Source organism: Bufo bufo, chromosome 1 (assembly GCF_905171765.1).
Source record: "Bufo bufo chromosome 1, aBufBuf1.1, whole genome shotgun sequence".
In the NCBI taxonomy this organism is placed as follows: Eukaryota; Metazoa; Chordata; class Amphibia; order Anura; family Bufonidae; genus Bufo; species Bufo bufo.
Window position 1 is genome coordinate 465,350,653 of NC_053389.1, and position 144,179 is coordinate 465,494,831.

At 44.3% G+C, this 144,179-nt stretch overlaps 1 protein-coding gene across 1 annotated transcript; it reads right to left on the minus strand.

Annotated features, from left to right (window-relative positions):
* Positions 1-18,365: 18,365 nt before the first annotated feature.
* On the minus strand, positions 18,366-118,003 carry POC1B (POC1 centriolar protein B). Its single transcript, XM_040408712.1, has 12 exons — positions 117,947-118,003; positions 114,450-114,534; positions 113,311-113,482; positions 101,680-101,859; positions 95,856-95,963; positions 90,488-90,603; positions 89,060-89,193; positions 86,588-86,656; positions 82,542-82,694; positions 66,553-66,636; positions 19,733-19,927; positions 18,366-19,370 (listed from the first exon to the last, which is right to left on the minus strand). Exons 1-12 carry the CDS (start codon positions 117,959-117,961, stop codon positions 19,278-19,280), a joined length of 1,404 nt encoding a protein of 467 aa, XP_040264646.1. The 5' UTR covers positions 117,962-118,003; the 3' UTR covers positions 18,366-19,277.
* Between the last annotated feature and the right edge of the window lie 26,176 nt (positions 118,004-144,179).

Sequence of the window (144,179 nt, forward strand, 5' to 3'; positions counted from 1 at the left end):
CAAAACTGATTATACAAACTTTATTAACCCTTTAGGTGTTCCTCAACAGTTAATGGCAAATGGAGATGAAATTTCAGAATTTAAATTTTTGGTAACCTTGCTTCACAGAAATGTAATATAGATATAGAGCAACCAAAAATCATATGTACCCTAAAAATAGTCCTAACAAAATTGCTACCTTATCCCGTAGTTTCCAAAATGGGGTCACTTTTAGGGAGTTTCTACTCCAGGGGTGCATCAGGGGGGTTGAAACAGGACACGGTGTAAATAAACCGGTCCATAAAAATCAGCCCTCCAAAAACCAAACGGCGCACCTTTCCCTCTACGCCCCGCTGTGTGGTCGTACAGTAGTGTACGGCCACATATTGGGTGTTTCTGTAAACGGAAGAGTCAGGGCAATAAAGATACAGTCTTGTTTGGCTGTTAACCCTTGCTTTGTTAGTGGAAAAAATGGGTTAAAATGGAAAATTAGGCAAAAAAATGAAATTTTCACATTTCATCCCCATTTGCCAATAACTCTTGTGCAACACCTAAAGGGTTAACAATGTATGTAAAATCAGTTTTGAATACCTTGAGGGGTGTAGTTTCTTAGATGGGGTCATTTTTGGGTGGTTTCTATTATGTAAGCCTTGCAAAGTGACTTCAGACCTGTAAAAAATTGGGTTTTTGTTAATTTCTGAAAAATTTCAAGATTTGCTTCTAAAATTCTAAGCCTTGTAACATCCCCAAAAAATAAAATATCATTCCCAAAATAATTCAAACATGAAGTAGACATATGGGGAATGTAAAGTCATCAAAATTTTTGGGGGTATTACTATGTATTACAGAAGTAGAGAAACTGAAACTTTGAAATTTGCTAATTTTTCCAAATTTTTGGTAAATTAGGTATTTTTTTATGCAAAAAAAATAATTTTTTTGACTTCATTTTACCAGTGTCATGAAGTACAATATGTGACAAAAAAACTATCTCAGAATGGCCTGGATAAGTAAAAGCGTTTAAAAGTTATCAGCACTTAAAGTGACACTGGTCAGATTTGCAAAAAATGGCCTGGTCCTTAAGGTGAAAGGGTAAATTACTCTTACCGGTAATTGGATTTCCCAATAGCCTCCACAACGGCATTCACAGGAGGGTGTCCCCGCCTCCAGGACAGGAAACAACGAGGAAGCACAGGATTTAAGGAGCCTCCTCCCCTTACCTTACCAGTCAATAAAAGAGGACACAGAAGTGATGCAGAAAAAATTATATATTATAGTAAACAAATTACATCATTCGTCTACATTCAAATTTTGGGAGGGAAACCAGTGCCGTTGTGGAGGCTATTGGAAAATCCAATTACCGGTAAGAGTAATTTACCCTTTTCCCCGGCGCCTCCACAACGGCATTCACAGGAGGACTAACAGAGTAATCAAATATCAGGGGGGGGCTATAGCAGATAGAACTTTACGACCAAAGGACAAGTCCTGATCCTTTACTACATCTAGCTTATAGTGCCTGAAAAAAGTCATAGGGTTGGCCCATGTGGCGGCCCTGCAGATTTGTTCCAGAGGGACTGCTTTCGTCTCTGCCCAGGATGAGGCCACTGCCCTTGTAGAATGAGCCTTCAATACCTCTGGTGGCTGACAGTTCTTGATAACGTAGGCAGAGGATATTATGTTCCTAATCCATCTAGCTATGGTTGACTTGCTAGCCGCTTGCCCCTTATTAGGGCCCTGAAATTGCAGAAAGAGGCGGTCCGATTTTCTTAGCGGCTTAGTGGCTTGTAGGTAAGAAAGGACTGACCTCCTGACGTCCAGATTGTGAAGAGTCCCCTCCGAGTCAGTAGATGGAGACTGAAAAAACGAAGGTAGGGAGACTTCCTGTTCCCGATGAAATCTGGATACCACCTTTGGGAGAAAGGCAGGACAGTGCCTGAGGATTATACGATCATCCAGAATTGTAAGATAGGGAGTCTTGCATGAGAATGCTTGAATTTCCCCAACCCTTCTGGCAGAGGTTATGGCAACTAGAAAAACAGTCTTCATGGTGAGGAGCCTTAGAGGTATATTATCAATTGGCTCAAACGGAGGAGTAGTGAGAACAGACAGAACTAGGCCCAAGTCCCAGGGAGGAACCACCGGACGGGGGGAGAAGGAAGCTCTTACCGCCCCCTTTAAAAAACGTTTGACCAGAGGGGAATCTGACAGTTTTATGTCCAAGAAGGCACTGAGCGCGGAGATCTGTACTTTCAGAGTTGACGGGCGGAGGCCTTTTTCCAACCCAGCTTGCAGGAACTGGAGGACCTGAGGAACATCAGGAAAATCCACACTTCCTAAAAAGGACAAGAAGGCATTCCATGTTCTCAAGTAGATCCGGGAAGTTATGGGTTTCCTGCTTTTTAGCATCGTGGAAATAACCGCATCTGACAGACCTTTCTGTTTTAGCAGGAGGCGTTCAGATTCCAGGCCGTCAAACTGAGTTGTTTTACACTGGGATGATCTATTGGTCCCTGGTGGAGTAGGTCTGGGTTTGACGGCAGTGTCCAATAAACTCCGGCAGATAGTTTGAGCAGGAGTGGAAACCAAGCCCTTCTTGGCCAGAAGGGGGCCACCATAATTACATGGACCCTCTCTTCCTGAGTTTTTACCAGGACTCTTGAAATGAGATTGAATGGAGGGAAGGCATAAAGGAGCTGTTTTGGCCACGGCCGGGAGAGGGCGTCTAGCCATACCGGATGATCTTTTTGCGAGAGGGAACAGAATTTTGTGACCTGCCTGTTGCGTTTGGTGGCAAACAGATCTAACACTGGGGTCCCCCACATCTGGCAGATCTGGCTGAAAACGTGGTGATTTAGGGACCATTCGGTTTCTCTTATTAGATGTCGACTGAGATAATCGGCCACCACGTTTTTTTCCCCCTTGATATGTACTGCCGAAAGGGACAGAAGGTTTCTTTCTGCCCAACAGAAAATGCTTTTTGATACTTCCGCCAGTGAGCGACTTCTGGTTCCCCCCTGTTTGTTTACGTACGCCACAACTGTAGTGTTGTCCGTTAATATTTTTACGTGCTCTGGGGAGGCTGTTTTGAAAAGGGAAAGGAGAACTCTGTGGACAGCTGACAGTTCTTTTAAATTTGAGGAGGCGTCCTGCATGGTTTTTTCCCAGCATCCCTGAACTACTGATCCTGAGGAATGACCTCCCCACCCTGAGTTGCTGGCGTCTGTTGTAATGACCCTGACATCTTTTGGGCGCCAGTGAACCCCTACGCTCAGGTTTCCCTTTATCCTCCACCAAGATAGTGACTGTTTTACCTGTCTGGGAACGTGAATCTTTCTGTCTAGAGACGAGTTTTTTCCGTCCCATGAGGATAGGAGAAAGGCCTGAAGGGGTCTTGTGTGACTTTGGGCCCACCTTACTGACGGGATTGCGGCCGTTAGCAGCCCCAGTACAGACATGACGTCTCTTATCGAGGACCGATCCCTGCTGGAAAAAAGAGACACTGTTTGGATTAAATGAGATTGTTTGTCCTGAGGAAGGAAAGACATTAGATGCCTTGAGTCCAACAGAACCCCTAAAAATACCTTTTCCTGATTGGGGACAATGTCTGATTTTTTTGGATTTATTATCCACCCTAGATCTGTAAGACAGTCCTGGATTTGCTTGAGGCGTGATAATAGAAGTTGGCGCGACTCCGCAAACACCAGAAAGTCGTCCAGATATGGAACGATCTGTATCCCCTGAAGGTGAAGAAATTTTGTGACCTCTGCCATTATTTTTGAAAAAACTCTGGGAGCAGAGGATAGGCCGAAAGGAAGGGCTGTGAACTGAAAATGGGATAGCTTTCTTTGATAATAAATTGCAATCCTTAGAAAACACTGATGCCTGTGGTATATTGGAACGTGGTAATACGCGTCCTGAAGGTCGACGGTAGCCATAAAGCAGTCCTGCGGAAGGATCTGTGTGGTAGATTTTATGGTCTCCATTTTGAATCTCTTGTAAATGATGGATTTGTTTAAAGACTTTAAATTTATTATTAGGCAAAAGGAGCCGTTTGGTTTTTTTATCAAAAATATAGGGGAATAGAAACCTTCGCCGTGTTGTTCTTTTGGTACAGGGATGAGGACTCCTTTGAGGAGTAACGTAGTTATCTCTAACTCTAAGGACGCCTGTTTGTCGGGCTGTTGTACTTGGTTGACAAAAAAATGTTTTGGGGGTGGGGAAACAAATTCTAGTTTTAGGCCTTCTCTTATGGTACGAGTGACCCAAGGGGAGGCATAAATTTTTTGCCAGGCGGAGGAGAATTGTTTTAGTCTGCCTCCTACCTGGACCAGCATGTCACTGGGTAGGGCGGGTAGAGGCCTCTGGCTTAAAAAGGTATCCCCTTCCTCTACCTCTAGAAGGTTGCCATCTTTTTGATCCGTCCCTTTTACCTTGATCCGCTCTAGACCTTTTTTGGTTCTGAAAGGAACGCCTCTGTTGATAATAACGATTATCAGATGGGAACCCTTTTTTTCTGTCGGAGGCCTTCTCCAGAATATCGTCAAGAGCGGAGCCGAATAACCTATCTCCCTCACATGGGATGGAGCATAGGCGGTTTTTAGATCCTGCGTCCCCCGTCCAGGAACGGAGCCATACCGCCCTACGGGTCGCATTGGCTAAAGCACTGCTTCTTGCAGAGAGTTTAACCAAGTCGGCCGAGGCATCCGCTAGAAAATTAGATGCTCTTTTTAGGGTAGGAAGGGAGTTCAAGATTTCCTCTCTGGACGTACCCCCTGACAGATTGCTCTCTAGCTGATCTAGCCATACTGAGAGGGTTCTGGCCGTACAAGTGGACGCTATGCTGGGGCGCAACATTGCAGTATTTGTCTCCCAGGATTTTCTTAATAGATTTTCGCATTTTTTGTCCATGGGGTCTTTCAGGAGACCCATATCCTCAAAGGGTAGTGAAGATTTCTTTGAAATACGGGCCACTGGAGCATCTATTTTGGGAGTTTTATCCCACAAATCAGAGTCAGACTCTGAAAAGGGGTATTTGCGCTTGAAGGCGGCCGATACAGTCCACCTTTTATCAGGATCTCTCCATTCCCTGGAAATAAGGGATTTAATATTATTGTGGATGGGGAAGGATCTCTTCTTTTTTCCCCCCAACCCCTGAAAAATCTGATCGTGAAGGGACTGAGTCTCTTTTACGTCTTCCAAATTTAGGGTAGATTTGATATCTTTCAGTAGGGACTGTGTTTCTTCGGGAAAGCACATAGGCCTCCCTGCAGCCTCCTCAGAGGATAAGGAGACTTGATCATCAAGTAACTCCCCTTCATCCAGATCCACTTGGTCTGACATTTCCAGATTTAGGGAACGGGAAGGCCCAGGGGAAAGTGCCAATTGTCTGGAATCAGCCGCAGCCTTAATTTCTTCTCTAATGAGGGTTCGCATGGACTCCACAAAGGAAGGGGATTCTTCTGAGATGACTCTTTCAATACATCTGGGGCAAAGGGTCTTTTTTGGATCCGACACCAAGCCTTTACGGCAACCACCACACTTTCTGCGCCCCGAATCCCCTTTGGGTTTAAGCTTTCTGGACTCACTGTCCTAAGGGATAAAACAAACTTTGTATAGGACAAGGGCCGGCCTTCAGAGTAAGGGTGGTGAGGGGACAGTATAGTAACATTACAGACACCCAGCGTGCATGGGGGAGGAAAGGTACAGGAGTTCCTTAACCCTATATATCTATGTGGAAACATATAAAAGCATAGGGATAACTCCCCCTGGGAGGAGGCTTACCGGGCTTAGGGCCGAAACAGCGGGATCACCGGAGCGCTTTGACGACTCTCTGTCGCTGGAAGGCATCTTTGCAGATCGGCGGCGGTGATGTATGTGATTTTCCTTTTAAATCTCCCGCCGCGCGTTCCAGGAGCAGTCGCGAGAATCTCTTGCCCAAGGAGATCTCGTTCCGGTGACGTCACAACGCCCGATCCCGCGCGAGTTCCGGCGGACTCGCAAGCCCGGGGATGCCTGAGATTAGGACTTACTCCGCAGGATCGAGGAAGGGAGGCAATGCGTCCCCGGAACCCCCAATCCCTGCACCAGCCCTCCTGAACAACAGGGAAAGGACCAGGCTGGTGCGGTATCCAAATTCCTGGATCACCCCAGGAGTGGCTTCCACGCACGTCCGAGGACAGGAAACAACGACTGGTAAGGTAAGGGGAGGAGGCTCCTTAAATCCTGTGCTTCCTCGTTGTTTCCTGTCCTGGAGGCGGGGACACCCTCCTGTGAATGCCGTTGTGGAGGCGCCGGGGAAAATAAAGCTATGTCCCTAAGGGGTTAAAGGAATTCCTTCACAATAGACGTAATCTGGAGAGATGTATCCTGTAAAATTTTAGAAGCCATAGAACATTACAGATGCTGCTCTACATCATAATTTGATTCTTGCCAGATATATATTCAACCAGCAACAGGCTGTTCTTGCTAGAAAAATTCCTATTTGGTCTATACACACACTTTACCTTCTTGGTTTATGTTTAGTGGAAATGAAAAAGAAAATCTGTTTCCTATTTTTTATTACTTGTCTTTTCAGCAAACACTATTTTTTGTTTTGAAAGGACCATATCTAATTTCTAGCAGATTCAGACATTTCCTTTTACTGCAGTCCTCCATCTGGTTTGGATTGTATGGCTGTGATCCTTAAATGCTGGCAGGGAAGACTCATGGCAAGTGACGTCTTACAATTTATCCTATATACACACAAAATACCAGAAATTCTTCTACACAAAAAGACCTCTTCAACCCTGCCCATTGTACTGCAGTGTAATACCATATTAAGTAACAATCGGAAAGTTGAGATTATAATGCACAACACCACAACCTTCAGAACAGATATATTCTGAATTTACACACAAACATTTAGACATTCCAGTGTTATGTTAGCAAATGTTAGCACAGATTTAGATTTGATCTCTTTCTGCAAAAGGCCTAAAATATTACCCTTACTTTCAAGCAATTTTAAAGAGGTTATCTAGACTTTTAATAGTAATGTACTGTTCTCAAGATAGGTCATCAATATCTGATCAGTGGGGGTCCTCAAATGAGGGACATCACATTCATGGGTCACATAACCCATGCACAGCCACTATCCAATGTATGGTCCCCCATGAAGCAAATGCACCAAACTGAATAATCCACTTAGCCTAGCTTGCCAGTGTCGATTTTCCAGTTTGGCAAATGGGCATGGCTTAGAAAAAGGGGGCTTAAGATACGACAAAACATTCCAAACAACTGCAATCTGTGAGGAAATCTGGCACCACAACAGAAATGAGGCATTAGGTTGGGAAAAAACATGGGCAAATTTAAGAAACCATCTAAAATAAAAACTGCCTTTGTTGCCCCCAGCAACCGATCTCATTGCAACTTTCATTTCCAAGACCATTATAAGTAATGGAAGCTGTGCAGTGATTGGTTGCCATAAACACAAAGACAGTTTTTTTTCTCTTATATCAGTTCTTTTCTGCATTCAAAAGGAATAGATGACATAAAGGAATAACTTACACTTTTCCTTCCAGACAGACCTCTTCTGGCTTCGGCGTAATATGTAGCATCGTTAGTAACATGTTTGTGTCTGTTTTCCATCTATGAAAAGACAGTCCATGTTTCTATTTTTAACACCTATGTGTTATCCCTTTTTCACATGGGTAACATTTTAGGTATTTCAAAGGGGATTTACATAGCATCTCCTAGCAACAGTCCATGAAAAACAGGCCAAAACTTGAATGGGTGATTTTTTTGCGGAACCATCAACCGCAAGGAAAAATTATATTGAATTCAATAGATCGGTGTGCAGTTTGTGGAGAACAAAGACAGCACACACCCATGATTCACTGACATATGAATAAGGCTATATGTGTAGTAAAGGTAAAGATGTTTGTTATTATTATTATTATTATTACTACTATTATTAACGGCCCTCTATTCCATGGAGCTGTACATTTGATAAGGGGTATACATACATAATACAGACAATTGCACTAAGCATAAATAAGAAGAGTTACAGACTGGTACAGAAGGAGAGAGGGCCCTGCCCATGAGGGCTTACAATCTACAAGGTATGGAGGAAGGACACAGTAGGTGAGGGTAAAGCTGGTCATGGCGGTATAGCAGCAGCAGGGTCACTGGTTGTAGGCTCGTCTGAAGAGGAGAGTTTTCAGGTTTCTTTTGAAGGATTCCACTGTAGGTGACAGTCTGATATGTTGGGGTAGAGAGTTCCAGAGTATGGGGGATGCACGGGAGCAAGATGGGGGAAAGATGATAAATTCTGTTTTATCCATGTTCAGTTCAAGAAAGTGAGAGAAGGAGGAGGATATGGAAGATAGGCATTGTGGGATTCTGGATAGTAAGGTGGTGATGTCTGGACCAGGGAGGTAGATTTGTGTGTCGTCAGCATAAAAGTGATACTAAAAGCCATGGGACTCTATGAGCTGTCCCAGGCCGAGGGTGTAGATAGAGAAGAGCAGGGGTCCTAGGACAGAGCCTTGTGTGACACCAACAGAAAGGGAATGAGACGAGGAGGTGGTGTGAGTCGGAGACGCTAACTGTCCAGTCTATGAGGTATGATGTAATCCAGGAGCGGGCCAGGTCGGTGATGCCAAGAGATGAGAGAGCTTGCAACAGAACGGAGTAGTAGACTGTGTCAAAGGCAGAGGACAGGTCAAGAAGGAGAAGGACAGAGTTTTTTTTAATGCTTTTGGCTGTTAGCAGATTATTGGGTTTTTGGTAAGGGCAGTTTGTTGAGTGGTGGGGTCGGAAGCCAGATTGTAGCCGATTAAAGAGGGAGCAGGAGGACAGGTGAAAGGACTGTTCAGAATGGACATGCTGCAACTATTCCTTTCTTGCTAATTATGTTCTTAAAAAAGGTCTTCCTTTATGTATCACCCAAATTTTATTTTTACTAATTAAACCTGGATACTGATGTAGATACATTTTTTCCAGCCTGTTTTTATTTTCAGATTGCACATTTTTTATTAATTTTTTCTGATGCATTGTGGGGCTGCCATTTTTCATGAGCTGCTGTTAGCATTTAGAGGTATGTTTTGCACCAGCCACATGGACCCTAAGCACAATGGACAGGAGATGTTCATAAATTTTTCTGTCACCTGTGCAGAGATCATTCTACAGGGAGGTACAGTATGGAGCCACAAAATAGCTCACCATTGTAGCTCTAAGGGTACTTACACACTTACGTTTTTCTTTTCCGGCACTGAGTTCCGTCAAAAAGGGGCTCAATACCGGAAAAGAACTGATCAGTTATAACCTAATGCATTCTGAATGGAGATAAATTCGTTCAGGAAGCATCAGAATGTCTTCAGTTCAGTCACTGAACGGCGTTTTGGACGGTGGAAATACCGCAGCATGCTGCGGTATTATCTCCGTCCAAAATGCCTGATCAGTTGCCGGATCCGGCTTTAAATTTACATTGACATGTTATAGTACCGGAACCGGAATTAAGAAACACCTGAAGGACGGGTCCGCATGCGCAGACCGGGAAAACTGTGAAAATAAATACAAGACGGATCAGTCTATCCGCATGACAAGCGGAGAGACGGATCCGTTCGTGCAATGCATTTGTGAGACGGATCCGCATCCGTCTCACAAATGCTTTCAGTTACATCCAGATCGGCGGATCCGGCAGGCAGTTCCGACGACGGAACTGCTTGCCGGATCACACTGCCGTAAGTGTAAAAGTAGCCTAACAGGTGCATGAAGCCTTTCCCTGCTATTAGCTGAATATTAATTCAGTCAGACTGGCTGCTACGATTGTGCCACCTAACAACCACATATACTGTAATTGGTTCTAGTTTCTAAAAGTAAACTGGACTGGTCTTGATAACTGATTTATCAGGGGCCTGTTCTCACTGCTACACCACTACTAAAGGTAGGCATGGGAGCCATTCCACTCATCTTGTGTATGTCGCAGGCTTCAGCAGACCTGGGCGTCAGTGTCCTGTGTCTATTGGGGATATTCGTAATTGAACTTCATCTCATGCTGCAGTGTTGCAAGGATTAAACCCTTCTTTGTATCTGTGTGCAGCTGCCAGACCTTTTCTAATATATAATCAGCTTCGGATAGATAGATAGATATATATATATATATATATATATATAACCAAAAAACGGAACAGCACCTCCAGAGACAAATCGCAGGTGCAAGCTACACGGTAATAATACAGCAAACAAATAAAGTAGCAGCACACCACTGAATGCACTAAGACTGAGTGAACAGGTGAATGTGTGAACAGGGTCAAATACATGACGCCAATACTTACTGATAATCAGTGAAGAAGCTCTTAGCGAATATTATTGATCAAAAATATGTCGGGCCCACCTACCAGACGACAAGGTAGCTTCTTATCAGGTGGGACCTACTCTAACACGGAGGGTCCAGCTCCATTGTTACTCTGATTAAAAACACCAAGGGGTGGGGGATGGGTGGGGAGTGCTAAATTCCAAAGGGGATGCCTGGTCCTCTATAATATACAGTCCTGATCAAAAGTTTAAGACTACTTGAAAAATGGCAAAGAATCATATTTCGCATGGCTGGATCTTAACAAGGTTCCAATAGAGCTTCAACATGCAACAAGAAGAAATGAGAGTGAGCCAAAACTCAAAGTTTCTCGGTATTCATACCATGCCAATCTCTGTTTTAGCCAGTCACCTGTTTCATTGAAAATAAACACTCTCATATAATAATTGCACATTTAAGTACATGGAATTATATGGAATCTAACAGTATTAACTACAAACTTTTTCTATTCTGCCCCCTTTGGAAGGCGTGGGGTTATTTGTACAATACATTCAGCAGTGTGAACAGTATGTTATTTTGTTTTGAGTCATTGAAGGAAAGCCAAATATTATTCCACCCATACTCAGTGTATTTTTAGGCTCGTAGATTGCTGTGCAGTACAAATTGCCCGACACTGCCAAGTGATTTGCATAGCATTTTAGAGAAAAAAAGTTATACAGTCTGGAAAATAGTGCACAAATATTTTATAGACGTTACATTGGGCTGAGATTGAGTAAGAAATTATAGCATTTCACCCTAAAAGAGGGAAATGGATGAATGTATATAGGGTTTAATAATGACCAAAATATAGTAAAAACCCTAGAAGAAACAGATGACGAACCAAATCCAGAGTCAAGTGGGGACTTAACATGCCACGTTTTAGGATTCTAAATTAGTTTTAATCTGGTGAGTATATTGAATAAAACTTCCTTTCATGTTAATATTAGAGGTTGTCTGCACTATATTACTTTTTTAATTTTTAACACAGGGTATGGTATAATGTGGTAAACCATACAGTTAAAGACTTGATATAGACGCACTATACACACATAGCTGAATATTTTAACCAGGTGCTGATTTGCTATTTCTGGGACCTGCTGCACACACTGCTTAGATCCACTCGCAGCTTAGCCTTGGCACTTCTGCTCTACAACTGAGAAGGGCCCCCCACCCCCTCTGGGCCCCTGTGCAGCTGAACTGGCCGCACAGCTGGTATGTGCCCCTTGTTTAGGGGTGTTTTTTTCAGCCAACTGCTTGTAGTCAGGAGGCGCATCCTTGATCTCAGGTGCCCCGGGCATTTGCTTGGTTTGCATGATGGTAAATTAAGTCCCTGGCATAAGAGGTGCGTTGTATACAGTGGAAGGGATTGATCCTACTGTTGTAGTCATCGATAACTTTCTGTATTTTTTCTGGACATAATTACTTTGGACAAGCTTTTTTTTTTCTTGTTCAGATAGCTGCAAGCTACTACATTTAGGTGTGCAGAAATAGAATAATGGGCTGAATATGTACAAAAACTCTAGCCCGATTCAGACTACAGTAATTTTTGTTTATACATAACCGCACTACACTTATACAATTTACACTTCAGCTTTTTGCAATTGGATTGTGCTATGAAACTCACAGAATGCACTGCTCTCATCAGTTTTCTGTTTGAAAAAAACAAAAACAAAAACAAAAAAACACAGCCGGCTGAATAAAGGGATGCTTTATACAAAAGAGTTACATTTTATTGTAATGAATACAGATGAATCACAATTACTTTGAGGTCCCACACTGAAATTATCAAAAGATTGTTCTGAACCCATCTGTGGAAAGGTATCGCTGAGGAGCTGAATCATTTCTCTGTTGAGAGGATAAAGCAAAAATGCAGGATAAGGCTAAATGCACACGGCCGTATACGTTTTGCGGTCTACAATTTGGACGTTTTCTATGGCATTTGTTTTTCTTGGCGGATCCATTGTAATAATGCCTATCCTTGTCTGCAAACTAGAAAAAAATAGGACATGCACACAGTGTGCTGTCCGTGTTTTTTGTAGACCCATTGAAATAAATAGGTCTGCATCCTATCCGCCAAAAAAACGGAACGGACACAGAAACAAACAACGTTCGTGTGCATGTAGCCTAAATCAAAGAAAACTATCACACAAAGGAAAATGCATGGAATAGAAGGTCTACAGATGAGTATTCAATGTGTTAGTTATCCAACATAGGCAAGTGTTATACTAATGGATGAGTACTGCTCTAGCCTACACAGATGTGTAGTATATTACCAGATAACACTCATTGCTCTGGTTAAGCAGCTTTTAAGCCTATTTTATGTTTACCTGCACTTATTTGTAGAGAAGTGCATATACAGCAATTTCCTCTCCTATATCATAGTTGCTGCCTTAAAGAGGACCTTTCACGGATTATTACACTATGAACTAACTATACAGACATGTAGAGCGGCGCCCGGGGATCTCACTGCACTTACTATTATCCCTGGGCGCCGCTCCGTTCTCCTGCTATGCCCTCCGGTATCTCCGCTCACTAAGTTATGGTAGGCGGAGTCTGCCCTTGTTCTTCTGTAGCGCTGGCCAATCGCATTGCAGAGCTCACAGCCTGGGAGAAAATAACCTCCCAGGCTGTGAGCTCTGCGCTGCGTTTGGCCAGCGCTAGAGCAGAACAAGGGCAGACTCCGCCTACCATAACTTAGTGACTGGAATCTCCGCCTACTATAACTTAGTGAGCGGAGATACCGGAGGGCATAGTGGGAGAACGGAGCGGCGCCCGGGGATAATAGTAAGTGCAGTGAGATCCCCGGGCGCCGCTCTACATGTCTGTATAGTTAGTTTATAGTGTAATATCGGTGAAAGGTCCTCTTTAAGAAGCTGGAATAATCAGATGATACAGCAGGGCAACAGTGAGAAAAAGAAGTAACAAGAAAGTTGCCCTGCTAAAGTAGAGGTAACTACTAAGGCTCCATGTTTTTTGTTACTTTTTTAAAATCTCTTTTTCTTATCAAAATCAGTATAGGAAATCACGGCATTGAAAACCACATGTAAAAACCATAATTGCAGTTGGTACTGATTTCCTACTATCTGTTCTACTATGGAAAAATGTAATGAATGCAACTTAAAAACAAAACACACCTCATGTATTTGATAGGCTAAGCACCTATAGATGGCACTACAGAGGCCATCCTTTACTTTTGGAGGAGAGACATTTATTCTTTTTGAGAGAGATTTCCGTACTGAGGGGTATATGCTAAGCATTTTGTCTTTGTAAAAGTCAAATGGACCACGCTATTTTTACTATACGTTGTAAATGTCCCATTAGGAATAAGTATTAACCTTACAAAGTACAGAGCAAAACTGGTCAGCCGTGGTAACCTTTGACCAAGTCTGATCAAAAAGGATGCATAAAATACTGTGTCGAGTAATTTTGCATGGTTAATATGTTCTCATCTTTGATCTTAATTTTTTTTGTTCATGCACATAACAAGATCTTTTATGGCTGGTTGGCAGCAGAAGAGGACGTCTGTTAATGCTGTTGGTAGTTTAGACAGTAAAAGCAGATGTCAGGCAGATGACAAATCTAAAAACAACAAAAAAAGCGTCGAAAAATTGCTTCTGATTCCGACAACTTTGTCTTTATTCAAGAGTTTAAATTATGAATTAGGTCAGATCTAGGGCTGCAACGATTAATCGAAGTTAACGATAATAATCGATAACGGGATTCGTTGTCAATGAATCCAGTTATTGAATAATCGGCCGATTCGTTGCTATGCGGGGTGGGAGCAGGTGGTCAGGGTCCTTAACCGCAGTAACTTTTACTTCAACTTTAAATCAGCGCATCTTTATTAACTTACAATAAAGCTCCGCTAACAAGCAGAGCGGACGGCCGCGTTACGTCACTTACTCACGTGACGCGCCTGCTCCATTCATAAAGTGGGCGGAGCAGGCGCGTCACGTGAGTGAGTGACGTTACCAGAGCTGTGGAGTCGGTAGATAAATGCTCCGACTCCACCGTTTTTGGTACTTCCGACTCAGACTCCCCTGTATTTAATATGCGAATGTATTTTATACATTCCTTGAAGGAAAGAAAGGCAACATACATGTCATTACCACAGAACTACTGGCTAGGAGGCCAACAGTCTACTTTATTGAAAAGTTTAAGCAAAAGACAAACACAATGAAAACAACAAAGTTTTATTTTTATTTTTTATCAAGTGGCTGGATAGTAGCAGCAGGCATAAACATCAAAAATGGTGCTGCTGCTGCCTTCTCCTTTGTGTGCTGATCTTCTGCTGAAGATAGGGCAGTGGGAGGATCCAGGAAGGGGCATTTATTGTAAAACCTGATTTCCCTAGTAGAATCCCATAGTCATGTTTAAAGTTTAAGCTAACAATCTGAGTTTACAAGTTTTTATAGCCTTAGCTGAATGACTGCAGTTTTTCAAATGGTTTACAGCTTCAGTCTTGAACTATTGACTATCCATTCCCTTCACTTATACAAGTGTCCAGTCCTGCAAAAATCATATTTACTTAATCAGTTATCAGTGAGAGGCTAGGTTAACCATGGGCGTTGCGTTCCCTGTAACAGCGAAACACAACACAATGGAAAGTATTGCCGTTCCTTAACTGTGCGTGTAATATAGTGAAGCATATGAAAAGCATGCTTCTTCACGGTCACTTAACGTGCTCATTTTGCGGTAACGTGACGCACTGCATGCATTGGTCTTTATTCTTACAGTAGAGAAGTAATTAATTATAACTTTTTGTGAATTGGGACATTTAAACTTGCTTTTTTTTTTATTTATTCCAATTTAAATTTAGTAGGAGTCTGAGTCGGTTCATTTTTGCCGACTCCGACTTCAGGTACCCAAAATTGCCTCCGACTCCACAGCCCTAGATGTTACGCCGCCGCCCGCTCTGCCTGTTACCGGAGCTTCATTGTATTTGTAAGGAAATAAAGATCATAGAGCGGATTTAAAGTTCAAGTAAAACTTACTGCCAGTTAAGGAATAGTCTGAATACTGATGTGGCCGGTGTATTGGGAGATCTGTGGATGGAAGTGGTACTGTTTTGGGGAGGGGGATCTGTGGATGGCACTGCTATGGGGGATATCTGTGGATGACACATATAGCATAAGATGATATATTGTGTCATCCATAGATCCCCCATAGCAGTGTTATCCACTGATCCCCCCTCCCCATAACAGTGCCATCCACAGATCCCCCTCCCCATAACAGTACCACTGCCATCCACAGATCCCCCTCCCCATAGCAGTGCACAGATCCCCCTCCCCATACCAGTGCCATCCACAGATCCCCCCCATAACAGTGCCATCCACAGATCCCCGCATAACAGCGCCATCCACAGATTCCCCATAAGTGTTATCCACAGATCCCAATAATAGTGTGTCATCCACAGATCACCCATAACGTGTCTTTTTTACATTGTAATGCAAAATTTTTATAATTATGTAATCCTAAATTTGTTTTAATATGGCCTTTGAACACAATTTTTGAAGTAAAATCATATAAACCCCTTTTTATGTCATTTTGGAGTTTTTTCCCGATTAATCGATGAAATTATCGACAACTAATCGAATTATCGTTAGCTGCAGCCCTAGTCAGATCATATTTTTATTCTCGAAAAGATTATATCACCAGGAAATCATTCACACATGTAACACCTTAAAGGGGTTGTCCGAGCTTTAACTATTGATGACCTACCCTCAGGATAGGTGATCAATATCAGATCGTCGGGGGTCTGACACCCGGCACCTCCACCGATCAGCCGTATAGGTGCAGTGTCCCTTTCGTCTTCCTGTTCACCGCTGCTGTTTATGGTCTTTGCCATAGACAGCAGCAGACAGGAAGACAGAAGGCAGACGGCACATGCACACTTTGCTCACCGTCTTTTCATACAGCTGATTGGCAGGGGTGCCGGGTGTCGGACCTCCGACGATCTGATATTGATGACCTATCCTGAGATCATTAATAGTAAAAGCCCAGACAATCCCTTTAAATCAATTTTTGTGGAATATGAAAAATAATCAAAACAAATAAAGTAACAAAATATGTCACATCTTTATTATAGAAGAGACATGTGAAACAAGATACAAAAATGATAGATAGGAAACAAGGCACATGTGGGGTCATTTATCAAACTGGTGTACAGTAGAACTGGCTTAGTTGCCCATAGCAACCAGATTCCTCCTTTCATTTTTGAGAGCTCCTTCGGAAAAGTGGAATCTGATTGGTTTCTATGGGCAACTAAGCCAGTTCTACTTTACACCAGTTTGATAAATGACCCCAATAGTGTTGCATGCATTCACATAGACATAACTCTCTATCCCCAAACTTAAACAACCGTGCAAAGTAAAACCATTACCCTAAAAGGGTCTTCTGGTTTTCATTGGCAACCATTAAAATAATAATTTATGAAGGTAGCTGTAATTTTGTAATCTATTTCTTCTACCTTTTATTGCTCCCATCTTCTATTTTGGGCTGGGGTCATATGACCATGTCCATGCAGCTCTTATTCACTCTGATGTCCATTGGAGTTTCAAAGCAGTAACAGGGCAGTGATAGGTTAGTGTCTATGTACCTAGCTGGGTGGGAGGAGCTATAAACTATCCAGGTGTTAGGGCGGTGATGGAGGTGTGGCAGAGAGAGGAGAAGAAGTGCATCATGGGTTTGGTTGGATACAGAAACAGGAAGTGTTATATACAGTATGTAAGGAAATCAGGGTGATTTGTGTACATGGTGAAAATGGGTCAGGACTCAGGAGTCGAAATTGGAAAAAATAAATAAAATGAAAGCAGTGCTTCAGGTAGTTAACTACATGGAATAGCCCTTAAAGAGATATTCCAGGATTAGGTCACTTTTAAAGTTTGGTACCTAATGAAAGAATCATGCTCACTTGTTATTCCATTCCGGTCTAGTGCCCTGTCTCTGTTTGGCTATCGTCCAGTCCGTGGCTTGTTTCCTTTCATCTGGGGTCATGTGCACTGCTGCAGCCAATGACTGGTTTCAGTGGTGTCGTGTCCAACGCGGCATATGGCAAGCAGAGGCCAGTCATTGGCTGCTGTGACCTAGATGAACCCATCCATAACCTGGACAGAAGTAGATAGGCTGTGAAATGGAAGATCACCGAATGGAGCAAGGGTGTAGGACTTAGGTGGCAGGGAGTAGGGGAGTATGATTCTTTCCTTAGGTACCGCATGTTAGGGGGAAGGGGAGGTTATTTTAAAAGAGACCCAATCCTGGAATACCCCTTTATAATAGGTTAAGGAACTCAAACCTGATGCAGTTTGATGATAAAGTTATCATAGCATGTTTATTCCTACATACCAGCTATGCTCTAAAGGGTTTTTGGTTTAAAAAGTAGTTGCCATTTCAGTTTCTTTTAAATAAATCAATAGTACAAGTGAAGATAAACTTTGTATTATTTTTTACCACAGAAAAATATATATTTTACAATGGTAGTAAATGGACAATGTATACCACTGTAACATAAAGCTGAACATTTTGGGGTTATAGGCGTACAGGCAGACTGTTCTGCAAAAATGTGATATTTTACAGTTACTTTTATGATGACTGTATTTGTGGCATCACTTACTGCCTCCACACTAAATATGCTGACTTCAGTATTCCAGGTTAGAATCAAAATGGTCTGTAGCCTACTGAAGAATGATACAAGTGCCGATCTGAATGAGGTGCCAGACTCTGAAAGTCCCCACTTATTACTTTTGTAGAATAAATGCCTCATATCTTCTCAACAGTGATGTGTGCAGTTTTTTAAGACTTCTATGAAACATGTTTGATGCATTGTGGATTACAACTAGAAGACTCCTATAACGTAAATTGCTAATGCCTGAAATTATAGTTCTTTCATGGGTGAAATCAATTTTATCTCTGGTTAAGCCTGCACACTTCTTTTTCAATAACATAGGAATTATGTATAAGAAAATAGGATTTCATTATTTGTCAAGAGTACATTAAGTAATAACTTGGGGAAGATTTTTTTTATTTTTTCATTTCTAAAATGCATCTGAAATAAAAAAAATATTATGCAACTTAGCAAACAGTGTTGCTTAAAAATCTCCTGTTTCTGGTCTACAACTAAGTTTACCCATGTATCTTCATGGTAACATACTACAAACCAACCTTGTCACCCATGTGGCCCATTCAATCAAATGTATGTTAAAAGGAAGTAACAGATGGGAGCATGATTGCAGGATCTGACTACACAGGGTTTATTTGTAGTCTGTAACCATGGAAACATCTGTATATAAATGCTGTTTGCAAATTGGCTTCAAGGGGTATTTCAGTTTTTAGAGGAAAAAAAACAGAAAGATGGATGAGGGTCACTACCACAGAACAGTACAGTATTAATACTACATCCTAAACATGTAAAATAACTTTCTTGTCAGGCTGTTGCCCCATACGTGTTCCTTTTCGAGGCAGCAAGAGTGAGCTTTGTTTCAGCAGCAGCCCATGTGGGTAGAAGACTACAGATCACATCATACATTGTCGAGATTTATTCCAAGCACCTCTTCTGGCTGCTGAAGAACAAGTCTCCCCTTGTGTGCATCTCATATTGTGCTCCCCCACCACTGAACCTCTGACATTAGTTCCCAGTTACAGACTCCTGTAACTCCTAGTGCTGGCTATTAACATCACATATTAGGCCAGTAAGTGGCGAGTGATTATGTGTGAAACTTCTGAAAATATCTAATTACCAGATATTCAGGAATTTTACTTTTGTGCCTCATATTTTTGATCCAATTCAAATTTTTTACACTAGACTACCCCATTAATTTTCCATTTTAGTTTAAATGGTGTAATGGCTGTAAAGGTGGACGTACCCTTCAGAAATCACATAAAAACACCTTAATATTTAGGAAAAATATATTATTGCATACAAGAAGATAAATAATATTTACAAATGATTGCAGTACAGAGATCACACATCATATCAGTCTGATTCGGGCATCCTCTGCTGATTTTCAAGGCATTCTTTGAGTTTATCTTCTGCCAATGTCAGTCGCCGCTCCAATATTGAGACGGTCTGTAAAACAATATATTTCCTTAGAAACTAGTATTTACACCCTTTTCCCTTCTACGATAGCACATTGTAAACTGAACGCTACATTTACCACGTTCTTCAAAGCATTTTTAAGGAAATGACACTTTCAGGGTGAGCAATCGATCTGTGCAATATGTACACTTGAATTACTGTTGTGACTAATCCCATTAGTACATTCAATGCGTTCCTATTTATACATAAAATATTTGGTGTGAACGAACAATTTACATATACCCAGTATTACCACCAGTCTTTCTGATGAACACTGAATATTTTTTATGAATGTGTACACTTGTGAATGAAATGTAAGAGCTGGTACAGTTTTTCACATGCACCAAATATACCTGAGTCAAAATACTAAGCTGATCCACAATATGCTCCAAAGTGCTGCCCAGTGAAGATTGGAAACCTGGTTTCTCATCGGCTGGATGTTGTTCTTTTTGCCCTCTTCTTTTTGAGGTGGCAGGCAGTGGTGGTGAAGTCTTATAAGGCACATGGCCACTCTGTGGATCCTCATTAAGGCTATGCAATGGATGCATCTGTGCAATAAACAAAAAATGCAATAAAATAAAATAAGTACATAGGGGGTGGGATGTCTGAGATACGCTTTTACTAGGGGCAAGCCATGGTTTCCCACTGCAGTAAAAATGGAGCATTAAGCTGAGGCTCCATGGCGACTTTGGCATGCAACCAAAGATAGCAGTGTAGCCTGAAAAAACATAATTGACCCGAATGAGGTTGTAGTGCGACTCACAATTGTGACCACACATCTAACCAAAAATAATTCTAACACTGCTGCTTTTTTTGCGGTTCTGGGGTTGCTATCACAGCAACTTGCGACTCTCAGTTTCATTATATTAGTAACAGCGGCCATGGTTGTCATGTAACCCCTGGCTTACACAACACCCACTGAAAATGGATTATCTAATGCACTTTGCAACTGCTATCCCCTTGTGCTAATAGAAGGGGGTCCCCTTTAGCACACAAAGCGGATCAACAAAACATAATATCAGTACACCTAAAATTACCACACATTGGACAATATGGTCAAACAGACACATCGGGGCACATTAAGACCCAGGCCTCTCCATAACCTCGGCACATCCAGAGCCACTTCTAAATGTAATCCAGCTTCCGAGCTATCTTACATTTAAGACCATTTTCTACGCCTAAAACAGGCGTAGAAAATGATGAATGATGAGGGCCTACTAGCCCGTCCCCGCCCACAATTTTAGACCTGGCGTGAGTGGGGCGAAATTGCAGATAGCGGCGCAACTAACAGTTGTTCTTCCATCTGTGCCTGAAATAGGCCTACTTTAGGCGTATTTCAGATTAGTAAATGACCCCCATCACCTTTTTGTATCAGTACAGTCTGTGAATGCCATGTACAAAAATTCTCTATACAAAATGTTGTTATATGGTGGAGAATCCTGTACCTTTGGAGAGGGGAAATAGTTAACTACTTTAAAAGTAGTTTTGTTAAAGGATTTTAGAGGTCATCAATATCAGACTGACGGGGGTCTGAATCCTGGCATCCCTGCCATTCAGTTGTTGGAAGAGGTCGCTGCACTCCAGTAGGGAGAGTGGTCTCCTCCTTGGCCTGTAACACGGCCTTTGTGCAGCTCAGTTCCTTCTGAGTGACTGGAAACAAGCTGAAATACCAAGCACAGCTACTATACCATGTACGGCACTGTGCTTGGTATACTATACCATGTACGGCACTGTGCTTGGTATACTATATCATGTACGGCACTGTGCTTGGTATACTATACCATGTACGGCACTGTGCTTGGTATACTATACCATGTACGGCACTGTGCTTGGTATACTATAACATGTACGGCACTGTGCTTGGTATACTATACCATGTACGGCACTGTGCTTGGTATACTATACCATGTACGGCACTGTGCTTGGTATACTATACCATGTACGGCACTGTGCTTGGTATACTATACCATGTACGGCACTGTGCTTGGTATACTGTACCAAAGCTGCAGTGCTCATCCAAGACTGTGGCCCATTCAAACAGCTGATCATTGAGGGTGCTGTTTACACTGTGTGTGGCCATACCCTAAGAGGTGCAGAGTTTGCAATCACACATAGGTCCTATTGCAGAGGAGTGATCGTATAATATAATCATTTTGCTTAGTATGCTAATATTAGACATAGCTAAATTGATATGAAAATGAAAGCGAATGTCCAGTTCATACTGGTGATGCTTTTCCGATATTTCTTTTTTTTTTTTTCAGCTCAACGCCATTGTGGCAGAGCTGTGATCTGTGACTACAGTCTAGCTGCATTGCCCAGAGGGAGCCTACAGGGACATACCTAGTGTCTAATCATTGGTTCAGGATGCGGCTCTCTTCTTCCCCTGCCTGCTGTGTATACACGAGTCTATCACAGGTTCACCTAGAAATGTCTGGAGAGCTGATCCACTTTACAGCAAGGACAGATTAACAGTACATATTACTAAACCTCGTGGCAGAATAAAGATTATCGGGTAAATGCCATACATATATTGAGTGAAATAAGTCTTAGGACTCATGCACACGAACGTGTGCGGCCCGCAAACAGCTGCCACACGGCTGGTGCCCGTGCATTGCAGACCGCTATTTGCAGTCAGCAGCACAAACATGAACCTTTAGTAAGGGGGAATCTGGAGGGTCTCTTCTATAACACGAAGGGTAGCCATTATAGATCCTGCATAGAGCCCAGAAGCTACCCCTGTGCTATTGACCACCATTCTTTAGTCACCTGAATAATAGCAGATCTAAATATAAGATCTAAAGCTGAACAACAAATGTTTTCAATTTTTACAATAACTGTAGAAGAAATGAAGCATCACACGGCACCCACTTGAACTAATACACCATCAGATGAGCTCTTTGCAGTGGCTATTCCCACTGGCTCATAACAAATGCAACCTAAAACCGCCATCCTTCTCATAAAACAGAACAGACACCAGCTACTCTAACACTGGGGAGTTACTGATATCTCTGATAAGCAAAGCAGAACACGTGTAACTGACAGTTTCATATACAAAGATAAAGGGTCTTTCCCGACTTTTTAACTGATAAAATATCCTCAGGATAGGTCATCAGTTTCTGATTGGTGAGGGTCCAACACCAAGGACCTTGGCTGATCAGCTGTTTGAGAAGGCACCAGCGCTCCTGTGATTGCCGCAGGCTTCTTGCAGCTTCCCAAAGTCCAGTGATGTCACACTCATCGGTCACGTGGCCTAGGTGCAGCTCCAAACGATTCAAGGGAATGGGCTGAAATGCAATATATGCCACTATATAATGTACGAAGCTGTGGTTGGTAAGATGCGATAATGCAGCGGCACTCACAGGAGTGCTGTTGCCATCTCGAAAAGCTGATCGGCGGGGGTTCTGGGTGTCGTACCACCACTGATCGGGTACTGATGACCTATCTAGAGGATAGATTATCAGTTAAAATATGTCGGAAAACCCATTTAAAGGCTGTTAATCACCATATAAGAAAATATTGTGTTACTTTGTGCAGTATAACATGGGTTTCAATTTCTTACCATTTTTCAAATCACTGCGGTCTGTTCATGAAAAGAAATATTCTACTGAGAGTTTGAAAACTTTATACGTGTAACTCTTCTGGCAGCTGAATGTTTATCACAATTATAGAGTCAAGTCTAGATAATCCTCATATAAAGAGTTAGTCCCATATCAGCCATTCATAACTGAGATTGCAATATCCATTCTATGCAGAGGCTATTTGCTGTGCTACGCTCTTTATACGCTGTATAGGACGAGTATTCTGATATGAGAGGCGGATACCCCTTTGAAGGTGAGGGAAATGACAATTGACTATTTTCAAGACAGGTCATCAACATTTGAGCAGTGTAGGTTCGACTAACGCCAATCCCGCTAATCAGCTGTTTGGAGGGGCCAAGGCCATGCTTGGTAATGCAGCTCATTCCCATTCACACAAAGGTCATGTGCCTTCACTGGTTATCATGGTGATGCCGATCTGATCCCCATCGATCAGATTTGCACCCCCCCCCAAAAAAAACTTAACTCTATAGCTATGCGAAGATCTGTACAGGTTTTGATCCCATGTGTAATAATAAGGTTAGTGCCATGTACTATCATCCGGATCAAAGGGTGGGGTGGGGGAGTAATATATAAAGTATAAAAAGTATATATATCTTTAGGATCCATTACTGGTTTTGACTTCAAAGAAATGCCTACAGTAAAGGCATTATGTGAACTACATTATGACTTTTCAGTTCTTCTTATGCTCTGTAATTTCATCTATGTTATTGGTGTCACGGAAGACCAGCGATCGATCCACAGTGATGAGATGAGACACATGCAAATTCACCCGTGACACTAAGGAGGCTGTAGAGGAATTCACCTATGGCCTCAATTATACACTGGTTTGGGAAGTGAATAGTAGGGGCAGATACAATACAGTATTGTACAGATTTAAGTCCTTGGCTACTACGTTATTGAAATTTCAAATAAAAGGACAAGATACAACTTTTTTGTCAAGAATGGTCAGAAGCTATAGCAACATACATTATTTACTGACCATGGGAAAGACAGTTTGCATTTGCTACATAACACAGTATACCACATCCTGGATGTGCAGCGTTACTCACCCCTGACCGCATCCTCTTAGTATTTGTTAGTGCTACCACAGAGATAACAAAGGCCGTTTGTGCTTCCTTTCTCAGAATAAAATACCTTGTGCTGCAGTTCTTCACATCATGAGGGCCTGAGTACTAAAACATGTCTGGACCTGACAATGGACTACTGAAAATGTTCCATTCTACAGTTGATCGACCATAACAGATGATCCATTTCCACCTTTTCCTCCACTTCTATCTACGATCCTGGGGACACATTTAAATACACTTCACATTCCTCAGGGCCCTGTATGTTGACAGTGATTGTGGTTTTCTAGTAGGATAATACTGCAATCATTTCAGACAAATAATCTGTAGTTTTAAGGTAAAGTAAATCTAGTAACATTTTTATTTAGAATTATTATTATTATTTTTTATTTTATTTTTTTTAACTCAGAGCTCTACATTTAAAAAGGGAATATCTCAAGCCCTTTCCACATGACCTAGAGACAGCAAAATAAGGACTATTTTGTTTCACTGGGACTAATCGCTTTTATTCTGAAAAACCATACGACACGTTTCAACTCTGGACAGGAATCTTCGGCAGATAAAATGGAGATGGAGTAAAAACGGTTTATGATGAGTCCTGAACATTTGAGGGATTGGTCCAGATGAAGCTATAATAGTTTTAATACAGTTGTTCCTTCTCCATCTGATTCCGAATGTGATCCAATCAGGCAGTGCCAGGCTCTTGTATGAACTAGAAAGGAGAGCCATTAACACAAAGCAGACTTTTTTCTGGCAGCCCAACCCATCTATGTATAACTTTGCTGGCTGTTCAATTGAATTAAAGGCTATGTACACCTTTGGAGGTCAATTTATGTTTATGATTGCATTTTACTCATTTTTGGCTAAAAATCGTATTTTCAATTGGCCTTTATTTAAAAAAATATTGAGCCGTTCAATCAGAAAGGGTTAACTATTTTTCTAACTATGTAACTGGTACTTTCACTTTGTGCCGGTCATCTAATAAACCTTATTTCTAAACTACTAAGAAGTCATAAACACTTATTTAAGCCAGTAAGATAAGAACTGAGATATAATGAGTGTTTATAATGTCAGAGAGCAAAGATAGGGAGCCCCCTCATTTCCCCAACTGAAGGAAAAGAGGAAATCCAGAGGCTGCTGCAAGATCATCACAGCTATGTATATAAAAAAAAGGGTCTCCGTATATATATATATTTTTTATAAAAGACCAATTGAAAAAAATGATTTTTAGCTCAAGATGAGTACTATGCAATAAAAAAGGTGTATATAGCCTTTAAAGATCTACTTTAGAGAAAATGGACAGTCACAGCTTTGCCTAGAACTGTGGAGGTTCCCAAAGTCAAATTGCAGAGTCAGATTTAAAATGAAAAGTTATCATAGTGAGATAACCCCTTTAAGAGCTTTGAGCCGCTTCCAAAAATGTGTCCCAAGCAACCAATCATCGTCACTACTAATTTAGTAGTGATGTGTCCACAAGAGAAACATCACTGCTGAAGCCAGAGGTTGGCTGAGGGGAACAGGTGACCATGGATGGGAAGAAAACAAACCCTAGACTAGAAGATGGAAATGTGGAAGTCTTCACTCTGAGGCAGCAGGGAGCTGGCAAGTATAATCCTTTCAGTATTCCAGGACAACCCCTTTAAAAGGATTCTTCAGGACTACAAAAAGACAACTGCATTCTTCCAAAAACAGCACTACCCCAGTCCACAGGTTGTGTGTGATATTAGAGCTGAGCTCCATTCACTTCAATGGAGCTTATCTGCAACACCAGACACTACCCATAGACAGGTATGGCACTGTTTTTGGAAGAAACCAGCCATATTTTCGCAGTCATGGAGAACCCCTTTCAGTGATATTTCAAGATGTGAGCTTAAAATGCGTTATACCAGGGATCCACCATGATCATGCAAGGAACAGCACTACTGACTTGAAAGATATCAAAGGCAGCTAAAGCCAAACCAATATGCTGAAAAAGTTGAACATAGAACAGTTTCATTTTAAGTTTGACAGAAGGACATGTGAACATTTCCTAACTACATCTTGTAACATTCCAGTCTCCGTTTCTGCATTTTTTAAAATAAAGTATCACATCACTATCTTATGGTTCCTCATGGACATGGGAACATAAAATACATATTAAGCTGACCAAGAGGTTCTTCTGTACATCTGCCTATACATGCTGCCTTCCATGTGGTCAACTAGGCCAACTGTGAATGAAGCTACAAGTCCAGTGTTCTTCAATTCCAGTCCTCAGGGCCTGCCGGTCATGATTTGTGAATATCCCACAGAATGAATACCTGTGGTAAGTAGGGATGCATTGAAACTAATTATATCATCTGCTCAAAACTTGTCATGAAAACATGACAAGCAGTTGGGCCCTGAGGACTGGACTTGAGGAACACTGCTCTAGTCCTTTCTTTGGCTTTTAGTACATTTTAGCACTTAGGCGTATAAAGAGCATATACAGTCTTTCCTACAGTCAAATGTAGTTATAACAAAGTTCTCAAAAGTTAAAGGGGTTCTCTGGGTTAATATTCATGACTTATCCTCAGGATAGGTCATCAATATCAGATCTGCAGGGGCCCGAAACCCTACACCTCCACCGTGCATGTGCGCGGGGCCCGAAACCCTACACCACTGTGCATGTGCGGTCTCTCTTCCTACTGCTTTTGCTATATCTATATCCTACTGCTTTTGCTATATCTATGGCAAAGCAGCAGAGAGAAGGGAGACTGCACGCGCACACTGTCTCTTCATAAAGCTGATAGGCAGGGGTGACTGATTCTGATGACCTATCTTGAGGATAGGTCATCAATATTAAAAGCCTGGAGAACCATTTAAGTTCCTTTTACACAAGCCGATGCCTAGTCCAAGCATCATTCGTCATTATACGAAGTCAATTGGCACTCGTTTACATTCGTTTTCACTTGGCAATTATCTGAACGATCTTTCTTGTGATTGTTTGTTCAGACCCCTCCTTTCTCCGAGTTATTTTTGTTGGCAGTACATCCAGTTTGCACAAGGAGATGTGCTGCCGACAAACCATTATTTTTATGCCAGCATAAAAGATGTGATCAACAAGAAATGAGCATTTGCTGGTTTGTCAAATCGCTGGACATGTTTACACCAGGCAATGATCAGGAACAACTAGGCCTTCAGTGCTCACTCAAGATCCCAATATCCGACAGTCAGTACTGATCCCGGTAATCCAGCAAGTCTGATTTTTGTCTTCATGCAGTTCAATAAGTAATAACATGTCCAAGATGGTATGCTGTAGTGTAGCATCAATCAATAGACTGAAAAACATTCCAGACATGCAATAAATATGAAAATATAAGCCCAAAGTTTCCCTCTATGAAGTAAAGCTGTATGAGCTGACTGAAGAAATTGTAGATTTCTTAAGGTGAGAAATTCCTTAACAGACAGCCAAGTCTAAATTTAACAGCCCAGGAAGGATAATACTCCAACACTTACATAAGTTACAAAAACACTGAAGCACACAGTAGGTGCCAAATATAAAGTGATCGTCAAAGAAGGGCAGGAAAGCAATGGAAACCGCTCAGCGCCTTCAGCCCCCAAGACAGAAAATTCTATGGAAATAATGTCACAATCCTGTATTAAATGTAAGATAACTTATGGGAGTATGAAGACTCCTGAAGCACCCATGTACTTCTATCATAGCACATCTCTAATAGAATTCTTCAGTGAGTGTTTACATACTGAATATCACAACATTCGACCTATCTAATCCACTATAAACCTTAATTGTTCAATGGCTGGTACATAATGAATACCATAAAAATGTGTTAAAGGTATTTTATATGACCGCATGTCTTGAAGAATTATCATCATATACAGTATGTGCCAGCACATTCCTATGTATAATTGGCACAAGTGCTATAAATTAGCATGCACCAACTAAGAAGTAAGGCATTGAAGGACTAACATACAGAGTTATCAACTAAATGCTACAAGTATGGAGAGCCTGTATAAAAAACTAACCGAAATGATGCAAAATGAATTAGGTCATCTCAAACTAAAATGACGTACAACTCCAGTTCCAAAAAAGTCAGGATGTTGTGTAAAATGTAAATGAAAACAGAATGCAATGATTTGCAAATCTCATAGACCGATATTTTATTCAAGAAGGATCATAGAGCACATATCAGATGTTGAAAGTAAAAAAAATTAAATTTCATGAAAAAATCTATAAAATTTTGTTTAGAACTTGATGGCAGCAACACATCTCAAAAAAATGTGGGGCATGGCTACAAAAGGCTAGGTAATAATTTTAAAAAAAAACAGCTGAAGGAGGAATTTGCAACATGACTGGGTATAAAAAGAGCATGTTAGAGAGTCCCTCAGAAGCAACAATGGGCAGAAGTTCACCAATCTGTGAAAAACTGCATCTCAAAATTGTGGAACAGTTTCAGTAAAATGTTCCTCAACTTAGGTGCAAAGACTTTAAATATCCCACCATCTACAGTACATAATAGAATCAATCGATTCAAAGAATCTGGAGAGATCCATGTGGGCAAAAGACAAGGCTGGCAGTCAATATTGGATGCCCGTGATTTATGGGCCCTGAATTAATAAATGGCATGATTCTTACTGGAAATCACTGCCTGGGCTGAGAAACACTTACAGTAATCACTGTCTGTGAAAACAGTTTGGCGTGCAATGCACAAATGCAAGTTAAAGCTGTATCATGCAAACATGAAGCCATAGGTCAACACAATCCAAAAACGCGCCACTGTCTTCTCTGGGCCAAAGCTCATTTAAAATGGACTGAGGCAAAATGGAAATCTGTTGTGTGGTCAGATGATCAAAGTCTGAAATTCTTTTTGTAAACCATAGACACTGTGTCCTGTAGACTAAAGAGGTGAGGGACCATCCAGCTCATCAGCGCACAGTTCAAAAGCCTGCATTGCTGAAGGTATTGGGTTGTATAAGTGCCTATGACGTCGTCAGCTTACACATTTGGAAAGGCAGAATGCTGATTACTAGAGGATTTAGAACAACACATCCTCCCATCCAGACAACATCTCTTTAAAGGGAAGGTCTTGAATATTTCAGCAAGACAATGATAAACCACATATGTATCCATCATACAGTACAGACCAAAAGTTTGGACACACCTTCTCATTCAAAGAGTTTTCTTTATTTTCATGACTATGAAGGCATCAAAACTATGAATTAACACATGTGGAATTATATACATAACAAACAAGTGTGAAACAACTGAAAATATGTCATATTCTAGGTTCTTAAAAGTAGCCACCTTTTGCTTTGATTACTGCTTTGCACACTCTTGGCATTCTCTTGATGAGCTTCAAGAGGTAGTCCCCTGAAATGGTCTTCCAACAGTCTTGAAGGAGTTCCCAGAGATGCTTAGCACTTGTTGGCCCTTTTGCCTTCACTCTGCGGTCCAGCTCACCCCAAACCATCTCGATGGGGTTCAGGTCCGGTGACTGTGGAGGCCAGGTCATCTGGCGCAGCACCCCATCACTCTCCTTCATGGTCAAATAGCCCTTACTTTCAAAGTTTTCCAAATTTTTCGGCTGACTGACTGACCTTCATTTCTTAAAGTAATGATGGCCACTCGTTTTTTTTTACTTAGCTGTTTTTTTCTTGCCATAATACAAATTCTAACAGTATATTCAGTAGGACTATCAGCTGTGTATCCACCTGACTTCTCCTCAACGCAACTGATGGTCCCAACCCCATTTATAAGGTAAGAAATCCCACTTATTAAACCTGACAGGGCACACCTGTGAAGTGAAAACCATTTCAGGGGACTACCTCTTGAAGCTCATCAAGAGGATGCCAATAGTGTGCAAAGCAGTAATCAAAGCAAAAGGTGGCTACTTTGAAGAACCTAGAATATGACATATTTTCAGTTGTTTCACACTTGTTTGTTATGTATATAATTCCACATGTGTTAATTCATAGTTTTGATGCCTTCAGTGTGAATCTACAGTTTTCATAGTCATGAAAATAAAGAAAACTCTCTGAATAAGAAGGTGTGTCCAAACTTTTGGTCTGTACTGTAACCGCATGGCTTCGTAGAAGAGGAGTCTTGGTGCGGAACTCACCTGCAGCCCAGACCTTTCATAAAACATAAAATATTTGGGGAATCATGAAACAAAAAATCCGGCATAAAAGAACAATCCTATATCAGAAAAGAATGGTACAACATTCCTCTCACAAAACTCCAGCAGTTGGTCTCCTCACTTCCTAGACATTCACAGACTATTGTTAAAAGAAGAGCGGAGGCTACACAATGGTAGACATGAACCTGTCCCAACTTTTCTGAGATGCGTTGCTGCCATCACCTTCTAAAGGAGTTAGGCTACATGCACACGACCGTTGTGTGTTTTGCGGTCCGCAAATTGCGGATCCGCAAAACACGGATGGCGTACGTGTGCGTTCCGAAATTTGCGGAATGGCACGGACGGCCATTAAAATAACTGTCTATTCTTGTCTACAAAATGGACAAGAATAGGACAGGTTATATTATTTTTGCGGACCACAGAACAGAGCAACAATGCGGACAGCACACGGAGTGCTGTCCACATCTTTTGCAGCCCCATTGAAGTAAATGGGTCCGCATCCAAGCCACAAATACTGCGGCTCGGATGCGGACCAAAACAACGGTAGTGTGCATGTAGCCTTAAAGAGGACCTTTCACTAGTGTACAAACTAAAAACTAACTATATCAGTGGGCAGAGCGGCGCCCAGGGGTCCCCCTGCACTTACTAGTATGTCTGGGCGCCGCTCCGTTCGCCCGGTATAGGCTCCGGTGTCTGCGCTCCCTCTGTTGTACTGGACTGATTTTTTGTATGAGGCGTGTCCCTTGCTGCAGCGCTGGCCAATCGCAGCGCACAGCTCATAGCCAGGCTAACGGAGCGGCGCCCAGACATACTAGTAAGTGCAGGGGGACCCCTGGGCGCCGCTCTGCCCACTGATATAGTTAGTTTTTAGTTTGTACACTAGTGAAAGGTCCTCTTTAATGTTTTGAAAGGTAAAATGTCTCACTTACAACATCTGATATGTGTCCTGTGATCCATTATGAACCAAATATGGGTCTATGAGATTTACTAACTCTTATTTACATAGCGTCAGAACTTTTTATATATGTAGATTTTCTTCTTACATCTACATATAAAATCTTCTGAGCCAATATAAAAAGGGTGCCACCATAAGGGCAACACAGGGGTTAGCAGGTCATAGAAAGGACCTAGGCCCACCGGTTACCCTCTGACATCACATGAATTTACCATTAATTAAACCCACAAGGCTTTGCTTATGTTAAAACTAAAGGGTTGACACTGATTACGGCCATTGATTTGTCTAGCCAATATTGACTGCAACACAATCTGCAAGAATAAAAAAAAAATACCTGGCCTGTTCTGGAGCTACAAATACATGGACCTGGGGGAAGGAGGTATTTAAGTGGTTGTGCAGCCAGATATTAATATTGCTTGAAGCGGAGGCAGCGCTTGTACCAGCGCAACTCTAATTACAAGTGCTTGTTCCATTTTACTTGAATCGAACAAGCACTTTTAATTACACTGCGCCGCCGCTGCAAGCAAGACGACATGCAGTGTAATCTTGAAGAGGAAGTTGTGACCCCTACTCTTCAAAACAGCATATTGGCGGGGTGTGCAGAGTCAGACCCCCACCTTTTTGATATTGATGTTGTCTCCTGAGGATAGGACATCAATACTATACCACTGCACAACCCCTTTAACCCCCTAGTGACCACCCATACGCCGTTTTACGGCGGTCACTAAGGGGCCTTAGGCTGAGCAGCCGCTTTTTTACGACGGCCAAATCAAAGCAATGCACGGGTCCCCGTCTCTCATGTGAGAACTGCGGCCCTGCTCTAACAGCCCGGACCGGCAGGAGTGCCGATCTGGGCTGTTTAACAATGGCGCCTGCCGCATGCAAAGTTTAAAAATGGAAAATTTCTGTGCGGTATTGAAGATGCTGCTCTCTCAGCTCTAATAATCATCTATACCTTTCCCCTGGGCCATTCTTTGGAGGGAAAATTAATCAGTGTTGGGCGGTTTCTTTGTGGCAGCAGAACTTGAAGGCATCATCATGGACCTTCTAAGAGGGAAAGAGGGTGATTAAGAGTAAGAATGCAATGACTTACGCCAGCATAAACAATTAGCAAGAGTTGCACAACAAGTAGTGAGATGCTTGCAAAGGTGCGCAAAACAAACTGGTATTTTCTGTGGCGGCAGATAGGGCTACAACATGTTCTAGGTCAGCAGGAAGCTCATTATGAGTTGACAGTCCAAGCTACAGAAGCACTTTTTTGGAAGTGGCACATGAATAATTTCCTGTGTGAAAGCCCTCCTGTTAGAGCTGCATTCCTCAGGGTATATTTCTTCGAAGAGGATGTTACTCTTCCACAGGAAGAGAGGAAGGAACCAGTTGTTGCTGGATGTGTGGGTTGATAGCTGCCGGGCATTTCTTGCATGCCTCAGTATCAGCTGTGAGAGCGATGGCTTGAGCTCAAATTCCCAGCCCGGTGAGGAAAATCAAATGACGGCTATAAAGACAGGGTCACGGTTTACAAGTACAGTGATCTCAGGAAGCTCAGAGACAGAAATAACACCTGGAACGTCTAAACCTCCAACTGCCAGGAAATTGCTCATTTAATCTAAGACTAGCACAGAAGAATAAATCATGTTGACATAAATGTTACTTAAGCCTTTCACTGACATCTACGCTTTGTTGCCCTGCTACCAGTGTTCAATAAGAGAACAACATCCATTTAATGGAAGGTTGTGCAAGACAGTAGACATTTCCACACACACCCAGGCAATGACCTGCAAATGTGAACTCAAAAGAATCCTTCATTACAATTCAGTGTTTGCAGCCATAAATAGATTTTATCTAAGGGTATTAAGCCAGATCGTAAACCATTTACGTGCCATTAACATGTCTCAGCAAACGTATTTCATTGAATTTAACCTTATCTTTACAGGCTGTGCAAAGATCAGGAAGTGTGCCATAAAGCTATCGCGTTTCAGTCTTTAGTCAAGGTAAAGTTTGAAAACTAAGGTCACAAGCTACGTCACTAGAGAGAGTGAATATTAACGGCCTCGGGATAGGCCATCCAGGTGTGATCAGTGTCCCCACAGCAAAAAATAATAATCTGTGCCCTCACATAAAGAATGCGGCTGAGCTGCAAGAACATGGATGGCCACCAGAAAAGGTTGCAGTGCCCAACAGGGATTGGACCACCACCCAACACACACTGATGGCCTGTTATATCCCAATGATCAAATTAGAACGTTATTGAATGAAAATGCCAGACAAACTATACTCCGCCTTCATTAGTCATGGAAATTGGGATTTATATAGCCCATCTTTGACTTTTCCCCTTAATACTTCTCCATGTTGCAGATTTGACACCAAAGTGAAAACCACACAGCAAATTGTTTCATGTACACTGCTCCCTCCTGGGCATGTACAGTGCAAAGTCTTCAGACCAGTTCACTTTTTTCCCATTTTACATTATGTTGTGTTCTTGTGCTAAAATGAAAAATTTATGTTTTTCCCTAACATTCTACACTCAATAGCTCATAAATAAAAACCTGAAGATAGAATGCAGAAAATGCTAATTTATTGAAAAGAGAAAACTAAAATATTGCATTGACATAAGTATTTTTAATACAAGGCTGCAACATAAAACGTGACAAAATGAAAGGGTCTGAAGACTTTCCAAATGCACTGCAGCTGCTTTTGCTGCAGAGCTGTTTAAGGAAAGTTGCTGCCCTGGATGTGCATGCTTAACCACTTAAGGACCACAGGTTTATATACCCCCCTAAAGACCAGGCCCTTTTTTACAAATCGGCACTCCACAACTTTAGCGGTTTATTGCTCGGTCATGCAACTTACCACCCAAATGAATTTTACCTCCTTTTCTTCTCACTAATAGAGCTTTCATTTAGTGGTATTTCATTGCTGCTGACATTTTTACTTTTTTTGTTATTAATCGAAATTTAACGATTTTTTTGCAAAAAAATGTCATTTTTCACTTTCAGTTGCAAAATTTTGCAAAAAAAACGACATCCATATATAAATTTTTCTCTAAATTTATTGTTCTACATGTCTTTGATAAAAAAAAAATGTTTGGGTAAAAAAAAAATGGTTTGGGTAAAAGTTATAGCGTTTACAAACTATGGTACAAAAATGTGAATTTCCGCTTTTTGAAGCAGCTCTGACTTTCTGAGCACCTGTCATGTTTCCTGAGGTTCTACAATGCCCAGACAGTACAAACACCCCACAAATGAAACCAATTTCGGAAAGTAGACACCCTAAGGTATTCGCTGATGGGCATAGTGAGTTCATAGAACTTTTTATTTTTTGTCACAAGTTAGTGGAAAATGATGATAAATATCTTGGTCAAATGCCAACTTTGTATAAAAAAAATGGGAAAAGTTGTCTTTTGCCAAGATATTTCTCTCACCCAGCATGGGTATATGTAAAATGACACCCCAAAACACATTCCCCAACTTCTCCTGAGTACAGAGATACCAGATGTGTGACACTTTTTTGCAGCCTAGGTGGGCAAAGGGGCCCATATTCCAAAGAGCACCTTTCGGATTTCACTGGTCATTTTTTACACATTTTGATTTCAAACTTCTTACCACACATTTGGGCCCCTAGAATGCCAGGGCACTATAACTACCCCACAAGTGACCCCATTTTGGAAAGAAGACACCCCCAGGTATTTCGTGATGGGCATAGTGAGTTCATGGAAGTTTTTATTTTTTGTCACAAGTTAGTGGAATATGAGACTTTGTAAGGAAAAAAAAAATAATAAAAAAAATTATCATATTCCGCTAACTTGTGACAAAAAATATAAAATTCTAGGAACTCGCCATGCCCCTCACAGAATACCTTGGGGTGTCTTCTTTCCAAAATGGGGTCACTTGTGGGGTAGTTATACTGCCCTGGCATTTTCCAGGGGCCCTAATGTGTGGTAAGTAGGTAAATGACCTGTGAAATCCTAAAGGTGCTCTTTGGAATGTGGGCCCCTTTTCCCACCTAGGCTGCAAAAAAGTGTCATACATGTGGTATCGCCGTATTCAGGAGAAGTTGGGCAATGTGTTTTGGGGTGTCTTTTTACATATACGCATGCTGGGTGAGAGAAATATCTCAGCAAAAGACAACTTTTCCCATTTTTTTATACAAAGTTGGCATTTGACCAAGATATTTATCTCACCCAGCATGGGTATATGTAAAACGACACCCCAAAACACATTGCCCAACTTCTCCTGAGTACGGCGATACCAGATGTGTGACACTTTTTTGCAGCCTAGATGCGCAAAGGGGCCCACATTCCTTTTATGAGGGCATTTTTAGACATTTGGATCCCAGACTTCTTCTCACGCTTTAGGGCCCCTAAAATGCCAGGGCAGTATAAATACCCCACATGTGACCCCATTTTGGAAAGAAGACACCCCAAGGTATTCAATGAGGGGCATGGCGAGTTCATAGAAATTTATTTTCTTTGGCACAAGTTAGCGGAAATTGATTTTATTTTTTTTTTTCTCACAAAGTCTCCCTTTCCGCTAACTTGGGACAAAAATTTCAATCGTTCATGGACTCAATATGCCCCTCACGGAATACCTGGGGGTGTCTTCTTTCCGAAATGGGGTCACATGTGGGGTATTTATACTGCCCTGGCATTCTAGGGGCCCTAAAGCGTGAGAAGAAGTCTGGAATATAAATCTCTAAAAAATTTTACGCATTTGGATTCCGTGAGGGGTATGGTGAGTTCATGTGAGATTTTATTTTTTGACACAAGTTAGTGGAATATGAGACTTTGTAAGAAAAAAAAAATAATTTCCGCTAACTTGGGCCAAAAAAATGTCTGAATGGAGCCTTACAGGGGGGTGATCAATGACAGGGGGGTGATCAATGACAGGGGGGTGATCAGGGAGTCTATATGGGGTGATCACCCCCCTGTCATTGATCACCCCCCTATAAGGCTCCATTCAGATGTCCGTATGTGTTTTGCGGATTAGATCCATGTATCCGTGGATCCGTAAAAATCATACGGACATCTGAATGCAGCCTGACAGGGGGGGTGATCAATGACAGGGGGGTGATCAATGACAGGGGGGGTGATCAATGACAGGGGGGGTGATCAATGACAGGGGGGTGATCAGGGAGTCTATATGGGGTGATCACCCCCCCTGGAAGGCTCCAGGGAGACGCCTGTATGTGTTTTGCGGATCCGATCCATCTATCAGTGGATCCGTAAAAATCATGCGGACGTCTGAATGGAGCTTTACAGGGGGGTGATCAATGACAGGGGGGTAATCAATGACAGGGGGGGTGATCAGGGAGTCTATATGGGGTGATCATCACAGTCATTGATTACGCCCCTGTAAGGCTCCATTCAGACGTCCATATGCGTTTTGCGGATCCGATCCATCTATCAGTGGATCCGTAAAAATCATGCGGACATCTGAATGGAGCTTTACAGGGGGGTAATCAATGACAGAGGGGTGATCAGGGAGTCTATATGGGGTGATCACCACAGTCATTGATCACGCCCCTGTAAGGCTCCATTCAGACGTCCGTATGCGTTTTGCAGATCCGATCCATCTATCAGTGGATCCGTAAAAATCATGCGGACATCTGAATGGAGCTTTACAGGGGGGTAATCAATGACAGGGGGGTGATCAGGGAGTCTATATGGGGTGATCACCACAGTCATTGATCACGCCCCTGTAAGGCTCCATTCAGACGTCCATATGCGTTTTGCGGATCCGATCCATCTATCAGTGGATCCGTAAAAATCATGCGGACGTCTGAATGGAGCTTTACAGGGGGGTGATCAATGACAGGGGGTAATCAATGACAGGGGGGTGATCAGGGAGTCTATATGGGGTGATCACCACAGTCATTGATCACGCCCCTGTAAGGCTCCATTCAGACGTCCATATGCGTTTTGCGGATCCGATCCATCTATCAGTGGATCCGTAAAAATCATGCGGACGTCTGAATAGAGCTTTACAGGGGGGTAATCAATGACAGGGGGGTAATCAATGACAGGGGGGTGATCAGGGAGTCTATATGGGGTGATCAGGGGTGATCACGGGTGAATAAGGGGTTAATAAGTGACAGGGGGGGGGGGGTGTAGTGTAGTGGTGCTTGGTGCAACATATTACTGAGCTACCTGTGTCCTCTGGTGGTCGATCCAAACAAAGGGGACCACCAGAGGACCAGGTAGCAGGTATATTAGACGCTGTTATCAAAACAGCGTCTGATATACCTTTCAGGGGTTAAAAAAAACACATCTCCAGCCTGCCAGCGAACGATCGCCGCTGGCAGGCTGGAGATCCACTCTCTTACCTTCCGTTCCTGTGAGCGCGCGCGCCTGTGTGCGCGCGTTCACAGGAAATCTCGGCTCACGCGAGATGACGCCAATCGGCGTTAGCGTAGCCTGGGGGAGCCGCCGCGATGACGCCTTTCGGCGTTACAGTTGCGGCAAGTGGTTAAAGGGCTTTTCCAGTAAAAATTATCTTTTTAACAAGAGCTGTGCCCTGCCCGCAGCTTGCCCCCTGAAATAGAAGATTCATACTTTCCTGCTTCCTGCAGCTCCAGTCCTCCGTGCTGCCTCCATATTATAGTCCCCGCACTGTTTACATCTGGTGGTGCATCAGCATGGTCACATGCAGCGCTCCAGCCAATGACTGGTGTCAGTGGTGGCATGCAGTGGCGTCTCTAGCTTTCAAATTTTGGGGGGGCACACTGGGGGCCAGGACAAAAGTAGGGGGGGCAGCTATAACAACAACACAAGTATGCTTAGAAATGCTGCGATACTTTACCAAATACCTAAAACCGCAATGGGGAAGAAAAACCCCAAACACTCAGATTTCAACATGTCCTAGCTGCCTGGGGATCTGTGGATGACACATAACGTTTATAGCATCTTATGCTATGTGTCATCCACAGATCCACCCCATATCAGTGTCATACCGGGATCCCTCTCCCTATAAGGCCCCATATATTCCACAGCACTTTACAGACATTAGCGTCAGATGTCCCCAATGGGGCTCACAATCTAACTTCCCTATCAGTATGGCTTTGGAGTGTGGGAGGAAACCAGAGTACTCGGTGGAAAACCAAGCAAACATGGTGAGAACATACAAACTCCATGCAGATGTTGTCCTTGGTCATATTAAAACCTAGGACCCCAGCGCTGCAAGGTACCAGTGCTAACCACTGAGCCACTGTGCTGCCCATTAACCCCTTAAGGGCACATGACGTACCGATACGGCATGTTTCCCAAGTCCTTAAGGACACATGACGTACCGGTACGTCATGGGTTAAAAAAGCTATTGCTGCGCTGCGGGGGTTAATCGGAACAGGATGCCCAAAATAAAGATTTTTTTTCACCCCCCCTGCACCCCTGAATGATTTTATGCCGGCGGGTGGTGCAGAGGGGGGGTTGCGGGTGGTGCAGAGGGGGGGTTGCAGGCGGTGCGGGAGGTGGGATCGCGATCCCCCGCCCGCCTCCTCTTGAATATTCATTGGCGTCCAGTGGGTATACCAGAGTGTCAGCACATTGCTGACACTCTGGTATAAACGGCTGACATCTGTGCTGTGATGTCAGCCGTTTAACCCTTTCCATACCGCGGTCCGTACGGACCGCTGTATGGAAGAGGTTAACAGTCAGGGAGCTCCCTCCCTCTCCCATCGGGGGGCTGCTGTGCCTTTGCAGCCCCCAGACAGGATGGTGTCACAGAGGGAGGGAGCCCCCCTCCTTCCCCTTCCCCGTCTGCTCAGTTGTGGCAGACGGGGAAGGTTCCCATGGCAACAGAACGCCTTCTCAGGCATCCTGCTGTCCATGGTGCTGAACAGATTTGTGCTAAAGGCATAGACCTGTTCAGACAAAGTGTAAGTAAAATACAGTACAATACACTATATAGTGTACTGTACTGTATTATACAGACATCAGACCCACTGGATCTTCAAGAACCAAGTGGGTCTGGGTCAATAAAATGTAAAAAAAAAAAAGTGAAAAAAGTAAAGATAAAAAAACACACATTTATCACTGCATAAAAATTAAAAAAATTAAATACACTACACATATTAGGTATCGCCGCGTCCGTAACGACCTGATCTATAAAACGGTTATGTTACTTTCCCCGCACGGTGAACGCCATAAAATAAAAAAACTATGAGGAAATTGAAATTTTGCCCACCTTACTTCCCAAAAAAGGTAATAAGTGATCAAAAAAGTTGCATGTACGCCAAAATAGTACCAATCAAACCGTCAGCTCATCCCGCAAAAAATGAACCCCTACATAAAACAATGGCCCAAAAAATAAAAAAAAAACGATGGGTCTCAGACGATGGAGACACTATAACATGATTTTTTTTTGTTTCAAAAATGATATTATTGTGTAAAACTTACATAAATAAAAAAAAGTATACATTAGGTATCGCCGCGTCCGTATCGACCAGCTCTATAATAATATCACATGACCTAACCCCTCAGATGAACACCGTAAAAATAAAAACTGTGCTAAATAAACAATTTTTTGTCATCTTACATCACAAAAAGTGTAATAGCAAGCGATCAAAAAGTCATATGCACCCCAAAATAGCGCCAATCAAACCGTCATCTCATCCCGCAAAAATCATACTTTACCCAAGATAATCGCCCAAAAACTGAAAAAACTATGGCTCAGACTATGGAAACACTAAAACATTATTTTCTTTGTTTCAAAAATGAAATCATTGTGTAAAACTTACATAAATAAAAAGTATACATATTAGGTATCGCTGCATCCGTGACAACCTGGTCTATAAAAATATCACATGATCCAACCTGTCAAATGAATGTTGTAAATAACAAAAAGTGTAATATAGAGCAACCAAAAATCATATGTACCCTAAACTAGTACCAACAAAACTTCCACCCTATCCCGTAGTTTCTAAAATGGGGTCGCTTTTTTAGAGTTTCTACTCTAGGGGTGCATCAGGGGGGCTTCAAATGGGACATGGTGTCCAAAAAAACTGTCTAGCAAAATCTGCCTTCCAAAAACCGTATGGCATTCCTTTCCTTCTGCGCCCTGCCGTGTGCCTGTACAGCAGTTTACAACCACATATGGGGTGTTTCTGTAAACTACAGAATTAGGGCCATAAATAATGAGTTTTGTTTGGCTGTTAACCCTTGCTTTGTAACTGAAAAAAAAAATATTAAAAATGGAAAATCTGCCAAAAAAGTGAAATTTTGAAATTGTATCTCTATTTTCCATTAATTCTTGTGGAACACCTAAAGGGTTAACAACGTTTGTAAAATCAGTTTTGAATACCTTGAGGGGTGTAGTTTCTAGAATGGGGTCATTTTTGGGTGGTTTCTATCATGTAAGCTTCACAAAGTGACTTCAGACCTGAACTGGTCCTTAAAAAGGTGGTTTTTGAAAATTTCTGAGAAATTTCAAGATTTACTTCTAAACTTCTAAGCCTTGTAACGTCCCCCCCAAAAAAAGTGTCATTCCCAAAATGATCCTAACATGAAGAAGACATATGGGAAATGTAAAGTAATAACTATTTTTGTAGGTATTAATATGTATTATATAAGTAGAGAAATAGAAACTTGGAAATTTGCTAATTGTTCCAAACATTTGGCAAATTTTTTTTTTTTTTTATAAATAAAAATGAATTTTTTGGACTCCATTTTGCCAGTGTCATGAAGTACAATATGTGACGAAAAAACTATCTCAGAATGGCCTGGATAAGTCAAAGCGTTTTAAAGTTATCAGCACATAAAGTGACACTGGTCAGATTTGCAAAAAATGGCCTGGTCCTGAAGGTGAAAATGAGCCCAGTCCTTAAGGGGTTAAGTAAAGACATAATCACGCCTGGCCCGAAGTTTTGCATCTGCGCTTCAGTGTTTGGTGAAGCGCAGTACAGAAAAGCCCCAGATGATGCATTCTGTACTGCACCAATCGGCAATCTGGACATTTATGGCATATTAATAGGATATGGTACAGGTCACAAGTGTTTCTCCATTTACCACAATGGGACTTCCAAAAATACCAGAGCCAGCGCTCTCTATAGTCTCAGAGCAGTAAATGGAGAAAAGGCCAAAAAAGTTCAGATGGGACAACCCCTTTATCCTTAGGACAGATTATTAATAACAAATTGTGGGGTCCGATGCCTGGCACCAACGCCTACAAGCAGGCTAGGAGTTGACCTGCATTATCCAAGTACTACACAGTGTATGGAGCGGTCTCCTTTCAGATCCGTAAAGCAGGTTAATTCAGGTGGCCACGATTGATGCTATCAGCTGATCAGGGTGGCGGATGTCAGGCCTCAAATGGCCCGATACTAGTGACCAAATCCTAAAAAGATAGGTCATCAATATTAACCCCTTCTACCCTGGGCCAGTTTTCGCCCTTCTGCCCAGGCCATTTTTTGCAAATCTGACATGTGTCACTTTATGTGGTAATAGCTTTGAAACACTTTTATTTATCCAAGCCAGTCAGAGATTGTCTTCTCGTGACACATTGTACTTCATGACAGTCCTAAATTTGAGTGAATATATTTCACCTTTAATTTATGAAAAAATTCCAAATTTACCAAACATTTTAAAAACTTTGGAATTTTTAAAATTTCAATTTCTCTGCTTTTAAAACAGAAAGTGATACCTCATAAAATATTTATTACTTAACATTCCCCATATGTCTACTTTATGATGGCATCATTTTGTAAATGTCATTTTATTTTTTTCGGACGTTAGAAGGCTTCGAAAACCCACTTTTTAAGGACCAGTTCAGTTCTGAAGTCACTTTGTGGGGCTTACATAGTGGATACCCCCATAAATTACCCCATTGTAGAAACTACACCCCTTAAGTTACTCAAAACTGATTTTACAAACATAGTTAACCCTTTAGGTGTTCCACAAGAATTAAAGGAAAATGGAGATTACATTCCAGAATTTCACTTTTTTGGCAGATTTTCCATTTTAATACATCTTTTTTGTTTAACACATTGAGGGTTAACAGTCAAAGAAAACTCAATATTTATTTCCCTGATTCTGTGGTTTACAGAAACACCCCACATGTGGTCGTAAACTGATATAAGGGCACATGGCAGGGCGCAGAAGAAAAGGAGCGCCATATGGTTTTTGGAAGGCAGATTTTGCTGGACTGGTTTTTAGATGCCATGTCCCATTTGAAGCCCCACAGATGCACTCTTACAGTAGAAACTCCCAAATAGTGACCCCATTTTGGAAACTAGGGGATAAGATGTTAGTTTTATTGGTACTATTATGGGGTTTATATGATTTTACAATTGCTCTATATTACGTTTTTTGTGAGGCAAGGTAACCAAAAAATGGCTGTTTTGGCACCGTTTTTATTTTTTTACAACATTCATCCTACAGGATAGATCATGTGCTATTTTTATAGAGCAGGTTTTATGGACACAATGAAATTAAATATGTCTACTTTACTTTCTTTGTTTCAGTTTTCCATAAAGCATTTTTGAAAAAAAAATTGTTTGTGTCTCCATTTTCTGAACGCCTTATTTTTTTATTTTTCTGCCGATCGTCTTATGCAGGGGCTATTTTTTGCAGGAAGAGTTGACGTATTTATTGGTACCATTTTTGGGTACATATGATTTTTTGATCATTCATTATTACAGTTTATGGGGCAAAGTGACCAAAAAAAATTGTAATTTTGGCACAGTTTTTATTTATTTATTTTTACAGTGTTCACCTGAGGGGTTAGGTCATGTGACACTGACCTAACCCCTGCTGGATCACTGCTGGACCCCTGCAGTGATTGGGTGCGCACTGCTCCAGTACCTGTCCAATCACAATGACGTATATTACATCAAGATGCGGGAAGTCACAGACTTCCATGACTTAAAGGGAACCGGTCACCTAAAAAAACGGGTCCCAAACCACCAGCATTACCTTAAAGCAGCCAACAGTACAGATACTTTTCTTCCTCCGGCCAGATGTACCAAAATCTTGATAAACTAACTTTAATTCCCTGCACGCGCTATGTAACAGCAGAGTTTGAAGTCAAGTGGGCAGCGGCCTCCTCGCTTCAATTCAAGCTAAGCCCGCCCCTTACCCGTCCTCCCTTCACTGTGATTGACATCCTGCTGTGAGGCTGGAATCGTGCAAGTCTCGCGCATGCGCAGTGCGTTCCATGTCCCTGCGCAATCCCGTCTCCAGCTCCTACACTCAGCCGGCCGATTTTCTCCCTCTGGGCGCGCGCAAGATGGAAAAGCACAGTGCATGCGCAGAGAGAGGAAAGCGGCCGGCTGAGTGCGGGAGCCGGGATCGCGCAGTAACAAGGAGCGCACCGCGCATGCGCGAGACTTGCACAATCCCAGCCTTTAGCGTTTTTTAGGTGACAGGTTCCCTTTAATAGTACGTCATATGTCAGGAAGGGGTTAAAGTGCTGGAAAAACCCTTTAAAGGGAACCTGTCACCGGGATTTTGGGTATAGAGCTGAGGACATGGGCTGCTAGATGGCCGCTAGCACATCCGCAATATCCAGTCCCCATAGCTCTGTGTGCTTTTATTGTGTAAAAAAAAACGATTTGATACATATGCAAATTAACTTGAGATGAGTCAGAGCTTGAAAATATGACTCTTCTCTGGTCACACAAGTAAGATATGACTCTTTTATGTTAATTTGCATAGGTATTAAATCGATTTTTTTTACACAATAAAGGCACACAGAGCTATGGGGACTGGGTATTGTGGATGTGCTAGCGGCCATCTAGCAAACCATGTCCTCAGCTCTATACCCAAAATCCCGGTGACAGGTTCCCTTTAAGAATAGGGCACACTATGTACCTACAATATACTGTATGACATATATTAAACATTCACTTACATGGTAAGCTGATCATTACTGGCACACATTGCCAGCATTTTTAAAATCTTCTTGTGCATTCCTGTCTGACTTCAGTCACAATAGGTGTTTATCACTTGTGGAACATTTATTAAAAGGTTACGTAAGCAAATAGTGACACAGTGTTAGAGCTTATCTGTAACCTAAAATATGGAAGCGGATGACTTGGATAATTTAATTATGGAACAGCGGGTGTCTTCTGCAGTACATAACTTACAAGAGGGAGTTCCTGTGCTATAAGCAGGCAAAGGGACATTTCCATGTAAAAATTATTTATACATTCATGTATTTAGCAGCCAGGTATAAATATAGCGATAGGAATATATAAAAAAAAGCTCCAGAAAGCTTTTTTTCAAGCGCCCACTCTCATTTGTAAGGCTATTTTTGCATATTGCTGAAAGAGTTCTATTTGAATGGGGCTGCAAGAGATGTGGACAGCACGCTTCCCTTCTGTGGCCCTGCAAGAAAGATACAGCATGTTCCATGCTTGTCCTCAATTGCAAACAAGAACAGGCATTTCTACCATAGGGCTGGCCGTGTGCTTTCGTTAAAATGCGGAACGCCTGCGTACAGTATTTGCATGGGTTATATTTGAAACACTAGAAGAAAAAAAGTGTGTAATATATATATACACACACACACAAATCTCAGAGTGAAGTGCATAGTCTACAAAAGTTCCTTACATATTCATAAGAATGCAAACAATCGAATCATTAGCATCTTGCATACTGTACATATGTCATGCTTTACTCATGTCCTAATGTTCATATAAGTAGTGTCTTCCGGTACCTTGCGTCTGTTGATGTGATGTCTCAATCCATTATTAGAATTGAGGTCACTAGGTCAATGAACAGTGCAGAGAAGGGCACTGGAAGAGATCTTTTAGGCACTGTCATGCTCTGAAATGTGCTACTTGGAGATTCATGGATCTGCTGGGGATTACTATTTCACAAGAGCATTCTTACCAATAAATCTACAGCAATTTTACTCCTGAGCGTTCACAGGGGGGATTAGCCTAACATCTTGAAATCCCACCTAATGGACACCAGAAAAGCCAGCTCCCATATTAGCCGATTCACATGTTCAGAGATCCAGTGACTGGCTAGGGAATATTTCTACCTCAGTCACCATGGCATGTATCTCTGTTCTCATTGATTTATCCGCCCTCTCTAATAGTAATGGTATCTATAGGAGGGAACATGTACTCCTAAAAATATATGAAATGATGATGTGGAACTAGATCTAAACCCAAGGGTTAAAAAGGAGTTCTGTTTGTAAAATCGCAACCAACTCAGGATGAACAGGTTGATTATAGAAGCCTCATCTCCTTTCCATCAAAAGCTATGAATAGAGCAGCAACATTCTGAATACAGATTCCTCAAAAACAAAAGGATCAGGTATGTTGAAATGAAATATGCCCAACGCCATCCATATTAGATATTCTGCTTGTATGGACATCTTATTGGGGTTTTTCCCGTCCCAGATTGATGGCGGTCAGACTTCCGGCACCTTCACCGATCAGCTGTTGGAACCAGGCACTGGAACTACATAGATAGGGCCTGGTTCCTGCAGAATTGCTACCACTGGCTTCTGAAACCAGCTGATTGGCAGGGGTGCTAGAATTCAGACCCCATCAATAAACAAGTTGTGGAAAACCCCTTTAAGTCTGACCATATAATACACAGTTAGCTGCTGGTGAGAGGGCAATACAAAATATCCACCATGCCTGACCTTTCTGCTATTGGGGGAGACAGAGGCACTCCATACACATGGTTCAGCTGACATTATGGACAACATAAACTAAAAACCTTTAGAATGGCATAATAAAAAATGTACATCCTAAATTTACTATGAAGAAGAAACAAAAAATAAACAAGCCAATCATTTTACATAATAGTTATGCAAAATACTAATAATGTAATATAATGTACTAAAATAATACACCACAGAAAGCCATTATTATGTAACATTTCATTTGTAAAAGTCCTATTACAATGCCACAGCAGGTTGTCAGATGCATGGGGGATTTGACCTGTGCCAGCCGTACACTACTCTCTAATCTCCAAAAGACAAGCTTTGACCATGACAGCTTCCCAGGAGAGAGGGATCATGGCTCTGATGACAGTAGTGGTGTCACTTTGAGCAGAACTATTTTCAGCTGCGGTGTCCAGAGGACTAGTGGGGAATAACTGTAAGAAACCCAACACTAGTGATGCGGCTATTAATATCAGCGCTGCGGAAGTCTAGCTTTTCATAGCTATAACGTATATCACCTAACAGCCCTTACTACTTTTTCTATTTATTATTATTATTTTTTTATTAAATGGGTTATCGAGGAATTGGATATTGAAAATTGGTCATCAATTTCAGATTGGCAGGGGAACGACTCATGGCACCTCTGCCATTCAGCTGTGAAGAGACCACTGTGATCACTGGAGCTCCACTGAGCGCCAGTCTCTTCACAGCTTACCAAGCACAACTTAATACTGCAGATCAGCCCCATTCACTTGAATGGCACTAAGCTGCACCTAGGCCACATGACTGAAGTACAGTGATGTCGGGCCTAAGTGCTGCAGCCTCTTCGAACAGCTGATCAGCAGGGGTCCCTGGAGATGGGCCATCAATATCAAATTCCAAGATGACCCCTTTAACAAATATATGATGCATATTTTGACCATACTTTCCAAGCATATCTAGTCTGATATCACTTTGGCAAATTTTTTACATCAACATCCTTGAGGACCGGGCTCATTTTCACCTTTAGGACCAGGCCATTTTTTGCAAATCTGACCAGTGTCACTTTATGTGGTGATAACTTTAAAACGCTTTTACTTATCCAGGCCTTTCTGAGATTGTTTTCTCGTCACGTATTGTACTTCATGACACTGGTAAAATGGAGTAAAAAAAAATAAATTCGAATTTATAAAAAAAAAGTCAAAATTTACCAAAAATTTGCTAATTTCCAAATTTCAATTTCTCTACTTATATAATAGATAGTAATACCTTTAAAAAGAGTTATTACTTTACATTCCCCATATGTCTACTTCATGTTTGGATCATTTTGTGAATGCCATTTTATTTTTTGGGGACGTTAGAAGGCTTAGAAGTTTATAAGCAAATCTTGAAATTTTTCTGAAAATTTCTAAAACCCACTTTTTCAGGACCAGTTCAGGTCTGAAGTCACTTTGTGAGTCATACATAATAGAAACCACCCAAAAATGACCCCATTTTACAAACGACACCCCTCAAGGTATTGAAAACTGATTTTACAAACTTTGGTAACCCTTTAGGTGTTCCACAAGAATTCAAAATTTCACTTTTTTGGCAGATTTTCCATTTGAATCCATTTTTTCCAGTTACAAAGCAAGGGTTATTAGGCAAACAAAACTCAATATTTATGGCCCCGATTCTGTAGTTTACAGAAATACCCCATATGTGGTCGTAAACTGCTGTATGGGCACACGGCAGGGCGCAGAAGGAAAGGAATGCCATACGGTTTTTGGAAGGCAGATTTTGCTGGACTGGTTTTTTGACACCATGTCCCATTTGAAGCCCCCCTGATTCACCCCTAGGGTAGAAACTCCCAAAAATTGACCCCATTTTGGAAACTATGGGATAAGATAGCAGTTTGCTTGGTATTATTTTAGGGTACATATGATTTTTGGTTGCTCTACACTTTTTGTGAGGCAAGGTAACAAGAATAGCTGTTTTGGCACCGTTTTTATTTTTTGTTATTTACAGTGTTCATCTGACAGGTTAGATCGTGTGGTATCTTTATAGAGCAGGTAGTTATGGACGCGACAATACCAAATATGACTTTTTGGTTGTTTGTTTCAGTTTTACATAATAAAAATTTTTTGAAAAACTAAATGATTTTTTTAGTGTCTCCATATTCTGAAAGCCATAGTTTTTTTTAAATTTTGGGGACTGTCTTATATAGGGGCTCATTTTATTCAGTATGAGATGACAGTTTGATGGTACTATTTTAGGGTGCATATGACTTTTTGATCGCTTGGTATTACACTTTTTGTGATGTACGAAAAAAAAAAAAAAAAGGCTATTTTTAAACAATTTTAATTTTTTTATGGTATTCACCTGAGGGGTTGTCATGTGATATTTTTATAGAGCAGGTTGTTACGGACACGGCAATGCCAAATTTGTATACTTTTTTTTTTATATATTTCACTTTAGCACAATAATAGTTTTGAAGCAAAAAAATAATAATAATAATTTTAAAAAAACATATTTTAGTGTCTCCATTGTCTGAGAGCCATAGTTTTTTTTATTTTTTGGGCAATTTCCTTAGTAGGGTATAATTTTTGTGGGATGAGATGCCGGTTTGATTGGCACTATTTTGGAGTGAATGACTTTTTGATTGCTTGCCATTACAGTTTTTGTGTTGTAAGGTGACAAAATGGCTTCTTGACACAGTTTTCATTATTTATTTTTTTTTTTTACGGTGTTCACCAGAGGGGTTAAAACATCTGATATTTTTATAGAGCAGGTCGTTACGCACGTTGCACTACCTAATATGTATACTTTTTTTTAAAATAAATTTAAGTTTTATACACTAATATTTTATAAACAAAAAAAAAAAATCATGTTTTAGTGTCTACATAGTCTTTTTTTTTTTTTGGGCGATTGTCTTACGTAGGGGCTAATAATTTTGTGGGATGAGGTGACGATTAGATTGGTACTATTTTGGGGGGCATACACCTTTTTGATCGCTTGGTGTTGCACTTTTAGTGATGTAAGGTGACAAAAAGTTTTTTTTTTAGCACAGTTTTTATATTTTGACGGTGTTCATCTGAGGGTTTAGGTCATGTGATATTCTTATAGAGCCGGTCAATACGGATACGGCAATACTTAATATGTCTACTTTTCTTTGTTTCCCTATTATTGTACAAATTTTGTTTACTTTATTTTTGAAAAAAGGACGCTTTTTTTTTACTTGAAACTTTACAAGTTACTCTGTGTGCTTTCCATTTGCGTTTACATATCCGTTCCGCAAAAAAATAGAACATGTCCTATTATTGTCCCCATTACGGACAAGGATAAGACTGTTCTATTAGGGGCCAGCTGTTCCATTCCGCAAAATACGAAATGCACATGGACGACATCCGTATTTTTTGCGGATCAGTGTTTTGCGGACCGAAAAATACATACGGTCGTGTGCATGAGCCCTTAATATACTGGGAGCGAAAACTGCAGTGGGCACGCATGGGGTATTTGAAAAAAAGAACATGGATAACTGCATCAGCAGATTGTACCCCGCAAGTAAAGGTACTTAAGGCAGCACTCTGTAGAAAGAAATGATATGTGATTTATTCCAGATGCAACATTTTGGATATACAGCCTTTCTTAAAGGGAACCTGTCACCGGGATTTTGTGTATAGAGCTGAAGACATGGGTTGCTAGATGGCCGCTAGCACATCCGCAATACCCAGTCCCCATAGCTCTGTGTGCTTCTATTGTGTAAAAAACACGATGTGATACATATGCAAATTAACATAAAAGAGCCATATCTTACTTGTGTGACCAGAGAAGAGTCATATTTTCAAGCTCTGACTCATCTCAGGTTCATTTGCATATGTATCAAATCGGTTTTTTTACACAATAAAAGCACACAGAGCTATGGGGACTGGGTATTGCGGATGTGCTAGCGGCCATCTAGCAACCCATGTCCTCAGCTCTATAACCAAAATCCAGGTGACAGGTTCCCTTTAAGTCACACAAATACTGAACAAAGTTCCCACATATATCTCAATACCACGGTGACATCATTAGTATGTGTCAACAATTACCATGACACCAAAAATGCAGAACATAACATAACTCAGAATATACACTCATCTAAAGAATTATTAGGAACACCTGTTCCATTCCTCATTAATGCAATTATCTAGTCAAGCAATCACATGGCAGTTGCTTCAATGCATTTAGGGGGGTGGTCCTGGTCAAGACAATCTCCTGAACTCCAAACTGAATGTCAGAATGGGAAAGAAAAGTGATTTAAGCAATTTTGAGCGTGGCATGGTTGTTGGTGCCAGACGGGCCGGTCTGAGTATTTCACAATCTGCTCAGTTACTGGGATTTTCACGCACAACCATTTCTAGGGTTTACAAAGAATGGTGTGAAAAGGGAAAAACATCCAGTATGCGGCAGTCCTGTGGGCAAAAATGCCTTGCGGATGCTAGAGGTCAGAGGAGAATGGGCCGACTGATTCAAGCTGATAGAAGAGCAACGTTGACTGAAATAACCACTCGTTAAAACCGAGGTATGCAGCAAAGCATTTGTGAAGCCACAACACGCACAACCTTGAGGCGGATGGGCTACAACAGCAGAAGACCCCACCAAATGTTGCCTGGACTGATGAGTCTCGATTTCTGTTGAGACATTCAAATGGTAGAGTCCGAATTTGGCGTAAACAGAATGAGAACATGTATCCATCCTCTGATGGCTACTTCCAGCAGGATAATGCACCATGTCACAAAGCTCGAATCATTTCAAATTGGTTTCTTGAACATGACAATGAGTTCACTGTACTAAAATGGCCCCCACAGTCACCAGATCTCAAACCAATAGAGCATCTTTGGGATGTGGTGGAACGGGAGCTTCGTGCCCTGGATGTGCATCCCTCAAATCTCCATCAACTGCAAGATGCTATCCTATCAATATGGGCCAACATTTCTAAAGAATGCCATCAGCACCTTGTTGAATCAATGCCACGTAGAATTAAGGCAGTTCTGAAGGCAAAAGGGGGTCCAACACCATATTAGGGCTCTTTCACACCTGCGTTCTTGTCTTCCGGCATAGAGTTCCGTCGTCGGGGCTCTATGCCGGAAGAATCCTGATCAGGATTATCCTAATGCATTCTGAATGGAGAGAAATCCGTTCAGGATGCATCAGGATGTCTTCAGTTCCGGAACGGAACGTTTTTTGGCCGGAGAAAATACCGCAGCATGCTGCGCTTTTTGCTCCGGCCAAAAATCCGGAACACTTGCCGCAAGGCCGGATCCGGAATTAATGCCCATTGAAAGGCATTGATCCGGATCCGGCCTTAAGCTAAACGTTGTTTCGGCGCATTGCCGGAGCCGACATTTAGCTTTTTCAGAGTGGTTACCATGGCTGCCGGGACGCTAAAGTCCTAGCAGCCATGGTAAAGTGTAGTGGGGAGCGGGGGAGCATACTTACCGTCCGTGCGGCTCCCCGGGCGCTCCAGAGTGACGTCAGGGCGCCCCAAGCGCATGGATCATGTGATCACATGGATCACGTCATCCATGCGCATGGGGCGCTCTGACGTCATTCTGGAGCGCCCCGGGAGCCGCACGGACTGTAAGTATACCGCTCCCCCGCTCCTACTATGGCAACCAGGACTTTAATAGCGTCTTGGGTGCCATAGTAACACTGAACGCATTTGGAATACGGTTCCGTCTTCAAATGCTTTCAGTACACTTGCGTTTTTCCGGATCCGGAGTGTAATTCCGGCAAGTGGAGTACACGCCGGATCCGGACAACGCAAGTGTGAAAGAGGCCTTAGTATGGTGTTCCTAATAATTCTTTAGGTGAGTGTATGTATATTATAAGCTTACATGGCATGAGTATGCAATTGTACCTTTGGTGGTTGCACTATTCAGTATGACACTACTCAACTATGGGCACGAAGGGCACTGCAGCTCTTCATGGTGTGTGCACCAAATGATGTTGTGGCGCATGCGCAGTCCTTCCAAGGAAATGCTATATGGCAACTTGGTCTATATGTACAGTACAAACTAGCATGAGCCAACAGCAATTCCTCCTCCACCAGCTAACAGGTACATGCACCCATATATTCTGAGTTTACACATACAGTACAGACCAAAAGTTTGGACACACCTTCTCATTCAAAGAGTTTTCTTTATTTTCATGACTATGAAGGCATCAAAACTATGAATTAACACATGTGGAATTATATACATAACAAACAAGTGTGAAACAACTGAAAATGTCATATTCTAGGTTCTTCAAAGTAGCCACCTTTTGCTTTGATTACTGCTTTGCCCACTCTTGGCATTCTCTTGATGAGCTTCAAGAGGTAGTCCCTTGAAATGGTCTTCCAACAGTCTTGAAGGAGTTCCCAGAGATGCTTAGCACTTGTTGGCCCTTTTGCCTTCACTCTGCGGTCCAGCTCACCCCAAACCATCTCGATTGGGTTCAGGTCCGGTGACTGTGGAGGCCAGGTCATCTGGCGCAGCACCCCATCACTCTCCTTCATGGTCAAATAGCCCTTACTTTCAAAGTTTTCCCAATTTTTCGGCTGACTGACTGACTGACCTTTATTTCTTAAAGTAATGATGGCCACTCGTTTTTCTTTACTTAGCTGCTTTTTTCTTGCCATAATACAAATTCTAACAGTCTATTCAGTAGGACTATCAGCTGTGTATCCACCTGACTTCTCAACGCAACTGATGGTCCCAACCCCATTTATAAGGCAAGGATTCCCACTTATTAAACCTGACCGGGCACACATGTGAAGTGAAAACCATTTCAGGGGACTAACTCTTGAAGCTCATCAAGAGAATGCCAAGAGTGTGCAAAGCAGTAATCAAAGCAAAAGGTGGCTACTTTGAAGAACCTAGAATATGACATATTTTCTGTTGTTTCACACTTGTTTGTTATGAATATAATTCCACATGTGTTAATTCATAGTTTTGATGCCTTCAGTGTGAATCTACAATTTTCTTAGTCATGAAAATAAAGAAAACTCTTTGAATGAGAAGGTGTGTCCAAACTTTTGGTCTGTACTGTATATGTTTCATGTTACGTTATGCATTTTTGGTGTTCAGGGTTTCTATTTGAAAACGTCATATGTGGGCACTTTGTTCAGTATGTGCATGGCTTGTGAAAGGCTCTATAGCTGAAAATCACACCTGGAATAAATCGCATATCATTTCTTTGAAATTATATGGAGTTCTGCCTAAACTGTCTACTTAGGATTCTGCATCGGGGTGAGTGGTAAGCGGGTAAGCACTCACATAGCTGCTCCCCTATATGCTGTTCCCTCTACTTTTTGTATTCCTTCCTGGCACAGAGAGAAAACTATACAGTCAGACCCTTTTAATATCAAGGGCATATGATACAAATGGACTCTTTAAGGTGGTACATAATAGACCTCACTAATGTCGCTACACGCCTCCATGATGGATGACTGGATTTCCCTTATATTTTACAAGAGGGAGAATCTGTAAATGATGCAGACAGGGTTTTTTTAAAAGGGGTTGTCTGGTTTCAGGAGGAAACTGGACAACACAGAGAACCCACCTGCAATAAAGAAGAGTGTTTCATATGCCAGTGAAACTGAAGGCAGAGTAAAATGACCACATTCGGATGCTGCTTAATACATTTGGTGCATCTGGGGTGTCTTGATAAACTGGATTTTTGTACTCGCCGTAAAATCCTTTTCTCGTAGGATGCATTCGGGGACACAGCACCATGGGTATATGCCCAGCTGACACTAGAAGCAAAAAGTGTTGGCTCCTCCTATCTGGGCTATACCCACTGCAGATGCAGGAGCAAACCAGTAGGTAGAAAAGCAGTAGGAGCACAAGATAAAACTGTAAGCCAACAAGTCCTAAACCAGAGAGGACCAACAGAAAAAACTTAGCCACAAAGGGTGGGATCTGTGTTCCCCAATGCATCCTACGAGAAAAGGATTTTACAGTGAGTACAAAAATCCAGTTTTCTCTTGAATGCATTAGGGGACACAGCACCATGGGACGTCCTAAAGCAGTCCACAAGGGAGGGCAGAAAAACAGCCATGCAATGCAACTAGCTCACGGCTGCTTGCAGAACCCTGCAACCCATCAGCAGAAGCCAAGGAGTGGATGTGATAAAAAATTTAAAAAGTATGGACAGAGGCCCAGGAGGAGGCCTTGCAGACCTGGGAAGCTGAGGCCTGATGTCTAACCGCCCAAGAAGCCCGGACCGCCCTAGTGGAATGAGTGGTCAACCGAAAGGGAGGAACACGACCCTTCGCAACATAGGCCTCCTTAACCACCTCCGGACCGCTGTACGCACAGACGCGTCCTGGAGGTGGTTGTTTAATTCCTCCTGGACGCGCCGGCGCGTCCTCTCGCGAGACGGGAGATTTCGGTCACAGCCGGCCAGCGCATGCGCATCGCGGGCCGGCAAAAGTTAAAGGACTATTGCATCAGCAACCTGCCAGCCAATGATCGTCGCTGGCAGGTTGCTGATTTTTAAAAAATCGAATCACAAGCCAGATAACAGATCATATTAGTAAATATGATCTGTTATATGGCTTCTCTGCTCCTCTGCTGGTCCTTTTCGTCGGTTGGATCCAGCAGAGAAGCAGACATCACTGTGAGTACACACCAAACACTGCCCTTAGCCCCTGATCACCATCCATCACCCCCATCACCCAAATTAACCCCTTGATCGCCCCCTGTCAATCACTTAGTGAAAGACAAAAAGTGATCAGTGTAAACTGACACTTTTTTTTTTTTCACTAGTATTGGCTGTTAGGTTTTAGGGATAGTTTAGGCCCCTTGGTTAGGTAGTTAGCATCAGTTAGCGCCCACCCCACCGCACCGCAGTCACTTTTATTCGCTGTTTAGCGTATCGCTAATCAGCATTTGTACTTTTATAGTATCTGTAAGTGATCAAAACTGATCACGGTCAGATCTATAATAGTATTAGTGTCACTTTAGTTTCCCCTCCACCCAAAACGCAGTGTTTGCCCGATCAGGCCTGATCGGTCGCCCACACGTGCGTTCACCCACGCCCGCCCCACCGCAGTGACAAAAAATTATTTTTTTTTGATCACTGCACATTCACTTTACACGCTCTGCGGCGATAAAAAAATCAGTTTTGATATTTTTTATCAACCGCAGCGGCCTCCGGTACTTCGCTAGCCTCCCCTTTGTAAGACAGGCTTGCTTTTTTTCTTGGGTAGTCTCAGGGAATACCCCTAAATTTAGTAGTCCAAATGTCAAACAGGGGGTATTCTTCTGAAGAGGCCTACAGGATTCTGACCCAGTCGGATGAGGAGTGGGAACCCTCATCTGACGAATCTAGCGGGTCAGAATATGAACCTGTAGAAAGCAGTGGCTCTCTGACCCAAAGTTCGGACGAGGAGGTTGAGGTCCCTGGCAGCACCAGGCGTACCCGGCCCCGTGTCGCTAGACCACAGGTTATGCAGGATCCGCTTCAAGAGCAGCAGAGTGGGGCTGTCGCTGCCGGATCCCGTGGTGAGGCATACACCAGCAGCGCAGCCCTTCCTGGACCTAGTACCAGCACTGCCGTACAACCTGGTGAAGTAGCGAGCACCAGAAGGGCAGTTGAAGCTGGTACGGTGGCACGTGCACTAGTTACCCCGTCGCAGCCACCGCACAGACAGGCCCGTAGAGCCCCTAGAATCCCTGAGGTGCTGGCAAACCCTGATTGGCAGTCACCAACTTCAGCCGCACCAGTAGTTCCCCCTTTCACCGCCCAGTCTGGAGTTCGGGTTGAGACGGCTCAGATCAGTACGGCCCTGGGATTTTTTGAGCTGTTCTTGACTGCGGAGCTCTTGGACTTAGTCGTGGCAGAGACCAACCAATATGCCACACAATTTATAACCGCAAACCCGGGAAGCTTTTATGCCCAGCCTTTCCGGTGGAAACCAGTCCAAGTTTCCGAACTTAAAATTTTTCTGGGCCTTCTCCTCAACATGGGCCTGACAAAAAAGCATGAATTGCGGTCATATTGGTCAACGCACCCAATTCATCACATGCCCATGTTCTCTGCTGCTATGTCCAGGACACGATTTGAGGCCATCCTGCGTTTCCTGCACTTTAGCGACAACACCACCTCCCGTCCCAGAGGCCACCCAGCTTTTGACCGGCTCCACAAAATTCGGCCCCTCATAGACCATTTCAACCAGAAATTTGCAGATTTGTATACCCCTGAGCAAAACATCTGCGTAGACGAGTCCCTAATACATTTTACCGGGCGCCTTGGCTTCAAACAATACATCCCAAGCAAGCGTGCCCGGTATGGGGTCAAATTGTATAAGCTCTGTGAAAGGGCCACAGGCTATACCCACAAATTTCGGATCTATGAGGGAAAAGATCAGACCCTGGAGCCGGTCGGTTGCCCTGACTACCTGGGGAGCAGTGGGAAGACAGTCTGGGACTTGGTGTCACCCTTATTCGGCAAGGGGTACCATCTTTATGTGGACAATTTTTACACAAGTGTGGCCCTCTTTAGGCATTTGTTTCTAGAACGGATTTGCGCCTGTGGCACCGCGCGAACTAGTCGCGTGGGCTTCCCCCAACGGCTTGTAACCACCCGTCTTGCAAGGGGGGAGAGGGCTGCCTTGTGTAACGAAGAACTGCTCGCGGTGAAATGGAGAGACAAGCGTGACGTTTACATGCTCTCCTCCATTCACGCAGACACGACAATACAAATTCAAAGGGCAACCCGTGTCATTGAAAAGCCCTCTCAGTCCACGACTATAATTTGCTCATGGGAGGGGTGGACTTCAATGACCAGATGTTGGCTCCCTATTTAGTTTCCCGCAGAACCAGACGCTGGTATAAGAAGGTGTCTGTATATTTAATTCAATTGGCGCTCTACAATAGTTTTGTTCTCTACAGTAAGGCTGGGAGAACACGATCCTTCCTCAAATTCCAGGAAGAGATCATCGAGAACCTCCTTTACCCAGGAGGTTCCGTGGCCCCATCCACCAGTGTAGTTAGCCGTCTACACGAGCGACATTTCCCCAGTGTCGTTGCTGGTACCTCAACCCAACCGCCACCCCGAAAAAAATGTTGTGTCTGTAGCAGGAGTGGAATAAGGCGTGACACCCGCTATTTCTGTCCTGACTGTCCGGACCACCCTGCCCTATGCTTAGGAGAGTGTTTCCGGAAGTACCACACACAGGTACACCTAGCATAGGGATCACATCTCACCAGGACAGGCACACAGGGCTATTAGGGCCCTTTCTCTCACAGCTGCTGCAAACCTCTCCTTTCACCTGGGATAAAGTGCATAACGTACTTCGCCACATCTTTGGGCGATTTGCGCTTTGCACATTGTCCCATGGGGAAGGAGAGGTTTGTTCTATAAAGGTAAAAAAAACAAAACAAAAAAAAATTACCGGTAAGTAAAAAAAGTTAAAAAAGTTAATATGTTCTGTTCTAAAGTTAATAAAGTTATTGCTTTGCGGCCTGGTTTTTTCTTTTTTGTTTTGTTTTTTTTACCTTCCAGGTGGACCAACCGATCGACCAGCTGCAGCACTGATGTGCATTTGGACAGAAGCATTGCGCTGCTGTCAGATTACACGCAAGTCGGTGTATGCGGCGCTGCAAGACGAGATTTCTCCTCTGCAGTAAAAGATATGTTTGCCGAGGCATATGAGCTGAGGAGGTGGCGGTGTTCATATACTTTGGCAAACACTTTGTATATATAAAAAAAAAAATCCCGGCAATGATTTATTCATCCACATCGATTGATGTGAATGGAGAAATCTGGTTTGCCAGGGCATACGAGCTGAAGTGGGTATGGATGTTGGGCGGAGCTCCTATGTCCTAGCAGACGCCTTTCCCCTCCTTTTTCTTTTTTTGGCAGAGATTTTTTCATCCACATTGATCGATGCGAATGAAGAAATCTGTGCCGTTCATTTTTTTCTTTCAGCCCAGAGGCTGAACGGAAAAAAAAAATCTCATTACCTGTATGCTCAATATAAGGAGAATAGCAGAAACTCCTAATGCTGGGCATACATGTAATGATTGCGGAGACCCTCAAATGCCAGGGCAGTACAAACACCCCACAAATAACACCATTTTGGAAAGAAGACACCCCAAGGTATTCGCTGAGGGGCATATTGAGTCCATGAAAGATTGAAATTTTTGTCCCAAGTTAGCGGAAAGGGAGACTTTGTGAGAACAAAATCAAAAAAATCAATTTCCGCTAACTTGTGCCAAAAATTATTTTTTTTCAATGAACTCGCCATGCCCCTCATTGAATACCTTGGGGTGTCTTCTTTCCAAAATGGGGTCACATGTGGGGTATTTATACTGCCCTGGCATTTTAGGGGCCCCAAAGCGTGAGAAGAAGTCTGGTATCCAAATGTCTAAAAATGCCCTCCTAAAAGGAATTTGGGCCCCTTTGCCCACCTAGGCTGCAAAAAAGTGTCACACATCTGGTATCTCCGTACTCAGGAGAAGTTGAGGAATGTGTTTTGGGGTGTCTTTTTACATATACCCATGCTGGGTGAGATAAATATCTTGGTCAAATGCCAACTTTGTATAAAAAAATGGGAAAAGTTGTCTTTTGCCAAGATATTTCTCTCACCCAGCATGGGTATATGTAAAATGACACCACAAAACACATTCCCCACCTTCTCCTGAGTACGGAGATACCAGATGTGTGACACTTTTTTGCAGCCTAGGTGGGCAAAGGGGCCCACATTCCAAAGAGCACCTTTCGGATTTCACAGGTCATTTACCTACTTACCACACATTAGGGCCCCTGTAAAATGCCAGGGCAGTATAACTACCCCACAAGTGACCCCATTTTGGAAAGAAGACACCCCAAGGTATTCCGTGAGGGGCATGGCAAGTTCCTAGAATTTTTAATTTTAAGTCACAAGTTAGTGGAAAATGATGATTTTTTTTTTTGATTTTTTTTTCATACAAAGTCTCATATTCCACTAACTTGTGACAAAAAATAAAAACTTCCATGAACTCACTATGCCCATCAGCGAATACCTTGGGGTCTCTTCTTTCCAAAATGGGGTCACTTGTGGGGTAGTTATACTGCCCTGGCATTCTAGGGGCCCAAATGTGTGGAAAGGAGTTTGAAATCAAATTCTGTAAAAAATGACCTGTGAAATCCGAAAGGTGCTCTTTGGAATATGGGCCCCTTTGCCCACCTAGGCTGCAAAAAAGTGTCACACATCTGGTATCTCCGTACTCAGGAGAAGGTGGGGAATGTGTTTTGGGGTGTCATTTTACATATACCCATGCTGGGTGAGAGAAATATCTTGGCAAAAGACAACTTTTCCCATTTTTTTATACAAAGTTGGCATTTGACCAAGATATTTATCTCACCCAGCATGGATATATGTAAAAAGACACCCCAAAACACATTCCTCAACTTCTCCTGAGTACGGAGATACCAGATGTGTGACACTTTTTTGCAGCCTAGGTGGGCAAAGGGGCCCACATTCCAAAGAGCACCTTTCGGATTTCACAGGTCATTTTTTACAGAATTTGATTTCAAACTCCTTACCACACATTTGGGCCCCTAGAATGCCAGGGCAGCATAACTACCCCACAAGTGACGCCATTTTGGAAAGAAGAGACCCCAAGGTATTCGCTGATGGGCATAGTGAGTTCATGGAAGTTTTTATTTTTTGTCACAAGTTAGTGGAATATGAGACTTTGTATGGGAAAAAAAATAAATAAAAAAAAATCATCATTTTCCACTAACTTGTGACAAAAAATAAAAAATTCTAGGAACTCGCCATGCCCCTCACGGAATACCTTGGGGTGTCTTCTTTCCAAAATGGGGTCACTTGTGGGGTAGTTATACTGCCCTGGCATTCTAGGGGCCCAAATGTGTGGTAAGGAGTTTGAAATCAAATTCTGTAAAAAATGACCTGTGAAATCCGAAAGGTGCTCTTTGGAATATGGGCCCCTTTGCCCACCTAGGCTGCAAAAAAGTGTCACACATCTGGTATCTCTGTATTCAGGAGAAGTTGAGGAATGTGTTTTGTGGTGTCTTTTTACATATACCCATGCTGGGTGAGATAAATATCTTGGTCAAATGCCAACTTTGTATAAAAAAATGGGAAAAGTTGTCTTTTGCCAAGATATTTCTCTCACCCAGCATGGGTATATATAAAATGACACCCCAAAACACATTCCCCACCTTCTCCTGAGTACGGAGATACCAGATGTGTGACACTTTTTTGCAGCCTAGGTGGGCAAAGGGGCCCATATTCCAAAGAGCACCTTTCGGATTTCACAGGTCATTTTTTACAGAATTTGATTTCAAACTCCTTACCACACATTTGGGCCCCTAGAATGCCAGGGCAGTATAACTACCCCACAAGTGACCCCATTTTGGAAAGAAGAGACCCCAAGGTATTCGCTGATGGGCATAGTGAGTTCACAGAAGTTTTTATTTTTTGTCACAAGTTAGTGGAATATGAGACTTTGTAAGAAAAAAAAAAAAAATCATAATTTTCCGCTAACTTGTGACAAAAAATAAAAAGTTCTATGAACTCACTATGCCCATCAGCGAATACCTTAGGGTGTGTAATTTCCGAAATGGGGTCATTTGTGGGGTGTTTGTACTGTCTGGGCATTGCAGAACCTCAGGAAACATGACAGGTGCTCAGAAAGTCAGAGCTGCTTCAAAAAGCGGAAATTCACATTTTTGTACCATAGTTTGTAAACGCTATAACTTTTACCCAAACCATTTTTTTTTTACCCAAACATTTTTTTTTTTCAAAGACATGTAGAACAATAAATTTAGAGCAAAATTTATATATGGATCTCGTTTTTTTTGCAAAATTTTACAACTGAAAGTGAAAAATGTCATTTTTTTGCAAAAAAAATCGTTAAATTTCGATTAATAACAAAAAAAGTAAAAATGTCAGCAGCAAAGAAATACCACCAAATGAAAGCTCTATTAGTGAGAAGAAAAGGAGGTAAAATTCATTTGGGTGGTAAGTTGCATGACCGAGCAATAAACGGTGAAAGTAGTGTAGGTCAGAAGTGTAAAAAGTGGCCTGGTCTTTCAGGGTGTTTAAGCACTGGGGGCTGAGGTGGTTAAAGGGCTTCTGTCACCCCCCCATTTAGCAATTTTCAGTATCGGACATTAGCTATTTGCTAATGTCAGTTGAGTCCATATATCACTCTTACCTCTCTCTGTGCTGTAATTTCTTTAAAAATCTTACTTTTATAATATGCTAATTACTTCACTACCAGCAACTTGGGCGGTTACTTGCTGGTAGCAGCCGCATCCTCAGACTATTAACACGCCCCCCTCCTCCACTTCATAGAGAGGGCCAGCGAGCGCTCTCCTCCTCCCGTTGGCCCTGTCTGCCCATGAAATCCCGCGGCTGCGCCGTACCGGTTCTCATTCAGCGCAGGCGCTCTGAGAGAAGGATGCTTTTCCGGGTGTAGGCTGAAGTCATCGGCGCAGGCGCACTGAGGAAGGAGCAGGCAAGCGAGCGTCCTTCTCTCAGAGCGCCTGCGCCGAATGAGGACCGGTACGGCGCAGGCGCGGGATTTCATGGGCAGACAGGGCCAACAGGAGGAGGAGAGAGCTCGCTGGCCCTGTCTATCAAGTGGAGGAGGGGGCGTGTTTATAGTCCGAGGATGTGGCGGCTACCAGCAAGTAACCGCCCAAGTTGCTGGTAGTGAAATAATTAGCATATTATAAAAGTACGATTTTTAAAGAAATTACAGCAGAGAGAGAGGTAAGTCTGATATATATGGACTCAACTGACATTAGAAAATAGCTAATGTCCGATACTGAAAATTGCTAAATGGGGGGGTGACAGAAGCCCTTTAACTGCCGACCTCATCCAACAGGATATGGTGGCCTTGGAAGCTTGCAGGCCCTTGCGAGGACCCTCCCTAGGATGAGAGGAGTTAGGACAGAAGAACAATCTCCTCATTAATTTGGAATGAGGACACCACCTTAGGGAGGAATGAAGGGACCGGACACAGAACCACCTTATCCTGATGAAACACCAAGAAAGGGTATCTGCAAGAGAGCGCAGCAACTTCAGAAACTCTGCGAATAGAAATGATCGCCACAAGAAAGGCGACCTTAAACGAGAAAGGAAAGAGAAATATCCTGTAAAGGCTCAAAAGGAGAGGTCTGAAGAGCATCTAGGACAATGTTCAAGTCCCACGGTTCCACAGGAGGACGAAAAGGCGGAACGCGGTGAGCGACCCCCTGCAGAAAGGTTCTCACTTGGCGGCGAGAAGCCAGGGGTTTCTGGAAAAGAACAGATAGGGACGAAATCTGACCCTTGAGAGAGGCCAGCCGAAGGCCCTTGTCAAAGCCCGCCTGGAGGAAAGACAAGACTCTGGGAATAGAAAGGTAGAGAGGGTGAAACTGAGCAGCCTCACACCAGGAAAAATAAGTCTTCCAGGTACGATGATAAATTCTGGCACTGGGGCTTGCGTACGTGGAGCATAGTCTGGATAACAGACTCTGAGAGACAGCGGAACCTCAGAACCGCGGCCTCAACAGCCACGCTGTTAAACGCAGCTGATGTAAACTCGGGTGGAGTAGCGGACCTTGGGAAAGGAGGTCGGGACGTAGAGGGAGACGCCACGGCGCGTCTGCGAGTAGGAACAGAAGATCTGCATACCATGCACGGCGGGGCCAGTCCGGGACCACCAAAATCGCCGGAACCCGGGCCGACTTCAGACGCTTGAGAACCCTGGGAAGTAGCGGAATGGGAGGAAAGAGGTACACGAGACTGAACTGGGACCAAGGAAGGACCAGAACATCTGAGGCCAGCGCCTGAGAGCCCCAGGACCTTGCGAAGTAACTCGGTACTCGGGGCTTTGGCGACTGAGAGAGTCTGCTGCCCAATTGTCGACCCCGGGAATGTGGACTGCGGAGAGGACCGGAACAGAGGACTCTGCCCACCGAAGTATGCGTGATGCCTCTTCCATGACCATCACACTACTAGTGCCTCCCCGATGATTCGGGTACGCCACCGCAGTGGAGTTGTCCGTCTGGATTCGGACCGGAAGACCGGAGAGAAGGTGTGTCCAATGAGAGAGAGCCAGAAAGATCGCCCTGAGCTCCAGAATATTGATGCGCAGGGAGGATTCTGCTGCTGACCACAGGCCCTGAGCAGAGAGGGACACGAAGACGGCTCCCCACCCTGTCAGGCTGGCATCCATGGAGATCACCCGCCAATGAGGGGGAAGAAAGGACTTGCCCAGAGATGGGGTGTGAGGTAGAAGCCACCAGCACAACTCCTTGCGGACAAGATGGGGAAGACGAACCAGACGGTCGATGCCCAGCTGGGACTTGTCCCAGCTGGATAGGATCGCCAGCTGAAGAGGCCTGGAATGGAATTGCCTCGAAAGAGGCAACCATCCGGTCCAAAACCCGCATGCACGTCCGACGAGGTAGAGGGGATGGCTTGTGAAGGCGAACCACTGCATCTCGGAGAGCCACCACTTTGTCCTGGGGAAGGAACAGTCAACAAAGGCGAGTGTCTAAGTTCATGCCCAGGAAATCCATTCTCTGGCGGGGAACCAGGGAGGACTTGGGATAGTTGACCAACCACCCGAACTGAGACAGGACAGACAGGGTGATCCGGAGGCTGGCCCGGTTGTCCTCCAGAGACGGAGCCTTCACCAACAGGTTGTCCAGGTAGGGAATCACTGCCACCCCCCGAGTGCGGAGGAGAGCGATAAGAGGGGCCAGGGCAGAGCCACAAACTGGAAATGCAGAGAACCCACCGCAAAGCTAAGGAACAGCTGATGGGCCACGGTAATGGGAATATGGAGGTATGCGTCCTGTATGTCGATGGACGACAAAAATGTGCCCTCCTCCAGGGAGGCAATCACCTACCTGAGCGACTCCATGAGGAAATGCCGGGTCCGAACAAGGCGGTTGAGCTCCTTCAGATCGAGAATAGGGCAGAGGGAGCGTCCTTCTTGGGTACCGTGAAAAGATTTGAATAAAATCCCTGGATCGGGAACTGGAACGATCACACCGATGGATTGAAGGGAATGAATGATTCGGATAAAATCTGCCGCCTTTATGGGAGACTTGGGGGGACGCGACATGAAAAACCGACCTAAAGGAAGAGTGAAAAATTCTATCCTGTAACCAGAGGAAACGATCTCCAGGACCCATGCGTCGTCCACGCTTGCACGCCACGACTCCTGGAAGTCGAGCAAGCGGCCCCCCACATGTGGTTAAGCGCAGTCATGCAGAAGAGGTTTTTGCAGACTGGGGCTTTAAAGGGCTTGGGGCGAGAATGCCAGGCAGGCCTGGCCTTGAAGGAAGGCCCCCCCGACTTCTTGTCCGAGCGGGAGGAAGAGTCCTGAATGGAGCGAAAATTTTTGGACCTTGAAGTCGCCAAGGGAGGGCGACGGCGGCGAGGGCGGTTCTGGGGGAGGAGGGGGCTTTTACCTCCCGTGGCCTCTGAAATAAGCTCCACCAGGCGTTTCCCAAACAGCTTTTTACCCTGAAAAGGGAAAGAGATCAGCGCCTTTTTGGAAGCCACATCTGCCGCCCATGAACGGAGCCAGACCGTACGGCGGATGGCCACAGAGTTAGCAGCCGCCCTGCTAGACCGGCGAGCCGATTCCAGGGAGACATCACATAGGTACCGGGAAGCCTGGAGAAGCTGAGAGGCAAGAATGGAAACCTCACCTGGAGCAGAATCCGGCAGCAAACGGATGAGCTGCTTGGCCCAGACCACGCAGGCTTTGGCGACCCAGGAGGTGGCAAAAGCAGGCTGAACAGCGGAGCTTGCCGCTACAAAAACGGCCTTAGCCAAGGAATCAATCTTCTTGTCAGCGGGATCTGACAAGGAAGCCGCATCAGCCAAGGGAAGGGTGGTGGCCTTGGCCAAACGGGCCACCTGAGGATCAACCAAAGGTGGGACTGACTAGAGGTTCACGGATTCTGCACTGAAAGGAAAAAGAGCGTCCGAACCCTTAGAGATCTGCAGGCGCTTATCAGGCTGACGCCACTCCTTGGCCAGGAGTGCGTCAAGGTCCGGGTGGTTAGGAAAAACCAACACAGAATGCTTGGAACGGTGGAAGGACACAGGATCCTGAGAAGAGGAGGGAGTACACTCCTGCACATGGAGAGTGTCTCTAACCGCTTAATGAGGTCCTGCATGGCCACAGATAAAGTAGAACTCTGCTCTGATACAGAATCGGAGTCAGAGGTGTCGCCAGGAGCGGCAGAAGACGAGACTTCGCCTGCCTCAGACTTGTCCAGTGAGTGACCAGAGGACGCCGAGGATGAGCGGGACGCGGCTGAGATCACGTGAGGTCTTTTACGGGACCTGGTATCAGAGCGGGGGCGAGCCCCTTCAGCAACATCGTCCATGTAAGGGGCAGAGACTGCTGCAATTTGAGCAGGCAAGCGGTCCAGCGACTGCACCATGAACCGGGACAGGCTGGCAAGGTCGCCTATGGCCTGGGACAGTGAGGCGGCCCAATCAGTAGGGACCGCCACCGCAGGGGGGGGGGGGGGCAGTGCGTCAGTAGAGAGTTCGGTTGCGGGGAAGGAAAAGCCTTACTGGACTTAGAGCATGCATAAAAAATAGCCATCCCAATAGGCACCCGGGCTTTAGGGTCCATACTAGCAGAGGACATGATGGCAAAAAAAGAGACCAACTACAGAAAAGAAATGTATAGCCAGAGAGGCTATCCTACCAGGCCCCAGGTGCTGTGCCCCACGATGCGCAGAAGCAGCGAAGGGAGGACAGGAACACTCTGAATGGCGATCAGGCCCTAAGCTGCAAGATGGAACATCTTCTTCTTAGCAGCAGAAGAAACCGCCGCTCCAGAGGAAAAGACCGCGCCTGGCCGTGATAGGAGCCCGGCAGGAGGACCCTCTCAGTGAGAGGAGTCGTCGGGCCGCAGCCCGGGAAGAAAAAAGGGGGCGGAGCTAGGTTACGGCCTAGAGGTACCAAAAACCAGGGACTAAATTAGCACACATAAGCGGGGGTGGGGGATGGGGGGTGAAATACGAGGACCCCAGCGAGGAGCAGCACCCACCCATTGTCCAGCACATGAGCCCCATGAACAGACGCCCTGGCCAAGGTAGAAGGGATGGTCCAGAGGAGGGGAGAGGGGAAGCAGTACTTACTCTCTGACGTCTTCAGGCGCAGCAAGGTCATCCCATCAGCAGACTCAACGCGGGGCCCGTGGGAATGCTGGCAAGCCACTGCGGCTGCAGTAATGGGGACTGTGTGACCAGCGGTACCTAAGTACGTGCCCGCAGAGGGTGCAACTAAAGTGGCAACCCACGATGGAGCATCCCCTTCAGCAGGAGAAAAACCTGCATAAAGAGGAAAAGAAAGAAAAAATAAAACAACAACAAAATAGCAGCAAAACCTGCAGGAAAAAAGCAGGTCGTGTCTGCCTCCTAAAAAACTGGTTTGCTCCTGCATCTGCTGTGGGTATAGCCCAGATAGGAGGAGCCAACGCTTTTTATTTCTAGTGTCAGCCTCCTAGTGGCAGCTGGGCATATACCCATGGTGCTGTGTGCCCCAATGCATTCAAGAGAAATGAAATTTACGCCTGCTGTGAGGAGTAGGTTTAGACTGCTTTTTGGAATATTTTCTGGCTGTAAACTTACAAAAATTTGTCCCATCCCTGCAGCTAAATCCTAACTACTTCTTTTGAAAAAAATGGTAAGGGTTGCTATTTATAACACGATATGATGTGTGCCTTAATTTGTGACTATTTAAGCCTACAAAATTGGCGCAAATATAATAATCCACCCTTTGTGTCTGCTAATTTTACTGTAAAATCCTATAGAAAGTCCCTTCTTACTACTACATAATTAATCTTTTTATAATTACTACCTGTTCATTGGAAGCAAGGTTTCTGACATCTATAATGGGAGGATTGGTAGCTCGAGTATCTGCCACTTCAAACATGGGATTTACCTGCAGAACAGAAGAATAAAAGCACAGGTCAGGGGGGTTACCATATAAACGATCAGAAGAGAGGGTCATTGAGGAAGTTCTAGAACAGGGCTGGACAACCTGTGGTTCTCCAGCTGTTGTAAAACTACAATTCCCACCATGCCCTGCTGTAGGCTGATAGCTGTAGGCAGTCTTTACATGCTGGGAGTTGTAGTTTTGCAACAGCTGGAGGAGAGCATCAGGTTGGCCATCCCTGTTCTAGAACAATCTGCGAGAACTGAAATGAACTAAAGGGGTTGTGACAAGTTTAGAAATGATCCCCTATACACCGGATAGGGAATAACTAACTGATCGCTGGAGGTCTGACCACTGGGACCCCTACTGATTCTGAGAACACTGTTCCCCCGATCTGATGGAGCGGCAGGTCTGGCCATTCACTCTCTATAGGAACACCAGAAATAGCCAAGCGCCACACTTCGATATCTCTGGCAGTCCCTTAGAGAATGAATGAATACCAGACCCGCCACTCCATCAGATCGGGGGAACAGAACCACTGTTCTCGTAATCAGTGGGGATCCTAGCGGTCGGACCTCCAAAGACCAGTAAGTTTCTGCTATCCTGTGGATAGGGGAAAATTTCCAAACTTGTCACGGCCCCTTTAAATACTCAGACGTTAATCGAAATTACATTTTGCAGAAATAGTAGAAATCATGAGGCCACTGGAGAGTTGGAGTTTAGCAAAAGCTAGAGAGCCACAGGTTGGAGACCTCAAAGCTTCAGGCACCAACCAAGACACACTACATTACCCTTCAAATAATCCTTCCCTGCACTTTGTATCTTTTCTAAGTTCTAAGAATGAGCTGATGACCTCTAGTGGGATAACTGCAGTCTTTCCTGATATAACCCACAGAAATTAAGAAAAGGAGCACAGTTGTTACTCAAGATAAGCCAATATAAGGCCAGGGGGCTATACCTTCAGCTGTCTGAAGTGAGTACTAAAGTAAAACTGCTGCACATGGTCCAATCTGTGAAGTCTACAATGCCAATGCATCTAATGGCAGCATGGTATAAAGAGGAGACACTGGGCAGCTCAGGGCTATGCGGTGGGATAGTCATTCACAACCTTTCTTCTGAGTTTGTATACAGGGATAGGAGCCACTCTGTGTAGGAAGATGGCCCAACAGGCTCCGTATTCCTGGCAGCATGTAACAGTCACATCTCATAGAACTCTACATGGCGGCATACCTTTGCAGATGCATCTTCTATGACTCGCACCTTTTTTTTTTTTTTTTTTTAACATCTTTCTTTTAGGGTACTTTCACACTCGCGTTTAGTGCGGATCCGTCATGGATCTGCAAAGATGGATCCGTTCAGATAATACAACCGTCTGCGTCCGTTCAGAACGGATCCGTTTGTATTATCTGTAACATAGAAAAAACTGATCTGTGTTGAACACCACTGAAAGTCAATGGAGGACGGATCCATTTTCTATTGTGCCAAATTGTGTCATAGAAAACAGATCCGTCCCCATTGACTTACATTGTGTGCCAGGACGGATCCGTTTGGCTCAGTTTCGTCAGAAGGACACCAAAACGCTGCAAGCAGCGTTTTGGTGTCCGCCTCCAGAGCGGAATGGCGACTGATCAGAGGCAAACTGATGCATTCTGAGCGGATCCTTTTACATTCAGAATGCATTAGGGCAAAACTCCCAAACGGATCTCACAAACAGAAAGCCAAAACGCCAGTGTGAAAGTAGCCTTGGTCCCACCACATTTGGTGAGAAGTCCGGCCCTGTGAATCAAGCGGCAGGGGAAGCTTTTTCAGCAGCAGGGACAACCCCTCACAGGCAAAGAACTCTCACTCATCACTAATCCCAATACATACATGGTGTACTTTCTGGAGTGCTCGTCTAGCCCAGCCATCAAATGCACATACATTGCATCATTATGTAACATTGGTAAAACATCTCTCTTATAATCTGCTTCTCTGTCATACAGCAGGCAAAAGTGCTCCAACCACAATTTTATAACCCAACAGACATGAAAAAATGCAGCGTTCTACAGAATAGGAACAGTGCCACCTGCTGTCTCTTTATATACAATGCAACTGGCAAGTTATATAAACTTTACATGTAGCCTTACTTGCAGCACTCTGCTTTACACGACTATTTTTCATCCGCATGATATCAGTGTTTCTTTTGCAGGTAGCACAGTGAACCATTCATTTCTGTGGGCCGTACACATATTTTTGGCTGCTGTGTTGCCATTCTGCAAATGATTGAACCTGATCTTATGGTGGTTCACATCGTATTTGAGAACAGCCATTTCTATTGATGGGAGCGAGAATGCACATGTAAGGTATCTATATTTTGTCATTATGTATAATAATAATAAAATGTATTTATATAGCGCCATCATATTCCGCAGCGCTTTACAAATTCATAGGGTTCATGTACGAAACAAAACTAACTAGCTAATATGCAACTTAAACACTAGTTGGGCTTACAATCTATGAGGAACTGGGGGTGACACATAAGGTAGTTGATTGTGATAAGTAGGATTTGAGCCATTATTGAACTGACAGGAGTGGTGCCGACCGATCTGCTTCAGGTTTGGGAGTACTAGAGGATCGAGGTCAGGCCAGAGGAGTTGGTGGGGGGAGGTTTAGTCGGCGAATAGTCAGTTTAGGTAGCTTGATAAGCCTGCCTGAATAGATGTGTTTTTAAGGCACGTTTGAAGGTGGAGAAGTTGTGGATTGACCTAGTATTCCGCGGCAGAGTATTCCAGAGAGTAGGTGCAGCTCGAGAAAAGTCTTGAAGACGATAGTGAGAGGTAGGAATTATGGAGGTTATTAATTTTAGGTTGCTAACAGAACAGAGAGCACGAGTAGGGTGGTAGATGGAGATGAGGTAGATGTATGGAGGTGCAGCACTGTGGAGAGCTTTGTGGATGAGGTAGGAGATGTATGGAGTTGCAGCACTGTGGAGAGCTTGGTGGATGAGGGAGGAGATGTATGGAGGTGCAGCACTGTGGAGAGCTTTGTGGATGAGGTAGGAGATGTATGGAGGTGCAGCACTGTGGAGAGCTTTGTGGATGAGGTAGATGTATGGAGGTGCAGCACTGTGGAGAGCTTTGTGGATGAGGGAGTAGATGTATAGAGGTGCAGCACTGTGGAGAGCTTTGTGGATGAGGGAGTAGATGTATAGAGGTGTAGCACTGTGGAAAGCTTTGTGGATGAGGGAGGAGATGTATGGAGGTGCAGCACTGTGGAGAGCTTTGTGGATGAGGTAGGAGATGTATGGAGGTGCAGCACTGTGGAGAGCTTTGTGGGTGAGTTAGGAGATGTATGGAGGTGCAGCACTGTGGAGAGCTTTGTGGATGAGGTAGGAGATGTATGGAGGTGCAGCACTGTGGAGAGCTTTGTGGATGAGGGAGTAGATGTATGGAGGTGCAGCACTGTGGAGAGCTTTGTGGATGAGGGAGTAGATGTATAGAGGTGTAGCACTGTGGAAAGCTTTGTGGATGAGGGAGGAGATGTATGGAGGTGCAGCACTGTGGAGAGCTTTGTGGATGAGGTAGGAGATGTATGGAGGTGCAGCACTGTGGAGAGCTTTGTGGGTGAGTTAGGAGATGTATGGAGGTGCAGCACTGTGGAGAGCTTTGTGGATGAGGGAGGAGATGTATGGAGGTGCAGCACTGTGGACAGCTTTGTGGATGAGGTAGGAGATGTATGGAGGTGCAGCACTGTGGAGAGCTTTGTGGGTGAGTTAGGAGATGTATGGAGGTGCAGCACTGTGAAGAGCTTTGTGGATGATGTAGGAGATGTATGGAGGTGCAGCACTGTGGAGAGTTTTGTGGGTGAGGGAGGAGATGTATGGAGGTGCAGCACTGTGGAGAGCTTTGTGGGTGAGTTAGGAGGTGTATGGAGGTGCAGCACTGTGAAGAGCTTAGTGGATGATGTAGGAGATGTATGGAGGTGCAGCACTGTGGAGAGCTTTGTGGATGAGGTAGGAGATGTATGGAGGTGCAGCACTGTGGAGAGCTTTGTGGGTGAGTTAGGAGATGTATGGAGGTGCAGCACTGTGGAGAGCTTTGTGGATGAGGGAGGAGATGTATGGAGGTGCAGCACTGTGGACAGCTTTGTGGATGAGGTAGGAGATGTATGGAGGTGCAGCACTGTGGAGAGCTTTGTGGGTGAGTTAGGAGATGTATGGAGGTGCAGCACTGTGAAGAGCTTTGTGGATGATGTAGGAGATGTATGGAGGTGCAGCACTGTGGAGAGTTTTGTGGGTGAGGGAGGAGATGTATGGAGGTGCAGCACTGTGGAGAGCTTTGTGGGTGAGTTAGGAGGTGTATGGAGGTGCAGCACTGTGAAGAGCTTAGTGGATGATGTAGGAGATGTATGGAGGTGCAGCACTGTGGAGAGCTTTGTGGGTGAGGGAGGAGATGTATGGAGGTGCAGCACTGTGGAGAACTTTGTGGGTGAGTTAGGAGATGTATGGAGGTGCAGCACTGTGAAGAGCTTTGTGGATGAGGGAGGAGATGTATGGAGGTGCAGCACTGTGGAGAGCTTTGTGGGTGAGGGGGGAGATGTATGGAGGTGCAGCACTGTGGAGAGCTTGGTGGATGAGGGAGGAGATGTATGGAGGTGCAGCACTGTGGAGAGCTTTGTGGGTGAGGGGGGAGATGTATGGAGGTGCAGCACTGTGAAGAGCTTTGTGGATGAGGGAGGAGATGTATGGAGGTGCAGCACTGTGGAGAGCTTTGTGGATGAGGGAGGAGATGTATGGAGGTGCAGCACTGTGGAGAGCTTTGTGGGTGAGGGGGGAGATGTATGGAGGTGCAGCACTGTGGAGAGCTTGGTGGATGAGGGAGGAGATGTATGGAGGTGCAGCACTTAAAGGAAGCCTTAGAGGAAGTTCCACCTTTTCTGTGTATTCACAAGCACTGCAGCAGTTATGCAAAACTGATCGCCTGTGCCACAATTTTGTGAAATGGCAATGTTTTTTGCAGCTATTTTGTGCAACCATTTTAGGAACCATTTTGGGTTCATATGGTGTGTATTAAAGGGTTTCTATCACTTAGTTTCACATATTTAGCTGTCAGACACTAGCGATCCGCTAGTGTCTGCTCTGCCCAACCATCCTAATATAATTGCTTTTGGGGCAGCCGTTTTGCTAAAAAAAGAACTTTTATTAATATGCTAATGAGCCTCTAGGTGCTATGGGGGCGTCATTAGCACCTAGAGGCTCCTCTCTACCTTCAGAAACTGCCGCCGCCCAGCGCGTCCCTCCAGCCCGCCCATCTCCTCCTGAATGCGATCCTCCCTGTGAGCGCCTGTATTCGGCGCATGCGCAGTGAATGTCTGACCGCTTCCCTGCTCAGACATCTCCACTGCGCCTGTGCGATGACATCATAGTGCTCCGAGGAACAGGCGCAGTGGAGATGTGGTTTCACTATGTAAGCCCCACAAAGACCTGAACTGGTCCTTAAAAAGTGGGTTTTGGAAATTTTCTTAAAAATGTTAAGAATTGCGTCTAAAATTCTAAGCCTTCTAACGTCGTAAAAAAAATAAAATTACATTTACAAAATGATGCCAAGATAAAGTAGATATATTGGGAATGTTAAGTAATAAATATTTAATAAGGTATCATTTTTTGTTTTAAAAGCAGAGAAATAGAAATTTAGAAAATTGCGAATTTTTCAAAATTTTTGGTAAAATTGGGATTTTTTCATAGATGAAGGTGAAATATATTGACTCAAATTTATGACTATCATGAAGTAGAATGTGCCACGAGAAAACAATCTCAGAATGGCTTGGATAAATGTGTTCCAAAGTTATTACCACATAAAGGGACACGTCAGATTTGCAAAAAATGGCCTGGACAGGAAGGTGAAACATTGTACCACATTGTAGAAACTACACCACTCAAGCTACTTCAAACTGATTTTACAAACTTTGTTAACCCTTTAGGTGTTCTACAAGAATTAAAGGAAAATGGAGATGAAATTTCAAAATTTCAGTTTTTTTGGCAGATTTTCCATTTTAATCAATTTTTTTTCAGCCAAACAAAACTCTATATTTATTACCCTGATTCTGCGGTTTACAGAAACACCCCACATATGGTTGTAAACTGATGTAAGGGCGCACTGCAGGGCACAGAAGAAAAGGAAAGCCATATGGTTTTTGGAAGGCAGATTTTGCTGGACTGGTTTTTAGATGTCCCATTTTAAGCCCCCCCAGATGCACCCTTACAGTAGACACTCCCAAAAAGTGACCCCATTTTGAAAACTAGGGGATAAGGTGCCAGTTTTATTGGTACTATTTTGGGGTACATATGATTTTTAATTGCTCTATATAACTTTTTTGTGAGGCAAGGTAAGCAAAAAATGGCTGTTTTGGCACAGTTTTTATTTTTTACAACATTCATCTGACAGGGTAGATCATGTGCTCTTTTTATAGAGCAGGTTGTTACGGACGCAATGATATCAAATGTCTACTTTGTTTGTTTCAGTTTTACATAATAAAGCATTTTTGAAAAAGTATGTTTTTGTGTCTCCATTTTCTGAAAGCCATATATTTTTTTTTTTCTGCCGATCATCTTGTGCAGGGGTTCGTTTTTTTTGCAGGAAGATTTGATGTTTTTATTGATACCATTTTTGGGTACATATGATTTTTTGATCATTCATTATTACACTTTATGGGACAAAGTGACCAAAAAATTGGTAATTTTGACAGTTTTTATTTACTTTTCCAGTTACGGACGTGGCAAAACCTAATATGTATACTTTTTCTTATTTATTTAAGTTTTACACAATAATTGAATTTGAAACCAAAAAAATTATGTTTTAGTGTATCCATAATCTGAGAGCCATAGCTTCTTTTATTTCTTGACTGATTGTCTTAGGTAGGGTCTCTTTTTTTTGCGGGATGAGGTGACGGTTTGGATTGGTACTATTTTGGGGTGCATACGCCTTTTTGATCGCTTGGTGTTGCAATTTTTGTGATGTAAGGTTACAAAAATAGCTTTTTTTAATATAGTTTTAATTTTTTACGGTATTCACCTGAGGGGTTAGGTCATGTGATATTTTTATAGAGCTGGTTGTTACGGACGCGGCAATACCTAATATGTATACTTTTTTTTTATTTCACTTTAACACAATAATAGCATATTTGAAACAAAAAAAAATATTATGTTTTAGTGCTCATGTCCTGAGAGCTATAGTTTTTTTTATTATTTGAGCGATTTTCTTATGTAGGGGCTCATATTTTGCGGGGTGAGGTGACGGTTATGGCTTTTTTTTGACAGTTTTTATTTTTTTCATGATGTTTATCGGACGGGGTGGATCATGTGATCTATTTATAGAGCCGGTTGTTACAGACGCGGCGATACCTAATATGTGTGTTTTTTCATTTTTTTTCTTTCAATTTTTTATTATAAAATCAGGGGAAAAAGGGCGTTTTCTTTTTTCACTTGAAACTGCTGCCTTCTCACCCATCAGGTCCCCGCCACAGCAGCGCGGGGCCTCGATGGGCTCCCTCACCCGCAGCAAACCCCTTCTATGTCGCGGTCAGCGCTGACCGTGGCATAGAAGGGGTTAATGCCCGGAGCATACAGCAGGGGTCCAGCTAACGGGAACAGCCGGTCCCCTGCAGCTGATCGGGCGGACACAGCTCCTGCACCCGCCCGATCGCCGGGCCATGATAGTACGGCGCTGGGCGGCAAGTCACGTCCCGCTGCGCTGTACTATTATGGCGCTGGTCGGGAAGGGGTTAAATAATTTATTTTATTTTTAGGGGGAAAGAAAAAAAACAGCAATTTGAACTTTATTTTGTGGAATTTATTTACAGTCTGACAAGTAACATGATGTAGTATACAAAAAAAGATAAGTAACATGATAACTTTTATTCTATGGTCAGTACAATCATGATAACGCCAAATAAATAAATATATATATATATATATATATATATATTTTATACATCTCTAAGAGGAGTGTGTGTGTGTGTGTGTGTGTGTGTATGAATGTATGTGCGTGTGTGTGTGTGTGTGTATGTATGTATGTATGTATGTCCGCTAAAGGAATCTGCACCGTCTCATTTACAATCACGAAATTTGCCACACAGGTACATCAGGTGTCCGGGAAGGTTTTAGACCAGGTCTCAGCTCTCTAGGATGTACCGTTCCTGAGATATTACCAAAAAATGCATTAGTCAATAGAAGCTTGGTCACATGACCCTTATCAGTCAATAGAAGCTCGCAGGCTGTTAGCCTCCACATACACAGTTTTACTGCAGGTTTCTATAACAACCCAGCCATTTTTCTTCACTGCTGTAGGTGACCTTTAAAGGAAATCTGTCACGAGGATAATCGTTATTGAAGTAAAGCCATGGCCTAATAGCACTTAGTACCTTATTTCAAGATGTGCCTTTGTTCCCGCAATAGATGTTTTTATCCAATGAAAATCCAGTTTATTTGGTATGCAAACAAGCCAGTTAGGTGCCCAGAGGGGCGTCATATTTTAAGGAAGGAGCCCACACACGCCCCCTGCCACAATGTGTCCACCCTCAAAAGACGAAAATCTAAAAGTCGGACTGTCTGGCCTAAAACTGGACCTCTGGCCACCCTAGGGGCAGGCTGCTGTGGAGGTCATAGTTAAAGGGATTCTGTCATGACATTTTAGGCCTATAACCTAAACATATGGCCAGGTCCGTCCAAATAGCACGAATCCGAAACTGTACTTATTAAATGTGCCTGTGGCTCTATTAGCACATAAAACAGGTTTTTATAACCTGTCATTCACCTACCTAAGGTGCCCAAGGGGACGTCGCTTAATACAGGGTGCCCGGCTGCAGCCATCTCCGTCTGGTGCCCAGCGCCGCCCTCCCTGTCTATAGTGCCGCCTTCCTCACCTCAGCATCGCCTCCGCAATCGTCCGGTCCCTCAGGTTATGCCTAGTGCGCGGGATCTGGCAGAGGGACCGGACGATTGCGGAGGCGGGACTGAGGTGAGGAAGGCGGCAATTTAAACTAGAAAGGCGGCACTGCGCACCAGACGGAGATGGCTGCAGCCGGGCACCATGTATGAAGCGACGTCCCCTTGTGCACCTTAGGTAGGTGAATGACAGGTTATAAAAACCTGTTTTATGTGTTAATAGAGCCACAGGCACATTTAATAAGTACAGTTTCGGATTCATGCTATTTGGACGGACCTGGCCATATGTTTAGGTTATAGGCCTAAAATGTCATGACAGAATCCCTTTAAGGGGATGGTCCGCTATGGAGGTCAGTGTTAAGGGGCAGATTGCTGTAAAGGCCACTGTTAAGGGGGCAAGCCCCTATGGAGGTCACTGTCAAAGGGGTGTTGTGCGGTGAAACTCACTGTTAAAGGGGATGGCTGCTGTAAAGGTCAAAGTTAAGGGGGTGGGCTGCTGTGGAGGTCCAATTTTAAAGGAATGGAGCACTGTGAGGGGTCAGTGTTAAGGGGTGGGGGGCTGTGGAGGCCACTGTTAAGGGGCAGGGTGCTGTAGATGTAATTGTTATAGTGGATAGTGTCGATATCTTTTAACGACACACACAAACATTAAATGAAATAGATTAAATATACCCAAGTGAAGCTGGGTCCTTCAGCTTATATATATATATATATATATAAAAATTATATCTAATATATAAAGCTGAGTGTATGTATGTATGTATGTATGTATGTATGTATGTATGTATGTATGTATGTATGTCCGCTAAAGGAATCCTCATTGTCGCATTTACAATCACGAAATTTGGCACACAGGTACATCAGGTGTCCTTGAAGGTTTTAGGCCGGGTCTCAGCTCTTTAGTGCGTACTGTTCCTGAGATATTCCCCAAAAAATGCATTAGCCAATAGAAGCCTGGTCACATGACCCTTATCAGCCAATAGAATCTTGCAGACCCTTAGTCTCCACATACACACAGTTTTACACCAGGTTTCCATAACAACCCAGCCATTTGTCTTCACTGCTGTAGGTCAGCTTTAAGGGGGCAAGGCGCTGTGGATGACACTGTTAAGGCAGTGGAGTGCTGTGGAGCTCACAGTTCAGGGGCAGGTAGAGTGGCCATTGAGGCCACCCTCAAAAGACGGACTTAAAAACTCGCCCCCAGGCCTCGCTAAGACATGACCCGACCTGGTTAGGCCACGCCCCCTCCCACTCTGCAGCCAACAGAGATTGAAAAAAAAAAAAGGTAAAAATCTATTACTGTCAGCTGCAGGGGTGTTAGGGAGGGTGACTGTCTCATGCAGCTCATGCTCAGACAGCATAGTGCTGCTGTCTGAGAGAGAGCTGTTACGCCCTGCGCCAGACGGAGGACAGGGAGTCTGAAAGCCGGACTGTCCGGCCTAAAATCTGATCTCAGGCCACCCTAGAGGCAGGTTGCTGTGGAGGTCACAGTAACGGGAAAAGTCTGCTATGGAGGTCAGTGTTAAGGGGCAGATTGCTGTACAGGCCATTGTTAAGGGGACGGGGTGTTGTGGAACGCACTGTTAAGGAGATGGGGTACTGTGGAGGTCACTAATAAAGGGGCGGTCGCTATGGAGGTCTCCGTTAAGGGGGCAGGGAACGGTGGAGGTCATAGTTAAGGGGACGGTCCGCTATGGAGGTCAGTGTTAAGGGGCGGGGTGCTGTAGAGGTCACTGTTAAGGGGGCGGGTTGTTGAGGTCACATTTTAAGGAAACAGAGCTCTGTGGATGTCACTGTTAAGGGGGCGGGTTATTGTGGAAAATCCTTGTTAACGAGACGAGGTACTGTGGAGGTCACTAATAAGGGGACGGCCGCTATAGAGGTCACTGTTAAAGGGGTAGGCGCTGTGGATGTTACTGTTAAGGGGGCAGACCACTGTGGAGGTCACTGTTAAAGGGGCAGGGTACTGTAGATGTCCCTGTTATAGTGGATACTGTCAATATGTTTTAACGATACACAAACATTAAATTAAATAGATGAAATATACCCGTGCGAAGCCGGGTCCTTCTGCTAATTATATAGAATGCTGAGTGTATGTATGTATGTATGTACAAACCGGATTCCAAAAAAGTTGGGACACTAAACAAATTGTGAATAAAAACTGAATGCAATGATGTGGAGATGGCAAATGTCAATATTTTATTTGTAATAGAACGTAGATGACAGATCAAACGTTTAATCCGAGTAAATGTATCATTTTAAAGGAAAAATACGTTGATTCAAAATTTCACAGTGTCAACAAATCCCAAAAAAGTTGGGACAAGTAGCAATAAGAGGCTGGAAAAAGTAAATTTGAGCATAACGAAGAGCTGGAAGACCAATTAACACCAATTAGGTCAATTGGCAACATGATTGGGTATAAAAAGAGCTTCTCAGAGTGGCAGTGTCTCTCAGAAGCCAAGATGGGTAGAGGATCACCAATTCCCACAATGTTGCGCAGAAAGATAGTGGAGCAATATCAGAAAGGTGTTACCCAGTGAAAAATTGCAAAGACTTTGCATCTATCGTCATCAACTGTGCATAACATCATCCGAAGATTCATAGAATCTGGAACAATCTCTGTGCGTAAGGGTCAAGGCCGTAAAACCATACTGGATGCCCGTGATCTCCGGGCCCTTAAACGACACTGCACCACAAACAGGAATGCTACTGTAAAGGAAATCACAGAATGGGCTCAGGAATACTTCCAGAAACCATTGTCAGTGAACACAATCCACCGTGCCATCCGCCGTTGCCAGCTGAAACTCTACAGTGCAAAGAAGAAGCCATTTCTAAGCAAGATCCACAAGCTCAGGCGTTTTCACTGGGCCAGGGATCATTTAAAATGGAGTGTGGCAAAATGGAAGACTGTTCTGTGGTCAGACGAGTCACGATTCGAAGTTCTTTTTGGAAATCTGGGACGCTATGTCATCCGGACCAGAGAGGACAAGGACAACCCAAGTTGTTATCAACGCTCAGTTCAGAAGCCTGCATCTCTGATGGTATGGGGTTGCACGAGTGCATGTGGCATGGGCAGCTTGCATGTCTGGAAAGGCACCATCAATGCAGAAAAATATATTCAGGTTCTAGAACAACATATGCTCCCATCCAGACGTCGTCTCTTTCAGGGAAGACCCTGCATTTTTCAACAAGATAATGCCAGACCACATTCTGCATCAATCACAACATCATGGCTGCGTAGGAGAAGGATCCGGGTACTGAAATGGCCAGTCTGCAGTCCAGATCTTTCACCTATAGAGAACATTTGGCGCATCATAAAGAGGAAGGTGCAACAAAGAAGGCCCAAGACGATTGAACAGTTAGAGGCCTGTATTAGACAAGGATGGGAGAGCATTCCTATTTCTAAACTTGAGAAACTGGTCTCCTCGGTCCCCAGACGTCTGTTGAGTGTTGTAAGAAGAAGGGGAGATGCCACACAGTGGTGAAAATGGCCTTGTCCCAACTTTTTGGGGATTTGTTGACACCATGAAATTCTGATTCAACATATTTTTCCCTTAAAATGGTACATTTTCTCAGTTTAAACTTTTGTTCCGTGATTTATGTTCTATTCTGAATAAAATATTAGAAGTTGGCACCTCCACATCATTGCATTCAGTTTTTATTCACGATTTGTATAGTGTCCCAACTTTTTTGGAATCCGGTTTGTATGTATGTATGTCCGCTAAAGGAATCTGCACCATCGCATTTACAATCACAAAATTTTGCACAACCACCTCCTGTGACTCGGGGAACGTCATAGACTATGTTTTGAGTGGAAACTTTCACCCTGCGCTTTCCAATTATTTGCCAAAAAATACACTTAGTAACCTAAGCCAAACTACAGGAGCCATTGTCTGTTGTGGCAGTTAGCCTGGATATTCATCAGGTTGCATATAGCAACCAATCACAGCTCAGCTTCTATTTTGCTACAGGTCATGAATACGAGCTCTGATTGGTTGCTATAGGCAAAGAAGGACATTCTTAGTATAAGACAGCTAATGTGTGAGTTAATATGATTTCGAATGCGACGCTTAGCCAAAGTTGTTGTAGAGGCTGATGTAACTCACATGACCTTAAGTATATACCAATTCTGTGGGTTTTTATGCACTGTCAATTACAGACAATAATGCCCCTGTAAGAAAAGGAATTCGACTGGACGATTGTCGGGCCGCTGTGGAGGTCACTGTTTAATGGGCAGGCACTGTGGGGGTCACTGTTAAACGGGCAGGGGACTGTGGAGGCCACTATTAAAGGGGCAGTTGCCGTGGAGGTCACTGTTAAGGAAGCGGGGTACTGTGGCAGTCACTGTTAAAGGGGCAGACGCTGTGGAGGTCTCTGATAAAGGGGCAGGGAATGGTGGAGGTCACAGCCCCTATGGAAGTCACTGTTAAGGGGTAGGGTTCTGTAAAGGTCACTGTTAAGGGGGAGGGCCCTTGTGGAGGTCACTGTCAAGGGGTTGGGGTGCTGTGATACTCACTGTTAAAGGGGCAGGCTGCTGTGGAGGTCCCATTTTAAGGGGGTGGGGCACTGTGGGGTGTTGTGGAGGTCACTGTTAATGGGGCGTGGTGCTGTAGAGGTCATGTTATGGGGGGAATACTGCCGATACACCCCCCCCCCCCTTTCCTCTTGCTGGCTGTCAGCTTCTCTGCTGCCCACCCTCCTCCAGACTGAAGAGGGGAGGGCTGATTGAGCTGCTCATCTCTCAGGATTGGTAGCAGTTAAAGATATGGGCCTGTTCAGGGTCGCACACAGAATTAATTGGCCCTCATAGGAAGAATCTAAATTGGGCCCCCATGCTCCATCCATAACCCCTCCCACTATCCACTCCTGGCCCCTCCCCTTGCTCCATGAACTGTGTTTGCTGCTGCGTGTTGTATAGTGTGCCATCAGTGCTGGACTGGGATTACAAAAAAGCCCTGACACAAACCCCACCAGCATAAAAATAATGGTGCAAAATGAACAGTGTGGATGCGAATTTTGCTTTACTTGGTCATGCTTTCATGTAAACCATCAATACAAGAAAGGAAATAAAAACGCAACACAAAAATGCCTAATCACATGGTGAGGGACACGTTACTCATCACATACTATAACGCTCAAAATACCTCCACAGCAGCGTCTGATACCAGCATGCATTGACAAATTACCTCCACAATGTCACCAAATAAATACAACATAAAATATCTCGCCACCAGCACCAAATGAATACCACCATAAAGTACAAAATACCCAGCATTATTTTCCCCTGAAAACCCCTTCCCTACTGGCAGCAGAACTATCCCCATTTAAAGGTCTTACCTCTGTTTGGGACCTGCAGGACAGGAGCAGTGAGGCTAGGGTTGGAGGGAGAGAGCCTTCTGGTAGAAGGTAGAATGGAGTGGGTAAAAAGAGCTGTAACGTCACAGGTCACATGTTGCCTATGTTCAGATATTAAGAGGTATAATAGATGTAGAGTACACAGATATATAGTATATACAGCAGTGAACTGACATGTCAGGTATAAATTACACCTCATACCTCACATATCAGTACTCTGCTGTATATAATATATATATCTGTACCCACTACATCTATTATATCGCGTACCTCACAGTGCACTGCTGTATATACTATATATTGGTACACACTACATCTATTATACTGTATGGTATGCATATAATATGCAGTGTGTGTATATATATATATATATATATATATACACACACACACACACACACACACATTATATTACAGCAGTGTACTGATGTGAGAGGTACTAAGTATAATAGATGCAGTGTGTACAGATATATAGTATATACAGCAATGCACTGATATGTGAGGTACAAGGTATAATACAGGCAGTCTGTACAGGTATATAGTATACACAGCAGTATACTAATGTGAGAGGTACAACGTATAATAGATGCAGTGCATACCGATATATAGTGTACTGATATGTGGGGTATGAAGTATAATAGATGCAGTGGGTACAGATATATGGGGTCAGTTATACATGATGGTCACTCTGAGGTACATGAGGTATTGGGGGTTGTAGTTGTCTGTAGTGAGATATGAGAATCAATGAGGCATGAGGTACTACTTCTGGGTAAAAAAGGGAATGGGGGGCAAATGAAGAGAAAATAGGAGGCCTTCATTTTACCACTCCATTCTAGACTCAATGGAAAGCTAATCTTGCAGTTCTTCTCCATCCTGTTGGGGGTTTAAGGCCAGTGATGGTGTCATCACAGGTCCTGGCATATGCATCATTCTGTGTGCAGTTCCTTTACTAGATGGTACAGGACCAGTGATGTTCACAGGTCTTTTAGTTTTCTGCACTGATCACAGGGACTCTGGACGGGAGCCTGTATTAAATGTAATTAGGAGTTGGGTCTTTTGTTCACAGCAGGCCCCCTTTCCCCATATGGGCCAGGTCTAAATAGCTGACATTCCAGGCTTTTAAAGAAGACCAGAATCACAGCATTATCTTCACTACATTGGAAGATATAGCTGTTAGAAATTGGGATGGCAGTGAATGCAGCTGAAAGCAAAAGTAAAAGCATGTTTCAGTGCTTTCACTCCTGAATCGATTTCTAACAGCTATATCTACCAATGTAGAGGAGATAATGCTGTGATTCCGGTCTTCTTTGAAAGCTTGGAATGCCATATCTCTAGCTGCTACCAATCCAGAGATATGAGCAGCTAAAGCACTTCCCACCTCACAGTGCTGCCCAAGCTCTGCTCAGGCTGAACTGATCATTACTTTTCTCAAAGCCCAAGCAGAGCTGTTAGGTGGTTAAGCATGTTCTTACCCTTGTGCTTACACATGAATTTCTATATAACATGAAATTGGTAGGAATTGTACTGTATTTTTTTCATCAATAAGGAGAAGATCAAGACAAGAGAAGACCAAAACATCATGTTGTTTTACTTCATAAAAGGTAAAGATGGAGACATATAGTCAAACAATTATTACCTCAATGGAATGCGCAGTGCTTCTGTGAAAGTGAGAAGACCGAGGATAAATATCATTTAAATGAGGTGATGCTTCTGGAAACAGCCTTTTCTGGTGCATATTACTTATTACTTTATTTTCAAATGTGTCAAAATTCGTTTTCCAGACTAAAACCTAAACCAGAAAATAAATAAATACATGAAATGAATAATAATAGGCACAGATATTTAACCTGTCACCTGTGTCCATTATATAGTGCCTTGAAAAAGTATTCACATTCCTAGAAATTATCCACATTACACCCACAAACGTAAATGTATTTTATTGTTATTTTATGTGATAGACCAAAACAAAGTAGCAAGTATGTGTGAAGTGAAAATAAATAAAAATCTGAAAAGTGTGATGTGCATTTGTATTCAGCCCCCTGTACTCAGATACCCCTAAATAAAATCCAGTTTGAATAAGTGCCTTCAGAAGTCACCTAATTAGTAAATAGAGTCCACCTGTGTATAATTTATTCTCAGTATAAGGCCGAATGCACACGGCCGTGTTCCGCGGCCGAGAGCTGTCCGTGGTATGCCGGGCTGGATTCCTGTTCAGAGCAGGAGCGCACGGCGTCATTGGTTGCTATGACGCCGTGCGCTTCATGCCGCCGCTGCACTACAGTAATACACTCGTATGATCTATACGAGTGTATTACTGTACAGCAGCGGCGGCATCAAGCGCACGGCGTCATAGCAACCAATGACGCCGTGCGCTCCTGCTCTGAACAGGAATCCAGCCCGACATACCACGGACTTCTCTCGGCCACGGAACACGGCCATGTGCATTCGGCCTAATGCATCTGTTCTGTGAAGGCCTCAGAGGTTTGTTAGAAAAGATTAGTGATCAAACAGCATAATGAAAACCAAGGAACACACCAGACAGGTTAGGGACAAAGTGTAAAGCAGGGTTAGGTTATAAAAAAATATGCCAAGCTCTGAACATCTCACAGAGCACTGTTCAACCCATCATCAAATCAATCGCTTCCTATAACCATCAGCTTCTTACACATCTCAACTGGAATTTTGGACCACTCTTTTGCATACTGCTCCAGGTCTCATATTTGAAGGGTGCATTTCGCTCTTCATAGGTGTTCAATGGGATTTAGATCCGGACTCATTGCTGCCCTCTTCAGAGCTTTTTCCCATCCATTTCTGGGTGCTTCTTGAAGTATGTTTGGGATCATTGTCCTGCTGGCAGACCCATTACCTAGGACGCGAACTCAGCTTTCTGACACTGGGCCCAACATTACTTGTTCTTTTCTTTGTAGGTCTCATTCCATTTTCGGTAAACAGTAGAATGATATGCTTTACCAAAAAGCTCTATCTTGGTCTCATCTGTCCACACAACGTTTTCCCAGAAGGATTTTGACTTACTCACGTACATTTGGCAAACTGCAGTGTCAGTAGTGGGGTCCTCCTGGGTCTCCTACCATAGCTTTTCATTTGATTCAAATGTCGATGGATAGTTCACGCTGACACCGATGCACCATGAGCCTGCAGGACAGCTTGAATTTCTTTGGAACTTGATTGGGGCTGCTTATGCACCATCCGGACTATCCTGCATTGCAACCTTTCATAAATTTTTCTCTTCTGTTTGCGTCAAGGAAATTAGCTACAGTGCCATAGATTGTAAACTTCTTGATTATGTTGTGCAGCGTGGACAAACAAACAAGATCTCTGGAGATGGACTTGTAACCTTGAGACTACTAATATTTTTCCACAATTTTAGCTCTCAAGTCCTCAGAAAGTTCTCTTCTCCTCTTTCTGTTCTCCATGCTTAGTGTGGCACACACAGACACACAATGCAAAGATTGAGTCAACTACTCCACTTTTTATCTGGTATCTTTTTATAGTGACCACACCCGTCACTTGCCACAGGTGAGTTTGAATGAGCATAACATGCTTGAAACAAAGTTGTTTACCCACAATTTTGAAAAGGTGCCACCAATTTTGTCCCGCCCATTTTTGGAGTTTTGTGTGAAATGATGTCCAATTTGCCTTTTTCCCCCCTGTTTTTTGTGTTGTTCCAGTACACACAAAGAAAATAAACATGTGTATAACAAAACATGTGTAATTGAAATAATTTTCTGGGATAAAATACTTCATTTTCTGGAAAAATTTCAGGGGTGATAATGCTTGCGGCCATGACCGTAGTTTGTGTTGGTCTATCACATAAAATCCTAATAAAATACATTTAAGTTTGTGGGTGTAACGTGAAAAAATGTGGAAAAGTTCAAGGGGTATGAATGCATTTTCAAGGCACTATATATATTTTTTGACAGGACAGGGAATAAAATTGGAGTGGAGAGGGTGGCTGCACGTGTCCACTCTGACAGTCCCATAGCATTGAATGAGCGACATCACGTGGATAAGGGCTAAGCGTTTTGGTGTGGAAAATGGCTTAAAGAGGACCTTTCATGGCTCCAGACATTATGAAATAAGTAGCAGGTTATGTATGGCATAGAGAAGGATCTAAGAGCGCTTACTATTTTTCTGGGCGCCGCTCTGCCCGTTGACTTCTCCCGCTTGGTATGGTAATGAATAGCATCGGTACAGGGAGGAGGAGAATGCCCTGTTTCTCAATGGGTGTCTCCATCTCCCTGGCTGTAGCACGGACCAATCACAGCGGAGAGCGTCACATCCAGGGAGAAAAAAAAATCAAAATCACCTTCTCCCTAGCTGTGACGCTCTCCTTTGTGATTGGACCGTGCTACAGCCAGGGAGATGGAGACACCCATTGAGAAACAGGTCAGTCTCCTCCTCCCTGTACCGTTGCAATTCATTACCATACCAAGCGGGAGAAGTCAACAGGGGCACAGCGGGAGAACGGAGTGGCGCCCAGAAAAATAGTAAGCGCTCTTAGATCCCTGCTCTATGCCCTACATAACCTGCTACTTATTTCATAATGTCTGGACCCATGAAAGGTCCTCTTTAAATCTACTCCAGCAAGAGTTACATCTGTCGCATGACCTGCAGGACGAAGCGACGAACTTATGTAGAGACCTGAGCCTCTACATAACTGTATAACTTTGGCGCTTCCTCCAGCAGTGCAGAGGGACTTGAGACTGGCATGGAAAACGCCAGACTTCATAAATGTCCCCCTTCGTTTTTAATGTTGAAGTGTAATTATATCTGAGTATTTATTAAATGCAGCATGGACATCCGTCCCTCCGATATGGCCTTTACTGTTCGAGCTGTTGTGAGAGTACATCCTACAAAATCTATTATTAGTTCAAGCCTATTAGAATAATGTCACAGCCACACTGATGTGAATTAGCATTAATTAAAAGCTTGATAGTTGCAGGAGTAAATGAGAGAGCAATGCACAGTGCGAATATAAGCCAAATCAGACAAGGAGAATAAAATTATGTATACTGCACAGTGGCTAATATGCAACGGATGTCAAATATGTCCAGTGATTTCTGTTACAACCCCAAAACTGAAGGAATAAGGTTTTACATGGGTAGGGGAACTCCAAGATGACTTCTAGTACTGTGTGCTGTCCTGCACATGTCCAAGACTATGTCTTGTAGGTATAATGGGTTGGGTCTTACAGATTTTATGACCTTGAAGTTGACTGCATAAAAGCACTTTTTTACGCTCCTATAACATTTTTTGGGGACTTGTGTATGTACTTACACCATCAACTCTCCCCAAGAGCTAGGTGTCATAACTGGACTGATCTGTAATGCAGGCAGTCCAGATTCATCCCTGACTGACTCTCTGGATTGGGAAAAAGGATTGGATGTAACCGATATATTCCAGAGCAATGCCAATGCACTGTGTGCCACAAGTAGACCACAGAATCAAGTGCATCGATGAGTGTTGGAGTCAGGACTCTGGAGTTATAGCTCAAATGTGAAAACAAACTGCATGATATATTCATTCATAAAAAAAACTGAATGCTAAGAAACTAGACAGCTATCACAATACTGTCCTTTTGGCATATTACTGTGCATACATACATATTTAGAAAATAAAAATCATTATTTATTCTGTAGGATGTAGAATTTCGTTACATACCTGTGCATCTGTCCCTCCAGAAGCAAACTGCTCTCCATCTCTTGAGAAAGCAACAGACAAGACTGGGGCCTGCAAATGATTAAAAAAAACATTAAAACATATCCATAGGTTTTTTAGGCTTAAATTATACTTAAATAGGTGATAGGGTTTGGCCGATATTATTGGCCGATATTCCTGTTTTTGCACGTTAACAGTATCGGCATCTAAACTGCCGATACCACCGATAATGCTCACGCCACACGCGCCCGCCCGAAGTCTCTGAGTCCGGCCATGTCTTTCGGCTGCCAGTGCCAACTATCGCGGGAGTACAGGAGAGTACGCTTGTGGGCGTGCCTGCCTGCCCGAACGGAACTCCGTAGCAGACGCTGACGTCATTGGAGGCGGTCAGTGTAGGGCAGAGGCGAGAACCAGAGTGCCTGCCGACATTACAGTTATGCCACGGTAAAGTAAATACGTGCGCCGTCATAGTAGTTTGTTACCTACAATCTGAATCGCCTTATATACCTCAGGCTCATATATACTATTATACAGTGTGTTATATGTATTATATACCTCGACTGAGCTACATCATACACACATTATATAGTATGTAATTGTATTGTTATGTGTGTATGATGTAGCATGAGGTGTATATATAATACATATATAACACACTGTATATGTATAATAGCATGAGGTATATAACACACAGTATATGTTATGTATAGGTATACTATTAATCAGGTACTGTATATAAGGACTCTAAGGAGTGTCTGATGTAGTATGAGCGAGGTATATGATATATAACACTGGAGTACTTATATACCTCATTATATTACACACATACAGTGTGTTATATATCATATACCTTGCTCATACTACATCAGACACTCCTTAGAGTCCTTATATACCTGATAATAGTATACCTATACATAACATATACTGTGTTATATACCTCATGCTATTATACAAATACAGTGTGTTATATATGTATTATATATACACCTCATACTACATCATACACACACACACACACACACACACACACACACACATTACAATTACATACTATAATGTGTGTAAAAAAAGAAAAGAAAAAGAAGTGGTACAATTTGTTGCATTTGACTCATATCACCAATGAAAAAGAAAGATTTACAAAAAAAATCTAAAAATGTTAATAAACATGTTCATTTAACAGCAGATTTGTGTAGGAAATTATTATTATTTTTTTTTCAAAAAAATAAATAAAACAAAATGCACAGAATATCGGTATAACTTATCGGCTGTCAGCCTGGGACCCTCAACAATTACAAGAATGAGGGCTCTGAGCAAGATTCACAGTGAGGAGCAGCAGTTCAGCATGTGTCCTGCGGCTCTATTCAGCATCTATGGGAATGAAGAAAACAACTGAATGCTGTAGCTGTTAATCAGTCCCATAGACTATTACTTTATTTACACGGCGCAATTGTCGAGCAGATTATTGGGAATGAACATTCATACGAACTATCGTTTGCAATAATCTGGCCTTGTAAAGATGTTGCAGATTACCCGGTAAATCAGCAAAATGCCCTTTAGTGCAGACACCTCAATCCTCGCTTGGGCAGCAGATTGTGCCATTGCTTGTCCTCATATAGTGAAGCTGATCGCTGCATGTAAATGCAGTCTTTCACCTCCAGTGAGGAGCAAGCAATTGTCAGGAAGAAACGCTTCCTTCCCGATAATCTCCTGCTGATCAGTGCAGTGTAAAGGTGCCTTGGGATAGAATAGCACTGCACATACCAGTGCTCCATTCAAACTCATCATCACTGCGGCTGTGCAGCAAGGAGAAATTGAATGCTTAGGATCCCTGTTCTTATGATCATGGGGGTCCCAGCCATGGGACAGCAGAAATCACTTGACCAGTTCACTTTAAAGAAACTACAATCTAAATACTGTATGTTGACTAACTTATTAAAAGGACCATGCAAAACTGCTGACAGTGCCAGGTAGGGGCTGGGGAGCAAAGTAGAAACATACATTTTGCTGTTCTATCAGGAGTAGTGAGAATATAGGCTTTTATTCTGCTGCAGCAAGTACAATAAAAGGCTGAGCTTCACCATGGACTGCCATTTGCCCAGAGCCATTTCTCAGCCCCTGTCTTCTGAGTGAAAGCTGTGGCATCCAACCAGAAGACCACTACAGCTGTCACTCAGAGCAGGGGGGGATGGGCTGTGAAGCTGGTCAATGAAGAAAGCACTTCACAATGATTTACCACCTCCTGGTATGTTTATTTCCCAGCCCATACCTACCGCACTCCCCAATTTTACAAGGTCAAAACTACTGGCAAACTCTCTTTAAATCGCCCCCAAAACTTAGATCCAATAGGCGCACAAACCTCATATTTCCAAGATCGTATTACTGGCTTACAACTTTGACAAAACAGCAAATATACATTCCTACTAATTCCATTATAATAGAAAGGTCCCTGGCTTGTTATGAAAAATAATCTGGTACCTGGTGCCCGTGTAGTGTGTAAAGCAGTCTTCCCTCCAGCAGGTCGAGCACCTTCACAGTACCATCATTGGAGGCAGAAAGGAGGAAGTTCCCCGATGGGTGGAAGGACAAACAGTTAACACTTGCACTGTGGACTGAAAAACATTGGTTACAAATTGAACACTGGCTTATTTGCCTGAAGAAAAGGTACTTCTATACCTCCAAGAATGCACATAAAAGGGAACCTGCCACCACGAACATGCAGTGCAATCTGCAGGCAGCAGGTTATAGAACAGGAGGAGCTGAGCAGACTGATGTATAGTTTTGCATGAAATAATTCAGTAATCTCTGCTCTCTTTCAGCTCAATAGCCACGTGTGAGCTCTTATCATACAGTGAACCTCTATCTGTATACAGTCACAGGGAAGGATGTCAGTTAAAAGGGTTCTGCAGTTTTTTTAAACTGATGATCTATCCTCTGGCTAGATCATCAGCATCTGATCGTTGAGGTCCGACACCCGGGACCCCTGCTGATAATCTGTTTGAGAAGGCAGCGGCGCTGGCAGTAGTGCCGCGGCCTTCTCACTGTTTACCGCAGGTCCAGTGACGTCACGACTTGTATCAACTGGCCTGGGCGGGGCCAAGCTCCATTCAAGTGAACAGAGCTTAGCCCCGCCCAGGCCATTGATACTAGTCGTGACGTCACTGGGCCTGCGGTACACAGCAAGAAGGCGCTCAAACAGCTGATCGTCAGGGGTCCCGGGTGTCAGACTCCCGCCGATCAGATGCTGATGATCTATTTAGAGGATAGATCATCAGTTTAAAAAAAAAACTGCATAACCCCTTTAAGGTCCCTTTACAAGGGACAATATTACAGCAGATTGTCAGGACACAAGCGATCACTAATGCCATCGCTCTTCCCCATACAAACTCATTGTTTCCCAGAAGCAGATCGTGTTACAGCAATGACCTTTGTCGGAAAATGAGGATTTTTGTGTTTGCCCAATGAACAAGGGTTACGGTAGTTCATCGGGTAATCTGCGGTACATTTACACCACCAGATCATCGCTAGTGAGCTATGAATGCTCGTTAGCAATGATCTATACGATTCTTGGCCCGTGTAAAGGGCCCTTTACTATTAGACTGCCCGAAATCAGCAGCCAACAAACAAGTGTTTGCTAGTTTATTAACAACATTGTTATTCAGGCCAATAATAAGCGTTCCCATAAAAGCTTGTTCTTGATAACTAACTTGGTCTAATAGGGCCATACATAGTACTGCCCACTTACAATCATAGAAAGAGTGCACTAAAAGACAATCAGTGGAAGTAGTAATCGTAGTTTTAGTCCTACAGACACCTTAGAAGGCAGGTACATTGCAAAGTGCCAAGGTTTGCAGAGTTAGTTTTCTTCAACACCAGTTGAGGTTATACCCTATAGAAGCATGTTACCTTGATAATGCTGCAATAACTTGTTCATGCGAATATCCCAGACTTTCATTGTACTGTTAGAACCTGCAGAGGCTACACACGTTCCCGATGGATTAAAGCTCACATAATTGGAATGCCTGGAATACATGTTAAGAGGTTTTTTTTTTGGTTTTTTTGGGCAAAAAGAAAAATATACTATACTATGATGGAGGGCGAGGCAGAACACCAGGGAGTTGTAGTCCTTGCAAATGATAACCTTTGTAAAATGTCATTGTTACGTTTTCCCCAGAATCCGATTTAGATGTTTCTTAGGCTAGGTTTACCCCTTACTAGTCTGCAAAGATCGGACTAGTGGTCTGATTATTATGAATATTCAAAATTCTGAGTATTTAAAGAGGACCTTTCACCGGTCCTGACGTTACAATATAGATTGGACACTTATGAAGAGTGTTGTAGAATGCATACATTTACGATATGGCGATAATAGCACAAATCGTATCATGTTTATAAAAAAATGATACAAACGTAATGTTACATTTGGTACAACTCATGATATTAAAAGGGTTGTGCGAGTTACGCAAAATGTAGCCCAATGCCAGTAAACCTATACCTTTCTATTTCTCCAATGCCGTTCTGAGCCCTGCAGGCCTGGTCCTCCGCTGATGAAATGTATACAAGACTGAAGTGATGACATTGAAGTATACAACGAGTGACTACTGCAGCCTATCACTGGCCTCAGCAGTGTAAGGTATGACGCTGCTAAGGGTGGTGATAGGCTGCAGAGTCATGTGATGCCTGAATGTCACCAACGTAGTGTTGAATACAAAGATTGGGAGGATAACCTAAAGAGCGGTGCTGAGAACACACTAGGATAAATAGGTATAGAGTGGTTTTGTTTTATATACTCTAACTTGACAACCCCTTTCCGACATCTGCTGAAATAGTAGGGTGGGCGTCGGGTCTTTAAAGATGGTACTTGTTCCGCTTCAGAGTTTCACACAGCAGACACCCAGGACTAATGTCCATGATCGACGGTAATGGGCTTGTGTGTCCTATATGTTATATTTCTTACCTTCAGTTAAGATCTGGAGCTGGCATTTTGTTTCTTCAACAAAAATAAATAAAACACATGGAAAAAGCGCAAGAAATGCCCTCTTAGGGCTCCTACCTATATAAATTCAGTCTAGCATTTTGTGCTCACTGAAAAACTCCACAGAAAATGCATGCATCTGGTGTTTTTTTTTTTTTTGCTAAACAAATATTTGGCCTTTTCCCTTATACACTACGTGCAGAATTATTAGGCAAATGAGTATTTTGACCACATCATCCTCTTTATGCATGTTGTCTTACTCCAAGCTGTATAGGCTCGAAAGCCTACTACCAATTAAGCATATTAGGTGATGTGCATCTCTGTAATGAGAAGGGGTGTGGTCTAATGACATCAAGACCCTATATCAGGTGTGCATAATTATTAGGCAACTTCCTTTCCTTTGGCAAAATGGGTCAAAAGAAGGACTTGACAGGCTCAGAAAAGTCAAAAATAGTGAGATATCTTGCAGAGGGATGCAGCACTCTTAAAATTGCAAAGCTTCTGAAGCGTGATCATCGAACAATCAAGCGTTTCATTCAAAATAGTCAACAGGGTCGCAAGAAGCGTGTGGAAAAACCAAGGTGCAAAATAACTGCCCATGAACTGAGAAAAGTCAAGCGTGCAGCTGCCAAGATGCCACTTGCCACCAGTTTGGCCATATTTCAGAGCTGCAACATCACTGGAGTGCCCAAAAGCACAAGGTGTGCAATACTCAGAGACATGGCCAAGGTAAGAAAGGCTGAAAGACGACCACCACTGAACAAGACACACAAGCTGAAACGTCAAGACTGATTTTTCTAAGGTTTTATGGACTGATGAAATGAGAGTGAGTCTTGATGGGCCCGTGGCTGGATTGGTAAAGGGCAGAGAGCTCCAGTCCGACTCAGACGCCAGCAAGGTGGAGGTGGTGTACTGGTTTGGGCTGGTATCATCAAAGATGAGCTTGTGGGGCCTTTTCGGGTTGAGGATGGAGTCAAGCTCAACTCCCAGTCCTACTGCCAGTTTCTGGAAGACACCTTCTTCAAGCAGTGGTACAGGAAGAAGTCTGCATCCTTCAAGAAAAACATGATTTTCATGCAGGACAATGCTCCATCACACGCGTCCAAGTACTCCACAGCGTGGCTGGCAAGAAAGGGTATAAAAGAAGAAAATCTAATGACATGGCCTCCTTGTTCACCTGATCTGAACCCCATTGAGAACCTGTGGTCCATCATCAAATGTGAGATTTACAAGGAGGGAAAACAGTACACCTCTCTGAACAGTGTCTGGGAGGCTGTGGTTGCTGCTGCACGCAATGTTGATGGTGAACAGATCAAAACACTGACAGAATCCATGGATGGCAGGCTTTTGAGTGTCCTTGCAAAGAAAGGTGGCTATATTGGTCACTGATTTGTTTTTGTTTTGTTTTTGAATGTCAGAAATGTATATTTGTGAATGTTGAGATGTTATATTGGTTTCACTGGTAAAAATAAATAATTGAAATGGGTATATATTTGTTTTTTGTTAAGTTGCGTAATAATTATGCACAGTAATAGTCACCTGCACACACAGATATCCCCCTAAAATAGCTAAAACTAAAAACAAACTAAAAACTACTTCCAAAAATATTCAGCTTTGATATTAATGAGTTTTTTGGGTTCATTGAGAACATGGTTGTTGTTCAATAATAAAATTAATCCTCAAAAATACAACTTGCCTAATAATTCTGCACTCCCTGTAGAGGAGATGGAAAAACAGCAGAAGAGAAAAAAAAAAAAAATTCAACATTCTGCAATTTGAAAACAAACAAAAACACAATTACAAAAAAAAACACCACAAGGCAAAAAATTCTTGTCTGCCCTGGATTTCATATATCCCATAAACTTTCAGCTAACACCTGGGGCTGGCGGCACCCAAAAAAAATAACAGGTTGAGAAAATGCTACTAAAATTGCATGAGTGGTGAAAAACCACATTAAAATACCAAAGTGTGTTTCCAGCTTATGGCCTCATACACATGGCCGTGTCCATATTGTAGTGTGCAAAGTATAGACACTTTCCTAAAATGACATCCATGTGCTGTTTTTTTATTTTTTTTGTGGTTCCATAGAAATGACAAGTCCGTGTGCAATCCACAAAAACTGTGGATCGGACATGGATACAAAATACGGTCGTGTGGCGTTTTCTGGGTTCAGAATCATGAATAGCTGTTTGAAGGGGCATGCAATGCTCTCCTTGTCAGTGTACATTGGTTTGTCTACCGCTGCAGCTTTGAAGCTCAATCCCCTGCATCATAGTAACTATCTAGATGGATTGCAATTAGACAGACCAATGCAAACAATGCAGCTCTTGCATGAGCGTCGCAGCCTCTGCCAATAACTTATTGGTGGGGCTACCGAGAGTCAGACCCCTATATCCTCTACCCAGAAAACTCCTTGAAGACTAGGGAGCATTGAGGAAGACTACTCAACATAAAAGACTAATACAAAATATCATACTATTACTTGAAACTGGATCTCTCTGTTCAGACTTCTGCCTCTGATCATGTTAATGTCAAAATTACCAGGGAGTAATAATCAAATGTTGGATTAAAAGAATTACGCTGCAATAATGACACACAACGGCACCTAATGTACCCACTAAATTAGAAATAATACTCCACTGCATATTAATGAGGACAGACTGATATCTAGTGCTGTGGGGAAAGAGTCAGTATACATTGGATTTTATCCATTTCAGTGCGGTGCAATGGGGTCCTATTTGTGACGGCCAGTTATTTCTGAATGCAAACTGATACGTGGAAGGCTGTCACTGAATAGAACCACCCACTGGATGCCCAAGTATAAAAAGGAACAGCTTCCCCTGCTTAGCGACATGTCAAAACCTCCACATTTAAAAGGCAATGTCACAAGAAAACTATTGCATAAATCAAGTTTTTATGAAACATAACATGTTTTAAGAATTCTGGTGACGCTTTAATCCTGAAACCCTGCAGTTTTTATTTCTTACAATGGCCGCTGAGCCTCATAATAGGTTGATACTTCCAGTTCTGTAGAAAATCACTTCCCAGCAGGTATCTTGTTATGACAGCCAGGATTACAATGAACGGTAAGGCTGGTTTCACACGGGCGTTGTGGGAAAAGGTGCGGGTGCGTTGCGGGAACATGCGCAATTTTTCCGCGCGAGTGCAAAACATTGTAATGCGTTTTGCACTCGCGTGAGAAAAATCGCGCATGTTTGGTACCCAATCTTGAACTTCTTCACAGAAGTTCGGGCTTGGGATCGTTGTTCTGTAGATTGTATTATTTCCCCTTATAACATGGTTATAAGGGAAAATAATAGCATTCTGAATACAGGATGCATAGTAAAATAGCACCTTAATCCGCTTGTTCGCGCAGCCCGCATCTCTTCTGTCTTTAACTGTGAGCAATGGGACCTTTGATGATGTCACTGCGTTCATCACATGGTCCATCACATGATCCATCACCATGGTGATGGATCATGTGATGAGCGTAGTGACGTCATCAAAGGTCCTATTGCTCACAGATGAAGACAGAAGAGATGCCGGCTGCGCGAACAAGCGGATTAAGGTACTATTTTACTATGCATTCTGTATTCAGAATGCTATTATTTTCCCTTATAACCATGTTATAAGGGGAAATAATAATGATCGGGTCCCCATCCCGATCGTCACCTAGCAACTGTGCGTGAAAATCGCACCGCATCCGCACTTGCTTGCGATTTTCACGCAACCCCATTCACTTCTATGGGGCCTGCGTTACGTGAAAAACGCTGAATATAGAGCATGCTGCGACAAGTGATGCGTGAAAATCACAGCTCATGTGCACAGCCCCATAGAAATGAATGGGTCCGGATTCAGTGCGGGTGCAATGCGTTCACCTCACGCATCGCATCCACGCGGAATACTCGCCCGTGTGAAAGGGGCCTAACTCCTCTATTAAAAGGGTGGAGGTAGGTGGTACAGGACTAAACTTGATATGATGGTCACAGCCCCCCTCCTCACTCTGCTCAGGGCACAGAGCTAGGTCTAGATTATTTTACCATAGAAGTCAATGAGTCCTCTCCCGTCTATGCTCCATTTGGCTGCTGTAAAGAATATCTGTAAATGCTCAGGCAAGATGGCTGCCCCCATAATCATGTACAGAAACTTTAACCAGAAAAACAAAAAACTGATTATAGAAAAAAAATGATATCGATTTAAATTAGTAAAAAAGAAATAAAAAGGATGATACACTCCTTTTAAGGAATTTAAATGTATGTCATACGATCTGAGAGCCACTTGGCTATAATTAATTATTACCCTTTGTAGTCCATGAAGGTGTTAATGCAAACTCTGTTGGTTGTGTCCCAGATTCGTACAGTCTTATCATCACTGCATGAAGCAATTAGTCTTCCATCTGGGGAGAATCTGTAATGAAGGAAGATTAGAGAACCCTAGAGAGCATGTGGTGGATGAGAGAAATTACTTCAACTGTCTAAATACCCAGCAAAGAAGGAAATCAGTGTGAAAGCATCAAACGCCGACCAGCAGGAACCGGGACTAATACCATGTACAGCATGCCACAAGAAGAGAAAGAGGTCAGAGCTGGGTGACAGCGATGGGCGCTACATGCCAGGGACTACACAAGGCAAATGGATGCTTTCAGAATCTATTAAGAGCTTTGTAAAAATGACTAGATTATATTAGATTAGTTAGACATGGGCGCTTGACGATACGCGTCCGCAGCTGCCGCACTGTGGTCATATTAGGTCAACGCTTCCTGCTAAGTTCAGTGCTTCATATAGGGGCGGTAATAAACCTACAAACTAATCACAATACATGATATCATTTTATCATCCCTTCACAGAATGCGGAATACAAAACAGCATACAGCGGAATTTTTCCAACAGAATGCAGGCATTTATGCTGGAAACCCAACAGATCCTTTAGTGTATCATTCGCTGGCTCTTCTTCTCCTCTTCCTCTTGATGTTGGAGTTCCTCAGGGCTCAGTACTAGGTCCTCTACTCTTCTCCCTCTATACAGCCCCCATCAGACAGACTATCAGTAGATTTGTCTTTCGATACCATCTCTATGCTGACGACACCCAACTATACGCTTCATCCCCTGACATCACCCTTACTTTACTCCAAAACACCAGGATTGTCTGGCAGCTGTCTCTAACATCATGTCCTCTCTGTATCTAAAACTGAACCTCTCAAAAACTGAACTTCTTGTCTTTCCCCCATCTACTAACTCACCTAAACTTGATATTTCAATTTCAGTCTGCAGCACTATCACAACTCCTGTGCAACATGCCCGCTGTCTTGGGGCCACATTTGACTCTGATCTTTCCTTTGTTCCCCATATTCAATCACTTACACGCTCTTGTCTTCTGCACCTCAAGAATATCGCCATAATCCGCCCTTTTCTTACGGTGGAAATGGCAAAAACTCTTGTTGCTATTTATTCATTCTCGTCTTGACTACTGCAACGCATTACTACTCGGTCTCCCTCTCACTAAACTCTCCCCCCTTCAGTCTGTGCTAAATGCTGCAGCAAGGGTCATCTATCCATCCAACCGCTACACTGATGCTACTAGTCTGTGCCAGTCACTTCACTGGTTGCCCATCCACCACAGAATACAGTTCAAACTTCTCACCCTCACCCACAAAGCTCTGCACAGTGCTGCACCTCCATACATCTTCCTCATCCACAAAGTTCTGCACAGTGCTGCACCTCCATACATCTCCTCCCTCACCCACAAAGCTCTCCACAGTGCTGCACCTCCATACATCTCCTCCCTCACCCACAAAGCTCTCCACAGTGCTGCACCTCCATACATCTCCTACCTCACCCACAAAGCTCTCCACAGTGCTGCACCTCCATACATCTCCTACCTCACCCACAAAGCTCTCCACAGTGCTGCACCTCCATACATCTCCTCCCTCATCCACAAAGCTCTTCACAGTGCTGCACCTCCATACATCTTCCTCATCCACAAAGCTCTCCACAGTGCTGCACCTCCATACATCTTCCTCATCCACAAAGCTCTCCACAGTGCTGCACCTCCATACATCTCCTCCCTCACCCACAAAGCTCTCCACAGTGCTGCACCTCCATACATCTCCTCCCTCACCCACAAAGCTCTCCACAGTGCTGCACCTCCATACATCTCCTACCTCACCCACAAAGCTCTCCACAGTGCTGCACCTCCATACATCTCCTACCTCACCCACAAAGCTCTCCACAGTGCTGCACCTCCATACATCTTCCTCATCCACAAAGCTCTCCACAGTGCTGCACCTCCATACATCTCCTCCCTCACCCACAAAGCTCTCCACAGTGCTGCACCTCCATACATCTCCTCCCTCACCCACAAAGCTCTCCACAGTGCTGCACCTCCATACATCTCCTACCTCACCCACAAAGCTCTCCACAGTGCTGCACCTCCATACATCTTCCTCATCCACAAAGCTCTCCACAGTGCTGCACCTCCATACATCTCCTCCCTCACCCACAAAGCTCTCCACAGTGCTGCACCTCCATACATCTCCTCCCTCATCCACAAAGCTCTCCACAGTGCTGCACCTCCATACATCTCCTACCTCACCCACAAAGTTCTCCACAGTGCTGCACCTCCATACATCTCCTACCTCACCCACTAAGCTCTGCACAGTGCTGCACCTCCATACATCTCCATCTACCACCCTACTCGTGCTCTCCGTTCTGTTAGCGACCTAAGATTAATAATCTCCATAATTCGTACCTCTCTTCAAGACTTTTCTCGAGCTGCACCTACTCTCTGGAATACTCTGCCCCGGAATACTAGGTCAATCCACAACTTCTCCACCTTCAAACGTGCCTTAAAAACACATCTTTTCAGGCAGGCTTATCAAGCTACCTAAACTGACTATTCACCGACTAAACCTCCCCCCACCAACTCCTCTGGCCTGAACTCGATCCTCTAGTAGTCCCAAACCTGAAGCAGATCGTCCGGCACCACTCCTGTCAGTTCAATAATGGCTCAAATCCTACTTATCACAATCAACTACCTTATGTGTCACCGTCAATTGCTCATTGATTGTAAGCTCTTGCGAGCAGGGCCCTGACTCTGGATCATGTGACGGACCATGTGATGAGCGTAGTGACGTCATCAAAAGGTCCTATTCCTCAAAGAAGAAGACAGAAGAGAAGCCGGGCTGCGCGAACAAGTGGATTAAGGTGAGTAAAAAATTTTTTACATTTTTGTTTTAACCCCTCCAGCCCTATTGTACTATGCATTCTGTATTCAGAATGCTATTATTTTCCCTTATAACCATGTTATAAGGGAAAATAATAAAGATCGGGTCCCCATCCCGATCGTCTCCTAGCAACCGTGCGTGAAAATCGCACCGCATCCGCACTTGCTTGCGGATGCTTCCGATTTTCACGCAGCCCCATTCACTTCTACGGGGCCTGCGTTGCGTGAAAAACGCACAAAATAGAGCTTGCTGCGATTTTCACGCAATGCACAAGTGATGCGTGAAAATCACCACTCATGCGCACAGCCCCATAGAAATGAATGGGTCCGGATTCAGTGCGGGTGCAATGCATTCAACTCACGCATTGCACCCGCGCGGAAAACTCGCCCGTGTGAAAGGGGCCTAAGTGTTTCAGTTGCATATTGGCCAGTTACTTTTGTTTTGTACATGAACCCTATGAATTTGTAAAGAGCTGCGGAATATTGTGGCGCTATATAAATAAATATTATTATTATTATTTTTATTATTATAGTGAAAAGGCATCCGGCCGGACATTGTGAAGAACCAGATTACCATTCACATCGATCTATACACATATGCACACACAACTGTCTGAAATCAAAATCACTTAAAGGGTTTCTGTCACCAGATTAAACCCTATTAAGCTAGCTGACATTAGTGATGTGCTAATGTCCGCTTAACCTAACTAGACTATTCTTGCTTTTATCTATGCCTCCGTTACGTCAGAAATCTAACTTTTATAATATGCTAATTCGCCTCTAGGAGCCGGGGGGCGGGGGTGTTCCTGTTCCTAGAGGCTCCGTTCTCCCACCTTTGTCGCCTCCCTCCAAGTCCTGATAGATACGAGCGCTGCCTGGCCCTGTCAGTCTGCCAGCCCTGTACTCTGGTGAAATCTCACGCCGCTCAGCATTCGGCGCAGGCGCGGTGAAGGAAAGACGCTCGCAGCCCGCCAGCTTCGTCACCGAATACTGAACGGCGCGAGATTTCACCAGATCACTGTGTGCTGTCCGCATCCATTCCTGCCCTATAAATAATGAATGTGTCCGCACCCATTCCGCAATTTGCAGAACGCATGCGGACCCATTCTACGGACGTGTGAATGGACCCTTATGCTGGGTTTACATATGCGCTTTGAACTCCAGCAGTCTGTTCTGGCAGAGGAACAGACTACTAGAGTTTACTGTATCCGACATAACCGGATACCACTGTGCACAGCCAGATCCCCATTCAATGAAACGGGATCCAGCTGCTTTCCAGCATATATGACGGATTTCGGCCAGACAAAAATTGCTCGGTGTAGTATTTTTTGCCCGTCTGAAAGACAACATGTATGCTGAATACAGTGAATTTGGGAAGCCTGTTCCTCCACCAAAACACACTGCCATAGTTAAAAGCTAGGGATTGTCCGATTATCGGTTTGGCCGATATTATATTGTTTTTGCAAGTTATCGGTATCGGCATCTAAACTGTCGATAACACAGATAATGTTTACACTGCGCGCGCCCGTCCGAAGTCTTTCGGCTGCCAGTGCCAACTATCGCGGGAGTACAGGAGAGACTACGCGTGTGGGCGTGCCTACCTGGAACGTTCCCGAACGGGACTCCGTAGGTGACGCTAGTCGATGTGACTGACGTCATTGGAGACTAGAAAGTGGTCAGTGTAGGGCAGAGTGGAGAAACAGAGTGCCTGCCGAGATTACAGTCATTATACACTTGTGCTATGGTAATAATAAATACGTGCGTTATAGTAGATATACAGTGTGTTACCTACGACATCATATTACACACTCATATACTATTATACATATACAGTGTGTTATGTATTATATATACCTCGTACTACATCATACACACATTATATAGTATGTAATTGTAATGTGTGTATGATGTAGTATGAGCTGAGGTATATAATACATATAACAGTATGATACCTCCCACCACCACAGGTTGACATGTTTCGAATGTCCAGGAGGTTACGACTAAGAATGCTACAGTTCGAAACATGTCAACCTGTGGTGGTGGGAGGTGATGTCCACATTTGAACATTGTTGTTCTTGTTAGTTGTTACCTTTTGACTGAGATTTATTAAAAAGTGGTCCAATTTGTTGTATTTGACCCATATTACCAGTAAATAAGAATGATTTACAAAAAAAGCTAAATGTTAACAATAAACATGTTCATTTAACAGCAGATTTGTGTAGGATTTTTTTTTTCCTAAAATGAAAATGCACAGAATATCGGTATAAGTTATCGGCCTAAAAGTTCACAGACTATCGGTATCGGCTCTAAAAAAAACAAAACAATAATCGGTCGATCCCTATACAAAGCACATATGTAACCCAGCCTAAGGCTACTTTCACACTAGCGTTTTGTGCGGATACGTCATGGATCTGCAAAAACACTTCCGTTACAATAATACAACCGAATGCCTCCGTCATGAACGGATCCAGTTGTATTATGTCTTCTATAGCCAAGACGGATCAGTCTTAAACACCATTGAAAGTCAATGGAGGACGGATCCGTTTTCTACTGTGCCAGATTGTGTCAGAGAAAACTGAGCCATCCCCATTGACTTACATTGTTTGCCAGGACAGATCCATTTGGCTCCGCTTAGTCAGGCGGACAGCAAAACGCTGCAGGCAGTGTTTTGATGTCCGCCTCCAGAGCGGAATGGAGACTGATCGGAGGCAAACTGATGCATTCTGAGCGGATCCTTTTCCATTCATTGCATTAGGGCAAAACTGATCCGTTTTGGACCGCTTGTGAGAGCCCTGAACGGATCTCACAAACTGAAAGCCAAAAACCTAGTGTGAAAGTAACCTTAGACGCATTTCCTGATGTCATTTAAGAAACAGAATTTCTGGTATTTTTAATTACATACCTTGCACATCGAACCCAGTTTGTATGTTGGGTAAGTGAGAAAAGAAAACGCTGATGATGGACACTCCATGCTTTAATTGTCTTGTCATCAGACGCAGTAATTATGCTCTGGCCGTCACTTGAAAAGTCAACACTTCGTACAGAAGCTGTGTGGGCCTTCAAAACTGTTGACTCCCCTTTGCTGAAATAATAAAACTAAAGATAATTAAATAAGTAGATTATGTACAAACTTTACATAAACCAATAGTACAATCAAATATTTGAAACTTAAGACAAAAATGCCTCTTTCTCCACTTTTACTCTCCCTGCCTGCTTAACTGACCATTCGCTCCAGATTCAGTTAATATTTAATCCTGAGATTACTGAGAAATCAGGTTACATGCTGAAAATAGAAGGCTATGGAGAGGAAAAGGGGAGGAATGTGTTGCTGGAGGCAGGGCTGTGGAGTCGGAGTTGGAGGCAATTTTGGGTACCTGGAGTCGGAGTCGGCAAAAAATGAACCGACTCAGACTAGATTTAAATTGGAATAAAAAAAAGCAAGTTTAAATGTCCCAATTCACAAAAAGTTATAATTAATTACCGTATTTTTCGCCCTATAAGACGCACCTGCCCATAAGACGCACCTAGGATTTTGAGGAGGAAAATAAGAAAAAAAATATTTTGAACCAAAAGGTGTGCTTTTGAACTAATGGTGGTCTGTGGGTGGCACTGCTATGGGGGCATCTGTGGGTGGCACTGTTATGGGGGCATCTGTGGGTGGCACTGTTATGGGGGCATCTGTGGGTGGCACTGTTATGGGGGCATCTGTGGGTGGCACTGTTATGGGGGCATCTGTGGGTGGCACTGTTATGGGGGCATCTGTGGGTGGCACTGTTATGGGGGCATCTGTGGGTGGCACTGTTATGGGGGCATCTGTGGGTGGCACTGTTATGGGGGCATCTGTGGGTGGCACTGTTATGGGGGCATCTGTGGGTGGCACTGTTATGGGGGCTTCTGTGGGTGGCACTGTTATGGGGGCTTCTGTGGGTGGCACTGTTATGGGGGCTTCTGTGGGTGGCACTGTTATGGGGGCATCTGTGGATGGCACTGTTATGGGGGTGTGACGGACTGAACCGTCACTGGGGCTGCTGGAGAAGCCTGAGGGCCAGCCTCCTTCCTACAGACTATGGACCGAGAACTATGGAGACCCCCTCAGACCTTTTGGGGTTACAAGGAACTATGAACCCTGATTTATGTGTGTAATTTATATGCCACATATTTCCTATTGCCCATTAAAAAAGGCATGGTCTGGATTCAGCAACACAAAAAGGGTTAACTATGCACTGAGACTCCCACTGATTGTGTTAGTGATGGGATTAAGATAGTTGATTATAATAGCAGCCGACTCTTATGATACACTTAGGAGATAATCCCATCGCATGTGTCTCCTCTTCCCATTCATTCATTATGGAGGGGTTGAAGATATCTGTTTGCATGTTCATTGTTGATTGCGTCAAAGACAATGCCAGTGTGTTTGTTAATTGCGTCACAGACAATGCCATTGTGTTTGTTGAATAGGGTTAGTTTTGTGTTTAAACTGTACAGGATTGGCTGCTATGTCATGTCCTCAGTATGTCATGTGTATATAAGTCAATGCTGTGTGTTCAATAAAGAGTTCCTGTTTTACCCTTCATCATGTTGAGACTGGTGTTTTGGTAACTGATCGACACAGGGGATTGCTATACGCTGAAGATTTGCTATACTCCCCTGGCTATACTATTAGCTCTTGTAAGAGCTGTTCCTGGTTCCTGTGGTGGTTTTGGTGTAGAGCGGAGTGCTTGGAGTCATCGGGAAGCACTAGGAGCATCCATCAACGGAGGTACCCGGTCGGGGTGCTAGGAGATCCGTTATCTTATCTTATGTGTCATCCACAGATCCCCCCCATAACAGTGTCCCTGTGTAGTGAATGGGGGCCGACATCTGTTTCTGTAATGGCAGCGGGGCCCAGTGCCTGCGTCATTCATAAAGTGGGCGGAGCAGGCGCGTGACGTAGTGAGCTACTTTACGAGCGCCCACCCGGCCTCCTGACTGCCAAGAAGTTAGTAGTAAGTAGTACAGCGCTAGATTTAAGATGATTGGAATACTTTAACAATACCCACAAGTTAGATATGATTACCGTATACTACAGTGAGCGGTCCAGGTGTAGTAGAATACAGTGACTGCACTGGGCCCCGCTGCCATTACAGAAACAGATGCCGGCCCCCAGCCCCTCCTTCCTCTCAGCCTATTCACCGAACAGTAGCAGCATTCACCCCATAAGACGCACTGCTATTTTTCCCACACTTTTGCGAAAAATACGGTACTTCTCTACTGTAAGAATAAAGGCCAATGCATGCAGTGCGTCACGTTACCGAAAAACGAACACGCTAAATGACCATGAAGAAGCATGCTTTTCATATGCTTCACTATATGGCACGCAACGCACAGTTAAGGAGCGTCAATACTTATACTTTCCATGGTGTTGTGTTCCGCTGTTACAGGGAACGCAACGCCCATGGTTAACCTAGCCTCTCACTGATAACTGATTAAGTAAATATGTTTTTTGCAGGACTAGACACTTGTTTAAGTGAAGGGAATGGATAGTCAATAGTTCAAGACTGAAGCTGTAAACCATTTGAAAAACTGCTATCATTCAGCTAAGGCTATAAAAACTTGTAAACTCAGATTGTTAGCTTAAAGAGGACCTTTCACTAGTTTAAAAACTAAAAAATAACTATATCAGTGGGCAGAGCGGCGCCCAGGGGTCCCCCTGCACTTACTAGTATGTCTAGGCGCCGCTCCGTTCGCCCGGTATAGGCTCCGGTATCTGCAGCTCCCTCTGTTGTACTGGGCGGAGTTTTTGTATTAGGGTTGTCCCTTGCTGCAGCGCTGGCCAATCAAGGCGCACAGCTCATAGCCTGGGACTCCCTAATACAAAAACTCCGCCCAGTACAACAGAGGGAGCTGCAGATACCGGAGCCTATACCGGGCGAACGGAGCGGCGCCCAGACATACTAGTAAGTGCAGGGGGACCCCTGGGCGCCGCTCTGCCCACTGATATAGTTAGTTTTTAAACTAGTGAAAGGTCCTCTTTAAACTTTAAACATGACTATGGGATTCTACTAGGGAAATCATGTTTTAAAATAAATGCCCCTTCCCCTGCCCCTTCCTGGATCCTCCCACTGCCCTATCTTCAGCAGAAGATCAGCAGCTTCCCAGCCAGTAGTTCTGTGGTAATGACATGTATGTTGCCTTTCTTTCCTTCAAGGAATGTATAAAATACATTCGCATATTAAATACAGGAGTCGGAGTCGGAAGTACAAAAAACTGAGGAGTCGGAGCATTTATCTACCGACTCCACAGCCCTGGCTGGAGGTAACATTGAACATTAACTAGAGCCAGCAGCAGCTCATATACACACAGAAGTGCTGCAGCTGGCTCTAGTAAATTTTTAGTGTTAACTCATTGCTGGATCCACAGATAGACTGCTCACTACTGCTGAACAACGTGCTCCATATTTCTGCTGATTCTGAGTCAGTGCTATAGAGACATACAGGACCAACATCTACTCTTCTGTGTATGGGAGACAACATAGCAACTAGTCTCGACCCACCAGCTCAGGGAAAACAGACAATTAGGCCCCTTTCACACGGGCGAGTATTCAGCGCGGATGCGATGCGTGAGTTGAACGCATTGCACCCGCACTGAATCAGGACCTATCAGGACCTCATTTCTATGGGGCTGTTCACATGAGCGGTGATCTTCACGCATCACTTGTGCGTTGTGTGAAAATCGCAGCAAGCTCTATTTTGTGCGTTTTTCACGCAACGCAGGCCCAATAGAAGTGAATGGGGCTGCGTGAAAATTGCAAGCATCCGCAAGCAAGTGCGGATGCATTGCGATTTTCACGCCCGGTTGCTAGGTGACTATCGGGATGGGGACCCGATCATTATTATTTTCCCTTATAACATGGTTAAAAGGGAAAATAATAGCATTCTGAATACAGAATGCATAGTACAATAGCGCTGGAGGGGTTAAAAAAAATAATTTAACTCACCTTAATCCACTTGCTCGCGCAGCCCGGCTTCTCTTCTGTCTTCTTCTTTGCTGTGTACAGGAAAAGGACCTGTGGTGACGTCACTCCGGTCATCACAGGGTCCATCACATGATCCATCACCATGGTAAAAGATCATGTGATGGACCATGTGATGACCGGAGTGACGTCACCACAGGTCCTTTCCTGTACACAGCAAAGAAGAGACGCCGGGCTGCGCGAGCAAGTGGATTAAGGAGAGTTGTTGTTTTTTTAACCCCTCCAGCGCTATTGTACTATGCATTCTGTATTCAGAATGCTATTATTTTCCCTTATAACCATGTTATAAGGGAAAATAATACAATCTACAGAACACCGATCCCAAGCCCGAACTTCTGTGAAGAAGTTCGGGTACCAAACATACCGATTTTTCTCACGCGCGTGCAAAACGCATTACAATGTTTTGCACTCGCGCAGAAAAATTGCGCATGTTCCCGCAACGCACCCGCACCCTTTCCCGCAACGCCCGTGTGAAAGAGGCCTAAGATATACAGTGCTGACTGATGTTGTCATTGAGAATCCTCATGTATTGCTCTTTTTTCATGGTGCCGTTTACTGTGATTAGGTTCCCTGGTCCATTGGCTGAAAAACACCCCCAAAGCATTAGGTTCCCACCACCATGTTTGACAGTGGGGATGGTGTTCTTTAGGGTTGAAGGCTTCTCCTTTTTTACGCCAAATAAAGGAAACATCATTGTGACCAAACAATTCAAGTTTTGTTTCATCTGACCATAACACAGAAGACCAGAAGTCTTCTTCTTTGTCCAGATGAGCTTTTGCAAAGGCCAAGCAAGCTTTTGTGTGCCTTATCTGGAGAGGTGGAACCCACCAGCAGAGCCCTGATTCACCAGGATGGCCTTGGTGGTGATCCTTGGATTCTTTTTCACCTCTCTAACTATCCTCCTGGCCAGCACAGGTGTCACTTTTGGCTTTCGACCACGTCCTCTGAGATTTTCCACAGTGCGGAACATCTTGTATTATTTGCTCAAATGTAAATAAAAGCTGTGAAATGTTTCTTTCCCCACAATAATGCCTCTTGTACATCGCCTTATTATCTTTTGGGAGACACCTATGTCATTTCCCGTCAAAAAATTACTTGCTGGTTAAATAAAAGTAACTAAGTAAAAATTTGCCAGGGGGTATGAATAATTATGGGCAGCACTGTAGAAACTTGTGACAAATGCAGAATGTAAGTCATATAATAGCCAAAAGCAGTGTCATTCTTCAACGTATACACATGACAACTTATTATGAAAAGTCCCCGGAAACAACAGATACGCAAAAGGGGTTGTCCGGGTTCAAAGCTGAACCTGGATACAGCCCTATTTTCACCCTTTTGGCCCCCCTGCTCCAATGCTGTCCCTTGCCCTTTGCTGTATCTCTTTTTTGTTTGTGTTTTTACACTGCTAGGAGGAGGCTTCCGCCCAGCAGTGTATTCGGTGACATCACCGGCTCTGATGGGCGGGCTTCACCGCTGCCCTAGCTGTTTTATATGCTAGGGCATCGCTAAAGCCTACCTGTTAGTACCGTAGACTTGACCGGGCTCATTGCAGGGGGGAAGTCTCCACCTAGCTTTCCCCACCGGATCTCCATAAAAAGCCTTGCCCTGTGCAATTCAGCACAGGTCAAGGGAGAGCATTGGAACATGAAATTCTCTGATGCTCATATCAGGGGGGCCGGAGGGGTGAAAATAGGGGTATGTCCGGGTTTAGCTCTGAACCTGGAAAACCCCTTTAACAAAGGAGACTGAGAGGGAGCAAAGGCTACACAAAAGAATCACATCAGGTTTGCATTTAGAATTTAATTTACAACCTATAAAATTGTAAGTAAAGCTAAATGAAACCTTTGGTAGTACTCCAGGAATACACCGGAACACAATCTGTCCTTCAATTTGTTCCCATGGGCACCAGGTAAAATGAGCCATTATAGGCTACTTTCACATTAGCGTTTTCAATTCCGCTATTAAGATCCGTCATAGAATTGCAATAGCTGAAGAAAATGCTTCAGTTTTGTCCCCATTTATTGTCAATGGCGACAAAACTGAACTGAACGAAACAGAATGCACCAAAATGCTTTCCGTTCCATTTGGTTGAGCTCCCATTGCGGACAGAATAACGCTGCAAGCAGCATTTTCTGTCCGTGATGTGGTATGGAGCAAGACGGCTCCATCCTGGCACACACTGAAAGTCAATGGGGACGGATCAGTTTTCTCTGACACAATCTGGCACAATGGTGTTCATGACGGATCAGTCATGGCTATAGAAGACATAAAACAACCATATCCGTTCATGACGGATGCATGCGGTTGTATTATGGTAAAGGATCCATGACGGATCTGCAAAAAACGCTAATGTGAAAGTAGCCATACTTTACTTAGAAGAGTGGAAAAGTACTGTACTTAAAGGGGTTGTCCCTTTAAAAATGATATAGCACTGTAAATATGATGGTCAGCGATATATAACTAAGCTAAGCAAGTTTTAGGGAAATAAATATCTATTTCCTAATTTCCCTGGTTTCTTCTGGCCCTTTGTTTACTTGCAATAAAAACAATCTCTGCCCCTTCATCCGCACTGCTAAGGGAGTGAATACAAGAGCTGCCCTGAGTGACATGTCTGCCTGCTGGGAGACTCTGCAGCATGTTGTATGTGTAGGACTACAAGTCCCAGCTGTATAATGACACTGCTAAGAGAGTGAATACAAGAGCTGCCCTGAGTGACATGTCTGCCTGCTGGGAGACTCTGCAGCATGTTGTATGTGTAGGACTACAAGTCCCAGCTGTATAATGACACTGCTAAGGGAGTGAATACAAGAGCTGCCCTGAGTGACATGTCTGCCTGCTGGGAGACTCTGCAGCATGTGGTATGTGTAGGACTACAAGTCCCAGCTGTATAATGACACTGCTAAGGGAGTGAATACAAGAGCTGCCCTGAGTGACATGTCTGCCTGCTGGGAGACTCTGCAGCATGTTGTATGTGTAGGACTACAAGTCTCAGCTGTATAATGACACTGCTAAGGGAGTGGATACAAGAGCTGCCCTGAGTGACATGTCTGCCTACTGGGAGACTCTGCAGCTTGTTGTATGTGTAGGACTACAAGTCTCAGCTGTATAATGACACTGCTAAGGGAGTGGATACAAGAGCTGCCCTGAGTGACATGTCTGCCTACTGGGAGACTCTGCAGCTTGTTGTATGTGTAGGACTACAAGTCCCATCTGTATAATGACACTGCTAAGGGAGTGAATACAAGAGCTGCCCTGAGTGACATGTCTGCCTGCTGGGAGACTCTGCAGCATGTTGTATGTGTAGGACTACAAGTCCCAGCTGTATAATGACACTGCTAAGGGAGTGGATACAAGAGCTGCCCTGAGTGACATGTCTGCCTGCTGGGAGACTCTGCAGCATGTGGTATGTGTAGGACTACAAGTCCCATCTGTATAATGACACTGCTAAGGAAGTGGATACTAGAGCTGCCCTGAGTGACATGTCTGCCTGCTGGGAGACTCTGCAGCATGTTGTATGTGTAGAACTACAAGTCCCAGCTGTATAATGACACTGCTAAGGGAGTGAATACAAGAGCTGCCCTGAGTGACATGTCTGCCTGCTGGGAGACTCTGCAGCATGTTGTATGTGTAGGACTACAAGTCCCAGCTGTATAATGACACTGCTAAGGGAGTGGATACAAGAGGTGGCCTGAGTGACATGTCTGCCTGCTGGGAGACTCTGCAGCATGTTGTATGTGTAGGACTACAAGTCCCAGCTGTATAATGACACTGCTAAGGGAGTGGATACAAGAGCTGCCCTGAGTGACATGTCTGCCTGCTGGGAGACTCTGCAGCATGTGGTATGTGTAGGACTACAAGTCCCAGCTGTATAATGACACTGCTAAGGGAGTGGATACAAGAGCTGCCCTGAGTGACATGTCTGCCTGCTGGGAGACTCTGCAGCATGTGGTATGTGTAGGACTACAAGTCCCAGCTGTATAATGACACTGCTAAGGGAGTGAATACAAGTGCTGCCCTGAGTGACATGTCTGCCTGCTGGGAGACTCTGCAGCATGTTGTATGTGTAGGACTACAAGTCCCAGCTGTATAATGACACTGCTAAGGGAGTGGATACAAGAGGTGGCCTGAGTGACATGTCTGCCTGCTGGGAGACTCTGCAGCATGTTGTATGTGTAGGACTACAAGTCCCAGCTGTATAATGACACTGCTAAGGGAGTGGATACAAGAGCTGCCCTGAGTGACCTGTCTGCCTGCTGGGAGACTCTGCAGCATGTTGTATGTGTAGAACTACAAGTCCCAGCTGTATAATGACACTGCTAAGGGAGTGAATACAAGAGCTGCCCTGAGTGACATGTCTGCCTGCTGGGAGACTCTGCAGCATGTTGTATGTGTAGGACTACAAGTCCCAGCTGTATAATGACACTGCTAAGGGAGTGAATACAAGAGCTGCCCTGAGTGACATGTCTGCATGCTGGGAGACTCTGCAGCATGTTGTATGTGTAGGACTACAAGTCCCAGCTGTATAATGACACTGCTAAGGGAGTGAATACAAGAGCTGCCCCGAGTGACATGTCTGCCTGCTGGGTGACTCTGCAGCATGTTGTATGTGTAGGACTACAAGTCCCAGCTGTATAATGACACTGCTAAGGGAGTGGATACAAGAGCTGCCCTGAGTGACCTGTCTGCCTGCTGGGAGACTCTGCAGCATGTTGTATGTGTAGAACTACAAGTCCCAGCTGTATAATGACACTGCTAAGGGAGTGAATACAAGAGCTGCCCTGAGTGACATGTCTGCCTGCTGGGAGACTCTGCAGCATGTTGTATGTGTAGGACTACAAGTCCCAGCTGTATAATGACACTGCTAAGGGAGTGAATACAAGAGCTGCCCTGAGTGACATGTCTGCCTGCTGGGAGACTCTGCAGCATGTTGTATGTGTAGGACTACAAGTCCCAGCTGTACAATGACACTGCTGATACACACAGGATCTTCCCCCTACCCACAATGCTCTGCAGAACTTCTCTTTCAGCTCCTGTGACCAGCATTTGTCTCCTCACTGCCTGCAGCTACACAGTAAACATTTCAGCCCTGAGTCTGTGCAGCTGAAGGGGTTAAGAATCCTGGGAGAGAGCAATAAGCAGCAGCCAGCAGTGCAGGGGGGCGTAGCCAGCACAGTGACTCCTGTACAGATCTCTCAGGCTTGTGCACGAACATTATCAGAGCAGGGAGAGAAGCTGACATCACAGGTCATGTGACCCCCAGTGAAATCTGAGAAACCAGCAACTGTAGATAAAGTGAGTTAATTGGAAAGCTGTTACATTTGCCTAGTTAGAAACATAGATAGAATAAAAAAAAATAACTCGGACAACCCCTTTAAATACTGCTTGATAGGGAATGGAAACATCTGCATATACAGTTGCGAGAAAAAGTATGTGAACCCTTTGGAATGATATGGATTTCTGCACAAATTGGTCATAAAATGTGATCTGATCTTCATCTAAGTCACAACAATAGACAATCACAGTCTGCTTAAACTAATAACACACAAAGAATTACATGTTACCATGTTTTTATTGAACACACCATGTAAACATTCACAGTGCAGGTGGAAAAAGTATGTGAACCCTTGCATTTAATAACTGGTTGAACCTCCTTTGGCAGCAATAACTTCAACCAAACGTTTCCTGTAGTTGCAGATCAGACGTGCACAACGGTCAGGAGTAATTCTTGACCATTCCTCTTTACAGAACTGTTTCAGTTCAGCAATATTCTTGGGAAGTCTGGTGTGAATCGCTTTCTTGAGGTCATGCCACAGCATCTCAATCGGGTTGAGGTCAGGACTCTGACTGGGCCACTCCAGAAGGCGTATTTTCTTCTGTTTAAGCCATTCTGTTGTTGATTTACTTCTATGCTTTGGGTCGTTGTCCTGTTGCAACACCCATATTCTGTTGAGCTTCAGCTGGTGGACAGATGGCCTTAAGTTCTCCTGCAAAATGTCTTGATAAACTTGGGAATTTATTTTTCCTTTGATAATAGCAATCCATCCAGGCCCTGACGCAGCAAAGCAGCCCCAAACCATGATGCCCCCACCACCATACTTCACAGTTGGGATGAGGTTTTGATGTTGGTGTGCTGTGCCTCTTTTTCTCCACACATAGTGTTGTGTTTCTTCCAAACAACTCAACTTTGGTTTCATCTGTCCACAGAATATTTTGCCAGTACTGCTGTGGAACATCCAGGTCCTCTTGTGCAAACTGTAAACGTGCAGCAATGTTTTTTTTGGACAGCAGCGGCTTCCTCTGTGGTATCCTCCCATGAAATCCATTCTTGTTTAGTGTTTTACGTATCATAGATTCGGTAACAGGGATGTTAGCATATGCCAGAGACTTTTGTAAGTCTTTAGCTGACACTCTAGGATTCTTCTTCACCTCATTGAGCAGTCTGCACTGTGCTCTTGCAGTCATCTTTACAGGACAGCCACTCCTAGGGAGAGTAGCAGCAGTGCTGAACTTTCTCCATTTATAGACAATTTGTCTTACCGTGGACTGGTGAACAGCAAAGTTTTTGGAGATACTTTTATAACCCTTTCCAGCTTTATGCAAGTCAACAATTCTTAATCGTAGGTCTTCTGAGAGCTCTTTTGTGCGAGGCATCATTCACATCAGGCAATGCTTCTTGTGAAAAGCAAACCCAGAACTGGTGCGTGTTTTTTATGGCGCAGGGCAGCTGTAACCAACACCTCCAATCCCATCTCATTGTGTGGACTCCAGTTGGCTGACACCTTACTCCAATTAGCTCTTGGAGATGTCATTAGTCTAGGGGTTCACATACTTTTTTCACCTGCACTGTGAATGTTTACATGGTGTGTTCAATAAAAACATGGTAACATTTAATTATTTGTGTTATTAGTTTAAGCAGACTGTGATTGTCTATTGTTGTGACTTAGATGAAGATCAGATCACATTTTATGACCAATTTGTGCAGAAATCCATGTCATTCGAAAGGGTTCACATACTTTTTCTTGCAACTGTATAGCATAAGGTAAAACTAATGAACACATTACCTCACTAGCAATGCACGTCTAAGGCTACTTTTATACTACGGATCCGTCTTCAGTTACAATAATACAACTGCATGCATACGGATCCGTCATGAACACCATTGAAAGTCAATGGGGGACGGATCTGTTTTATATTGTGTCAGAGAAAACGGATCCGTCCCCATTGACTTACATTGTGTGGCAGGACGAATCCATCTTGCTCCGTACCACATCGCAGACAAAAACGCTGCTTGCAGCGTTATTCTGTCCGCGATGGAAGCGCAACCAGACGGAACAGAATGTATTCTGGTGCACTCTGTTTCGTTCAGTTTTGTCCCCATTGACAATGAACGGGGACAAAACAAGCGTTTTCTTCGGCTATTGAGATCCTATGACGGATCTCAATAGCAGAAAGGGAAAACGCTAGTGTGAAAGTAGCCTAAGTCACAAATGACATTTCTTCTTCATCCTATCCACTACTTACATGTTAGGGGTCCAGATCCTAACTGTCCTGTCCTTTGCAGTGGATGCCAGTAAGTGTCCAACAGGAGAAAACTGAACGCTAGTCACAGCCTCTCGGTGTCCTATAAACCTGAAAGCCCGTGACTGAGGCTTGAAATTCCAGACCATGACAAAGGCATCCGCAGCAGAAGATGCTAGAAATATAATGGAAACATTGCATAGGATTAGGCAGTAAGAAAATAGGATACATGTCCCAATGTTGTACTGCATAGTCAGAAACACATTAGCAAGTTACAGATGGATGCCTCCTAAATGCTCCTCAAATGAAGGCTAGGTTTTATGGGCAAAGCAAGTGCAGGATCGTGACGTGCCCTTCTTGCACACATACTAGCTGAGGCCAGGGAGTGGATGCCGCGTTCCTGTGACCATCAATTTCGGTCCAGCTGGGACCTCCAGGAGCCGCAGCGCTAGAATGGAGGGTGTTTTGAAATGCGAGTAAGGGCGAATACTATTTGCTGAGCACACTGCTGCCTCCATTACTTTTCTGTTCATGTGCAGCTCACAGTACAGACCGCGCTGCGGGTAAACAGCAAGACTCTCTGATACGATGATTTAGAAAAATGATTATACTGCAAAGCCCTGCACTATAATCTGGAGGAATGCTGTAAAGGGGGCATTGGATGTATTACATATGATCAATGACATAGTATTGGTGACATAGTAGTGGTATAGGATGATGGAAGAGCACTAAGGTGCTTCTAACATACCGTACATCCATCCTTCCCCTGTCACTTAGTAGCCCATATTTACTGTCCTTACAATCTGTCTAAAAAGTGTGAAAACTGGGCAATTTGGCGCAACTATGGTTTTTACATATTCTTTTCCAACATGCTCGAAAATGGGGCAGAGCAGTGCTTTGAGGGAAAGGGCTGAATATGGACCATTTTGCACCACAATTGCATAAAAATCCATTGCGTTGAAAAAAGATATTCAAAAACCTCATAAACATCTCCAGTATTGACTTTGCGTTGTGGTTCTTCAGGAATACGCCATAAATATGCACCCATTTTCCTGAATGACCAGAGAATAACAGATTTCTGAGATCCAAGATGCTCAGTTACAGTATGTTACAGGAATAGTAGCATGTTCATAAGATAATACCAAGCTGTTTGTTGTCTGGACTGAAGTCAACGCAGGTGACGGCATCTTTATGTCCTTTGAAGTGGCGCTTCAGGGCCGGATCCTCCTGTGGAAACAGTCATTTACAATGATTACACATTGACAATATGTTAGATTGGGTAGTATATTGTGGACCTCAAGAAAAAGAATGCTCCCCTCTCACTGATACATAGTATGGTCTCCTTGTTGTGTCAGGTCTCCCCCAAAATCTCATTGCTGTACAAGTAATAACTGTTCTCGCTCCAAGACACATCACTGTGTACTAAGCATCAAAGAAAGGGGCAACTCACATGAAGGGATGGGAGTGTCAAATACAGAGAAATTCCAGTGCTCTGAGGTCTCAGACGTTTCCAGGATTGCTGCCCAACTCTCTGCCCCAAAATAGGGATTTTGGATCCTTCATTGAAGCTAACAAAAAATGCACTCTAACCTTTACAGGTGGACGTAATGTGACCTTCTCTAAACTTCTGAATGCACATGTCCAACTGTTCAATGTTTCAGTAATTTTTGTACAACTCGCTGTTCTCTAACAGGAAGTTTAACAGCAATATTTACAACAGGTGTTTGATCCATGAATCGCCTAATAAGTTATCTGGTTCGATTAGAATTGGTATTTAAATAGTCCTCCTCATCATGCTGTTCACATTTTGACATCATGAGACCAAGACGACACCTAACAATCGATCAACAGTACCTCACCATTGCGAGGCTTCAAGCAGGATGTTCTCAGACGGTAGTGGCTACTGAGCTTTCAGTGTCACAGTGTCATCAGCAGGTTGCAACAGAGAGACTGGAAGAGTCACAGAAAGGCATAGAAGTAAACATACTTTGGCCACATCCCACACTGATGACCGCTTCACTGTGAACAATGCCTTGTAGAACCGGATGATGAATGTCGCACAACTCCAGGCATATTTAAGGGAGGTGAGAGGCATCCAAGTGTCACCTCAGACCATTTGAAACCGTTTACATCAGCGTGGTCTGCGTGCTAGACGACCTTCAAGTCTACCTGACCACAGGTGTCATCGTCTTTCATGGGCAAGGGAGCATCTACGCTGGACGAGGGACCAATGGGCCTCAGTGCTGTTCACGGATGAAAGTCAATTCACACTGAGCAGAAATGATGGCCGCCAATGACCTTGGAGACGTCAAGGAGAGCACTATGCATCAGCCACTGTTGTCACCAGACGAGCCTTTGGTGGTGGTACGGTGTGGGCAGGTATGTCTAAACTGCTCTACACTCTGTGAATGGTACAGTAACAAGCCCAAACTACTTGAATAACATCATTAATCCAGTCATTGTGCCTCTGCATGAACAACACAAGTCTAATTTCATCTTCATGGACGAGAATGCACCACCTCATCGAGGTCGCATCATTAGGGAACAGCTGCTGGAGACTGGGGTACCTCAAATGGATTGGCCTGCACTTTCTCCAGACATGAATCCCATTGAAAACCTATGGGATCAGCTGAGTTGCCGTGTAGAGGCTCGTAACTCTGTACCCCAGAACCTCAATGACCTGAGGGCCTCCCTTCAAGAAGAGTGGGATGCCATGTCTCAGCAGACAATAAGTCGACTTGTCAACAGCATGATATGTCGTTGTCAATCTGTAATTGATACTCCAGGCCACATGACAAGTTATTGAGACATTGACATTTTTCGTGGGGGGTATGCCCACCACTGTTGGCTTTTGTTTCAATAAATTGTTTGAGATGAGGAAATCACCATTACATGCTTCTACTTAATGCCCTACTTTCATGATATAATATCACTGTAGTGTGAACTTTTTACATTTTCCATAAATTTCACCCGAAAGCCAAATATCCCTAACTTTTTGTGAGTAGTGTATATAAAAGTTCACATCAGGAGTACAACAACAGAAGTAAAAAACCAGTCACATGACATGAACGGTGCCCGCTAGACGCCATTGCCTATAATGGGGTCTATGGGTTTCTGTCCTGCAGTCCAGCATTTTCCTGGACAAAACAGAGCAGCATTTTTAGTACTATTGATGCAGCCATCATCAGTGATGAAAGCAGGTTCTACCTTGGTACTGAACACTACTGTTTGCCATTGATGACAGCAACAGAGTTCACTGGAGAGCGCCTACTGCCATCATGTATAGTGCGGAGACACACCGGAATAACATCAGGTGTCAAGGTGTGGGATGCCATTAGCTACCATGGCCGTTACCATCTGGTATTCATGGAAGGACCATTAAACAGTAACTAAACCTTTATGTCAAATTTTAACAAGATGTCCCTAATGCCCTAATAAAAGTTTTTCTAATATACTTTATGAATTCATTTTGTATTTTTATTACACTTTTTCCTCCCTAAAGCACACCATTCACTGTGCGCTTAAAACTGACATTTCTGTACACCACTGACTGTTCAGCGGTGTAAGGAGTACACATGTTAGGAATGGGCAGCACTGTGAGTATGGGCAGGAGGGCATATTGCTCCCCGGAGGATGACTAACTCCTGGCATAGTAGATCGGTACTATGCCAGGATTAGCTGAGCAGAGCAGCTAAGCTTAGAGCTGACATGCAGGACTATTAGCTTAGCGGAGCAGGCAGAAGCAGAAGCCACTCAGCTAATCCTGGCATAGTACATGGGTACCCAAGTGCTATGCCAGGAGTAGGTAATCCTCCGGGGAGCACGGGCAGTAATATGAGCTCCTGCCCATACTCTCTGAGCTGCTGCAGCCCCATTCATACATTTCACAGTCACGCTTTACTAAAGTATATTAGGAAAAGTTTTATTAGGGCATTAGGAACATCTTATTAAATTTGACACAAAGGTTTAGTTACTCTTCACCCAGCCTTCGGTAGGTCCAGGACATTGATGAACGAATCCTACTGCCGTTAGGAGACGTGGAGTTCCCGCACAGCATGCTCTTCAGGGTATCCAGCAGCTTCCCTGGATGGGGCGACAGATCTCCCATGGCCAGCAACCACCCTGGCTCACCTACACCATACCAACTTCTGACCATGACAAAGAGGGCCAAAAGCAGCAGCGCGTAACTCCACCCAATGCAGATCTATATACGCCCAAGCAGTTAGATTTACATTGTGCCCCCTCACAGGAGTAACACCCACGTCGTGCCCGCTTTTCAGTAGTCATAGTTGTAAATGAAAGAGCTAGGAATGACAAACCACAGGAAGATATCCAGTATCTGTATGGCAGTTACAGTGGCAGAGTGGCAGACTGTATCACAGCAAGGGGAGATGCCACCCAGTATTAATGTGACCCTGTGTCAACTTATACCCTGCTGCAGAACCCTAAATAAAGGGGGCACCACCTTGATTATGTGAATGACTAAGAACCATTAGCAGTTTATACTAGAGAATACAGACAGCTACTATAGATGTATCCATAGACATATCCTTCTACAAGCAGGACAGCGGATATACATAACCCCTAGCAGCCAGTGACATGACCGCGCTGACACTAGCACAGTCTGTCAGAATCTCACCAGTACGGACGCCATGGATCGCACAGAGGACAATATTCAAAGCGACCATTCAGCGGGCCCCATCTCAGTCATGTGACCAGAGGTTACTACGTCACCGGACCACGTGACCGCTTGGTAGTCGGAGGAGTGCGTGTATTTGTGTTCAGTAGCCAGGTGGTTGGGTGTGAGGAGGAGCTATGTAAGGGAACAATGCGCAGGTAGAGTCCGTGTGGTGTGGTGTGATGATGTAATGTGATGATGTGATGTGCGCATGCCCAGTACCTGCAGGACTGGGGATCCAGAGGTATCGTCGTAGACGCCTCAGTCCCTACATAGTACCGGGCAGGGTCCATCTGGTCTCTCAGGCAGGGGCGCTACATACAAACCTGTGCTGGTCTGGTGGGGCTACATAGACTCCTGTGTCCAGGGCCCCACTGAGAAGGGGCAAACTGGGCTCCTAGCATAATGGATGGGGCTGCATCTGACACTCTGGGGAGAGTAGAACAGTGAGCCCAATCATACTCCAGAGCGTCTCACCGTCATCAGACCAGAGGTGGAAGCCTTGAAGATGTCCCGCTTATATGGTTTCCTCATGCTGCCTGGATCATGGAGGTAGAAAGGACAGATACCACTTCTCCTCGGTTCTGGCTTTCAGAACTGCATCCGGAAACCTGACCGTGTGGCGCTCAGCAATCTCCGGCATTGTCCGTTCACTTCTACCAGAGTTCAGAACAGTCAAGCAGTGTGCATGCTAGGAGTTGTAGTTTCACCACAGCTGGAGTGCAGGAGGGTGCTGTTCCCTGCCTTAAAGGGGTATTCCCATCACATACAATGGGAGCATATCGCTAGGATATGCCCCCATTGTCTGATAGGTGCGGGTCCCACCTCTGGGGAGCGTTGTGGCTGGAGGACCCTGGATTTCCCAGGGTCCGTCCACCACCAAGCGCTGCTCCCATAGAAGTGAATGGGAGCGCGCCGTGCCAGCGCTCGTCTATTTTCGACGGCCCTATAGAAATGAATGGAGGGTGCATGCGCATTTCCCTGCTCTGTTCTCATTGTAGGGACCCGCACCTATCAGACAATGGGGGCATATCCTAGCGATATGCTCCAATTGTATGTGATGGTAAAACCCCTTTAAAGGGTTTCTGTCACCAGATTTTGCTCTATTAAGCTAGCTGACATTAGCGATGTGCTAATGTCAGCTAAACCTAACTAGCCTATTCCTACTTTTATCCATGCCCCTGTTACGTCACAAATCTAACTTTTATTATATGCTAATTAGCCTCTAGGGGCGGGGGGCTGTTCCTGCTCCTAGAGGCTCCGTTCTCCCACCTTTGTTGCCTCCCTCCAAGTCCTGATTGACAAGGCCAGGCAGCGCTCGCCTCTGTCTGCCAGCCCTGTGCTCTGGTGAAATCTCTTGCCTTTCAGTATTCGGCGCAGGCTCGGTGAGGAATCTGGCAGCCTGCGTGCGTCTTTCCCTCCCTTTAATGGGGTAAAATCTGGTGACAGAAACCCTTTAAGCCTCATTTACACGTCAGTGATTCTGAGCCAAACCAGGATTGGAGCCTCCACAGACATAAGGGAAAGATCTGCATCTGTTCTGTGTTTAGAGCCGCACCTGGCTTTGGCTCAAAATCACTGACGTGTGAATAAGGCCTCGTTCACACTTCAGTGTTTTGATCAGGGATTTCCACCAGGTGCGGCTCTAAACACAGAACAGGAGCAGATCTTTCCCTTATACCTTATCTCTATGTAGGCTTCACTTCTGGTTTTAGCTCCCAATCACTGATGGAAATCGCTGACCAAACACTGAAGTGTGAACGAGGCCAAAGGGTCCATTCACAAGTCCGTATGAATCGTTCTGCAAATTGCGGAACGGGTGCAGACCCATTCATTTCCATTAGCCTGCAAAAGATGTGGACAGCACACTGTGTTGCTGTCTGCATCCGTAGTTCCGTTCCGCAGCCCCACAAAAAAGATAGAGCATGTCCTATTCTTGCCCGCGGACAAGAATAGGAATAGCTCTCACAGGGCCGGCCATGTGCAGTTTGCAAAATGCGGAAGGCACATGGCTGGTGTCCGTGTTTTTCAGACCGCAAAACACTTGTGGACGCGTGAATGGACCCTAAGGCCTCATGTACACAGCCAAAATTACTTGAAACTTACCTCCTCCCCACCGTCCTGTTCTAGTTCCCTGTCTTCACTGGACTTCCGGACCCTAACATCTGCATGGATGGGGTCTCGTGTACCCATCTACTATTGCATTTTTTGACCAGACACACAACCACTGCAAGCTGCAGGTTGTTGTCCGGTCTGCGAAACGGAACAAACCAAATCCGGTATGAAAATTAATGTAAGTCAATAGTGCCGGCGCCCATTGGCTTACAATGATTTTCATACCGCATCCAGTTGGTTCAGTTTTGATTTAATACAACCGTACCCAGCTAAAAACGAATGCATCCTGATGTATTAAATGGCACAGATCTGTTTAGTTCCAGTTTTGAGATCCTCTGCCAGATCTGAAAGCCGGGATGCCACAACGCAAGTGTGAAACGGGCATTAATTTGTTATTAAAGACCAATTGGAAAAATGGTTTATAGCCCCAGTTTAAAAAACTGCCCCTCAAAGCTGTCCAGGAATTATCAGTAGCGAGGACATGGTAAATGGCTGACAGCACTAGACAGGGTTCGGGGAGAGTTTTTATTCTGTCCGTGTAAGTGTTCAGGGGCTCTTTGCATTGAGCTACTTCACAGCCACTCCCCACTACTGAGTGACAGCTAAAGCATCCAATCGGGAGACCAATACAGCTGTAAGATCTGAGGGGAGGGACTGTGAAGCAGCTCAATGCAGCGAGCACTTCACAGTGAAGTACCGCCTCCTGGACACTTGCAGGAGCAGAGCCTAGCAGAATAAAAGTTTATATTCACACTACTCCTGATGATAAAAGCTTCAGAAAATGTACGTTTGTTCTGCCCTAGTGCTGTCACTGTCAACAGTTTAACACTGTCATAACTACTAACATTCCCATTAAATGGTTTTTATGAGGACCAAAACTTATAGTTTTTTTCATAAATAAGTAGAAGGAAAAAGCGTCACTCACCGAATCTTCACAAATGGTAGCTTTAGTACAGGTTAATACTGATTAACTGTTTGATTGATAACCAATTGGCGTACTAAAGATATATATACAGGGAGTGCAGAATTATTAGGCAAGTTGTATTTTTGAGGATTAATTTTATTATTGAACAACAACCATGTTCTCAATGAACCCAAAAAACTCATTAATATCAAAGCTGAATATTTTTGGAAGCAGTTTTTAGTTTGTTTTTAGTTTTAGCTATTTTAGGGGGATATCTGTGTGTGCAGGTGACTATTACTGTGCATAATTATTAGGCAACTTAACAAAAAACAAATGTATACCCATTTCAATTATTTATTTTTACCAGTGAAACCAATATAACATCTCAACATTCACAAATATACATTTCTGACATTCAAAAACAAATCAGTGACCAATATAGCCACCTTTCTTTGCAAGGACACTCAAAAGCCTGCCATCCATGGATTCTGTCAGTGTTTTGATCTGTTCACCATCAACATTGCGTGCAGCAGCAACCACAGCCTCCCAGACACTGTTCAGAGAGGTGTACTGTTTTCCCTCCTTGTAAATCTCACATTTGATGATGGACCACAGGTTCTCAATGGGGTTCAGATCAGGTGAACAAGGAGGCCATGTCATTAGATTTTCTTCTTTTATACCCTTTCTTGCCAGCCACGCTGTGGAGTACTTGGACGCGTGTGATGGAGCATTGTCCTGCATGAAAATCATGTTTTTCTTGAAGGATGCAGACTTCTTCCTGTACCACTGCTTGAAGAAGGTGTCTTCCAGAAACTGGCAGTAGGACTGGGAGTTGAGCTTGACTCCATCCTCAACCCGAAAAGGCCCCACAAGCTCATCTTTGATGATACCAGCCCAAACCAGTACTCCACCTCCACCTTGCTGGCGTCTGAGTCGGACTGGAGCTCTCTGCCCTTTACCAATCCAGCCACGGGCCCATCAAGACTCACTCTCATTTCATCAGTCCATAAAACCTTAGAAAAATCAGTCTTGAGATATTTCTTGGCCCAGTCTTGACGTTTCAGCTTGTGTGTCTTGTTCAGTGGTGGTCGTCTTTCAGCCTTTCTTACCTTGGCCATGTCTCTGAGTATTGCACACCTTGTGCTTTTGGGCACTCCAGTGATGTTGCAGCTCTGAAATATGGCCAAACTGGTGGCAAGTGGCATTTTGGCAGCTGCACGCTTGACTTTTCTCAGTTCATGGGCAGTTATTTTGCGCCTTGGTTTTTCCACATGCTTCTTGCGACCCTGTTGACTATTTTGAATGAAACGCTTGATTGTTCGATGATCACGCTTCAGAAGCTTTGCAATTTTAAGAGTGCTGCATCCCTCTGCAAGATATCTCACTATTTTTGACTTTTCTGAGCCTGTCAAGTCCTTCTTTTGACCCATTTTGCCAAAGGAAAGGAAGTTGCCTAATAATTATGCACACCTAATATAGGGTGTTGATGTCATTAGACCACACCCCTTCTCATTACAGAGATGCACATCACCTAATATGCTTAATTGGTAGTAGGCTTTCGAGCCTATACAGCTTGGAGTAAGACAACATGCATAAAGAGGATGATGTGGTCAAAATACTCATTTGCCTAATAATTCTGCACTCCCTGTATACACTATTAACTGCCTGAATAAAGTACTTTATTCAGGCAGTTACTAGTTATTACAGGTTAAAACACAGCGGATGCGGGTCACAAATACAGTAATGTCAGGCAACAGCAGTTTCACGTTAAGATCGCGCTTTGTCAAGCCCACTATGACGTGTAAGGGGAGCGCCATAAATACCTGTCTCCTCCCCACACGTCACAGCCAGACAGGTGTATCAATCGTACCTACGGATCACCTCTGCAAGTAAATAGAAGCATTAAAATCATACAAAGACAGCAAGGTCATTTTTGTCATTAAAACCTAATCCTTCCATAGCATCGGTTTTAATTATCCATTCGGCCTCTCTCTGCAACAAAATGCGTTTCCTGTCTCCACCTTTCACAGGTAGATTAACCCTCTCGATGCCTGTGCATTTCAACACCTCTTTAATACCTTGATGCATATCTTTAACATGTTCTATGCGGCTCGTGGCACCGCTACCTGTTACAATCGATCTTTTATATTCTCTGAATCGCACACATAAAGGTCTGTGAGTTTTACCAATATAAAATCTCTCACAGGGACAAAAAAAATCGCATAAACTACATAGGTTGATTTTCAGTTGATAAATTGTCGAACTGTGTGCGTTATTTTTCCCATCTGAATATGTGTCCCTATACGTGTGGAATTGCACAGTGTCCACATTTGGGCTTTCATTTCAATAAGATATCGAACTAATAGACAAAGAGGTAGTAACGACTTTACTTGAGCTACAGGGTTGTAATACGAGCACATCATCAGATAGTACCCACGAACAAGATAAATTCACAAATCCACTTATATTCCACCCTTGTCGGCTGGTAGTAGCTTAGATCTATTTCAAAGACGGGTTATCAATACTTGAGAGAAGCCGAACAACAGCTCGGGGATAGAAATGTATACTCTCCCCTAAAAATCGATCCCACTTTTAAACTCCAAAAATCTCTACGTTCATTGTTGTGGAAATATGTTGAACAAAAAGTCATGTCTGAACAGACGGCAGAAAAACTGTTTCCTCTCTATCCTGTGAAACCAGTTTGGTATTACAGGCCTAAAATCCATAAATCGCTGGTAGATCCGCCAGGGCGTTCGATAGTTGCAGGTATCAGATCCCTTACCAAACCGCTATCTCAGTACTTGGACTGGCTATTGCGCCCATTATTAAAAGGCATCCCCTTGTTTTTAGAGGATACCAGCGATTTTTTGGAAGCATTGAAGGATATTGCCTGGCAGAAAGGTTACTTTTTAGCAACAATCGACGTGGAGAGCCTGGATACAAGGATTCCTCAAGATTTAGGAGTAGAGATTATTTGCGATCTATTGAGAAAGATAGGGAGAGATGCACCCTATGTCGAGTTTGTCGCTGAGGCATTGTCCTTCGTGTTGAAGCACAATAATTTCATGTTTAACGAACAATGGTACAATCAAACATCAGGGACGGCCATAGGGACACCAGTCTCTTGTACTTTCGACAATTTGTTTTTGGCGCAGTTCGAAGAGAAATATATATTCACAACTAATAACCCCTTTGTGCAGTACATCGATGATGTGTTCATTATATGGGCAGGAGATCGAGATCAATTTAATTTGTTTGTGAAATACTTGAATGATAACAACATGAATATGAGTTTCACAAGCAAAATAGAAGAACACACTATCGAATTCCTAGATGTGCAAGTCAAAGTATTTAATGACGAAATTGATGCAACCTTATATAGGAAATCCACCTCAACTAATTCCCTCTTACATTATAACAGTTTCCACCCTCCACACGTAACTGCAGCAGTCCCTTACGGCCAATTCGTACGACTTGTTGGATAATAAAAAATGATACAGAGTTTGAGCAGGGATCTGAAAATTAGATTCATACAACGTGGTTATCCATCTTCCATCATTGACAAAGGTTATGATAGAGCATGTATACGCAGATCAAACAATAATTTATGTAAAAAGAAGAAAAAAAACGCACTCTCAGAAACCACTAGGACAGTGTTCACATTTGAATATTCTCCCATGGCCCAGACCATCAGAAATGCGATTTTAAGCAATTGGCATATGTTACAGAGAGATGAACAAACTAGAAATAAGCCGATTGTTAGCTTTAAAGGTGCCAAAACTATAGGTGACATTGTCACTAATACAAATCTTCCTGATACAGGCAATACCTGGCTGGATAAATGGCGTCCTGTGGGAAATTTCAAATGTGGACACTGTGCAATGTGCAACTCCACACGTATAGGGACACATATTCAGATGGGAAAAATAACGCACACAGTTCGCCAATTTATCAACTGCAAATCAACCTATGTAGTTTATGCGATTTTTTTTTTTGTCCCTGTGAGAGATTTTATATTGGTAAAACTCACAGACCTTTATGTGTGCGATTCAGAGAATATAAAAGATCGATTGTAACCGGTAGCGCTGCCATGCGCCTCATAGAACATGTTAAAGATATGCATCAAGGTAATAAAGAGGTGTTGAAATGCACAGGCATCGAGGGGGTTAATCTACCAGTGAGAGTGGAGACAGGAAACGTATTTTGTTGCAGAGAGAGGCCGAATGGATAATTAAAACCGATGCTATGGGAGGATTAGGTTTTAATGACAAAAATGACCTTGCTGTCTTTGTATGATTTTAATGCTTCTATTTACTTGCAGAGGTGATCCGTAGGTACGATTCATACACCTGTCTGGCTGTGACGTGTGGGGAGGAGACAGGTATTTATACATTGCCATTATACAGCTCTGTAATTCCAGCAAACTGTTCTTATTAGGGTGCAAGTGCTGCTTGATACAGGAATAAACAGGGTTTATTACAAAGGCAATATTTCTACGTCTCATTTGCCCTTGTGCGGAGCATTTATCAGTGGTAAAGGCTTTTGTGGGGTGTTTGAGCGGAAAAAGAAAAAATACATTTGCCGCTCTGCGGTGCACTTATTTTTTGTTAAGCCTTTTGTGACGTGTATTAGCACAAAAAGAAAAAATACATTTGGCGCTCTGCGGTGCATTTATTTCTTGTTAAGCCTTTTGTGACGTGTATTAGCACAAAAAGAAAATATACATTTGGCGCTCTGCGGTGGATTTATTTCTTGTTAAGCCTTTTGTGATGTGTATTAGCACAAAAAGAAAAAATACATTTGGCGCTCTGCGGTGCACTTATTTCTTGTTAAGCCTTTTGTGACGTGTATTAGCACAAAAAGAAAAAATACATTTGGCGCTCTGCGGTGCAGTAATCTGTAGAAAAGGCTTTTGTGGGGTGTTTTAGTGGGAAAAAAACACATATTTGCCGCTCTGCGGTGCAGTTATTTGTTTTAAAGCCTTTTGTGATGGGGGCGTGACTAGGCTGCCAAGAGAGATGGCCGCATGAGAGGAAAGCTCCTGCACTTGAGTGATTGAAAACTAGCATATCCCCTGCCAGCAAGAATTCACCAGTGGTTACAAGCAGCCACAAATGCCCAACAACCTCCCCGAGACCATGGGGAAGTCAAAAAGGCAGCTGCCCATACTGAACAGTAACAACTTGGAAAACTACTTTGACAGGCAAAGGACCAAAGATGGCGCCGAGCTCCACAGTACATCGCCTGCTTCAGCACTTAGCCGCACCATGTCTCCTCCGCAAGCACCGAGATCCCCATCCCCACAATAACCTCCCAGCGCACAGATATCACCGGAAGCCGCAATACCATCTTTACCTCCAACACCGGAGGACATCGGACGCACCCCGCCTGGAATCCATGATGGCGCCTGTCCCCGCTCACCGTGGGAATCCCCCTCCGGCAGCCCGCAAAAGCAAAGACCACGACTGGAGACCTCGGGTTGCTCACAGGTCAGTGCACATAATTGTGTTCCTCCACAGAAGCTCCTGATCCTTTTCAAAGTTACCCTACCTCTGAAAAGCCTCTTTCAGAGGAGACATTAAAGAATATGTTAATAGCACTAAAGGCTTCCCTACATACAGATATAGCAGGATTGATTAACCCGCTCACCGCTAGAGTACAGGAAGCAGAGGACAGAATCCTCCATATTGAAACAAAATCAATGAGTTTGCCACTTCTCAAAACTCCATTATTGACGCCCACAACGACATGGCGGATGAATTAGAGGCCGTAAAGTTGAAGATGGCAGATATGGAAGATCACTCAAGGCGAAATAACGTAAAATTTAGGGGCATTCCAGAGGACATTGCACCCCAAGATCTATCTACAGACCTATCTAAAAGGCTTGATGAAAGTACTCCTACTACACTTACCCTCTCAGGACATGATAATCGACATGGCCCACAGGGTACCGTAGCCCCAGCACCTGGGTCCAAACATCCCGCGGGACACCTTAGCCCGTATTCAAATCCAAAGAAATGGCCAGACACATGGCATCAAGTCTTTCGAAAGTGGGAAACACTTACTTCAATCCTGGAAGATTCCACTACCACCCTGGAACCCAGATAAAAGACTTCCTCTACACTCTGCCAAACCATTATGGCATACAGCAAAATAAGGATCCATGAAGTACCGATATTGTCATTAAACTGAAGAGACTGCTACTATTTCCATGGCACTGAAACAGTATGGAGTAGACCAACGCTGACCACCTCATTCGGGGCTAAGGACAGAACTCTAAGATATGGTGCAGACCTCTCTCTAAAGTATATCAACCTATATCCATCACTCTCGGCCTCAAAAAGTGGACTTGTGCCCTACGACATCGTAAGCGGCTGAGAGCCGTCTTGATTTTCCTTTGTTCTGATTTTTGGTTCTAGTTACAACCATTTAATATGTTTCTACGTTATTTTATAACTTGCCAGTTATGTGTGTCCACAGATACAATGGAACCTGATAAGCAGCCTTCTTTCCACCGGTATGGGGCTTAAAATTATGTCACTAAATGCCAAGGTTCATCAAAAGACCACGGCACTCTGTGAATATTTTAGTTGCTTATTTTATTTCATATAAATTTTTCTTTGTATATCCATCCAAAGGTAATAGCCACTGGCCAACGTTTCGGTCTAATCTTAGACCTTGTTCACGGCCTATTATATAAACAAGTACATATTTACATTAATATATATATATAGTGATAAGGCAAAGAATAGTTGCATACATAGCATATTCTCAAAAAGACAATGTATTGTGACATTGCTATAGGGGGAGAGAGACGTCAGACGTGAACGAGAGTACATAGTGGGAATATCAAAACGCAGACACATCCATGTTATCCAATTATGGATCTGAGCTTATCGTACGTAGATGGATAGGCAGTCTAATATGTAATAGACAGCCTAATATACAACAAGACAGTAGCAAAATTACAATAGTAAAATGACAGTAGCAAAACGCCAATAGCAAAATGATAGTGGGAAAATGACAGTAGCAAAATGACTGCAGACTGCTTCTTTGCCTTATCACTATATATATTAATGTAAATATGTACTTGTTTATATAATAGGCCGTGAACAAGGTCTAAGATTAGACCGAAACGTTGGCCAGTGGCTATTACTTTTGGATGGATATACAAAAGAAAAATGTATATATAAGAAAGATATGAAATAAAATAAGCAACTAAAATATGGCCGTGGTCTTTTGATGAAATTTGTACGGATCCCTACCACTGAGCACCTGCCAATCTCCAACAAGGAGTGCCGCTGAACTAAATGCCAATGGGCTCAATTGCTTTTGTGACGTATATTAGCACAAAAAGAAAAAATAAATTTGTCTCTCTGTGGTGCAGTTATTTCTTGTTAAGCCTTTTGTCACGTGTATTAGCACAAAAAGAAAAAATACATTTGCCGCTCTGCGGTGCAGTAATCTGTAATATAGGCTTTTGTGGGGTGTTTTAGCGAAAAAAGAAAAAATATATTTGCCACTCTGTGGTGCAGTTATTTCTTGTTAAGCCTTTTGTGACGTGTATTAGCACAAAAATTTAAAAATACTTTTACCGCTCTGCGGTGCAGTTATTTTTTTGTTAAGCCTTTTGCAATGTGTATTTGCAGAATAAGAAAAAATACTTTTGCTGCTCTGCGGTGCCATTATTTCTTGTTAAGCCTTTTGTGACCTGTATTAGCACAAAAAGAAAAAAAACATTTGCTGCTCTGCGTGGCAGTAATCTGTCTTTCTTTTAGTGGAAAAAGAAAAAATATATTTGCCGCTCTGCGGTGCAGTTATTATTTTTAAAGCCTTTTGTGGTGTGTATTAGCACAAAAATAAAAAATAAATTTTCCGCTCTGCTGTGCAGTTATTTCTTGTTAAGCCTTTTGTGACGTGTATTAGCACAAAAAGAAAAGATACATTTGCGGTGCAGTAATCTGTTGTAAAGGATTTTGTGGGGTGTTTTAGCGGAAAAAGATAATATATTTGCCGCTCTGCGGTGCAGTTATTTCTTTTAAAGCCTTTTGTGACGTGTGTTAGCGTAAAAAAATATATACATTTGCCGCTCTGCGGTTCATTAATCTATAATAAAGGCTTTTGTGGAGTGTTTTATCGTAGAAAGAAAAAATATCTTTGCCGCTCTGCGGTGCAGTTATTTCTTTTAAAGCCTTTTGTGACGTGTTAGGAGCATCCAAAGAGCAGGGTGGGTGGCTGTTCCCCACGTTCCAGGCCAGGTTTTGGGCTGGGATTTAAAAACCCAGCCAGCAGCTCAGCTGGGTGTGGAATGATCCTCCAGGTAATAGTGGAGCTGTAGAAGCTCTGTGTTTGGGAGCTGAGGAGTTCCGCCATGCTGCAAGGCTGAGAGTCACATGAGAGCCGCCTGCTGGGAGTCAGGCGCCCTAAAGCCTGCTGTAGACTGCCAGGTGACATGTTTTGTTCTGTGGACTCTTGCTGTGTGAATTAACACCATGACTCTTGCTGTGTGAATTAACACCAGGACCCTGCAAAGTATTGTTTTTCTTTTCTGCCTTTTTGTGTGAATAAACACTGAACTTTTGCTTTTCAACCGTGGTCTTGCCTCTATATTGCGTCCGCTTACCCTGCCTACCAGAGCAAATCCCTACAATTGGTGACTTGGAGCGGGCAAGCGCAGTGAGGCTGGCGTGAACGCCAAAATATTTTTTAGTTTGCACACGGTTGCATGTCATTTATCAAACCGGCTAGCTTCAAACTTGTGTTACAAACGCAAAAACACAGATGCAATAGCACTCTGCAGCCAGCACTCTGCCTTGCCTCTATGCTGGATGTTGAATGAGGCATTGGTGTACATTTTGGCCAAAGCGTAATAAGCCACTCACCACGTCAAGATCGCCTCTATGAGTGGTCCCTAACACTAGTTCCTACCTGTTTATGGGCCATGATAGCCACACAAAGTCCAGGGAGCGCAGGTACAGACCTGTGTTACATGACAAAATGGAGGCTGTTGTGAAGGCTAATCTGCACAGCGAGAGACCAACCTGCAGCAACGCGAGGCTAATAAGCAGCAGCAAGAGACCAACTAGTTGCTGCTACAACACGTGCAGACAGCAGGAGCAACCCCAAGCGCCCACGACGCCCGGAAAGCAGTCCATGCAGCGATCCTTAATTGACCCCCGCAGACGACGTCAAAACCTACCTGGCGATGTTTGAGAAAGTGGCCACCAGGGAAAAGCTGCCCTAAGACCAGTGGGCTGAGGTCGTCACTCCTTTTCTGGCATCAGAGTCCCAGCGAGTGTATTTTGACTTGCCGGACAATCAAGCGGCCGACTACCCAAAGGTAAAGGGTGAGATTTTGGCAAGAATGGGGGTGAATGTGCTGGTCCGGGCCCAGCGGGTGCATCAGTGGGGGTTCAACCCGGCTAAGCCCGTGAGACCCCAGTATTATAACCTGCTCAACCTGTTGCAAAAGTGGCTACAACCTGACGTGCTGAGCCCCTGCTATGCTGGACCGGTTGTTAGCAGACAGGTTCTGGAGGGCTCTGCCACCCCCTCTCCAGCAATGGATTGGCCAGGTCTCTCCAGGTAATGCGCTGGAGATGGTCGACCTGGTGGACCGCTATGAGGCTACCCGGAACTTACAGGGGGGTTCTTTTGGGAGGGAAGCAGTCAAATCCTGTATCTCTCCACCCTGGACCCGGCGACTGGTGCCCACCAAACCTGCCCGGGATGTAACCCCTGTGGGCCCCGCTCCAATAGTCTGCTGGCGGTGTCGGGAGCCTGGCCATGTTCGAGCAGACTGTCCACAGCAGGGGGAACCCATGGACACAAACTATGGCTTCCGTCAATAATTGTATGTCAGGAAGCTGTGTGCAGTGGGTGCTCCGGAGACACTGAATCACCTGTGCCAGGTGGAGGTGGGAGACACTCCAGCGGAGGCTCTGTTGGACTCAGGGAGTCTGGTGACCCTGGTAAGGGCTCCCCTGGTACGGAGTCATAAGTATACTGGCCGTAAAGTAGGGGTCATGTGTATACATGGGGACTTAAAAGACTACCCTACTGCTATGGTGTCTCTGTCCACAGTTTCCGGCCGGTGGACCCACGAGGTGGCTGTCGCAACCTGTCTACGTTATGAACTTATAATAGGGAGAGACTTCCCGTCACTGTGGCCTGTTCCGAGATTGACTGATACCCATAAGACAGGTGTAACCCTAGCAGAGTGGCCCAGCTCAGGGAGTAGACCAGAACCGAATGATCACCGGTAGGGGTGACCGCCACTTTGGTGGAAGAGGGGGAGACAACCCCGCTATGTGTAATGGTAGGAGACATGGAGGACTTACCACCAGGTCCTGAGCTGGCAGACCTCATTTCTCCGGGGATAATTTCGGTACTGCACAACACCGAGATCCGAGCCTGGGAAAATGTGTTAATGGTAGATGGTGAACCATAACAACCAGGGGCAGAGTCGGTGTTCCCCCGATTTGTGGTTCATCAGAGTATGTTGTATCGTGCAAACCAGCTGCGAGGTGAATCCATTGAACAGTTGGTGATGCCCCAGGCTTATCGCAAACTTGTGTTAGAATTAGCCCACCAGCATATTCTCGTGGGTCATCTGGGAATGCAGAAAACACAGGGCCGAATACTACAACAGCTGTACTGGCCCAGTGTGTTTAAGGAGGTAGACGAATTCTGTAAGTCTTGCCCGACCTGCCAGGCAACTAGCCCCCAGCACCATCATCAAGGTACCGTTTGAGCGAATCGCTATGGACCTAGTAGGCCCAGTACCGAAGTCCGCTAGGGGACACCAACACATCTTGGTTGTCCTTGATTATGCCACTCGGTACCCGGAGGCAGTGCCACTGCGACATACATCGGCGAAACTTATAGCTAAAGAGCTAATGGAGATGTTCTCCCGAGTGGGGCTACCTAAAGAGGTCCTGACTGACCAGGGGACCCCTTTTATGTCCAAGGTCATGAGGGAACTCTGTAAGTTGCTGCGTATTAAACAGTTACGGACGTCCTTGTACCACCCACAAATGGACGGACTGGTTGAAAGGTATAACAAAACTCTAAAAACCATGTTAAAAAGGGTGGTGTCCAAAGATGGAAAGGATTGGGACCTTCTTCTGCCCTATCTCATGTTCGCAGTGCGAGAGGTGCCCCAGGCCTCTACTGGGTTCTTGCCCTTCGAATTGCTATATGGCAGATGTCCTCGTGGCTTGTTGGATGTAGCCAAAGAGGCGTGGGAACAACAACCCACTCCGCATAAAAGCGTCCTTGAATATTTTACCAAGATGCAACAGCGCATAGAGACCGTTTTGCCTCTTGTCAGGGAGCATATGGAGGCCACTCAGCGAGTCCAGAGTCGGATCTGTAATCGGCAGGCTCGGGTCCGGATCTTTAACCCAGGTGATCAGCTTTTGGTTCTGGTGCCGACCATGGACAGTAAGTTCCTAGCCAGGTGGCAGGGGCCTACGAGGTACGTGAAAAAATTGGAGAGAAAAAAAATGGGAGAAAAAAAACCTCCCTGGCTCTGAGCTCTGCGCTGTGATTGGACAGCGCTGCTGTCAGGGAGAAAGAGAGACACTGGTGTCTCCTCCTACTTGCACCAAATGTTGAGAAATTACCGGGGGCCACAGGGGACGAACGGAGCGCCACTCTATGCAGCCTGCTACTAAGCTTATATTCTTTGGACCCATGAAAGGTCTTCTTTAAGCTAAGCCAGGTATTTTTCTGTTTTGGACCTCACCAAAGGGTACTGGCAGGTACCCTTGACGGAGACTGCCAAAGAGAAAACTGCCTTCGTTACACCAGAGGGACTGTACCAATATAAAGTGCTACCCTTTGGCCTGCATGGCGCCGCTGCCACTTTTCAACGTCTAATGGATAATGTACTTCGTCCACATCAGTGGTACGCCTCGGCTTACCTGGATGACATTATCATCCACAGTACCGACTGGGAAAGTCACCTGCCCAAAGTGCAGGCCGTAGTGAACTCCCTTCGAAAGGCGGGACTAACCGCTAACCCAAAGAAATGTGCGATAGGGTTAGAGGAGACTAAATACCTTGGGTATGTCATTGGGCGCGGAGTCATCAAACCCCAAGCATCTGATCTCCGCGCCTGCGCAGTGTGGAGGTAGGGAGATCTCATGGCCATATTTTCTGTTAAATAAATGTAGCTTCGCTTGTGTTGGCAAAAATCCTTGCACCGACCCTGTTCCCAGGAACGACTTTATTTGCCTAGTGGTGACAGGTCGGGGCCAATTCCAAATAACCTCTATTTAATTTACTTGGGGTTTGATGACTCCGCGTCCAATGACATACCCCAGGTACTTAGTCTCCTCTAACCCTATCGCACTTTTTTGGGGTTAGCGGTCAGTCCAGCCTTCCTAAGGGAGTCCACTACAGCCTGCACTTTTGTAGATGACTTTTCCAGTCGGTACTATGAATGACAATATCGTCCAGGTAAGCCGAAGCGTACCGACGATGTGGCCAAAGTACAATGTCCATGAGACGTTGAAAAGTGGCAGGGGCGCCATGCAGACCAAAGGGTAACATCTTATACTGGTGTAGCCCTTCTGGTGTGATGAAGGCAGTTTTCTCTTTGGCAGCCTCCGTCAAGGGTACCTGCCAGTACCCTTTGGTGAGGTCCAAAACAGAAAAATACCAAGCTTGGCCTAACCTCTCAATAAGCTCATCCACCCGAGGCATGGGATATGTATCAAACTTAGAGATTTTGTTTAGTTTGCGAAAATCATTACAGAACCGTAATGTCCCATCCGGCTTGGGTATTAAGACTATCGGACTGGCCCATTAACTTTTGGACTACTCAATGACGTGTAGCTGCAGCATTAGCTGCACTTCCTCCGCAATGGCTTGTTGCCGAGCCTCGGGTACCCGGTAAGGTTTTAACTGGACTTTTGCCTGAAGGCTCAGTGATAATGTTATGCCAGATTATGAAAGTGCATCCAGGGAGGTCCGAGAACACATCTGTGTTCCGACTAATGAACTCCCTGGCTTCCTGAGCCTGTTTAGAGGAGAGGCTGTCAGCAATTTTCACTGTGGCAGCCGCTTCCCTTGCTTCAGACAGAGGGGCCGAAACCACTTTCCCTAGAAACCCTGGTCGCGGGCTGTCTTCAGTACAGGTTTCCCTATCTTTCCATGGTTTGAGCAGATTCACATGGTACACCTGCTCCGGCTTTCGCCTCCCTGGCTGGTGTACCTTGTAATCTACCTCTCTAATTTTTTTTAAGTACCTCGTAGGGCCCCTGCCACCTAGCTAGGTACTTACTGTCTACGATTGGTACCAGAACCAATACCTGATCACCCGGGTTAAGGATCCGGACCCGAGCCTGACGATTATAGACCCTACTACCTTGCATCTGGGTGACGTACTCAACACGTTGTGTTGTTCCCATGCCTCTTTGGCCACGTCCAACAGATCGCGAGGGTGTCTGCCATATAGCAGTTTGAAGGGCGAGAACCCAGTAGAGGCCTGGGGCACCTCTCGCACTGCGAACATGAGATAGGGCAGAAGAAGGTCCCAGTCCCTCCCATGCTAGACACCACTCTTTTTAGAATATTTTTTATTGTTTGATTAAGCCTCTCTACCAGGCCATCCGTTTGCGGATGATACACGGACGTCTGTAGCTGTTTTATGTGGAGCAACTTACAATGTTCCCTCATGACCTAAATGGGGTCCCTTGGTCAGTCAGAACCTCCTTAGGCAGACCCACTCGAGAAAACATTAACTCGATTAACTCCTTAGCTATGAGTTTGGCTGATGTATGACGCAGTGGCACCGCCTCCAGGTACAGGCATAGTCGAGGACGACCAAGATGTGTTGGTGCCCTCTAACGGACTTCCGTACCGGGCCTACGAAAGATCCATAGCGATTCGCTCGAGCGGGACCTCGATAATCGGGAGAGGTACTAGGGCACTACGGAAATGTGGCTGGGGGCTCGTTGGGCAAGACTTACAATATTCTTCTACCTCTGAACACACTGGGTCAATAAAACCGTTGTAGTATCCAGGCCAGTGTTTTCTGCATTCCCAGATGACCCCCGAGAACATACTGTTGGGCTAACTCTAACACGAGTTTGAGATAAGCCTTGAGTTGCACCACCAACTGTTCAATGGATTCACCTCGCAGCTGGTTTACCCGATACAACATATCATATCAGGCTCGGGATAGGGTTGGGTCCCGGTGTTGTGAAGAACCAAAATTATCCCCGGAGACATTGAGGTCTGCCAGCTCAGGACCCGGCGGCAAGTCCTCCATGTCTCCCACCATCACACTTAGTGGGGTTGTCTTCCCCCTCTTCCACCGAAGTTGCGGTCACCCCTACCGCTGGCCCTTCGGACTCAGGTTCCCAGGGTTCTGGTCTCCCCCCTGAGCCGGGCCACTCTGCTAGGGTTACATCTGTCTCACGGGTATCTGTAACTTTCATATCCGGCTATAGTCTCTCCCAATTATTAATTCATACTGTAATTTTGTGGCGACGGCCACTTCATGAGTCCACCTGCCGGCCGCCGTTGACAGAGTGACCAGGGCGGTGGGATAGTCCTTTAATCCCCATGTATGCACACAACGCCGACTTTTCGGCCAGTATACTCGGCGGGCCGCACCAGGGCAGCTCTCACCAGGCTCCTTGAATCCAGCAGTGCCACCGCCAGAGTGCCCCCCCCCCCCCCACTTCCACCTGGCACAGGTGGGTATTGTCTATAGTCTCGAAAGGTACCTGTGGCACACAGCTTCCTGGCATACAATAAGTGGTGGTAGCCATAGTTGGTATCCATGGGTTCACCCCGATGGGGACAATCGCCAACAGATGGTCCAGCATAGCAGTGAGAGTCAACACGTCAGGCTGTAGCCATTTTTGCAACCGGTGTAATAGGTCATAATATTGTGGTCTGGCGGGTTCAGCCGGGTTAAATTCCCACTGATGCACCCGCTGGGCCCGGACCAACATATTCACCCCCCGTCTTGCCAGGATCTCACCTTTTACGGTCGGGTAGTTGGGCGCTTGATCATTGGGTAGATCGAAAAACGCTTGCTGGGGTCCAGACACCAGGAACGGAGTGACGACCTCAGCCCACTGGTCTTGGGGTAATCTCTCCCTCATGGCCACCTTTTCGAACACCACCAGATAGGTCTCAACGTCATCCGAGGGGGTCATCTTAGGGATCGCCGCACGGACAGCTTTCCGGGCATCGAGGACGTTCTGGGACGCTCCTGCCACTTGCAACGCCATCACATGTTGTAATAGCAGCTGGTTCCCTTACGTCCTACCAGCAGCACAGATGGGGTTAACCTGGCCCCGTGGACTGGTAGGACCGGCGGAATTATTAATGAGCCCAAGTAAATTATACAATTAAATACCCCCTATAAAGGAGGGAACCACCCCCAGCCCACTGTTTTTTTCTGTCCTCCCGGACAGGTGGACTGGCGGTGATCACCTCCTTTTTTTGGGGGGGGATCTGTCTTTCTTTTCAGGCGCTGGTCCTTTGGTCTTCGGTTCCGGCAGCTTACCGGCTATCGCACCTTGTTTTGCTCCTCTCGGCGGCGTCCTCGGTCCGGTTTTCTGCAGCCGATGGGCGCCGCCATCTTCCGGACGTGACGTCGTAATGGCGTCTGACGTCACTTCCGGGTATTCCTAGCGGCCGTGATTCACGGTCTCCGGGGATCATATTTTCTTCTTCCTCCTGCTAGGAGGATTTTTGTTACTTTCTTCTATGCCCTGATAGGTAGCATTTCTTATATTTTTAAGTGTTCCATAAGTTTGGTTATTTTTTTCCCCGACTAGGGGCGGAGTTTTTCTTCTGGGTTTAGTCTATTTAAGAAAGCATTGTGCACAAGCTTGGTCTCTGGCTGCACATGCTCCACAGCTAGCTCCCAGAGTCCCTTATAAGCTGGTATTTTTTCTGCTTATAGGTGCCTTTGTTCTTGGATAACCTTTCTTCTGCTACCTCTGGTGGGCCTCTTACCTTTCTGCCTAGTAACATTTGTTTTAATATACAAATATCTTATTATCTTTTCCTCCCGCAGTGATGTCTTCACTGCGGGATCCTGATAGCAGAAAGTCGGCTTCCAAGAGGAAACATTTATCTTGCTACGATTGTAGTACTCCTTTGGAGGATTGCTATCCCTACTCTAGGTGTGACAGCTGCCGTCCGAGGGTCCAACCTTCTGGTGAACCTACCATGCAGGATATGTATTCATGGGTGAAAAGCTATGTGGATGGATCCCTCAAGGGAGTCATGAACTTGATTGATGAGAGGCTTCCTGCTCATCCTGCTCCTGTCCAGACGCCTATGGAGACCTCTGCTGGGGTGGAGAGACCCTCTGTGGTCTCCTTAGTGTCTTCCTCCTCAGAGGAGGAGCTTACCTCATGTTTTTTTCCTCCAGAAAAAACACAGAGACTACTCAAGTCCATCAGGTTGGGGGACCATGATGTTGACCCGGGGGGGCCTTCCGATCCCGCAATTCGGGCACCACGTGTCTTTAAAGCAGATGAGACCCTCCTCTTTGTTATGCGTACAGAGTTGAAGAAACCTTAGAAAGGTCCAGTTCTAACTAAAAAATTTAGAACCATGTTCCCTATGGCTAAGTCCTTGGTGGAATCGTGGGGTTCCATTTCCAAGGTGGACATGGCAATAGTCAAACTGTCCAGATGCACTATGGTTCCGGCAGATGATGGGTCTAGTCTGCAGGATCCCCTTGATAGGAGAGCAGAGTGCACTCTAAGAAGAGGTTACACGGCAGCCGCAGCATCCTCTTCTACAGCCATTGCTGCTACCGAGGTTTCTACGTTCCTTCGGACTCGCCTGAACTAGATTCAGACTGACGCGGATCAGAAGGTGTCTCGTGATGACATACTGGCTGCCTTCAAGACCATTAACCTAGCAACAGATTTCCTGTGCAATACTGCGAAGCTTCAGCTAAAATTAGCGGCCAAATCCATGGCCCTTGTGTCAGCAGCCCGTAGGCCCTTATGGCTTAAGCCTTGGGTCGCTGACAACTCTTTTAAATTCAATGTGGCCTTCCCTTTCAGCCCAACCGTCTGTTCGGCTCAGAGCTTGATAAAATTATGGAATGCCTATCAGATAAAAAGGGGAAAAGTCTTTCCCAACAGTCCTTTTCGAGGGCGGGACAGACAGGACCGTGGGGGTAGGTCTGGCCAGCAGTCAAGATCTCAAAGGGACTGGGGAGCGCAGCGAAGGGGTTCGAGGTGCTCTCGCGGAGGAGCCAAGGATAAAAGAGCTACCTCCTGACTACGGGCCTCCTCGAGGCTCTTGGATGACTCCCGTTACTCTTGCCGTCCTGCCAGAAAGCTTCTTCTTTCCTCTGCCTCATCTACCTGTCAGGGGCCGTCTCTCCCACTTCAAGGAGAGTTGTATCCAAGATATTTTGGATGCCTGGGTCCTGAATATCATCTCCGAAGGTTATTTGATCAATCTCATCTCTCTTCCTCCAGACAAGTTCATCGAGACCAAGCTCTTACAAGCTGCCAAGCAGTCGGTTCTGGAGGCCAACATTCAGGACTACATCCGCAAGGGGGCTCTGGAGGAGGTTCCGTCAGGGTAACAGGGCTATTCACCAGTTTTTATGGTTCCTAAAGAGTTAGGAGATCTCCGGATGATTATCGATCTGAGGTGTTTCAATCGGTATATAAGGAAGGTGAAGTTTTGTATGGAAACAATCAGGTCAGTGGTTCACATTCTCAGTCCTGGGGACGTGATGGCAACCCTGGAACTCAAGGATGCATATCTGCACATTCCTATCCATCCTGCTTCCAGGAACGACACCTTCAGTTTGTTGCCCTTACTTTTGGCATTTCTTCTGCCCCTCACCGTTTTACCAAGGTGGTGGTTTCTGTGGTGGCGGCTTTAAGACTTCAGGGACTGACCATCATTCCTTATCTGGACGACTGGCTTTTGAAAGCCTCTTCTCCGGCGGTCCTATCCCAGCATCTTCATGTAGCAATCTCCTTTCTGTTCCGCTTAGGTTGGATCATCTTGGCTTCATAATCGATTACGTTGGGATGTCTCTCCAGTTGTCTCCAGAAAGAAGATCCTGGATACAGAACACGGCAGAGTTTCTATCCGTTCCCCGTCGAGTCCCAATTCGGACTCTCATGAAGATGTTGGGGCTCATGTCAGTGTCTGTAATAGCAGTCCCTTGGGCTCTGTGGCACCTCCGCCCTCTACAGTCGGAGGTCCTCTCCAAATGGAATGGCAGCCCTGCCGGGCTAAACTCCCTGTCTTGGCGAACTCGGTATTCCCTCAGATGGTGGATCAATCTTTTAGACGGGAAGTCTATGACCCAGCCAACCTGGATCATATTGACAACAGATGCATCCCAAGTAGGCTGGGGCGCTCACCTAGATTATTCTCCAGTTCACGGAACCTGGTCTCCTCAGGAGCGACTTCTCTCATCCAATCTTCGTGAGATTCGAGCTATCCGGCTAGCCCTCCTTCACTTCGCCCGTAAGAACCAGGGCAAAGCTGTGAAAGTCCAGTCAGACAATATGTACTTTACATCAATAAGCAGGGAGGCACAAGATCACTTCCCCTCCTATCAGAGATCGGGGTGATTCTGGATTGGGCAGAGTCGAACCTGTCCCATTTATCTGCGATCCACATTTGAGACTCCCTCAATATGATAGCGGATCGGCTGAGCCGTGGTCTTACAACAATGGAGTGGTCTTTACATCTGGAGATATTCAAGCAGATAGTCCTCAAGTGGGGGATGCCAGAGGTGGATCTCATGGCAACAAGGTTCAACGCCAAGGTGGAGAGGTTTTGCTCCTTTACAGGGAGGACAACCCCCTGGCGATAGATGCTCTGTCAATATCCTGGAGGTTCAGGCTGGCTTACATCTTCCCTCCGTTTTCCATGTTTCCGAGGGTATTGATGAAAATCCGTAAGGATCAGACCTCGATGATAGCCATCATACAGTTTTGGCCAAAGAGATCTGGGTTTACCTAGCTCACCCAGATGAGTCAAGGGCAATATTGGAGGCTCCCCCCTCAGAAGACCCTGGTGTCGTGGGACATTCACCTCTGCTCAGCTCTGCACAGATTCAGCCTGGAGGTTGATCAGTCCCTTCCCAGAGTAGAAGGGCTTTCAGAGTCGGTCCTGAGAACGCTGTCTTATTCAAAAGCGGACTCTACCAAGAGAGCCTACTCACAGATTATGAAGATATTCTCATCCTGGTTTACCTCAAGGGAGGTGGCGTCTGCAGATCCGCCCCTCTCCGCCATCCTTCAGTTCCTGCAAGACGGCCTTGACAAAGGCCTTGCTCCATCTACTCTAAGGGTTCAAGTTTCAGCCATCTCAGCCTGCCTCAACAGGTCTTTTTCTCAGGACCCGTTCATCAAACGGTTCCTTAAGGGTGCTGAAAGATTAAAGCCTACAGTACTGAGACCCATTCCTCAATGGGATTTATCAGTAGTCCTCAAGGGGTTAGCATCTCCCCCCCCCCTTTGAGCCTTTGGAGGAGGTGGATTTCAAGTTCGTCACATGGAAGCTTGCTTTTCTTCTTGCAGTGACTTCAGCCAAGAGGGTCTCCGAGCTTCAATCTCTCTCAGCACACGAGCCCTATACCATCTTTTTTCAAGACCGGGTCCTTTTAAGATTTCTCCTGTATTTTAGGCCTAAAGTTTCTTCATTACAGAATATCAACCAGGTGATATCCCTCCAGGTTCTTTCTACACCTTCTACCTCCTCCGAGGAACCTGCTATACATCCTCTGGACGTCTCGAGATGCCTCCAGACCTATGTGGATAGATCAAAGGAGTTCAGGAAAGATGAAAATCTTCTAATCCTGTTTGCCGTTAAGGTTAAAGGCCGTAAGTCGATGGATTAAGGAGGCTATTAGGGAAGCCTTTGTTTCCCAATATCTGGACCCTCCAGGGGTTCATGAAGGCCGTAGCCACTTCTTTTGCCTAGAGGAGTCTTCTTCCTCTCGACAGGATTTGCAAGTTTGCCTCCTGGAGCTCTGAATCAACATTCATCTCCCATTATAAATTGGATGCTAGATTAGCTGAGTACTCGGCCTTTGGGCAGACTATACTTGATTCTGCCAGGCATGAGGGCCCTCCCTATGGGTTCTTCTTGCTATCTCCCCATCTGTGCTGCTGGTAGGACATAAGGGAATCATTCATTTCTAACGATAATTAGTTTTTGCTTAGTCCTAACAGCAGCACACAAAGATCCCACCTTAGTAAGTTTCGTTTTTTTCTTGCTACAACACAGTGGGCTGGGGGTGGTTCCCTCCTTTATAGGGGGTATTTAATTGTTTAATTGTATGATTTACTTGGGCTCATTAATAATTCTGCCGGTCCTACTAGTCCACGGGGGGTGGTTAACCCCATCTTCGCTGCTGTTAGGACTAAGGGAAAACTAATTATCGTTAGAAATTAACGATTAGTTTCCTGCTGCTGCTTGTTAGCCTCCCGCTGCTGCAAGTTAGCCTCCACAAGGACTTTCACGACCGCCTCCATTTGGTCAGGGGACACGAGTCGTAACCTTGCCGGCTTAATATAGGACATACACTCGTGCCCGGGAAAAACAAAAACTTTTCGGCCTTCAGGCCTGCCTCACTGCATTTGCCCGCATCTGATACCAATGGGGATTTGCTCTGGTAGACAGGCTAGCGGACGCAGTATAGAGGCAACCACAAAGTCTTTAACAGTTCAGTGTTTTAGTCACAAATAAGGAAAAACAAAAAGTGACATTTTGCAGTCTAGGTGTTTGTTCACACCATGAAAAGTGCACAGAACAAAAACCTCCACCTGGTTTGCAGTTTGGCCTGGATCAGCTTACAGCCATACTAACATAGCAACGTGTTAACCAGCACTAGCTGCTGCTGAAACTTGAAAATACCAGCTCTTACCTCACCGAGGCCAGGAACCTCGGTGACACATACCTTCCGTCAACGATGGACCCTTGCGCCTTCCTACAATAGATTTTGTTGTTTGAATTTAACAAAAGTTTGTATGTACTCCCTGTGTTTGCATAGGTTTCCTTGGGGTTCTCTTCTTTCCTCCCACACAGACGAGACTGAAAGAGAAAGGCGATTTTATTTTATTTTTTCTTGTTCAAGATGACACCCATGGAAGTACTACAGCAACGGTGCACATCCTTTTCTGATCCGGGGATCACATCATTATATAGAACCACTCCCACTTAAGATTTATATGGGTACTACCATCTGAGACATTTATGGCATATCAAAAGTACATGCCATAAATATCTCATGGGTGCAAGTACCACTTCCAGGACACCCACCTATTAGGAGAATGGGGTCCCCTTTTCCTCCTTCCAGCGCTGCAGCATTGCAAGTGACTCTCTCTTCTGAAGATAATGGGGGAGATTTCGCAAGACTAGCGCAAAGGAAAACTAACTTAGTTGCTATAGCAACTAATCAGATTCTACCTTTCAGGGCTCATTTGCAAACTGAAAGGATCGCGAACACATGCGGGCTGCCATCTTACATCACAAGTCCGGCAAGGCACAGGTAAGCCCTTACCTGTGCCGCGAGCCGGTCTGAAATGAATGCGGTCACCGGGAGCAGGCAGTTCCGAGAACAGCCCGATGAAGGCCCCAGGCGGCTGTTCTCGGAACTGCCTGCTCCCGGTGACCGCATTTGTCTCAGACCGGTTCGCGGCACAGGTAAGGGCTTACCTGTGCCTTGCCAGACTTGTGATGTAAGATGGCAGCCCGCATGTGTTCGCAGGCGAACACTGCGAACTGGCCATCACTGCTCTTTAATTCACATACAGTGCCTTGAAAAAGTATTTTAACTTTTCCACATTTTTTTAACGTTACACCCACAAACTTAAATGTATTTTATTGGGATTTTATTTGATAGACCAACACAAAGTAGCAAGTATGTGTGAAATGAAAAGAAAATGATACATGGTTTTCAATTTTTTTTATAAATAATGATCTGAAAAAGTGTGGTGTGCATTTGTATTCAGCTCCCTGTACTCCGATACCCCTAAATAAAATACAGTGTGATCAACTGCCACCTAATTAGTAAATAGAGTCCACCTGTGTTTAATGTGCGTTACTTGTGCCGCCGTACCTGCCCCCCTGCGCTGCCCGCCCTGCAGCCTCCATCACCTCTCTGTGTGCCGCACTGCCCGCGCCGCTATTGCAGGCAGTGGCACGCCCAGGCCGTTCTCTGGCAGGTTAGGAGGACAGACACTCTGGGGGGGGTTTGAACCCCCCCTATCCCCGCCCCTGGGTGAACCCTCTGTATTCACTCTGGTGAAGTCTTCTCTTGATTGTTGACTTTGCCAGACATACACCTACCTCCTGGAGAGTGTTCTTGATCTGGCCAACTGTTGTGAAGGGTGTTTTCTTTACCAGGGAAAGAATTCTTCGGTCATCCACTACAGTTGTTTTCTGTGGTCTTCTGGGTCTTTTGGTGTTACTGAGCTCACCGGTGTGTTCCTTATTTTTAAGAATGTTCCAAACAGTTGCTTTGGCCTTGCCTAATGTTTTTGCTATCTCTCTGATGGGTTTGTTTTGTTTTTTAAGCCTAATGATGGCTTGCTTCACTGATAGTGACAGCTCTTTGGATCTCATCTTGAGAGTTGACAGCAACAGATTCTAAATGCAAATAGCACACTTGAAATTAACTCTGGACCTTGTATCTGCTCATTGTAATTGGGATAATGAGGGAATAACACACACCTGGCCATGGAACAGCTGAGATGCCAATTGTCCCATTACTTTTGGTCCCTTAACAAGTGGGAGGCACAAATGCAAACTGTTGTAATTCCTACACCTTTCACCTGATTTGGATGTAATACTCTCAAATTAAAGCTGACAGTCTGCAGTTAAAGCACATCTTGTTCGTTTCATTTCAAATCCATTGTGGTGGTGTATAAAGCCAAAAATTTTAGACTTGTGTCCATGTCCCAATATTTATGGACCTGACTGTACATCCAGAGATGGAATGGTTTAGATCAAAGTCTATTTCTGTGTTAGAATGGCCCAGTCAAATTCCAGGCCTAAATCCCATTGAGAATCTGTGGCAAGACTTGAAAACTGCTGTTCACCGATGCTTTCCATTCAATCAGACGGAGTTTGAGCTATATTGCAAAGAAGAATGGGCAAAAATTTTAGCCTATAGATGTACAAACCTGGTAGAGACATACC

What these genes read in the sequence shown, in the direction of transcription:
- POC1B (XM_040408712.1), bottom strand. An exon ending in CTGGAGGGACAGATGCACAG is followed by an intron (nt 82,695 to 86,587) that starts GTATGTAACGAA and finishes TTTCTGGTTTAG; the next exon opens with GTTTTAGTCTGGAAAACGAA. An exon ending in AGCTTAGTATTTTGACTCAG is followed by an intron (nt 19,371 to 19,732) that starts GTATATTTGGTG and finishes ATTGTTTTACAG; the next exon opens with ACCGTCTCAATATTGGAGCG.